The sequence below is a fragment of the Xenopus tropicalis genome, chromosome 1 (assembly GCF_000004195.4).
Source record: "Xenopus tropicalis strain Nigerian chromosome 1, UCB_Xtro_10.0, whole genome shotgun sequence".
NCBI classification, from domain to species: Eukaryota; Metazoa; Chordata; class Amphibia; order Anura; family Pipidae; genus Xenopus; species Xenopus tropicalis.
The window spans coordinates 72,438,088-72,555,169 of NC_030677.2; the positions used below are offsets into that span (position 1 = coordinate 72,438,088).

A 117,082-nucleotide genomic window follows, 5' to 3' on the forward strand; every position below is an offset into this window, starting at 1 on the left:
TATACTGCCTGCCATATGCTTCCTGTGTGTATGGCACACACAGGCAGCATAGGACAGGCTGGGTATGGCACACACAGGCAGCATAGGGCAGGCAGAGTATGGCACACACAGGTAGCATAAGGCAGGCAGAGTATGGCACACACAGGCAGCATAAGGCAGGCAGAGTATGGCACACACAGGCAGCATAGGGCAGGCAGAGTATGGCACACACAGGTAGCATAAGGCAGGCAGAGTATGGCACACACAGGCAGCATAAGGCAGGCAGAGTATGGCACACACAGGCAGCATAAGGCAGGCAGAGTGTGGCCATACTCATGTGCTGCCTATATAAATGAAGGGTGATCCCTACAGTGAGCACCAACCATTTTGAGTTTTTGCTGCTCTACCACTATCAATGTGGGTATGGTCTTAAAAGCTCCGGGCTGGTGCCCCTGTTCAGAGAGAACAGCACCAGCCCGGAGTAGCTTCGAGTGCTTCCTTCTTCCTGTATCGCTCGCGCGCGCATGCGCGGTAGAGTGAAAAGCCGAACTTTAACAGAGAAGTCGACTTTTCACTCTACTGCGCATGCGCCTGTCCCGGACAAACTGCAGCAGCGCGAGTAGGAAGGAGGAAGCGCTACAGGTACCCCGGGCTGGTGCTGTTTTCTCCTAACAGGGGCACCAGGTACAAGGTAAGCGATTAAAGTCACTTGGGGGTGCCTAACATTTTGGCACCCCCAAGTGACTTTGCCTTTCCTTCTCCTTTAAACATATAATCCCCTTTACTGTTCACACCTTTTTGTCCCTGCATTGTTCACACCTCAGACTGTAAGCCCCCATATTGTTCAGACCTCAGACTGTTGGAGCAGTGCCAGCATTGTGTCACTGTTTATACTGCCTGCCATATGCTTCCTGTGTGTATGGCACACACAGGCAGCATAGGACAGGCTGGGTATGGCACACACAGGCAGCATAGGGCAGGCAGAGTATGGCACACACAGGTAGCATAAGGCAGGCAGAGTATGGCACACACAGGCAGCATAAGGCAGGCAGAGTATGGCACACACAGGCAGCATAGGGCAGGCAGAGTATGGCACACACAGGTAGCATAAGGCAGGCAGAGTATGGCACACACAGGCAGCATAAGGCAGGCAGAGTATGGCACACACAGGCAGCATAAGGCAGGCAGAGTGTGGCCATACTCATGTGCTGCCTATGTGAGGTGAATCTGGCAGGGGTTTGTTCCCGGGAGTTTGTTAGCATTTGGAAATAGTCATTATATGGTCCCCAAGGTGTTTAATTATGTACTGAGGGTTGCTGTGCTATCCACAGTGGAAGGGAGGAGGAGGCATATGGATTTAAGGATATGTCTTAATATGACATAAAATAATTCTTTCACAAATAAATGAAGGGTGATCCCTACAGTGAGCACCAACCATTTTGAGTTTTTGCTGCTCTACCACTATCAATGTGGGTATGGTCTTAAAAGCTCTTGTGATAACATGGTTGTGGTTTAAAAAAATTGGAGTGGCCAAAACTGACCATTATCGGCCCTCCACCATGTAGGCCAGAAAAATTCCGGCCCTCGGTACCACAGAAGTTGGACAACGCTAATATAGTTAATAGGAATAGATCTGCAGAGGCTGGAGAATGTTTCCAAGTCGGAGAATGTTTCTGCTTTACACAAGTCTTACTCCATTTAGAGACCTGCTACTACAGATGGGCATATTCAGATAGGAATCCCAAAACAACTTCTTGTACCAGCACTTCCTAGAGACTGTCATAGATGGTACTGGAGGCTGATTTGAAGCATTTTGACTAACTCAGCAAAGTAAGAAAAACACGTGGCAGGCAAAACACCCCAATCGCCTCTTATGGTTTAGCCCTGACAGGAAGAGCAGATCCTCATCTGTACACAAGAGCTGTAAAAATTGACTGCTTCGTTAAAAAATTACCAATAAGTTACAGTAACAGGGTAGGTTTACGGTATATTTGTAACAAGATGGCTTCGCATGTCAGATCTTAAATCTCATTCCAACAACCGACTATGAAATAGCAACAGGCTAAAACCTATTTCAAATTAGGTTAATTCAGGTTAAAACCTAGACAATTATGTGCCTTGACACATTATAGCGTGCCTCCACCCAACCCGCACCCCCCCATGACACACCCTGGAGAGCTGCCTATATTGCTGGATTGGACTACATTTGGCAGCAGTGAGGGGATGTACACTAATATGTCAGTTTTGTGATCGATATAAACAAAAAAGGGGATTGTGATAATTCACATTTATTCTGCATGAAAAGGTTTCAATCCTTCTGCACTCAGCTGTAACCAAGATAATACAGATTGTACCTGTTATGGCAATGTTAATTCATAACAGGTAGTCAGGAAGCCAACATTGCAATGAGATTCTTTATGACAATAGAATGAGACATCAGGTTTACACTGTAAGTAGAGTGCTTCTCAAGGGGTACAACCTATTTATCATACTTTTAAGATAGGGAATGCAAAATGATTTAAATAATGCACCTTAGCATAGAAATGTTTAAATAATGACGCTGCAGTGTACATATGTAACATTAGGCTAATGCATCTATTAGTAAAATACAGCGGGATCATTTTTCAAAACTGTTTTTTAATACTTTTTTTTTTTTGTAACCCATAGCAACCAATCGCCCATTAGTTTGTTTTTTCAGCAAGTAAAACGGTTGCAATAATTCCATAAAAAAAGTAAAAACGTCACTGTAAAAGCTACTTTTTAGACCTGTTAAATCTGTCCTTCTTCTGTCCCTCTGATCAGTTTTCTGAAGGGATGGGAATGGCCTCTTTTGAACCTGACACACTTCCTATATTACTTTTTTGTTCATTGGTTGCTACCACACTCTAACTAGTTGCATAAATTGAAAGGTCATTGATTAATTTCTCCCGCACAATGGCATAGGCAAACAGACTCAGCATATCACAAATCTTACATACTGTTATGTTAGATTTGCAGCAGTGTCACAGACAGTGACAGGGTTTGTGCAGAAGTGAAGGATCAGCAGAGGGATGATTCTGAGGTGAATATCTCTTCAGCTGCACATTTTTTGCTAACTATGTATATGACAAACATTGTTCGATTAATGTGCACTGTTGGATTTGTGAATGTTGTACAAAGGTGAAAAACCACTTTAAGCAGACCCAATAGCTGAGGGCTCAATGTGTTGAAGAGAGAAAATTATGTATTCTCACTTCAGAATCAGCACAGGAACCATTAGAAGAATGTGGCTTTAGGTGTTCTAAAAGAAAGACACCTCATAGAAATTGACAGATCCAAACGCATACGAACAAAATAAATTTAATTATCAAAGGTCATATTTGCCAAGCCTTACATTAGACCTGGTGAACAAGGCTGTATAAATCTTGTGCTTTCCAGAATGTGTATTACTGCATAACAAAACCCTGCCGACATTTCTACACATATATGGACATTAGAAAAAGTTAAAACAAACCAACTTATTGGATAGGACTTGGCAAGCACCTCGCTTCTTATATTATTTCTATATACAAACCATCTTGCTGGCGAGTTGGAATATTTACATCCACATGATGGATTTGTGCAAAGCTCTGGAGCCAGGGGGGATATTTCATGTCCTTTCACTATACATCAAGTTCGGTTTACATGTTTCACAATAGATGTAGATAACAAGGGTTATATGGGAGATCCCACTATCATGTTATTCTTTGGTGAGCAGCTTTCAGGTTCCATAGTGATGACCTGCACTTTGTATTCACTCTGCTCAGCTGCCCAAGCTCGATCCAGATCAACTAAACCCATGCACTGCTTTCCTGTAATACAAGGAATGTGTTTAAGTTAGCCTCACGTATCAGTTATAGTTATGAAACTGATGGCATATCCACTCATACTCTTAATGGTATACAGAAAGTTTATGTGGACAGCAGTCCAACCACACACACGACACCTGTAAGACTGCAGGGTGAATTCCAAAGGCAGTTCTACTTCTCTCACACAACTAAAGCCTATATCATAGGTTCCCAGGGTATAGGGGCCCCCCTACTCCCAAAGTGAGGAACCGCTGTTTTTGATGGATGTACTTGCTATACAAATTTTCTTGCCAATTGCATTTGTTTCATTAATGCAAGTTATGGGAACAGTAATCTGATATAGTCATTTCTTGATTGGCGACAGACAACTAATTTGATTTTTAGGCTAGGGCATTTAAAGTACTTCGTAAAACAATTTATCTTCACTGAGTAATGGCATTTAAGACCCTAAAATAATTCATTTTAATTGAAAATATAAAACTCCCTGTGCTGTAAAATCTACCTATAAGCATAATTAAGCTTGCACTGCACAATCTAGTTTGTAATAACATAATTATGACAATATATGATTAGTTGAATTGCTGACCTATAAATGAACATGATAGATTGGGAGGGAAGAAAGTTTAAATACATTTTTACTGCAAATTAGGTTATGATAAATTAGCCCCTTGCTTTATACCCCACTGTCAAACCAATTTCTGTTTTCCCCACCTCCCAGGTGCACCAAAAGACTAACACAGTATGTAGGCTAAGACTACAAAAATTACAGCAAATACCAGTAATACATAGGCATGCTACCTTTCTGTGTTGTGCTCCGCATCAACTACACAGTTCTGCAAAGAGTGAACTTGATGGAGGGGTTTTTAACATTATGTACATAAAGTAACATTTACTGCTTCTATCTATTGTGCTCTGAATACATTTGTAATTTTAAACAGATGACTTCTTCCATTCAGTTAAAGGAGAACTAAGTCCTTAAAATGAAATGGCTAGGAATGCGATATTTTCTATACTAAACTTATTACACCAGCCTAAATATTCACCAACCCTATGGTAGTAATGATCCAGTACTTCAGTGCAGTACAGTCAGTGACACGCACATGCTCAGTGAGCTCTAGGCAGCAGTTGCGAAGCTATGCTTAGGGGTTGTCACAAAATATCAAGCAGAAAATTAGGCTTGTCTGTAATATAAGCTGATGCTACAGGGCTGAATATTAAATCCTGATGCAAGTTGTACTGGTTTCAGAGCTGCCATGTAATGAGATTCTGAATTAATTTCTAATCAGCTTGATATTGTGACATTTATATTCTAAATATATAGTATATTGTGAGTCAGCCCCTAAGCTCAGTAACTGACAGTAACACAGAGCATGTACAGTGAATCAGTAAAAAATAAGATGGGGAGCTACTGGGGCATCTTTGGAAGCACAGATCTTCCCTGCTAAAGAGCTGTGGTTGTCTTGGGCTGGTACAGAAGCCCAGAACATAATGTGCAGCATTTCTACTACTTCTTTAGTTAAGCTTTAGTTCTCCTTTAACAAGGGCTGTCTACTTTGGAGAAAGGTCTCAGTCTGGGCAGAAAATTAGACAGCACTTTATTCCATTCACTAAACCCCCCATAGGAACCTGTTGGCGTGGCCATAAATGCAGTTTCCCCCCTCGTCCCCTTTCAGCAAGACTATGATGGTGACCATGTCTTAAGGGGTTTGTATATTATGGTAGATTTGGAAGAGGTGGCATATAAAAGTGTAACAGTAGTTGCACTAAGGGGTGTTTTTTATTGACTGACAAGGCAAATGTACAGTAAGCAGTTCTTGAAATGTTCAGAAATGTTCTTGGTTTTTGCATGTATAGAAAAGTGCTTTGTGGCATGGTATATGGGTTTGTGCACTGAGAAGCTGAACTGTATTCATATAATGTACATAACAAATGTATGAAAGATTTACATACCTATTTGTCTCCGCTCTGCTGTCAACTGCACTGCGGTCTGATCAGCAAATCTACAGAGAATCATGTGCTCCTAAACAGCAAAATGAAAACATGAATGCACTGAGAAAGGGCAGGTATGATATAATAACAACAGGCACTTATGGCCCTGGGGTGTCAGTTTAAGTGTTCTAGCTCTACAAAGCACAAAAACCTATTAATAACTTTCCATGATTTCAGTCTGTCTGTTCCAGTTTAAGAAAAACTTAAGCCTGAATAGAAATGTACTGAACTTACTGCCTAGAGCTTCACAAGCCCTATATCAGTAATGATCCATGCCTTCAGTTTGTTCTTAACACCTCACCTATTTAGCATGTTACGTAAAAAAGATGAAGACAAAATATAGCACAAATCACTGTGTAAAAAATGGTGTACTTATCAAGCTGTGTAATTTATTTTACCTCAGTGTAAAAATCCAGCGTAAACAGAAGCAGCTGCTTGAAATTCTATGTAAAATACAGTGTTCATCCATTGCGTTCGCATTTTTTTTTTGCTGACTTTAATGGATTACCCAAGGTCTGAAGTGGTGTAAAATAATGGCGTCAAATCTGGCATTGAGTAAAATAAAGCATACACCATGATAAATTTGCTGTTTTACGTTACACAGCTTTTTACACTGTTTTTCTGGCACAAATTTTTTTAGTATGATAAATAGTCCCCACAATGTTCGTTCTGTATGCTCTTAGTCCAGTGTGATCCATCCATACAAGCTGCATGCAAACACAACATTATACAGAGGAAGGCACAAACATGCAGAAATGCCTGATATTGTTATATTGCTGTGAACAGCTTGAGACAATGTGGTGCCAATGTGATGGTAGTGACTGAAGCATGCCCAATGATCATCTATTTATATGATTAAAATATGTCTGGGGGAGGTCAAAAGAATTGAACATACTAAATACTATTGAACACCGGTCTTTTTCCTATTTTTTCATGTATTTGGTTGATTATTAGCTAGGCTGCAGTGTCAGACTAAAGAAGCACGTTGCTACTAGTCTGCCAGCTCTTCTTTTATACAAGGGTGAGGAATACACTAGTAGTCAGCATATATCTGCTCCTCGTAATATTATTTTCTGAACGCCATTAAATGTACCATTATGGGATGCAGTTCTACAACAGAGATCCAGAAACATATTAAGGAAATTACGTGGCGTCTTTATTTGTAAAGTGTTCAGTCCATTCACTAAATGACAAGAAAAAGAACTAAATCATAAAGCAATAGCCACCCGCCTCAAATAGCACGTCGTTTATTTAAATGCTTAAGATTTATTTAAGGAAACCCAAGTTTTTTTTCTATTATTTCCTAACATTCTTTCCAGTTCAACTTTGATGGGAAAGGGGAATAACGAAACACTTCAAACTGTGTAACTGAATTAAAGAAGGATTTAGCTTACATACTTAATGGCCAAGAAGACTAAATCTACTTGACCAGCAACAAAGACAATGCCTGGCTAAACCACTGAAAGCTGGGCCTACTGCCAATTATCTGGGCTAAGTCCATAAATAGGCCTATTAAAAGTGCCACAGATCTCTCTACCTGCACAACAGTCAGTTACTTTCTGCATTCTTTCCATCCAGCTTATGTAAACCTAAAATGCCCTCCTGACTTTTCTACATGGCTCCTACATACTCAGTATTCTGCTCTTACAGTAAAAGAGGAATGTGCCCAGTCTAAACTATTCCCATAAAAACTAGCCAAGCAAGTAGAGCTGAAGTTTGGCACAAGTTAAAGAACTTGCTTATGCTTCTAACTTTTTCAGTTATACTTTTTTATTTGAAATTTGTCCTCATGCGTGTGCTTTGAGGTTCATGCTGAATTTATAATTTGCTGTATTTATGTCCGAGTTGTAGGCTTGCAATGAAGGATAAAGTTGTTCCAACATAATATGCCTCATTTATTGAGTGAGGGAATGGGTGCCAAGTACAAAAACGGGCACAAACCACACTGCACCCTACAATGCACTTAGTGAGCTAAGGTGCAGGTCTTTGTGCCCCAGAATGCAGTGCAAAAACTTGCACATCTCTAATAAATACAGTACTGCCTGTGTTTGGGAGCACTCTATTCACTGGGGGGGGGGGGGCATTATGTGATCTTACTGTTGGATGACCCCTAGCTTGGTCACAATACGTAGTGGGAACCCTGTAGTTATTGCCTATGGCACAGCTTCAGTGAAAGGTGCAAAGGCAGTCATCGCTCTATAGTTGAGACTAAGGGGTGCAGTCTTAGTCCCTTTGTGATCTAGTTTCAATAGCCAGCACAAAACAGCATGCACTCGTCAGACTCCAGGACAGCGGATAAAATTTCAAAAAAGCTTTATTAAAGATAAAAACCTTTGTGATCTAGCACTTGTGTCCAGAGATTTGCTAAATTTGGTTCAGTATTGGAGGTCTAAAGAAAAGTTATTACAAGCTGTAGACATTAAAAATAGGGTAAACACCCTGATACTTGTGAAAAAGCTACTTAAACAAAAATATTATAAAATATACTGGAGTATATACAATGTACGTTATACAGGTCCTTTTAAAAAAATTAGCATATTGTGATAAAGTTCATTATTTTCTGTAATGTACTGATAAACATTAGACTTTCATATATTTTAGATTCATTACACACAACTGAAGTAGTTCAAGCCTTTTCTTGTTTTAATATTGATGATTGTGGCATACAGCTCATGAAAACCCAAAATTCCTATCTCAAAAAATTAGCATATTTCATCCGCCCAATAAAAGAAAAGTGTTTTTAATACAAAAAAAGTCAACCTTCAAATAATTATGTTCAGTTATGCACTCAATACTTGGTCGGGAATCCTTTTGCAGAAATGACTGCTTCAATGTGGCGTGGCATGGAGGCAATCAGCCTGTGGCACTGCTCAGGTGTTATGGAGGCCCAGGATGCTTCAATAGCGGCCTTAAGCTCATCCAGAGTGTTGGGTCTTGTGTCTCTCAACTTTCTCTTCACAATATCCCACAGATTCTCTATGGGGTTCAGGTCAGGAGAGTTGGCAGGCCAATTGAGCACAGTAATACCATGGTCAGTAAACCATTTACCAGTGGTTTTGGCACTGTGAGCAGGTGCCAGGTCATGCTGAAAAATGAAATCTTCATCTCCATAAAGCTTTTCAGCAGATGGAAGCATGAAGTGCTCCAAAATCTCCTGATAGCTAGCTGCATTGACCCTGCCCTTGATAAAACACAGTGGACCAACACCAGCAGCTGACATGGCACCCCAGACCATCACTGACTGTGGGTACTTGACACTGGACTTCAGGCATTTTGGCATTTCCCTCTCCCCAGTCTTCCTCCAGACTCTGGCACCTTGATTTCCGAATGACATACTTTGGACCACTGAGCAACAGTCCAGTGCTGCTTCTCTGTAGCCCAGGTCAGGCGCTTCTGCCGCTGTTTCTGGTTCAAAAGTGGCTTGACCTGGGGAATGCAGCACCTGTAGCCCATTTCCTGCACGCGCCTGTACACGGTGGCTCTGGATGTTTCTACTCCAGACTCAGTCCACTGCTTCCGCAGGTCCCCCAAGGTCAGGAATCGGTCCTTCTCCACAATCTTCCTCAGGGCCCAGTCACCTCTTCTCGTTGTGCAGCGTTTTCTGCCACACTTTTTCCTTCCCACAGACTTCCCACTGAGGTGCCTTGATACAGCACTCTGGGAACAGCCTATTTGTTCAGAAATTTCTTTTTGTGTCTTACCCTCTTGCTTGAGGGTGTCAATGATGGCCTTCTGGACAGCAGTCAGGTCGGCAGTCTTACCCATGATTGCGGTTTTGAGTAATGAACCAGGCTGGGAGTTTTTAAAAGCCTCAGGAATCTTTTGCAGGTTTTTAGAGTTAATTTGTTGATTCAGATGATTAGGTTAATAGCTCGTTTAGAGAACCTTTTCATGATATGCTAATTTTTTGAGATAGGAATTTTGGGTTTTCATGAGCTGTATGCCACAATCATCAATATTAAAACAAGAAAAGGCTTGAACTACTTCAGTTGTGTGTAATGAATCTAAAATATATGAAAGTCTAATGTTAATCAGTACATTACAGAAAATAATGAACTTTATCACAATATGCTAATTTTTTGAAAAGGACCTGTAGTATTCTGCATAAACAGGCTTATTTATGCCTTATTTGTTGGAGCTATCATACTGTATGCTGTTATAAATACCTGATAACTACATACATAAATCAATAAATGTCAATGCAGTAAAAAGGAAAAAATGTGATGATGCCGCCTGCATTTGCTAATATGTAAAGTTCCCTACATAGAAGGTATCCTACATAGATAACTATTCTGTAATATACAAGGTAATAAAAATCAAACTTGCACATAGACATTATACTTAAAGTGGCTGGGATATAAGAAACCGTAGACAAAGGATGTCAAAAGAGTGTATTAACTGTGAGAATGTGACCTAGTGACTTCCTGGAACAACAAGTGAAATGCTTAAGCTGACCAAAGAGTTCTTTGAATTACTATTAATTAGCCAGAAGTTTACTGACCCCGTGGAGGAATAAAACCTCCCACCCAGCTTAAAGCAATCGACACAAAGTCTATTTTGAAAGAATTATTTTTCTGCTCAGCTAACGATAGCTTTGCTCATCGAAAAGGCCCATTCATATGCATACAATGCAGTACGTTATTACAGGTATCCTTTATAACATTCTAACGTCTTACAAAGCAATTTGCTGAATATATTTAATTGAATACATCAGGTCCCTGCCATATTGAAGTTCTCAATCTAATTTCTCACGATCCACCTAATCTATTAGTATGTTTTGGGTAGAAGGAGACAAAACTAAAACATTTAAAAAAAAAAAATGTGTCTGTCATGCCAATTATATATATTTTCATCTGCAGACAGCAGTTCAGCCCAGTATTGGTGAGAACAATATCCAGGACTCAGACAGCAGTCTGATACTGGGGAAAGCATTATGTTGCAATTTTGGAGCATTTTATCAATAAATCTGCAGGGACCAATTAAAATGCACATTAGTTTTTAATTAAAAAAATGCTAAGAGGGCCAAGGGGAGGAATATACAATGTCAGATTATTAAATACAGCCATTTAGCCTTTGGGCCAGTTGGCAAACAAAATATGTGGTCAGGCTAATCTTTTGGCTAATTAACTTTGGTTCAATATTTAAAGGGGCTACATGGACACGTGATCATACAGTGTGGACAAATTGATCATTTGAAGCAGTCATACAATTGATCAAACCGCATCAAAGTTTGTATATCCATATAGGATCCATTAGGATCATACTGATAAAATACTGGGAAAAATATATTTTCTTTTAAAGGGGAAAATTAAAAAAAAGTCTAGTTTGTTTATAGATTTGGTAGAAATTAGGGATGCACCATTTGGCTAAACCCCCGAATGCAACCCTATGGATTCGGCCGAATACCAAACTAAATCCAAATCCTACTTAGCATATGCTAATAAGGATATAGAAGCGTCAGAAATAGGCGTGTGTCCAGTGAAGAAAATTTTCCCCCAAACATTAAACTCTTCCGAATGCTAATTAGCATATACTAATTTATGCTAATTAGGACTCAATTCGGCCGAAACAGAACCCTACCAAAAGAGGCCAAATCCTGTCTGAATACCGAACCTGGATTTGGTGCATCCCTAGAAGAAATGAGACCTATAAATAACCTTTAAATAATGAAGCTGTTTCTTCCCCACAAGGCAGGAAAGAAAGAAATAAAGAAAGAGTCAAATGTAGTGGGGCCAAAGTTTGTAGATTATGTAAAATTTGAGGGGTTCAAAATAAAATCAGTCTGTGGCAAAATAAAACAACATGCGAACATACCTTATATGTCAAAGCCTCCTGGAACCGACAACTGAAGGAAGAATACAAATACATTTTCAGAACTGAATGCAAATAAAATCTCCTAATTGGCTCAGGTTTATAAAAATATTGCTGTATTGGCATTTTTTGCCTTAGTTCCAAGATGATCTGACAGCAAATAAGTGTTCAGCCCAAATCACACCCCAGTTGAAACTTTCAGGTGTATCTAGGAATGCATGTTTGGGGCAGGAGTCTGCGCATCTCTCTCCCGTCACCCTCCCTTATTTTGCTCCCCCTCCCCTAAGAATGTGTGATCTGAGTTACCATGGCTAGAGCTGCAGCAGGAAGCTACTGAGACCTACCTAAAATGGCAGCTGCTATCTTAAACAAACAGAGGGAGTTCTAGGGCTCTTTATAATAATATATATTATATATATATTATATATATATATATATATATATATATATATATATATATAGTGTTCTAAGTGGCACTAATATGGCTAATAATGCCAAAATGCCTTTCCTCCTCCTTTAAGATGTACAGTAGGTATTGGTTGACTGTAAGCTCCATTGGGGTTTACTGATGTGAATGATGTATAATCAATGTAAAGTGCAGCAGAAACAGTGCTGGACTGGGCCAGTGCAGCCCCCACCAACCCAGTCTGCTCCCTCTGCCAACTGTGGGTCTAGGCACATCTCCCCCTTCATCATGGGCGCAAAGTGCGATACATAGTGGGGGGATGGGGTTTTATGTTGTGACGGACCCCGACGGGCCTCACCTGATCGATATCTGGGCAAAAATCATCCAGGTGTCAATCAGGCAGGTTTGATGGGGTCCCATACACAGGCAGATAATCTGTTGATTCAGTCTAAAGGACTCAAAGCGGCAGCTTAAATCTGCTCATGTATGGCCACCTTAAGTATTGCTGTGCTTTCCTTACAGACCCTAAAAACAAATAAGAAGGTTAATTGGCTCCTGATAAAACTGACCATAGTGTGCTAGTGACAGACTCAAAAGGCTGAAAGAAATGATAATCATTTTTATTTTTACCTTCGGGGAAATCTGGTTTTGACAGTATTTTGTATGAATCCATAACAGCATGGGCTGACGACAAAAGCAGCTCTAGCTTTGATGCAGTGCTCCATCACCATGTCTGTTGCTACCCCGCAGGCATGAAGAGCAACCTACAGCAAAACACAATAAAATGAACATTGGTTTTTATTGACTGTACACTTACAAGCGGATAAACACAGGGTAATAATCATCTGATCCACTGGCCTACGCATTCTAATGTCTGCACCTAAAGGCACTGCGTAGGCCTTGGTGCAGAGACACAGAGCTAATTTTGGCATTAGAATGTGTTTCCCTGCTCAGATCCACTTCATGTGTCTGCACCCTGGCCAACACAGTAACTTTCGTTGCAGATTCAGGAGCCTGCATAGGCCATCGGCTGATTCACTGCCTAGGTTTATCCGCAGGCCCAGAATCAGCCCCTTGTGGCCCTGTCCTAAGGGTTTGATACATTTCTACAGAAATTCTACAGATACTTCTACAGAAATATGACATAGTAAATATAACCATTTCTCATGCAAATGTCCCTAATTAGGCAGATCAGACCTGATTCATGATAAGGGGTTTTGTGCAATTGGAAACATGTTCGAGCATGAAAATTTGTTGCCTAAAAAGTCCCTAATTTTCCACTAAGTAATGTTGGGAGGTATAATAATGGGAAGAAATATTTGCACCAAGCAATAATGCATTATAGTCCTGTTTAGACAATAATTAGATTGAAAATCTAATAACATTATTTTATTTTATTTATTTATTATAAAGGTCTAATATAATGTAATTACTAATGACATTATATTAGACTCTTATGTAAAAACAACAAAGGAAAAAACAAATCTGTGAATCATAAAGAAGTGATGTAGATTGCCTTGATGCTAATGTGCATTCAGGCATATTGGAGTGGGCTGAGATTGATCTTGTAGGCCTATTCTGATCAGCTTTTTAGTAGATATTTTACCTTTACCTCTATGCATTGAGTCAACTACCCATTCAAGTAACTAACCTTAATATACCTGACTCCTCCTTAGAGTATAGCTCTACAAAAACACCGTTTAGTCCCCATTACAAGGTTTGGCAATGTTAAGGACGAGGATCACAGACCTTATCCATAGACAGCGTAAGTACCTTTCTTTTGGGTCCTGACCAATAACAATTTCTACACTATGACTCTGGTACCCTAGCTATATTAGAGAAAAACAGAGATAAAGTACAAGCACACACTCACCTTCACAAGTTAATGAAGCCAGCAAGCCAGCACCCTTCTGAACCATTTCAGTAAAACAATCACAGGCACACAGGGCATGCAGAGTTAAAGTGGGGGTTCACCTTAAATTAACTTTTTGTGTGATGTAGACATTAATATTCTGAGAGAGTTTGCAATTAGTCTTAATTTTTCATGTTCTGTGATACAGCTGTTTGTTCAGCAGCTCTCCAGTTTGGTATTTTACAAGCTATCTGGTTGCAAGGGTCTTATCTAACTAGCAACCAGGCTATGGTTTGAATGAGAGACTGGAATATGAGTAGGAGAGTGACTGTATGTATGTATGTATATCTTTATTTATAAAGCGCTACTTATGTACGCAGCGCTGTACAGTAGAATTCATTAATACAGACAGGGGGTTAAAGATAATGGATAAATACAAAGTACAACAATACATACAATAAATACAAGGTGCAGTTGCAATAAGAGTCAGAAACACAATGAAGGAGGTCCCTGCCCCGTAGAGCTTACAATCTATATGGGAGGGGTAACTAACAGACACAAATGGGCAAATGTAAGTGCTATAGGTCACAGTGGGTGACATTACAGTATAAGTGCCAGTTTCCAGATCAGGTGCTGGGTGAGTGCTCCAAAAGGTAGTCTTTAAGTTTAGTTTTATAAAGACTGAGGGAGGATTCTCTCCGGAGACCATCAGGGAGGGCATTCCAAATGTAAGGGGCAGCAAGGCAGAAGGGTTTAAGGCGGGAAACAGCAGTGGTAGTGGGGGGCGCAACCAAACGATTGCTCTGCGACGAACGAAGGAGTCTGCCAGGAACGTACGGAGGCACCAGGGAAGAGATGTAGTGAGGGGCAGAGGAATGGAGGGCTTTGAAGATTAAGAGAAGGAGTTTGTAAACTATTCTTTGTTTAACAGGAAGCCACGATAAGGCCTTTAGCAGGGGAAGGGCCTGAACTCTCCTGGATGAGAGGAGGAGAATTCTGGCAGCAGTGTTTAATATAGACTGTAGGGGGGAAAGATGGGAGTTAGGGAGGCCGGTTAGCAGCAGGTTACAGTAGTCAAGTCGGGATAGGATGAGCGCGTGCATGAGCAGCCTAGCTGTTACAGTAGAAAGAAAGGGCCGGATTTTGACTGAGTACTATTGTAGCCTATTGTACAAAGAAATATTTTTTTTTTGCTGCCAGGGTCAATAACCCACATTTGAAAGCTGGAAAGAGGCAGTAGAGAAAGGCAAATTGTTAAAAAACATACTTAAAGTTAACTTAAAAGTGAACCAACCCTTTAATATGTCCCTATAATGATAAAGATACCCTGTGTGCTGGTGATTGTTTTGCTGACTTTTTGGCAAGAACCAATTAGCATGTAGCATTAAATATATCTGGGAAGCAGTTGGCAGCATTCTAAAGCATATGTAGGCCTTTTATTTTAAAATCCCCTAAAAAGACTCTATACAGTCCCCAGAATAACATATTTTTACAAGCAACTAAAAATGCAAAAAAATTAAATAAAAAAAAAACTAAAAATGCACCTTTTCCTTTCTGAGCTCTCCTTCTCTCTCTAACTAGGATGACCTCAAGAGGTGCCTACTGGGCATGCTCACTGCTCCAGTTATAATCAATTAGTAGGAGAGAGGAGGGCTCAGATATGAAAAAGGGTCGGAGTGTCACACTAGACAAGGAAGTCAGCAACAAAATACATCTGAATGCAGGGAAAAAGGTGTGTTATTCTGGGGGCTGTATAGAGTCATTTTAGAGATTTTTTTCAAAAAAAGGTTTACATATTCTTTAAAAACCTGCTAGTATGTAGTGAAGACCTTGCACAGCCACAACAGTTGCCCATACTGCATAGCAGCACAAAGTTTGCACAGTGCTGCGTACATAAGTAGCGCTTTATAAATAGTAAGTTATACATACATACATACATACATGCATACAAAGTCTAGTAACCCATAGCAACCAATCAGAAGTTTGATTGGTACCAACAGATCAGTAAATGCTACCTTCTGATTGGTTATTCATGGTAACTAGAACAAACTCTGCATTTGTTAATAAAAGGAGTGCACATGTTTAAGACTGGAAGCTTCTCTTTGCTAACAGGTTTGCAGGTAATCAAGCAATGTCATGAACTCTCTGATGGATGGATTATGTCAGTGTCCTGAATGAGAGCGGTGAGTGATAGGGCAGGGTTCAGTGATTATTTGCTATGTCTTAGCATTTTTCTAAAGAGAAATATACTTACTCAGGATTCATAAACCTCCAGCCAGGACTCTCACACTCTTGCTTATGTGGGAGAGCATAATATGACATGGTGTTTTCATCACTAGTCTAAAAATATTACAGGTCAACATTCCTTCAACATCTTTATTAGACTTGCTCATCTGCTGGCATGTTTACCCAAGTTGTGCCTCGAAAAATGAGAATTCCACAGTGACACATGGTTGCACACCATTTCATCTGAACAAATCTAACCGAACTGTTCATTTGCAAAACCATTTGTTACTTAGTTATTTAATGTGTGACAGTTCCTTAAATGTGAGGACTTCCCAAACAGGTTTGCTTAGCTCTGACATCATTGGTTGGCCTGCGATAGACTGAAAGAAGATATTCACCATATCTTTTAGCATAATATCAACAATGGGATTCTAAGGCAATGCAACATTTTTCTAGGGTTTAAAGTTTTATCTGGTTATTAGGACCCAAGACACCAAGAACAGTTTCAATGCCAGGATGAAGGATTATTAGCTCAAGATCAAAGAAACAAAGAAATAATACCAATAAAATCTAGATAATAGAATTAATCTGCTATTGTTGCATCTCTGACCCCAGCGACCACAATACAGTTTCAATTTCATGGTTTCTTAATCTCAGGTCCTGATTTGTTGCTGGACTAAAACTCCCAGCATCCCTAAACGTATATATATATACTAGGGATATGGATAAATAGAACATGGGGTTGGTTAGCATGGTTGCCTTGAGAAAGGTCCCGATGGGGACCGAAACGTAACGTTGGCTGTTCATGCGTTTTTAATACACAATTGATTGTTTTTGGAACATAACTCGGTGTTGCTGGTCTTTTTTGGATATATATATATATATATATATATATATATATATATATATATATATATAAATGAAGAACAGAGTGCCGCACACACAGGGACTTAAAAAAGAACAAAAATTTTTTTATTAATCCAACATTTTGAACACTAAATGTGTTCTTCTTCAGGGACAAACCAAAAGACTGTGCACCAACACCCTCCTTAAATAGCCCATTACAAAAAGGCGGCAAAATCTAGTGTCTGTACCCATGGAAACCACTTGTATACAAATGAAAAGAAAAAGAAAAGCATAATAAAAAACATAAAAAGAGAGTGTAGCAAATCCTCCAGACACTTATTGCTGAAGTGAAACATAAGTGTAGCACACAAATGCAGCAAAAATACAAGTAGCATTTCAGACACAAATTGTATCAAGTCAGGATATGAGCCAGAGTGGAACAGAATCAGCATAAAAACAAAAACCAAAAGAAAAATAAATAGAAAAATTAAAAGAAAAATCTACCCGATCCGTACTACCAAACAGAGTTGAATAAGCCAGGAGCCCATGGTAACCACCGGTACCAGTAAGTAAAAACGTCATCATTTGGAGCCAAAATGTACCCCCGTTGCCATGGTGTTGACCCACGGCAACCACCAGTAACAATAAGTAAAAACATCATAATTTGGAGCCAGAGAGTACCGTGCGGCAAAGGCGCATCAGAGGAATAACCAGCAGTTATATGTTATATATATATATATATATATATATATATATATATATATATATATATATATATACCAAGAAAAAGATACCGCACTCACAGGACTTACTTGAGAAAAGTCTAGCACCTTATATAATGCTACATTGTGGCCGACCATGTATCGTTGAAAATGTTACAATACTTTTGGTTACTTTTGTTTCTTGTGCCTTCTCCTGTTACTCTCTCACCTACTTATATGTCCAGTCTGTTTTTCTATTCTCAGCAGTCTCAGCTCTCTGTTTTTAGTTCTTTATTCCTTACTTCACCGTATTTATTGTGCACTATATTCGTAGCTGGACCTTGTACTAACTAATCTGCACCCCACACCATTTCCACCAGCCTATACTCCAATTCAGGTCCTGCATCTAGTGGCTGGCGGTCCCCCCCTTTGCTGGGTATGGACACCACCACCTGATTGGCCCTGCTAATAGCCAGCTCCTGCCTACTGTGCCACTTTACTTCCCCTTTATTCTCGTATTCAGGTCCTGCATCTAGTGGTTGGCGGTCCCCACCTTTTCTGGGTACGGACACCACCACCTGAATGGCCCTGCTAATAGCCAGCTCTTGCCCACTGTGCCCCTCTATTCTTGCACTCTATAGCCTCGCCCTCTAAGTGGACAGTACATTTTTGTGGACCGTATTGACACTCTGGGTCCCCCCCGGTGGGGTTGATTCCATGCTCATACGTGACACTAGCTGTCACAGGGGCTACTCAGACAGAGTGGCTTTTACCTCACCCCTACGCGCTGAATAACGCGCTGAATAACATACTATTTTCCTGGTTACGCCGCCACGTCTTTTACTGTATATGCGGCTACTCTTCACAATGCGCTGACTAAGCGCGATCGATACTCGCAAGCCCTGACATATGCGGCAGCTTTCACATGGGCTGATAAGTGCGACTCATATCCTGTAACTTCTCCCTTGTGCGCGGCCACCGTAGCTCTGGTGGGTACTACAGTTTAAGCCCTTGCCCATTTGCAATCCTGCTTCACATTATAACTATAGCGGTGTGGTGCGAGTGAGTTATAGTTCAGTACTTATATGTTCCAGCTCTTTCATACACGTTTTTGATGTAGCACAGGATCTACACACTTGTCTCACCTTAATATCCATTACCCCTTGTTTATCTGTCTTATATTTTGTGTTTTAGTTTTCTTTTTCTCTCCAAATCTCATTTACTTGACTAATTAGCATTATACACTCCCACTCGATGATGTCATACTGGTTTTGGCGCCACTTTTGGGTTTAATTGGGGGATTTGTTTGACACATACTCACTTTGAGAAAGGCTGCTGTGCCAGCCGAAACGTTAGTTACTTGACCAATAAAAAGTTTTTTATTTCTTGTAAGTCCTGTGAGTGCGGGGTATCTTTTTGTACTATATATATATATATATATATATATATATATATATATATATATAAGCATAACAAAGTGACAGCACTCACGGGTTTTTCACAAAGATAATCAAAAGGATAACAAAAATGCTAGATGCAAATAGTGAGGTTTTACTGGACCAACGTTTCAGTTCCCTACTGGAACCTTCGTCAAAAAATCTCTTGTGTATTATAATTGCATGTACAACCGACATTTCGGTCCCTTTTGGGACCTTTTTCAAGGTGCAAATACATACAGCAACTCGGTTTAAATAGCCTCCTCTCATGAATCCAGGGAGGGCCAGTGACACCATATGCACATTAACCCCATAGTGACCATTAATACCATATACCAATTATATATTGTATAAAAGTGCATTCATACTTCATAATAAATCTGTTGCACATATTCAATACCCCAATCTAGTTAAAACTGCAACGATATTAAACAGCATACATGTGTATAAAATTGCCCCCACATCTATAAATACTCGTGTAACATTGTATATTATTATCCTGAAAACCCAAGCATTCTGGATAACAGGTCCCATACCTGTACAATAAATTACTAGCATATATTGTTTTAAGCAACCTTTTATCAATTCTAGTTAAATCATAGGAAACACCAGAATTAATTTTTAAATGTATTCTAGGAAATGTGGGGCTTATTTGCTAGTTATGGAAAAAACTGCTTAATTGCAGCAACAAATATGTTATCATTGCTTTTCAGTAGGGCTGGGCGATATACCGTTTAATACCGAATACCGGTGTTTTTTTTAAAAACTATATTCATTTTTCAGATACCGCAATACCGGGGTGTCAGGGTACTCACCCGTGCGGCCCGGTCTCGCGCGCCTCCTAGCGTGCGGCCAGTTGTCCGCGGGACGTTGCGCACGCGCGTCCATGTGCGCGTGCGTCAAAGCGTACGTACATGTCAAAGCGTGCATGTCCGTGACGCGCTGACGGCGCCGGTTCTGCGCATACATGGGGGGTATTTAAAGCTATCAAACGCCTCCTCCTGTGCTATGTTGTCTGCGTCCTTGCCTGGGAAACTAAGCCTGCCTGATTTACCTTACGACTTTCTGTTGCCGATCCTTCGCTTTCCTGACTCTGATTTTCAATACTGCAGTAATTATTCTCTAATTTATTAGGACATGGGGTTAACACCTAATCATGCACGGAAAAAAAAAATACCGTCAAATACTGTGACACCGATATAATTTTGAAAAATACCGTGATATAAATTTTTGGTCATACCGCCCAGCTCTACTTTTCAGTATTCTATTTGCCGCAAACTGATCAAACCTAACTACTAATTGGATGCTATTGGTTACTGCACGGAGGTATTTACTTTCAACAAATCATCCAGCAAATGGTTTACAATTGGCCTGAGAGGACTGTAAATCCTCTGAACTGCACACCCAGTTGGGACCCTTATGACAATGAATGGTCCGTATATGGGCCCTCTGTCAAGCAATCATTACATTACTCAGATGTAGTACTGAGCCATAAAAAAAAACAAAATTAAACTAGCAAGCATTGCCCTGCACAGAAACAATTTAAAAGGAAGCTCACCATGAATAGCTTTTAGCAAGGTTTTTTGTTGGCACTAATTTAAGATGATTTGTAACCTGTTTTTATTATATTACAGAAATGACTACCTAGATATAAGGCGGCTAGGGTTACCTATTACCATAAATACTGGTAGTTTATGTTTCAATTAAAAAACAGTATTTAAAAGGACTGTTTTAGACTTAATTCTACTAGATACTGTATTTAAAAGGGAAAAACCATAAATAGTTACATTAAGGAAAGATGTTTAAACAGCAGAAATAAATCTGCTATGGTCTCATCATATTGGCTCCTTAATCAGGATATTTGGGGGTGGTGGAAAGATGAGAACAAGAGAGAGGAAAGGGAAAGGGTGGACACAGATAGGTAGTTAGAATGACAAATACAAGCACAAATTGTACTTCAAACACTGAGAAATGCTTATTTTGGCAAAAGTGTCTAAACTACAGCAACACTATTTGTGCTGGGTTGTATAATTGAATGCAGGTCAATTTGAAACAGAAATTACTCACCCCAATAGTAAAACTCCCAGTAAAATAATCAAGGTTAGCTTGAATGAACCATATATTGGTCAGTCCGAGTTCATAGCATCTGTCTTTTGCACGTAAGAGAGATTCTTCTTTATTCTCTATAAGAATCACCTGTGTTTAAAAGAAGAAGTGCATACTGCAGTTTAAATAAGAACAGATTGTGTCCACAAGAAAATAAGAGGGCAAATATGTGTGGCTGAAATCAAAATAAAGGAGTATTTTCTACATGTGTTACTTGCAAGGCAAGGTGAACAAAATTATGCAATTCACCATGTTTTTTCCAAGAATTCTACATGACTGTGCCCTCTGCAACACGTTGCAAAATTTTGGAGGCTCAAACTTTGTCCAGGGGCTCCCACTGCTGCCATCGCTGGAGCAGCAGTGTTCTCAAGTCAGCTATTTACAAAGCACTGTAGTCAGAACCTTACAGGCAAAATTAATCCCTAACTCATCTTTAGTTTAATTAAAAAGAAAATGCTTAATCTTTGTGTTCTGTTGCCACTGGCCATATTTATCATCCCCATGACTTCCCCCTTGTTTCTTGCTTCTCCTTGGTAAAATGTGTAAGTAAATCCCTTTTAAAGGAGACAAATTGTCTGGCCCAAGGTCCCAATTAACTGAGAGGAGAATTAAACTGAGGCCAAAGAAACAAAATCTGTAGAATGAAAAATAATCAGCAATACAACTTGCAAAGACTCCTTGAAAAGCCATTGAAGGGATACACAAATGGTAAATGCCATCCAGTCCTTTGGCACTTCAACTATAACCTAAAACTTGCAGAATGAAAAACTGCCTGAATTTTTTTTTTTTTTTAAATATTTGTATACTAAAACAAGCTTCAGGGGTAGTAGAGCAGACATTTCTTTAGAAAATCCAGTGAGGACAGCATTTTCTGCATTGTAAAACTTGACAAGAGATATGATGCAGAATGCTGGAAGGGGAATATATCCCCTCTGGTAGAACACTATTATTACTTGGTACTGTAGTTATTTCTTTGCAGCCGCAGATAAGAAAAGAATTTAGTGCAGAGACTAGATCAGGCAGCACTCTCAGTGTAAGATGAAATCCCTTGGGCAGCACAAACATTTAGCCAAGTTTTATATCCCATATTCCCTTGTCGTGATGTCTGTGAATATCTATAGAGAGCCGGCTTTATAGGCAACGGAGAGTGAGACAATAACATCACCATCTGAAGAACTAAGTCTGTGAGACAGTAGGGCCCCAATACTGCATGTGTGACAGCTTAGCTAATGTCTCTTGCTGGTGCTTGTGTTTGAAATAGGGGACAGACTGGGAATAACATTCTTTTGTTTCTATGTAACAATGAAAGTGAAAAGGTAGAGGTGAAATCTTTATTGGAAAACTATGATGATAAACCATAGCAAGCATTCAGAATATTCCAATTCTCTTTTCAAGATGATAACACTATTACATTATTTGTACATTACTGGTAGGCAGCTAAACCTTAAAGGACAAGGAAAGTATAACATGATACAGCTCCTTATGAAAAGACGGTGTAAAAAACTTATTGTGCTGCTCTCATCCTCTTGAATCATGACTAATCCTTTCCAGCAACATCTCCTTTTCAGCAGGGTGATGTAAGCACAGTTCCGTTGTGCAAACCTACCCCCCTGCCCTGGCCAGAGCATGGCCAAAAGCTCAAGCCCAAGGGCCTAATATAAACTCCCTTTGATGATGACACAAGGGTCACATGGAATATCTGTGTGTCATGGCTAATCTTCCCGGTCCCCATAATAATTGTTGACACTCCAACAGGAATCGAAGCCCCCACGTTTCCTAGGAGATGCCAAGTTCCTAAAACTTCCTGGACTACAACTCAACTTAACCTGATTTAATGTTTGGTAATATGTTTAGAGCATGCTAGGAGTTTTAGTCCATTAATAGAAAAGTGGAACAACACTTTTTCGGAAGGCAACTTCCCCTTCAACTTGTGCTTGTTTTAAATCAATTTCTAGCAACTGTATAATGATTGGATTCTAGAGCGACTGGCATTGGTAGCACAGCATAAACATTATTAAGTGGATATGCTAACAGCTGCCAGGAAAGATGCTTACATTTCACATTTATGACAAGTGTAAGAGGCATCATCATAATTAATTGCTACATCTATGGTGCACACTGTAATCTGTCACTTGCAGGGTGACTTCATCCGGATTTCCTATACACTTTCCAACTTGTTTCTAACTTCTTTCCGCCACACAAAAATGACTGGAGTGATTAAGGATTTGTTTTTACCTAGAACAGATATCCCTTTCTGCCTCATACAGGAAATGAAAACTAATCTATCTGGCACTTCTTACAGTATCTCCTTAATGCCTTTTCTTTTAAAGAGACACCAAACCTATTAGGTAAAATGGTCTCTAAACTGCTTGTAATACAAATCGCTCTTAGGTGTGCTAAATTGTGAGCCCTTTAATAAAATACTGTGACTAATTTTACAATAAAGATTAGAAATGCTTTTAAAAAAAAAAACAAAAATAAAAGCCTAAAGCAGAAGTCTATCCACACAAGTTATTCATCCCATACATTACACTGCAAGGACACAAACAAAACCATGGCAAAACACAGAATAATAATTCAAGAGGGAAATAATGTGTTTACAAACGCAGATGGACAAAAGGACAAACTTATGTTCTGCACTGTGTTCCCAATGCACCGACAGGCACTCAGCATTGGTTTGTCTGCGCGAAAACATGAAAGTATCCATTTTCGCTTTAAAACCTGCTGCATGTGAGCACAGACTAGTGACCAGTATTGAAAAGGAGCAAAGCAAAATGGCTTTTTTCCTCCGCAGGCAGATAAAATGGCTAGCAGCCAATGGCTCAGACAACTGTTAAAAACTAAAGCAGTGCATATCTATAGAGGTGAGGTATCCAAGTATCCAAATTAGGGACAATATTTGTAACAACCCAAACTGATGAAGGTATTCATATAAGCTTAATGTCACATGTGACTGTAAAACAGACAATAGGAAAAGAAATCTTTTAAAAACTTTTTTCAGCTCTTCTCCATGGAACTGCAATCTTGCAACTAAAATTTGTTTATTGTAATCTTCTTACCTGGCATGATGGCAGCTTATGAGCCAAGACAATTCCTACATGGCCCTGGAAAACATAAATCTCATAATTAGTTTCATCATACAAAGCAAATAAAACCAGGACTGGCAGCATGTTTGACCATGATTATTGTTAAAGTAAATGTGCTGTGAATATGGCAATGTTTCCCTGAAACAATTCTGCATGTAATGGTGTTCTGCATGGATACAAACACTTCCACAGGATACAATATAACAAAAAAACCTTAAATCATCTTAACCAGCAGGAATTCCCAAATACCAGAAGTGGTATAGGGCCCCTAAAATGGTATTGGGCACCATTTATTCTTTAAACCACAGGAGCCTAAAATCTCAGGGCACAACATAGTCTATTTTTAGAAAAACAGGAGCTTCTTTTGTTTCACACCTAAATGTATTGTAACCATTCTATGTTGGTCTAGCACTGTAAAGAACTTACACTTAGACGTCTGAATGTGTGTCTATTAAAATGCATGCTGAATGCATTAATGTGTGGCATAAATGTGTTTGTAATGTTTGTGTTTTTGTGAGTTTAATAGGCATTTCTCTCTATTAATATGTTTGAAAGCACATTAAATGCATCACAAGCCTCCCTGATTCAAAAAGTTTAAGGAAGAAAGATACTTAAAATCACTGGGGGTGCCAATTTGTTAGGCACTGCCCAATTAACTCTAATCGGTAACTTCTTACCCCTTATATTTGTACAGAGCGTGCCACTGCCATCTTGTTTCATGCTCCCAGGTATCCACTGTCCTTGGAGGGGCATGTGCAGTACAGAATCTTTTTCGAGATTACTATACTGAAGGCAGGGCAAGATGGTGGCACTGTGCCTTTTTTTCTTTAGGCACCACAGATGCATATTAAAAATTCTTAACCTGTTTAAATGTATACATATTTAAATCACATTACATTATGAAGTGCAAGAGTATTCCTATGATACTGAAGGGATTAAAAAGTGCATAACCTCTCCAGCATCTGGTTAATTTGGGAAAGGAAGGGCATAGAATATGTGCCAGGATACATTACCCCTCCACTGCAGAAATCCACAATAGTATCTCCAGGTTTGGCTATATTAGTCACCACCGATAACAGATTGTTCAGTTGCTGCTGCTTCCTCACAGCGCGCTCGCTAGACATTTTCCCTAAAATTGTAAGCAAAAAATAGCTAAATGACAGCATTCTGTTGAATACCACAATGTCAGAAACATGTTTAGATTTAGTTAAAGAAACTGGGATCAAAATACTATATGTATACATTTGTATAGGTGAAACAAATATAATTACAAGTATGGGATCCCTTATCCGGAAACCCGTTATCCAGAAAGTTCCGAATTACGGGAAGGTCATCTCCCATAGACTCCATCATAAGCATATAATTCAGATTTTTAAGAATGATTTGCTTTTTCTGTATAATAATAAAACAGTACCTTGTACTTGATCCCAACTAAGATATAATTAATCCTTGTTGGAGGAAAAACAATCCCATTGGGTTTATTTAATGTTTAAATGATTTTTAGTAGTAGGCATGGAGATCCAAATTATGGAAAGACCCCTTATCGGGAAAACCCCAGGTGGTTTCTTCCACAAATTGGTCAGGCCTATCACAGGAGCTATAGTGCCAGTGCAGTGGCTCATGGCAACTGCTCAATTGCTCATTGGTCGGACAGTTGCATTGTGGTTGCCCATAAACGGGCAGATAAGTTGCTGAATTGGTCTGAAGGACCTGAATCAGCAGCTGAAAGTCTTCCCGCGTATGGCCACCTTTAGAGTTCACCTTTGATAAATATGCCTCAAGGCATTCTATACAAATGAATATAGAGCTGCAGAATTTCCCCCTGGTCAGTTGTAACAAGCTCTACAGTGGATATAAAAAGTCTACACACCCCTGATAAAATTTCAGGTTCCTGTGCTGTACAATGAGACAAAGATAAATCATTTCAGAATTTTTTCCACCTTTAATGTGACCTATAAACTGTACCACTCAATTGAAAACAAACTGAAATCTTTTAGGTGGACGGAAGAAAACCAAAAAAACTAAAATAATGTGGTTGCATAAGTGTGCACACCCTTAAACTAATACTTTGTTGAAGCACCTTTTGATTTTATTTCAGCACTCAGTCTTTTGGGGTATGAGTCTATCAGCATGGCACATTTTGACTTTGCAAGATTTGCCCACTCTTCTTTGCAGAAACACTCCAAATCTGTCAGATTGCGAGGGCATCTCCTGGGCATAGCCTTCTTCAGATCACCCCACAGATTTTCAATTGGATTCAGGTATGGGCTCTGGCTGGGCCATTCCAAAACTTTAATCTTCTTCCGGTGAAGCCATTCCTTGGGTCGTTGTCATGCTGAAAGATGAAGTTCCTCCTCATGTTCAGCTTTCTAGCAGAAGCCTTAAGGTTTTGTGCCAATATTGACTGGTATTTGGAACAGTTCATAATTCCCTCTATCTTAACTAAGGCCCCAGTTCCAGCTGAATAAAAACAGCCCCAAAGCATGATGCTGCCACCACCATGCTTCACTGCTGGTATGGTGTTCTTTTGGTGATGTGCAGTATTGTTTTTGCACTAAACATATTTTTTTGGAATTATGGCCAAAAAGTTCAACCTTGGTTTCATCAGACCATAACACCTTTTCCCACATGCTTTTGGGAGACTTCAGATATGTTTTTGCACAATGTAGCCTTGCTTGGATGTTTTTCTTCGTAAGAAAAGGCTTTCGTCTTGCAACTCTACCCCATAGCCCAGACATTTGAAGAATACGGGAGATTGTTGTCACATGTACCACACAGCCAGTACTTGCCAGATATTCCTGTACCCATCTCCTGACTGATATCTTTTAACAATGAGATCCCTCTGATGCTTTGGAAGCTTCTCTGTGGACCATGGCTTTTGCTGTGGGATGCGACTACGAAATGTCAGGAAAGACCAACTAGAGCAGCTGAACTTTATTTGGGGTTACTCAGAGGCACTTTAAATGATGGCAGGTGTATGCTGACTCCTATTTAACATGATTTTGAATGTGATTGCTTAATTCTGAACACCGCTACATCCCCAGTTAGAAGAGGGTGTGCACACTTATGCAACCACATTATATAAGTTTTTTTTGGTTTTCTTCCCTCCACCTAAAAGATGACATTTTACATGGGGTGTGTAGACTTTAAGACAGTTTAAGAGGGACTCTTTATGTATGCACCATAGTATGTATGCTTTTAGGTAATATCCCTCCTTTCCACTGTACCAAGACTTTTTAAACAGGTAAAAATGAAATTCTATTTATTTCTATTTGTTTTATTTATTATTATTTATTTAATCTATTTGTATTTACCGAACCCGTTTCTTTTTTAAATTGCTATTTACCCTGGTTTGTGGAACTATACAAATAGAAACAATGCTATACAATAAAGCAATAAATGCAAATAAAGCAAAACAATTCTACTTATGTACACATGTTGCAGATAATGTCTTTCTCCTGCCACAGCAGTTGCTTTGGCTAAATATTTGCTCTGCTGAACATTAACATTCTTCTGATTTTTACAAGCAGTTTTGAAACAGTTTAAGTACCAGTTTTACTCTCAAGCAAGGGAAGCCCTTGAGAGCAACTTCCTTGCAGGGCTGATAGGAATCAATACAATTCAATGTTAGTGACCTGACTCAATTTCACCTGCCTAGCTAAACCCAAGCTACTGCCCTTTAGGAAATACCAACAAATACCTAAAAATACCTGACTTCAAGGCAAATGTTTAAACCAGAATATACTGGAATTCTGAAAAAGTACTTGCTGATTTCAAAGCTAGGATTGCTAGAAGAGCAGTAAACCCAGTGAAGATGAACTGGTTTTCTTGTTGTATTATAAACCACAACATCTGCCTACAACATTTGTTACAAAGCATCTGTCTTTGGCACAATATATAACAATTAATAAGCAATATGTCTGCTTTGAATCATTCTTGGTGTATTTTTAATTTACTTTACATACAGTTTCTTTGTCCCAAAAACAAATAAGAACACTGCCATATCAGGATTACTAATTTTACATTAATACTATACATCAGATAAAGATGACTTAGGTAAAATGATTTTATCTTTTTGCCTTTATCCTTGGGTGCCCCCTAACAGATGCACACCTGCCCATGATGGCATTCAGGTATAACCTTATAAACTTAGTCTCCCTCCTCTCTCTCCATACATACACCCCACTGAATGCATCCTTCATTGCCCTCAGTCTCTATTGTTCATAACTGAATGTGTGGGTGGATTCCTCCCACTGCCTTCTCATTCTAACCACAGAACACAGAACACGGAACACATGACAGCTATTTTATACTAGAAAACAGGCTGTCAAATTAAATAGCAAGAGAGGGAAAAGGAAAGCATATTTTCTTTTTCTTCTCACATTAGGATACTGCATAGAACATTCTCTTTTAGAATACTGATTTACACTGGCATACGAGAGGTAGTGGCGCTTCTGCGTTTCTGTAGCCATAATTGTGTGACACCCCATTTCGGTGTGAATTTGGCTAGGAATAGAAGGCATAGCGGTTAGTGATTTTGCGTAGTGTGAGTACCAGAGAGAAGAAGTGAAGTGAAGTTGGGCTATACAGCCCTGATGATAACTAATAAGTATAGGGCCATAGAAAGCAGATAAAAATATACCTAATTTGATTAAGTAACCTAAGAATTAAGTTTGGATTTACTTTAGCAGTACCTGACATTGGCAGATCAAAATGTAGTGACAATTTATGGAGTGTGAATACAAACATAGGACTGTGTGGCTCACCTAAGGCTAATGGCACATGGGTCTGCTGCCTTCTACCCTCTCTGTCTATATATGCACTGATAAGCAAGGGATCTGCCTGCCAGTGCACACACACAGAGTGAATTTTGTTTTGATACATATACTTTTACTGTGTTAGTGTATGGGCATTGTGTTGCCCTTTGGTAGGTTTCAGAAATGAGAATGTAGTGAAAATAGGACACACTGTTTCAAGTTTATATTAGCTGTAGACTGTAAAAAGTGTGGGTATGATGTACATATTTTGTCTTGCATGCGTTGTGTCCTATTCATTGATTTGTGTTTCTTTATCAACATAAATCACTGCAGCATCTGCCCAATGATCTTATAAATGAAACATGAATACCAGCAGTGGTTAGTACCTGAAAGAGTGGGAAATAAACAGGTAACCAACAGACAAGCATGTCTGGAGGGCAAATTTGCAACACATAACAAAAATATATAAAGGCAATTGGCACAAAGTCACAAGAACTCAAAAGAACTCAGAAGTAGTACACAGGAACAATAGAGAATCATGGAAATAAAAGTGCATTCATATTTCCTGCAAGCCAATCTGCAGTGGTTTGCAGGTGCATTATTTTTTCACTCAGTATTAAATATCTTATTGTGCAAAGAGGAAACACTACCAATATTATGAAAAAGACATTATACTGCCTTAAAGAGATTAAAACTATTCTGAAGAATAAAAAAATATAATCAGATTTCCAAACACTGAGTTGCACAGCAGGGCTGGTGGCACCCATAATTGTCCCTATCACTTTTAGCTGCAGGCTCTTTGGCACTGATGGCTGAGCAGAATTATGTGCATGGAAAGCTGATCTCACAAACAGTGATGAGCAAAATTTCTCAACAGGAGCAAGAAAAAAATGCTCATTGACTCCCATGCTTTTGCGTGGAAGATGTTTAAAAATGATTTCCTTTTTCTCCGTAATAACAAAACAGTACAGTTTTCTTGTTCCTAACAAACAAATAAACGATCCCTAGTGGAGGCAAAAAATCCTATTGGGTTTGTTTAACATTTAAATGATTTTTAAGTAGACAAGGTATGGAGATTCAAAAAGGTCCTTTATCCGGAAAACCCCATGTTTTCTAGATCTTGGAATATAACAGTAAGGGAAGCCCATGTAGTGAAATTCCTAAATAGCATTTGATTCTGCCAAAAGCAATTACTTGCTTCCCCATATAACAAAAAGGGATTTACTAGAAAAACAAAAAGCAATTTTTGAATCAGCTAATACAAGTCGGCTAGCCTCAAAATCCCTGTTGATTGATAAATATTAGTGCAAAAAATGCATGGAATCACAAAGCAGTGAGAGGATTTACTCTAGCATGCTGTCCCTCCCTACCTAGAACATTCCTGAGGCAATGGAATGACAGATTTACAGTAAGCCTTTTGTTTTTACCCATCAAGTAATGGACCATGGTGATCTGCTCCATCTCATAATAACATCAGTGGCTGCTGCTATACAAGCCATCTTTCTCTACACCTTTGCATACATCAGGTGTACCTTGAGCTAAATAAACACAGACATCAATCCTGATATATATGCACACACAGCCTACGGCTGAAAATATCTTTTTCACAATCACAGAACAATGAAAATTACCAAAGACAATCTACAATACAAATCCAGTGATGACAGATTTAAGCTTCTATTTTCTTTTGGCCACTTAATGGATCTATAATTTGTGGCTCATAAGCTCAAACTAATCCACAAGACATATAGGTGGCTGAATAAAATCATGTTGCTGGACTGCACTAAGGTACTTTAGCCTTGTAAGTGCAGTTTAGCACTAAACACAGTATCCTATGATTGAATAAAGAACAAATTATGGGTGTTAGTAAATCAAAAGAAAGATATATGCCCCTTTTTAAACATAGTAGTAAAAAGTGTATACCCCAACAATGCAAATTAGAGAGCATTATTATTATCATTACCAAACATTTTTACAACCTATCTCATTTAACAACAGAATTTGTGTAAATGCTATAATACTTTGTTATTTCAGCCATGGTTCTAATAAAAGTTATGTCTTATATAGGAGTATCCATTAAAAATATGTTTATTTTTTCTTCAGGGACAAGTGAAGGAGAGACGTTTCTGTCTCTGGAGCATCCTTACTACTGGTCATTGCAGACAAAAGCAACAACAAACATTTTATTCACGTGACTCCCTGGACCTGGAGAAGTTCAAAGCTTATTGTCATATGCACAGAGTACAATGTACACAGTGCAATAAAATCCTTACTTGAATGCCTTCTTTACAGACTAAACATTTAACTTAAAATTTATTTTAAAAGCCTCCAATAGCGTGCATATTGCACATGTATAAAAAAATTGTGGATAATAGGTTTCTGGATAATGGATCCCATACCTGTATCTATTTGAAATATTGCACATAAATATATTAAAACCCATAAACTTGCCATAAGGTGCCAGTGTAAGATATAGTGCCTTGAAAAACTTAGCATTTACAATATAGTGTCTTGACAAACTTAGCATTTACGATATCTAAAGTGCAAGTGTAACATATAGTGCATTTGCAGTATCTATTTGCAATATTGCACAAATAAATATATTAACCAGCATAGTGCAATTAAAAAAAAAACAACACTGCAAGTATATAATGCACATTATTCTTTATTTATAGCCATTTTTTAAAACCTCTAAATCACTTATACTTATGCATTATTACACTTATATGTGTTAAACCATCTAATAGCACTAGGATAAAAACTGCCTCTAAATCTGGCAGTATGTGTACGTATTGACCCAAGTCATCTACCAGGCGGCAAAAATTAAAATAATGGTAATGCAGGGTGATTAAAATCTTTCCGAAGACAGCGCATGATATAAATATCCTGAATTTTTGGGAGTGGTGTACTAATGATCTTCTGATCTGTTTTCACCACTGTAAGGGTGAAAGGATAGACTCCACAGCACATCTATAAAAACTAATAAGGACTGTGGTTGACATCCAGGATTTTCTCAAATGCCAAAGAAAATAAAGACATTGTTGGGCCTTATTAATAACAGCTGTTGTATGATCTGTCCATTTACGATTAGCACTTAAGGCTAATGCCAGAGGAGGCGTAGGGCGGATATTTTCGGCAAGTGGGAAATTCCACCCTACGCTGAGGCCGGCATTAGCCTAAGGTAAACCCAAGAAATCTAAAACTACTGACCCTCTCCACAACATCTTCCCCAATATAGATAGGAGCATGAACCCCACTGTGTTTCCTAAAATCCATAATTAGCTCTTTAGTTTTTAGAGAAAGGTTATTGTCCTGACACCACTCTGCCAGGAGTCTCACCTCTTCTCTGTAGGCCATTTCATCATTATTGGTGACTAGGCTCACAACAGTGGTATCATCAGCAAATTTAATGATCGTATTAGAGCTATGCCTGAACACACAATTATGTGTGAACAAAGAATATAACAGCGGGCTCAAACCACTTCCTTGCGAAGTACTATTGTTAAGAATCAGAGCAAAAGGAGAGACAGAGAGATAACACCACTTAAGGTCATACCAAGAATGTGCACCTTATATTTAGTGCTGAGGTGGTGCTTTGGCCTCTAACCCTCTCCTCAAAAATACTTTAGTTGCTAGAAATCTAAATTATAATTTCATTTAAACATATGGGGGAAAATTTATCAATTTGTAAGTTTAGAGCTTAATACATAAAAACTCACGCACGTTCTATTCAATCCCATGGGATTTTAGAAGCGTATTGACCAACTGGTACATTTTCACCCATTGATAAAAACTCTTCTAAAAATCCCATAGAAATGAATAAAATGTGGGTGATTTCTTATGTATTAAGCTCTAAACTCATAAACAACTCTAAACAATAATTGCGCATGCAAGTGGATTTAATTATTACAGGTACGGGATCCCTTATCTGGAAACCTGTTATCCAGAAAGCTCCAAATTGCATGAAGCCTATCTCCCATAGACTCCATTTTAAATGAATAATTCAGAATTTTAAAACGGATTTCCTTTTTCTCTGTAATAATAAAACAGTACCTTGTAATTGATCCCAACTAAGATATAATTAATTCTTACTGGATGCAAAACAATCCTATTTGGGTTTAATCAATGTTTTATTGATTTTTTTAGTAAACTTAAGGTATGGAGATCCAAATTACAGAAAGACCCCTTATCCGGAATACCCTTGGTCCCAAGCATTCTGGATAATTGGTCCTAGACCTGTAATTGGAACTTGCCAACCACTAGGTCTGAGCTCTTTTTTTGACATAAGCTGCTTCATATGATTTACACATTACATTTTGATTCTGATTACCCGTATATACTCGAGTATAAAAGTCGATCCAAATATAAGCCGAGGTACCTAATTTTACCGGAAAACTGGAAAAAAATGTATTGACTCGAGTATAAGCCTAGGGTGGGAAATTCAGCAGCTACTGCTAAGTTTCAATAATCAAAATAAATACCAATAAAATTACATTAAATGAGGCATCAGTGGGGTATATGTTTTTGAATATTTATTTCAAACAAAAACAGTAAACTAGCTCTGTAAGTGGAGAAGAGGGTCAACAAAAACAATATGGTATCAACAATGATACCTTAAGAGAACTACCCCCTTAGCTCAATCAGCAACCAAGCTAAAACACAAAGAGTTAAAATCCTTCAAAACTATATATAGTTTATATAGAATATAAAGTGCAATGTCTAGTGCAGAATGTGCCTAGGACAGGTGAGGATGGTAGATTAAGATGAATTTGGGAGCGGGCCAAGGCACTGGAGGGTCTGGTTGCAGGTCACCTAATTTGCACACAAAGGACAGAGGGTGCTAATCTGGAGGGACCCATAGCATCCGACTCGAGTATAAGCCGAGGGTGACTTTTTCAGCACATTTTGGGTGCTGAAAAGCTAGGCTTATACTCGAGTATATAGTAAGTGCAGGGCGCACAAAACACATCAGGAGGTATTTTTATTGTATCAAGTAAACATTATGTTTAAAATGAAATAATTTTTTATTGCCCTGGAGCACGAGAGGCAATATTGTGGATCGTTTGGTGACACACCCACAAGCTATGAGCTCAGGGCTTACACAGACAGCCCTCTGACTTCAACCGGTGAGTATCTTTGTTTTATGTATAAAATTGGTTAATTGTCAAACTGGATAGATGGAATGTATCGCTTTGGTAAAGGACCGGTGGGTTTAATTCACATCCAGGTCATCACTGTGCACTGTTAAGTCCGGGGGCAAAAAATCATTAAATCTACAAAATGAACAGCGCTAAAAAGTTTCTTGAAAGAGCACTATATTTGTCTGAATTTAAGACTTATGAGAAATACTCCTTGTTTCTTATAACATTCTGAGCCAAAGCTCGTTCTTTTGATTGCCCTAATATGAAACATATAGTTAAGGAGTTAGTGTGTGGACATTTTCAAAAATAAAATAAAACTAGTATAAGATAAAATTGATATTGTTCACTAAAAATGGAAAAAAAAAATCAGCTGAAACGATTAAAAAAAAGAATCTGAGTAGAAAATCCCATGTGCTGTCAAACAAACAAAAGGCATTAAGTGACATATAATGATAGTATAGGAATGTTCCTATTTAACATTATTCAAACAAGGATGTCATAGGAAAATAAATCAACCCTGTCAGCACATACTTTCTCGAGTGTGATGATTTTCCTATAACTGTAAATGCTAAAAAATATTCTCAGTTTTAGAAGACAAGATTTTAGATTTCCATTATATGATGGATGTCCAACCTGAGGACAGCAGCTCAGTGGAGCCATATATGAGCTTGTAAGTAAGGCAAAGTAATCCATAAATGCAAGACCACTAACTGCAAATATCTCACCTAGATTTTCAGTTTTTGAAATTGTAGTGTGTGAGTACTTTCGGAACTGTATAAAGTAGCGGTATGTATAAAGGCACTTGAGAATCAAATTCTGGCTTGCATATCCAAGCCAAGGACCCTACTCACAGAAGTGGGGTATCACTGGGGTAATAAACACGTTTCGTTTCCTGCTTTATGGCTGATTTCTAGATTTGGTTAAAATAACTGTCAACATTATATACCCCACAGACAGACACACAGCATGACACTCCAGCATATTTTAAAATCTAATTTTACAAGCACGCATTACTTTCAAGCAATACAATTATGCACAGTTAAAAAGGTTTTTACAGATTTCGGGGAGCGAAAATATTAAGTCGCATGGTCTTGGTATGGCAGTGTCCAATCAATCAATACATGTGAGAGATGCAAGAAATGATTTGGTCCCAGATCATGTAACAGTGATCCCCATCTAGTGGCTAGGAAACAACATGATGCTCACCAACCCCTTGGATGTTGCTCCCAGTGGCCTCAAAGCAGGTGCTTATTTTATAATTCCTGGCTTGGAGACACATTTCAGTTTCCATAAAAACCAGGTGTACTGCCAAACAAAGGCTGCCAGTCTACATAAGGGCTACCACATTTACAGCTCATATTTGGCACCCCCGGGAACTTTTTTATGCTTGTGTTGCTCCCCAACTCTTTTTACATTTGAATGGTAAATAATGTTGCGGATCTCTGATGTAACCCATAACATAACTATATCAATTACTCATTGTTACCATGCATTTTAGGACAAAGGCAAGCATGTTACTAAATAAAGTAAATATTTAACAAAAATATTATGTTTACCTTATGAGAAAATGCTTGATGGAGCACAAAACAGCTAAGGGTTAGTTGATTTAGTGTTGTGTACAATAAACCTTCATTTATTTCACAAGCCTGATCTGGAATGAGTATCTGCATGTTCACAAATACTGGTTAATCTGCTCCTCTTGCTGAAGGTTTAGGGTACTGCACTTGAGCCACCGATTTCTTATTTATAACAATACATCCCAAAAAAATCCCTCGATGTTTACTGATATCAACATACTGTGGAGATTAGATGTTTCTGCAACAGGTTAGAATATTTTAGCCATTCCCCTTTTGTTTGCATGATGCTTTGCATGAGCAATCGGAACAGAAAGGCAGCCATATGGCGTGGCGCTCGTTATATGCTTTCTGTCCATTCAAATTGTGGCCCAATTGGTTGTAGAACTTATAAGACCAGCCAAACTGGACATGCATGCCAAAATTTTGTCTGACAGTTTGGCTGTTTTTGACCTTCCTGTTTGACCATATGGGCATGTTTGGCAAGCCAGGGGAACATTTTGAGAAATAATCCTGCAATCCTGGCAGTACGAAAATTATAAAGCTTAAGTCGCTATGTTTTTTACCCCACAATGAAGCATTTTCCCCAAGATTTCAGCATAATTGCAGGTGTGCACATATTTCCACCCACTACAGTTGCATTTAACACCCTAAATGTGTGCAACTGTGCGGTGCATATTTTTCTGAATCAGGTGCAGTTGCGTCTAAAAATGTGGGGATTTGCGTCATTTCTGTGTCTATTAGCGCAATGGCCAAAGTGACAGTAGTCAACAAGGCACTTAACGCAATTATATGGATGTGTGAAGAATGTTAAGCCGCAAATGCCCTTAATGAATATTGTCAATACACCCAACAATTGCGTCCATTTTAGCAGGACTACACTTGTGGCTGCAGTTTTAAATGCTGCTGCAGTTTTAAATGCTGCTGCTGCCTACCGGCCAGCTGGTCAGAGTATGTTAAAGCTGGCATGTGTATGGCTGCTTGTTAAGAACATAACACTATCTGTACATGTATGGCCACTATGTAGTCAGTAAGTTATAAGGAAATTATTGTTCTTAGCAAATGCATCTAAATCACCATGCTATTTATTCAGTGCTAGTCATTTGCAAAAGCAAGGTAAACTGTTTTAGTTTTAACAGAAAAAAAGGTAAATGTGAACTCCAGCTTCTGAACCAAAATTTGTTAAAGAGCCCCACACAACACAGAAACCCTGAACATACCTTTCACTGTAACCTGTTCCTTCAAAAAGTAGAAATAAAACATTTTTATATGCTGAAATGCAGCTGCAATACATTTAACTGATGTATGTTGCAAAGTGGCTTGACAGTATGCTTACTTTGTGTGTTGGGTAGTGATGACTATATGCAATATTAGTATTAGAGGAAAGGAAGATTCGCCTTCAGGAACATGAAAAATTCTTTAAGGACAAGGAAAGGTTCTTATAAATTAAAACCAAATCTAGAGGCATTGGTGGAAAGTTCTCACTATATAGCATAATTCCCAGATCCCTGCTTTCTTGTGTCTGATATGGCGCTGGCAGCCTACAGCAGTCTGAAGACTCCTGTGACGTCACAGAAATCTCTCCCCTCTTCCAGTAGACTGTCAACGGCAGCCTTAAGTTGCAGTGCCTTCTATTGCGCATGTGTGCAATCTGATCCCCTTCCCTGCTGTGTCTATGTGTGCTCCCTCCTCCTTTAACATGCGCATCTTAGTAACACCCTCTACACACACCCCCAGCCAATGAGAAGCGGAACCGCTGTTGCCATAGCAACGTGCGACCGCAACTGATTGATTCATTAATTTCTTCTCTGCTACGGGGGCATTCAGGGGGGAGGGAATGAAGCGCATGCGCAGTATAGAGCTGTAAAGGAACGGAAGTGGGCATCCCTTTTCCAAGATGGCAGTGCCATTCACGAAGAGAAAGTATGCAGTAAGTGTAACTCTGTAAATCTTTCATTAGGCAAGCCAAAAATATATCGTTTTTACTTAACAATAGTAGAACTATTGAAGAGTGTGCTTTATAGAATTTGACATTCTCCTTTAATGTTAAATTTAAAAAAAAATTTAAATTGGAAGTAGCGTGATAGAGAAATGTCATTACTGAAATAAGTCTGTACATGGTACCCGCATATAAACATTTTAAAAGGGCTTGTAAACCCAAGCATAACAATGTCCCACTGCACCCCCTGGTTTTGCTTTAGAAGTTGTCGAAAAACTAAATTGTAGATATTGTTTAGCAGTTGAGAGGATTTTTTCCTCATAAAGAAAAAAACAGAAATAGCTTTGATGGTGTTTTTGTTGGATTTCTATAAAATAATAAAAGGACAGAATTCTTTTTCCTACTTGTGTCTGGATTATCATGCTGCTAAAGATTTGCCAATACTAGTAACACTAATTATCAGCTTTTTGCTAGCCCACTCACTCAACACTCATTTATTCCTTTTGTCAGTATAAGTGTCGCAGTGACAAAGGATAATTCAGCTAGTTCTGCAGAGTGATGAGCAAGATTATCTCAGCATTTACATTTGGTCTGAAACCTCAGAGAACAAAACACTTTATGTGACTAATTCTGCTTTTCTACACATGCACATGCTATTTTCTGTATATTCTCTCCCAGAGAAATGGCTGCGCTTAAGAAGAAACCTCTTGGGCCAACAGAAAGGACATTCACCTGCCAAGAAGAGTTTATTATGGTACAGCCTACCCCGATATTCACTCAGTATCCCATTGACCTATTCAAGAGATTCATACACATAGAACTTTTCTTTTGGCAAAGATCATAAGTAGTCCCCCCCTCTTAAGGAAACTTTTTACATACTCAGTTGTCTTAATTAAATAGCATGTACAGGAGGAAGGTTGAAACTAAAGACCTGTATTTCATATTCTAAGCATGTGATTTAAAAGGTCCAGTTAACATCAAAAAAGAAAATGATCAACTTGACCTGACCATTTTTGGTATTATGTACACGTAAAAAATCTTTTGTTAGAAGTATAAGTCCTGGTTTGTATGCAGCATATTTGTTATGAGCTTTGCCATTTTCAGCCATCTTTCATTTTTCATCAAAACAAAGACCCACCTTGTGTATTGTTATATCTGATATCATGGGCATCCCCAAATAGTGGCATTTTGCATACCTCACAACTGTCCTGTTTTACAGCTCACAGCCCACTGTCCCAGATCGCTGTTTAAATGTTCCATGTTGCCTTGCTTGTTTTCGGTTCTTCTCAGTTCATTGCTCAAGAAAATATTCAAGATGTCCAGGCATTCTACTGTGAATTGCACAGCCATCTTTTACAGGAGCTTTTACAGGAGCCAGGCAGAGAAGAAGGCAGAGAGAAAAAGAGAGGGAGAGAGCAGCATAGGAGCAACAGGAAAGAAGAACTTGGTGTTGGTATTTTAATTATTTTGCTAAATACTGGTACTTTATCTATTTAGGGCTATCTTCCTGGATGTTATTCTACATTTCTGTATATAAAGAGTTGCCATTTTCTTTAAGAACTATTAGTTTCTTCTTTACCATATGGAAAACATGCTCAATTTAAATCAGATGACTGGCTTCCATTTGTTAGCTTTGACAAACTCCCATGTTGCCTTAGCAGTATGTTTGGGATCATTATCTTGTTGTAGGATGAAGCACCAACCAATGAGTTTGGAGGCATTTACTGGAAGTTGAACAGATAAGATGTTTCTATACACCTCAAAACCCATTGTGCAATTGCCATCAGCAGTTACATTATCAATGAAGATAAGTGTGCTAGTACCTGTGGCAGCCATACATGCCCAAGCCATAACACTCCCACCACAGATGGCATGCTTTGGATCTTGGCCAGTTCCTTTTCATCTCCCCACTTTCCTCTTGCCATCACTCTGATACAGGTTAATCTTGGTCTCGTCTGTCCATAACACCTTTTTTCAGAATTCTGGTTCAGGAATTTGGGTTCAGGATTCAGACTCTTTTTAGCAGGATTCGGCTGAATCCATGGTTCTGGTTGAACCGAATCGTTAAAATCCTGACTTTTTGTCACATAAATGATAAACATAAAGTTAAAGATTTTTCACTGCATGTTGTGCGCACGGTTCTTCTTATCTCTTTGATTCCTTTATATGCAAATGCAAATTAGGATTTGGATTTGGTTCGGTATTCAGCCGAATCTTTCATGAAGGATTGGGGATCGGCAGAATCCCAAAATAGTAGATTTGGTTCATCCCTAATTACTACAAACCTAGAGACAGCACAGATGAGTTTACTACATTCCTAAACTGGCTACATGACAGTATTAATCCTGTCTATAGACAGCAAATAGACGTCAAGCTGATTTTCACCTGCTATATAGAACACACATAGCCGATTACTTTGAGGCAATAATCCTGCGATACCTTTAACTATAGAGTTTTCATTACAGCTTATTTTTGTATTCTGCACAAAACAAATTATTTTTTACATGACAAGGAAAAAAATACCCTCTTTTTGACATATGCTCAGTTGGGCTCATATGAAAATGTTCCTCCCCATCCCTTTTTTATATGTATGGGAAGACATAGAAAATAATATGCTTGTAACTGGCTCATTTCCCTGTCCTCCTTAAGCTAGTGGAGTCAAGTACTGAATGTACCAATGTCAATAAGGTATGTAATAGAGCTTCTCCAGCAGAATCCTGCATTGCAATCTGTTTTTCAAAAACAGAAACACATTTTTTATATTTAATTTTGAAATTTCACATGGGGCTAGCCATATTCTTTCTTCTCCAGGGTACAACCATGCGACCTGTGCTCTGATAAACTTCAGTAACACTTTACTGCTACACTGCAAGCCTCCCTCCCCCCCCCCTTAGCAGCCAATCAGCAGAACAATGGGAAGGTAGCAAGAGAGCAGCTCCTAGTAAATACGAAGAATTCCAAGTCCGGCTTGGGACTCCTCCAGTTACATGGGAGTAAGAGAAACAATAGTTTACCTGAAAGCAGTTCTAAATGTGTAGCACTGGCTCTTTCTAAAAGCTCAGACTCAGGCACAATGCACTGAGATGGCTGCCTACACACCAATATGACAACTAAAAAAATATATATTTGTTGGTTCACAAATACAAGTTGAACATTTTTCTCTCTTTGATCCTTCTGTAGCCTAATTTGGATATGCAAAGGATTCGGATTTTCAAAGCATTCAGGGTTTGGCCAAAACTATCCCAAAAATAGTTTTGGTGCATCCCTAATAGCAACCAATTAAATCTTTGCTTTTGTTTTCTAACTTGTAGGTAACCGCTAAAATCGAATTGCTGATTGGTCGCTATGGGCAACATCACTGGTGATGTTGGCTTACTCACTATAATAAATATGCTCCTAATGTCAATGATTTATCAACTAGACATACGTGGATTAACACAGTATTTCCATTAAATATGTAATGCAGTTTTGTTGAGGGCAACAATGCAAATGAAGCAACCCTTACCTTCTGCGGGACTTGCAGCTGCAGGTAGGCTTTTCCAGTCAATAGTCCAAGAAGGGCATGGGTGAGAAGAAAATATTGCTTCAATGCCAAATTCCTGAGGTAAGAAACAGGGCAAAGAGAGTAACAATTTAAGATGGAGGAATGTGATTAATAGAAATCAATAGTATATTAATGATTATTTAATGATTAAACCAAAGCTGTAAAACCACTGGCTAAAGTGTCAGTAAGGCCCAAAGATTTTATTGGATATAATGGGTAAAAATTGTGATCAGCTGGTACAAAAGAAAGCCAGATGCACAGGAATATATTAACAAAGTAGCCAGAAACCAGTTGGGTTATTGTGTAAATAAAAAGCCAGAGATTAAATCACTGCATTCAATGGGGCAAAATTTTAGTAAGTTGTGCTTTCTTTTTTATATATAATTTTTTTGATAGAAAAACTGCCCCAACTGTAAACACCTGACCAGCTATTTGTATGGATGTCTTACTTGTTAACTTGGGTTGTGGGTCCAAAGTCTGACAATCACCCTTAAAGAGTAGACTTAAGGTCCCTTAAATACAAATTAGAACTTAAATAAATTGAGAATTTAAGCCAAATCCCAGGATATTTAGCAAGATATAGCTAAAACCGAATCAGATCCCTTATCCTGTAAACAGTGCAAATAAATCAATCTTTGATTAAGAAAATTTGGTTCGGCTTTGGTTTAGTATTTACGAAAATCTTTGGCTGACTTCTATTATCTGAAGCTTTTAAAAGAATTATATATAGAGTGAGTATAAGCTCACTCATAATTCTTTTTTTTTCAAATAATTCCTCTGGCCAAAAGTAGGAGCAGATACAAAGCAAAGATTAGACAGCGTGGCAATTTTCAACTGGTCAATTGGTCTTTTGTGTGTATAAATGGCGCAGGGACAAAACAAGGGACTGTCATGTGATCTTATCAGATCATTTGCACTATACTGACAGAAAATGCAATCTGTTTTTTCATTACATGTTTTGGTAAGCGGCTATGAACATTTCTGGATGGAGTATCAGAACCAGTGTGCAAAGTGCCATCTTGAATTCTTCACCATGTTTTTACCTAAAATGCAGCATTTTCCCCATAAATCCAGTTTAACTGCTGCCACGAAAGGGAGATGCACCTAAAGCAATTTTATCCAATGTGTCAAAATGCAGACAATTGTACCCCATCAGGTTGCATAATTTCCGGTGCTCAGTATCAAAGTTTGCTCTGTCTATTGACAGGAACCCTTGAGCTACTGCAATTTTCAAGGTGGCTGTAGCGTCAGGGTTCCCATGCATCAATAGGTAGGATTGACTCAGCAGCACTGAACTATGCATAAGTTTAAGGTTCGGCTTTGGACGCAACTGCACTTGCAGCCATAAATAGTCATATTCATTAACAAGCATATTAAAGGAAAATTATAACCCCAGAATGAATACTTAACCAACAGAGTTTATATTATGATAAGTGGCCTATTAAAGAATCTCGCCAAACTGGAATATATATATATCAGTAATTATTGTTCTTTTACATCCTTTCCCTTGATCCACCATAGTGATGGGCAACTCTAACTGTAACAGGAAGTAGTTTGGGAGTAAAAGGCAGAACTTTGTCCATTAATTGGCTGATGTGGCCTAGCATGTATGTGTGCCTTGGCTTGTTTGTGTGCACTGTGAATCCTATGATCCCAAGAGGTGGCCCTTAATTCTTAAAATGGCAATTTTCTATTAAGGATTACCCAATAGCACATACTACTAAAAAAGTATATTTTTATGAAAATGGTTTATTTAGATGAAGCAGGGTTTTACATATGAGCTTGTTTATGCAATATACTTTTATAGAGACCTACAGTGTTTGGGGTTATAGTTTCCCTTTAAAGAGAATTATAAAGGTAGCCTCTGTGACTGCTATGAAGTTTCTGGCAAAGGTAAGTAGGTAGCCAAGGTTGATTATGGCTGAAACAGTGTATACATGCCACAGCCTCATTCTGTTCACAGTATAAGCAGCCATACCAAACTACAGTTGAGTGACATAAGGCGAGCATTCCAGCTATGTAGCTCTTCTGTCATATGGAAGCCATGAAGTAGGAAAGACGGGAAGACTTCAATGACAGCAATGACTTAGATTACATATTATATTTGTATTCCCAAAATGGACATCATATACAATTGTGGTGTAAAATTGAGTAACTTTTGCCAAGTCGCTGCCATGCATGTAATTTCAAAGTTATATTTAAAGTGATTTATTCAATATCATGTAGCCTCCCTATGAAATGTTTATCCTTACAGCAGACACTCCTTTTACAACACATTGTAAAAAAAACAGACAGAAATGAGCCAACACTTTCTAAGAAGATTTCTGTCTAAATTTAAAGTTTGTCTGTGTTTAAAGTTTAAACCAAATGACATCAGTAAAATGCATGGAACCCATACTGTGCTCTTACAAGAAACTGGTTAATTTCAGTCTCTTAAGAGAAAAAATTAGTATTCTTAAATATAATGCAAAAATCATGAAAAATGAGACAAACATCAAAATAACTTCACTTAATGCCTCTCCTCTATTATAGGCACAATATGAAATTTGGATAGACAGAGTGGAATTACCTTGTGAGCCAACACATTGTATGTGCTGAGAAACATTACCTTTTAACCTTGGAAAGGTTGATATAGGCAAAAAAATGCAAATGTGACTTAGTATTCATTAGTCAGCACATGAGAGATTGTGTTTATTAAAACAAATGCATTTCTAAACCTCCCACCACATTTGCCTTGACTTGGGATTCCATTACGTGGGCAGGTAGTTTATCTCACTCAAGATTCCATACTGGGACTGCAGCTCTATGTCAATGGTTGTCACTTCAGTAAGTTATGTTAAGACATTTGGTTAACAAGCCCCTTTGTGGTGTAATGTTTGGTCAGAGCCCCTTACCAGGCTTTAATTTTCCTTAAAGGGGCAGCATGTATATAAAAGCTTGCTATACAAGAGTGGTGTATATAGGTGCAAAGGGGTTGTGTTGAAAAAACACAGTATGTTACCCATTTTTTTTTAAATTTAAAAATCTATATTTTTCAATGTTTTGCTATTATGAATCACCAATTGAAATTTGTTTTGTTTTTTGCATGAAATAACAAAACATATATTAATTAAGTAAAAGAATAAACACCAAGCATGTACAGCACTAAGCTCATGCTGAAAAAAAGCAGCAAGCTCCTAGCTTACCTTCAGTTTTGTCATTGTTGGTCTTGGCCCACCTACAAAGTGACTGTCTTGTATTTCCTTTTCTTCAGTTTCTGAGTGGAGATTTGAAGGCTGTTCTTGCGGCTTTGCATTCTCACAAAGAATATCTAGAAATGTTATGCTACACATGCTTGCAGCCCACCTCACACCAGGTACCTGCTGTACCCTTCTATACCAACCAGCAATAAGGGGAATTTGGGTGTATTTCTCTTCTGCCACCTTACTGAGAGCAACCTGTAAAAACATGACAACCAATGGATCAACAGTACATATTAAAAATGTATAACCTGCAACCTCCACTTTTAGTTTTGTAAATTACAATGGCACTGTTCCCACTATGGACACTGAAGTAAAAAAACATTAGTAAAATACTAGTTGATCCACTACAAAAACACATTTTGCAATATTCAATGTTTCAAATGTTTTCAAAATGATTCAAATATTCAAATGTTTGTTACTTTCATGTTAATGTGTCTTAAATAATGTAATCAAGTAGGGATCAAATGATCCCCATTTGATTAAATGTTTACTAATTAATAATAAATATTAAGTGGAACCCCCCATTTTATATTTTTTAGGAGATCAGAAAAAAAATTATGTAAAATCTGGAAAAATGGTAGATCAGGGAAATGGTTAAAGCAACTTAAGCTTCAAATATTCAAAGGATATAAGCAGAGGGGAGAATATTTCAATTATGTACAATATTTCAATTCCGTCAATTATGTACAGGTAAGGGATCCCTTATCCGGAAACCCGATATCCGGAAAGCTCCGAATTACGGAAAGCCTGTCTCCCATAGACTCCATTTTAATCAAATAATTAAGATTTTTAAAATTGATTTCCTTTTTCTCTGTGAAAATAAAACAATGCTTTGTATTTGATTCCAACTAAAATATAATTCATGCTTAAAGGAACAGTAACTCCAAAAACTGAAATAGCTTTAAAGTAATAAAAATATAATGCAATGTTGCCCTGCACTGGAAAACTGGTGTGTTTGCTACAGTAACACTACTATAATTTATATAATAAGCTGCTGTGTAGCCACGGGGGCAGCCATTCAAGCTGGAAAAAAGGAGAAAAGGCACAGGTTACATAGCAGATAACAGATAAGTTCTGTAGAATACAATAGTGTTTTATCTGTTATCTGCTATGTGCCTGTGCCTTTTCTCCTTTGAATGGCTGCCTCCATGGCTACATAGCAGCTTATTTATATAAATTATAGTAGACTTTCTGAAGTAACCACACAACTTTTACCAGTGCAGGGCAGCAGCACATTATATTTTAGTTACTTTTATACACTTTCATTTTTTGGTGTTACTGTTCCTTTAATGGATGCAAAACAATCCTATTGGGTTTAATTAATGTTTTATTGATTTTTTAGTAGACTTAAGGTATGGAGATCCAAATTACAGAAAGACCCCTTATCCGGAATACCCTTGGTCCCGATCATTCTGGATAACGGGTCCTATACCTGTACAATATTTCAATTCCGTCCAATACTTTAATTAGTTAAAGGAGAACAGTCTCTTGAGAATCTTGTCTTAAAAATACAGCCATAATGTTGTTAATTACTTGCAAAAAAAAAGGGCACTGTTTAGAAAAACATTTAAAAATTAATTAGTGGTACACATAAAAAATAAAAACAATGCGTTTCAGCCCTAACAAAACAGGGGCCTTTGTCAGGGGTACCTGCGCGTGATTAGTCACAGCAATGTTTACACTAAGGCGGGAAAGATGCTGTGATTAAAAGTTGTGGCGACTAATTACCCCATGTGTCATCACCCTAAAATAGAAAACATGTTAGCAATTAAGTAGGCAATCATCTGATTAATCCATAGGTGTTTTCTTCTCCTTTAATGTTAAAGGAACAGTAACACCAAAAATGGGAATTTTTTTTAAAGCAATTAAAATATAATGTACTGTTGACCTGCACTGGTAAAAGTTGCGTGTTTGTCTCTACATTATGCAACTGTAAAATTGTCCACTAACATCTGCTCCTTTCTGTATCTGCACTAACAGGCGTGGTGTGGGCCTATGTGCAGACACACAAAGAAAATCCAGACTTTTGGGTTTTCACTCAAAAATCTGCTTAACCAGCATATGCTTAATTCAAAAGAAGTCCCTATAAGGAAATTGCACACTCCTAGCAAAATAAACACTGATGTAATGCACAATCCGATTTATTTAAAAAAAGATTGTGTCCAATGAAACCTCTGCCGAGGTGAAAAATAACATTTCAAAGTCAAAACTACATAGTACCCGACTACCTGCAGAATAGTAACATAGAGAGAGGCACATAAAGATAGTTCCTCTAATGACTAACCAAGTACTCAAAAATGGGGCAAAGGGCACTCATAGCATATCTGAGAGCAAGTGTAAAAACCCCAAGCATATGGTACCTGTGCTCCATCAAATAGCAGGTTGAGCAAATATTTTGAGAAACAAAGTCTGTTCCATATAAGTTCCTCACTACATTTCTTCACTGGTCTCCCTACATGTTCCTGGTCGTCTCCTCCGCTCCTCTCAGAGCCTCCGTCTCTTTACATCATCCAAACCCACTGCGCTCTCTCGTCTTAAACCTTTCTATCTCGCTGCTCCTTACCTCTGGAACTCTATCCCTGAATCCCTCCGTAGGGAAAATTCACCCACTCTCTTTAAGAAAAAACTCAGCTGTTACATTCTGGAGCACTAAAACATTATTTTGCCCAGTCCTGCGCTTAAGGGCAAATGCCCAATACCTGATGCACTCTTACCTTCCAGTTTGTGCCTGTATGTTACCCAACCACTCAGATTGTAAGCTGTATGGGGCAGGGACCTCCTTCCTACTGTGTCTCATACCACATGGCACTTATATATAAATATATGTATTTATTTATTATATCACTTGTCCTCCCTGTGTGTGTGTAATTTTGTATTCTGTAAGACTGTACAGTGCTGCGTAACCTTGTAACCTTTATAAATAAAGTTATACATACATACATACATACATACATATAATGCAAGATTATCCACTAACTGCCACACACAATACTAGAAACAGTCCAGCCACTTTGCACTGTCTCTGCACTTTCGGTATTTTCAGCATGGAATTATGAATGACTTTGCTTCACTGAACAGAACATTATTCTATAGAAATACACTATGTATTTAAAAAACAAAAAAAAATTATATATATATATATATATATATATTTCTAAAAATATATAATTGTTTAGGGAGTACAGGAGTGCTACAAATCCTGGAGAATCTAATAATAAATTAACAATTTAAAAGTCCTTCTTCAGCAAGGATTTGTCCCATTACGGGTAAAAGTAGCTGGGATATGTTAAAATCACAATTAAATAACCTTACTTTTACAAACACTAAAAGTCTCATTTACATCCACAGATGCAGTGAGCTCAATGTGGATCCTTCCTGCCTTCTATTCCAAATTGAGTGTGGCAGCGGCTATTGACATGCTGCTCTGTGACAACATTTGTATGCACCAGAAATGACACAAGGCAAGGATAAGGCTACTGTCACGCAGGGATGATTCAGCTTCTATGTCAGTATCAGCCCCCCCACCTTATGTGTCTGAACCCAGAGCCACTGTGTGTCCAGGCTGCAGGCACGCAGAGCGGATTTTGGTGATATGTATGCATTTTGGAGCAGAAATTTGTTCTGTGTGCCTGCACCTGGGCTGTTGCAGTGGCTATGGGTGCAGATACATGAGAGGGCTGATGCTAGCATAGGAGCTGATTCCCAGCCTGTGTGGTGGAGCAAAATCTCCCTTTGTGTCACTGCTATATCCATTGGCTAAAAGATAAATTCCAAAATGACAATTCTTCCACCTCTATGGAACTGAACTGTTGTTTCTTACTGCTAATATATGAAATTGTATAATTGCAAGTGACACTTGAGTGAGGCTGAACTTTTGATATCAGAAATCACTATTTATTAGAAAAGAAAAGTAGACAGAATCAGGTGTAAGCTTGGAGTCTCCCTGTCTGCACCGGCAGTGGAATGCAATTATAGACATGTCAGTCCATGTCCCGGTGAGATAACCTGCGACGACTGATAACATATGTCACAAGTATCCTGTAAAATGATACTTCTAGAAACCACATAACCAAATGATATGATCGAGCTGGTATGACACCTCCAACAGGCAGAACCCAGCTTTACATTGCATATATTTACATGAGATTTTATCTGGACAACTGGCCTGAATGTAGCAAAACTAGCTGCCTTATCCAAAACAGAAATTCTCTTTATATCTCAACTCAACTCAACACTCAACCTTCTCAATTGTGCAAGGGCATATCAGAACACAATTCTGAACAAAATCATATATCGCTTGGCTTCAATGAGAAACAAGAACACACAGAACAGGGCTACCATTGGCCTTAGGGACAAATAGTCAAATTACAATGATGGGTATAGGAGCCCTTCAAGTGAGGACCATATCAATGACTCTATGCAGTCCTCAATCAAACATGCCCAATCGACAACTGGTCAATGTTCGACCAGATATCGGCTGGGTAGGCCCGTCAGCTGCTGAATCGTTCTGAAGGACTTGAATTGGCAGCTTATATCTGCCTGTTTATGGCCACCTAAAGGGATCTGGCACACGGGGAGATTAGTCGCCCGCAACAAATCTCCCTTGTCGTGGGCGACAAATCTCCCCGAAATGCCATCCCACCGGTGAAAATGTAAATCGCCGGTGGGATGGCATATGCGGCGCCGCAATTTCCTCGAAACCGTGGAAGTTTCCTCTCAAGGCAACTTCCACAATCTCCACAAAAGTCGCCCGTGACAAGGAAGATTTGTCACGGGCAACTAATCTCCCCGTGTGCCAGAGCCCTTAGGGATCTGTGATGTGTACTTAGCCTGCTTTTCATTGTCTGTCAGTGGAGAGATGGAGGGTACTGCTCCGAGTGAGCCTGTACTAATCCTCAGCATTAGACTAGCTCAACCTGGAATGACACATTGACAGCAGCAGGTGACAGACTGATGTGCAGAGTATACCTTGCATATCTTAATGTGTATTTTCACTGGAACAATGATCTTATAATGGTGCTGACGTGGATTGCTTACCAAGAAAGCATGAATGCATGGCAGCAGGACAACATCTGTGAGAGTAAAGTAGAGGCCCTCGGCAAAGACATGTTCAAGGGGAGGGAGATCAGAGTTCTTGGCTTTTCTGATGTGAGAGGGCTCTCTTGTGGCACAAGACAATGCTCCTTGCACTGTTAATTTAGACAGAGCAGCTCCTAGTTCCAGGCTAGTCTGATTGGGGATGATATTGATGCATGGCATGGCCTCTGCTGCTTTACTCTTAGAGTCTGCTACATCATTTTTATTAGCGGTCATTTGCTGCTGTAATTTTTGCCTTCGGATTTTGTCATCATTATGTACTTTGACTGGCTCTCCTAGCTTCTTTTCAAACTGCAGCACTTCTGTTGGGATGTTGGCTGAAGGTTTCTTCAGAAAACTCTCAATCGCCCGGGGAATGCTGATTTCACAAAGTCTTGTCCACTGACTTACCTAGCAAAAAAAAAAAAAAAAAAGTATTATATTCTCTTATGCTGGGCATTGATTGCAGTCTCAAATGAAAAAGGTTAAAATTAGGGCATGTATGTAGTCCAGGAATGGACAACTTAAAAAAAGGATTATATTTTCCTTTAAAATGGATCACATTACAAAAGTTCTTATATGGAACCCATTTCTAAGAACTGACATAATGTGAATTAATATAGAAGCTCTGAGATAATTAGAGGTTGATTAAGGTAGTGTATTCACAGCAGTGATAAGACGTGCAATAACTTGCCTGATTTCTACCAAATCTAAAATATTAAATGCTTCAGTAACGGCTGGAGCCGAATATACAAACAAAGCCAAACCACAAATCATCTGTCAACGACAGAGACATGTAAAATTACTTTCTTCAGCCCATTCTTCCTGGCATGACAGGATAGGAAGATATGTTATGACCTATTTAATATTCCCATGGATTAACTCCCTATGTTCCAATGTGAACATATTAATGTTGTCCATGTAGTGATCCAAAGAATAACATACTGGCTTACATAAAAGCAATATTCCAGTTCATTCTCATTGAAAAAGCAACCTGCATATACTATTATATCCTGTTTTATATATATATATATGTATATAACCTTTTAATATCATCGAAAGGGTTAACATCTTTTAAAGTGTTAGCCTGTTTTATTTACAGAACTGGTCACGCTACCAAGTGCCACCCCAAAAGTTTAAAGGGGCAATATACCCCTTTTTCAACATTAGTTCAATGAAGAGGGCCACTGAGTTGACTGGTAATTTGTTTTGACATTCAAATTCATAGAAAACGTCATGCCCATTTCGCTTAACTTACTTCTGCACAAGCCTTTAAACAAGTCTTTTTAAAACCCAGCAGCTCAACTATATCATTTCTGAAGGGTTCACTTATGTGTGCTTTGTGAATGATATGTCTAAGTACTACAGCCAACCCAGCTCTACAGAATGTCCCAGAGGCCTCCACAACTGCAGGCAAACGGCAGCTCCTAACCAGCGGCGGGAGATCCCATTTGCAGATGGTCTCGGCCTCTAGGTTTCTTGGTAACAAGATATTTTCGGACAGATTGTCTGTACTACTGTCTGGCAGCACAAGGTAAATTTTCCATGTTTTGCAGTCACAGTAAGACATCAAAAAGAGTGCAATGGAGGTATGAAGAGGTAAAACTGGGCCTTCAGCATCTAGGTAAAGTTGTTCTTCCATAATCAGTTCTTAATGTCTTATGCTGCGATCCTGCAAGATATAAGCCACACGTTAGAACAAGGGATTGGATCACATGATATTTGGGTAGAATGCTTTGTTTCTAACATACTCCTGGGTGACTATCAGTCAGAGCAAGACTCTGTGTGAACACTTATTTCTGTAAATATTTGATATATTTAAAACTATAGCTGATAAAGCAATGTTTTTATATCCAAAAAAATAACCAAACGTCATTGATATTCTTGATAAATGTAAATAGTACTCCACTTCTGTATATTGAAAGATCATGCTCCATGCCCAGCATGAGTAACAAAACCAGCTCTCCAGTCTTAGAAGTTAAACTATGTTGATGCTTATGAGTACCACTCAGGTATGGGTCAGCTCAGATGGGGATTTTAACATTTTTGTGTAGTCTTCCATTACTGGTGATAACACCTAACAATAATAGGAATATGTCACTGTTGCTTTAAGACCACAATAACAAAATGTTAAATAACAACAAGGGCATATGAGTTGAGTCACACAATCTCATGCAGTTGTTAGAACATCAATGCCCTTTTCAAAAGTCATGTTATAAAAGGTTCATTCCTTCCTTCAGCATAGAAAAACAGCTGTAACTTTCCAGTAGCCAAAATTACAGAAGCATATATATGGCCAACACTAGATGGCGCCCTGTATCCATCTAAGCAATGATGAGCTGGCTATATTTTACAGAGGTATTTTCAGCACATCAATTAATGTTATTAGCATGTCAATTATTACTGTTTTTTATCTATTTCACAGTCCCCAACACACACATGAAAATTCATGTCATAATAAGAAGTGTTATCATTTATGTAAAAATGTATAGTTACTAGTTAATCCATACAACGTTGATGGTTAACCAGTTCAAACCACTTGTGATTTCCCAGACCTGTAAGCAGCAGTACCCATCTTTCTCACCCTATTTATTAAGAGAGCTTTAGAGGATAAGATTTGCTGGAGGTGAGCATTTGCAAGGGTGATTTCTTTATAAGTGAGTTAGACAAATTGAACAAGGAGAGCTGCAAGGAGAGCCACTACAGAGGGCCCTGGGATCTGTCTGCCTGCTACTGGAATAAATGGACTGATTAACATCTTAAGAGATAACTTAGCCATCTGCTCCAGAAATACTCCTCGGGATGTATAACACTAATACAATTTACTTGCTCTGTAATGGCACTGTCAAAATTACTCATGTTTGTACTGCTTGCCTGAACAGTGCCCCCCTAAGGTAGTCTCCTCATTTAACCCTCCCATTCACTGTCATTTCATCATTCACCCCTGCTTACTTCTACACACTCCATACTATACAACTCTTTGCAACACATTTCTCATTCAGTTACTTCCAATTCACAGATGCACAGTCACTTTAAATCCTCTTCCCATATCATCTCTTCTCCTGCTTTACTGGTTGCAAGGGATGTCTCCCCATACACTGGGCCCTGCCACATAGCAACTTCTCTTCATTTTTTGAGCCCTTCTCAAGATTTTCTCTTTAACAAACAAAGCCACATTTATTGATAATCTGTTTTACTCAAAATAATGTAATCATCTAGCCACAACCGAAACTTGGATTTCCCAGAATGATACTGCGATTGCGGCTGCACTTTATCATGGTGGTCAATCTTTTTCCCACACCCAATGGTCCATTGGAAGCACGGAAGAGTAGGAATTCTCCTGTTTCCCCATCTTGGGGGGGCCTTCTCATTTAACTCTTTTGAAGTGCATGCTATTTAGGTGTTACACCCTCTCTGTACATGGAGCTATCTTTTACTTGCCAACTCCAGCTGCCTCCTCTGCCACCACCTGTCTGATACCTGGCTTTCTTTCTTCCTCAGTACTGGCAGGCATGAAATCATTCTTGGTGATTTTAAATACTATATTGATGATCCTTCACAACCTTAGACCTCTTGTTTTCTCTATATAATCTTTTTTGAACTCCAGCAGTGGACATATTAACCCATGAACCCTTTCTGTTCAAAATTTAAAAAGCATACTGCCCAATAGTCCTCCTATTGTTTAGTAAAAACGCCACACTTTTGGCTCACCTAATCAAATATTTACTCAATCACACTTACTTCACATTTTCTAGAACAGGCAGCCATCTCTAAAATGGTATTCTCCCTTCCTTTCCCTCCTTGCTTCATACTGCACATGTGTTTCATTCCCTCCCCTCCTCCCCTCTGCCAGATCTGCTTCTGATTGGCTGGTGGGCATGTGTAGCTCAGAACAGGAGACAGGATCAAGTTACACACATGCTCAGAGAATAGGAAGGCTGCCGCTTGCAGCCTACAGAAAGGACAGAGAGATTTCAGTGATGTCACTGTAGGCTTCACACTGCTGTAGGCTGCCAGCACCATATCTCAGAGAAGCAAGCAGTAAGTACTTAAAAAGAATGCCTTTAGACTTACTTTTAATTCATATTAACCTTTCATTGTCCTTTAAGTCTTTATTAAAAATATGTCTGTTAACATCAATCCCCTTCTTCTGATCATCATGTTACACTTTCTGCCCAACACTCTGCCTTGTCTTCTACTCAGTGTTCTATTGAACTTACTTACTTCAGCTCTTACTCACATCTTTAACTCTTCACTGGCTTCTAGAGCTTTCCCCCTCATGGATGCTTTACATCCATAATCTATTAGACCCATGCAATCTGGTTTTGGACCTGTACACTCTACTGAGGCTGCCTTGTGCAGAGTTACAGATGATTCTTATGCTTACAAAATCTCATGACCAGTTACACTTAATGTAGGGGTGCCGCAGGAGTGATCTCATCAAATAATTTCCCTGTACATATCATCTGTATACCCAAAATCCAAATTTATTTATCATTCATCAAGAGCTGAAACTGAGATCTAATCTCCAACTGCCTCCTAGCAATCTCGACCTGGCTAATTCAACGCCACCTCAAACGGAACATAACAAAAACTGGTCATCTTTCCATCTAAACTTGTTTTTTTAACCTATTTACTATTTATATTGATGGCATGCTTATTAACCCTGTTAATTCTGCATATTGTCTGGGGGTGATTCCTCCCTCATATTCTCTGACCATATTAACACCACTATTTAGGGGTGCCACCTTTCCTGCCGAGAACTCCGGGCAGGGATGCGGGGCATGATGCCACAGGGGTGGGGCAGTGATGCCACTGGTGAGGGCTGCACCATCAAGGGGGCGATGCAATGACATGGCAATCGGTGATTTCTGAGAATCCTGACGGTCTTCCAAGTTGGGAAAACCAGGCAGGTAGTTTTGACCCAGACAGCCCTACCAAAACCGGGTAGCAACCCTATCACTGTTAAAACTTGAAACTTCTTCCGACGCAGTAATGCCAAAAACCATCCCTTACTTTCAACTGCAACAGCTAAGACACTTATGCACGCTCACATCCTCTCCCATCTAGGCTACTGCAACTTGCTTCCTAACTGGCCTATCTCACACCTCTCCACACTAAAGTCTATATTTAATTCTGCAGCAACAATCCTTCCCCTATCATCTTTAAAAGAGCAGGCCGGTCAAACTTATAAGCTCAAAGACTTTCCTTTTGTTTCTTAAACACTTAGCACTTAAACTTGAATATAACTATATCTTGTATGTATTTTTTATTTTATCATTATTTTTCCATCTGTAAAGTAAATGTTCTTCAGTACAACACTGGGTTAAATAAACCCAATATGATTGTTTGGCCTCCAATAAGGATTAATTATATCTTATTTAGGATCAGGTACAAGGTACTGTCTTATAATTACAGAGGAAAAGATAATCATTTTTAAAAATTTTAATTTTCTGTTTAAAATGGAGTCTATGGGAGATGGTCTTTCTGGATAACATGTTTCTGGATAACGGTTCCCATACCTATATATACCATTATTTATATTATTAATTTCTTGTCCAACACATTTCCAAAGTGCTTTACAGATGAGAGATTCATTCACATCAGTCCCTGCACCAGTGCATCTTCCAATCTAAGGTCCCTATCACATTAACGTATATATGCTTTTTGCTCTTTTATTCATACTTAGATGAGTGGAGCACACCCGTCACCAAAATAACAGCCCTGGGTGCAGGTCAAAAAATGGACAAACAGAGAAAGAGTACTGCACGCTTTTTTGCACCAAGTCCCTGAGTGTGCGGTTCGTTCTCTCTCACTCTCTCCACACTCACTGGGACTTTGTTTAAGAAACAAAAGTTTAACTGAAAGAGATACAACATCTCGAGCACAAACAGTGCTCTCCCTCAGGGACCTGTTTGTGCTCTAACCGTTGGATCTCTTTCAATAAAACTTTTGTTTCATACATGAAAAAAATAAATAAAATAAAATATATATATATATATATACACACACACACACACACACACATATATATTTATAGGGTCCTGTGTTTAATTCCCATCTAATATTTAGAGACAGACAGATAACTTCAGAATACCTGCACTCACATATAGGATAGTTTCTAGGGTGTTTGAGAGAAAATAATAATTAGCAAACAAATAGGGTACAGCACTCATTGTTCTTGTTTAAAAAGGTTTTATTTAGCGTAAACTTTATATAATTAGAACTCTTTTTCACTATTCACAGAACCAGTGAGTGCTATGCTCTGTTTGTTTGCTAAATAATTATATGTATACATATGTTAAAATCCTATTGAAACATCACAGGTATGAAACAGGACAGGATAGTAAATCTTTTGCTAAGACTTTGTTTTATGGCCACATGTAATCCAGTTCAAAATGCCACCAACATGTTAGGCAACACTTTTCAGAGATTATATATCAATCACATCACACTCCCTGCCCCAGTGGAGCTAACAGTCTAAAGATGGCCATACACGGGAAGGTTTCACTTTGGTCAAAAAAACAATACTATCTGTAAAAATGGACCCTTTATTGGAGCTCCCTATAGATCCTCTTAAGTCCCTGTTGTATTTCAAATGAGGGGTGGGCACATCCTAACAATGCCTGCCAGAAGCACAGTAGGAGGGGGATAGCCAATCACAGCCCTGCTGTCACACAAGCAAAGACAGGCTTCAGTTCCCTATCAGGTCAGCCTAGCTGCCGATTGGTTTCTATCCTACAGTGCAGCCGGTTCCCCTGCATAGCCTAGGAAAGAAGGCAGTAGAAAGTGGGACAGATGGGCTAGATTAGTGGGGTATTTGGAGAAAATTTAAAAAAATCAGCCTGAAACACAACTTTTTAAAGGAAATTCCTTCTACAATTCATTTGCACAATATTTTTTTCACACAATATTTCACGTTTACACTGCTGCTCTGGCCCCTTCAGAAGAAAGTTAGCCGCTTATCTACCTGTGTATGTGACCTCTCCAACTTCCTCCCCAATAGATAACCTGGCTAAAAATCCAAGTCCAGATATCTATTGGGCAGGTTTAAAAATCTCATTGTAGCAAGTACTGCATAGGCTCAGTTATGCTTTCCTGTCAACTGCATGTACTAGGGGCCATTTCAGTCAACACAAAATGGCCAGTGTCAGACTGGGCCGCCGGGGCACTGGGAAAAACCTGGTGGGCCCCAGTGGCCCGAACCCGATCCCCGCACACCACTCCTGTAGGTCCATAGGTCTCCATCCCTTGACGCACTGAAGGTAAGTGTCACTTATGCACGATCGGGGGAGGGGGTTGGACAGGTGGTGGGGGCCCCTGCGGGGATGGTGTGAAGGCAGGTGCATGGGCTCCTGAAGCAGTAGCCCCGGTGGGCCCTGCTCCCTGCTCCCCCCAGTCCGACCATATCAGGAAAATGTGTAAGGCCACTTTAAGTCATTAAGCTTACTAAAACATTTTTTCATACACCAGTTATCCTGTTTGTATGTTTTTGGGGTGCAGGAGGAAACAAACATAAAAACACCTTTGCAGACAGTACTTGAAAGCCCTGTCTAAGTTACTTCATATAAAATGCTTACTGTAAGTGAGTACACCTGTCACTCTCAGCGGTTCTGTTAGTCCTATATTAATTGCCACAGATGTAACACAGAGGCAAAACACCATTGTGGGCTAAACTAGAACTAACACAAAGCCCAACTTATTAAGTACTACACCTCCCCGAATTCCTTTATGGCAGTACACTGTAAAGGCTGTTGGGAATTTAACGCAAGAAGAACCGAACCTGAGGCCGGGCAAAGTAAGAGCAAGTTGCGCAGTAGAACCCAGATGGAGAATGTTTCAAGCTCCCATGTGCAGTGACCTAGGGAAGGACCCATAGCAACTGTGCAACCCCCCACACCGGGTACCTTTATCCTGCTGTTCTCTCGTGCCTGATGGTGACTGATTTTTTTTTTATTATTATTATTATTAAGGTCGGGGTAAAAAAAAGTTAAAAACCCAAAGTGCAACGGAGAGTCGCTCCCGAACACAGCCAGAAGGAAAATCTTTTACTGTTCCGTTACGAACAGGAACGCTTGAGCGCTGGCTGCGGGGAGCAGTATTGCTGAGGGACCTCCCACACCCGGAAGTAGCGGCGCAGTGCGAATAGAATCCTAAACCAAAGCACGGGATTTTGAATATTTCCATTGTAAGCAGTTCTATTAGGGCTTTGTCTGCTGAAGTAAGTAGTGATGGCAGTATCGCTGTACAGTATAAGGCAGGAGAATCTTCTAACCTGTGGCTTCTATAGTTCCCAGACTGAAGCAGCCTGAGCATCATTGGTGTTAAGAATATACTCTACTGGCCTGGCCCCACACTCTAACATGGGGGAATGAATTAAAAGATGCAGTTTGCCGCTGGCGTAGTAACCCTTAGCATCCCAAAGGGGGGGCCAACGTTGCTGGTGATATGTTTAAAAATAATATGGGCTAGTAAACCTGGGCTAAACTTTGCGTGTCACAATGTTGATAGACAAGTAAAGAGGAAGTAGACTGGGTAAAGCAAATTGCATGACAGTTTTTGCCCCACTCAACTCTTTTCATGTTACATAATGTTTATATATAACGTGTTATGTTGTACATACTACTGTGAAACCCAGATACTGTAGATATTGTAACTGTAGAGTAACTGGGCCATTGACTGGTAAGCAGTTTCATGAAAAATTTCTTTTTTTCCTGTCCTTATTTCATCCTGATTCCAAGCATTTGAGGGGAAGTTTGCCTTTTCAATAAATATAATGTGATGTTTTTCTGCTGGTCTTCATTTTTTGTGTTAGCTTTACATTTTCAAAAGACCATAAGGCACAAGTATATAGTGAACCAAGCATTCATATTGTATTTGTGATACCCTCTTTTTTCCAGCATTAGTTCATTTAATAGGGTTTGTGCCTGTTGTTGCAATTAATTGTGTTATTGTCGCTGTTACAAAATAGACAACACTGAAAATTGTCTCTGTGTGTGTTTTAGCAGAGATAGTTTTCGGTATTGTCTATGGCAGGGTATTTTCTGGTGTTTTGTAGCTTGCTACAAGTAGCTCCACGTCAGAGCCCTAAATAAGGTAGAGTAGGTAACTTCCATAACTATTTTATTTTAGCTTGCATTTCACTTTGTCACCCCTGGTTACATCTTTGGAAATAAAGTGAATCACCAGTGGAAAGGCATACCTGTTGCTTAATTTTCGAACTTGCGCAAAGTTTCCTCCTGCAGGCAACTTCGCATGACTTCATCACGTATGCCTTCCCGCCAGTGATTCACTTTATTGGCGGTGGAAAGGCATTTCGGTGGAGATTAGTCGCCCCTGGAGCCGAGGTTGCGGGCGACTAATCTCCCATGAGCAGTCACCATTACCTGAATTAAGATGATCGTTTCTACTATTATTTAGAGCCATGTTCAAGGATTAAATGTCTCTCGTATCTCTGATGAGTTGGATAATATAAACACTATTTACTTTTCAAGGTATGTTTATTGCTGTTCTAACATTTTACCATAAAAGAACAAATAATTGATACATTTATTTTTTTTTGTAAATAGCCTTATTTTCATTGCAGGTTATAACCATGGCAGTCACTATAAATACTGAGTTGGATCCTGTCTTTTTGAAGGCACTTGGATACCTCCACTCAAAGAGCAAGGACTCTGCTGAAAAACTGAAGGCATTGCTAGATGAGTCACTGTGCAAAGGCAACGACTCTGTCTACCGTCCTCAACCGAAGGTTTAATAATTAATAATTATTTAATATTTTAAAAACAAGAATACATTTGCTTGTAATAGCGTATTGTATATAGTTCTCTAAATGTTGTGACAGTTTATGTAGGTAAAATTTGCTTCAAAGGAAAAGAAATGCCAACACCCCACCCCTCAATGTGTTTATTGGGGAATGGAGTAATTTGCAAATGGTTCTATCCCACTCAGCAAAATTGTACTTTGTAGTTTGCATAGCAAATAAGATATGTGTTGAATTGTGCTCCCTGACTAAAAAATAAGCAACATTAAAACATTTGTGCAAGGAAGTATGTATTGCTGTAGAAGAATTACATAACCCTCCCATTTTTAAGGTTCTCGGTAATAACCCGGAAGAACTGTTGTTGAGGTTAAAGTATAGACTCAAACACCTTGCATCTAAATTTGGGTAAACGTACAAACATAGGTGCAGCTTTGCACCATTGCAGTAATCTATACCAAAATTCCAAAGTTTGCCACCTGTGTTTTTGATATAGTTCCAGGAGGCTTGTCATAATCCAACAATAATATTGTTGGCAATAACCAGTCAGCATATGGAGTATGAAAGCTTGACATATGAAAACATATAGCATATCTCTTTCTTGCTTGCCCTCTTTTTGAATTAAGTTATTTTTAAAGTAATGAAAATTAATCTTTAGTTTATAATTTCTGCAGGATGATTAAGTCGTAAAGAATATTGTTCCACACTTAATGTGTATCTGAAAAATATACCTAAGAAAAGTATGTATGTGAATCTTTTGCTGCTTTTCTTAAAGTAATGTGTTTCTGTTTAAGGAAATGGAGCAGCCCAAAGCAATGTTATCTAAAGTTAAGCCTGAAACAAAGGCCTCTAGCAGCACTCCATCAAGCAGTATGCTAAGCAAACCACTGACTTCAGAGAAGTTAAAGAAGGAGGCTGAGAAGAGATCTGCTGATAAGGTAAAAAGACAAACTCAAAAACTTTGTGTTCGTCTGTGCAATGACTTAAGGTGCGGTCCCCGATTCGACTGAATTTTCTAACCTGCCCGATCGATATCTGCCCATTTTCAGGCCAGATATCTGTCGGGCAGGCCCCTCGTTTCTGCCCCTACATGGGCCGATAAGCTGCTGAATCGGTCCAAGGGACCAATATCGGCAGCTACTATCGGCCCGTGTATGGGGACCTTAAAAGTGAGTGTTTTATTGTGAGTGAATGTCTTCATTTCTTTGTTTCTTCCAAACTTGAGTTTTTAGCCATTTCGATTCAGTACTGCCTGATCTGTCAAAACTGCATTAGTGCTGTGTTTTATGCATATACACATATATTCTGCAGGTTCTGCAGCTTTTAGGTGTCAAACTTTTTCTAATTCAAGAAAGACCGCTAGGGGAAAAATGCCTCGGCTAAAGAGTTTTTTTCCCACGAAACCCCCCTTGAGTTCCTTAACTCGTGGGGTTTCCTTTGTGATTACACGAGGTAAAAGGCTCAAGCAGTCATAAATCGGCCCCTAATTGTTGAGGTCTGTGGCAAACAAGGCGTTTCCTCACTATCAAATTGTGAGATCACCATTGTTTACTTTCCATTGATATCAATGCAATGCACATAAAGTAGATCTGGCTCATATGTCATAACAACAGATGTGCAAGGGTTAATTTTGGTGGCTTCTTATTACTCAACAAGAAGCCGTGCCCCCTGTTTGTGTCATTGATGAGAAACTTTTTGTGCCAGGCTGACTGTGCTTTTTTCTTATTTATAGCTCTTTACAATTTTTTCCAGAACGCAGTCTATTGTTCACTTTAGGGCAGTTGTCATGGTCACACAGGACAGAATATTTTCTTTTGAAATGTAGCACTTTTGCAACATGCACTGTGGAATTATCTAGTCTCCTATAGCAATATATCACTATAAAATTTCACTAGTATTCAGGTTCTACCAAGAGTGTGTAGAACTTTATCTCTGAATTTTCACCAGGGGTATGTATAGCCCCTCAGATACGCTAAGGTGAAAATTGTATCAAAATCACCTGTGCGCTAGTATTTGAAGCAAGTCCCATTGCTAGGCAACTGGGCAATTTCAGTCATTTTCAGTTGCTTTTTCAGTGGGGGGGAAACTGCAGCAGGCAAACGGCTACATTTTTTGTCGTTGGTTTTAGTTTTATATATAGATTTTTATACAATATAATTAGCCAACACAATATGTGGCCATATGCAGTTCAGGCTGGTTCTTATTGCTAGGTTGCTAAAATGTTTGTATTATGTAGAGTATCGCACTGTTATGCAGTCAATTCTGTATTTGTTTGGGCTGACAGATGAAAGTGGAAATCAGTGATGTTATGGATATTCCAAAGAAGCCTCGTATAGAGAAGACAGAAGCTCGTTCTTCCCCTGTCACAGTACAGTTAAGCAAGGATTTGCCTGTGCCAGATCTCTCAAGCTTTGACGAGACCAGTGCTGATGATTTTGCCATGGAGATGGGGTTGGCTTGTGTTGTTTGTCGGTAAGTGTTTATTTCCCTCAGACCTTCTATGTCTGTGTGTTTGAAAAGAATTAATGGGCTAAAAGTAGAAGGCTTCTGACACACTCAGCTTTGGTTTAGCATTCAGCCAGAATACCTATACATTTCTGTGTGATGACCAACCGAATTCTGGCTTCCATATTATTTATGGTGCTTAACTCCTTTAAGCACCCCATCTTCCATTTTCTCTCTATTGTCTTTTCATTTCCTTCTAGAAATTATTAATCTCATCTTCATCTTGATTTTTTTCTTTATAAATCTGATATTCTCCTATATCACCACTATCATGAACCATCTACAGCAATCTGTTTATCTTATTAACTTACAACACAGACAGATACCCTCTGTACAATAACTTCCTTTTTTTTCTCGTTTTGAAACAATTTCATAAGAAGATTTAAACCTAAGGGCTCTGGCACACGGGGAGATTAGTCGCCCGCGGCAAAACTCCCTGTTCGCGGGCGACTAATCTCCCCGAGTTGCCTACCCCTGCCATCCCACCGGCGAACATGTAAGTCGCCGGCGGGATGGCAGATGCGGCGGGGCGATTTGCGTGAAATCGTGCCGCCTCGTCTGCCATCCCGCTGGCGACTTACATGTTCATGTACATTTGTTGTTGACCATGATTTTGTTTATTAATAATTAGCTTATCTTAGTGCTGCAAAATATAGTATTTTCTATGATAATGTTATGAAGCTGACATATGAATCAGAAGTTATGCCTAAATATCTGGAACGGCTAATATCTGGTCTTTGCTAGATTTCTAAAATGTGAAATTTAATGTCACCTTTTTTCATTGATTTTAGACAAATGACTGTGTTCTCCGGCAATCAGCTGGTTGAATGCCAGGAGTGCCACAATCTGTACCATCAGGACTGCCACAAACCACAGGTCACAGATAAAGATGTGAATGACCCACGGTTGGTGTGGTATTGTGCTCGCTGCACAAGGCAAATGAAAAGAATGGTAAGTCTTTGAGGTACAGGTGGTAATGGTCCCGAAAAAGTGGAATTGATTAGCAGTAGATAGAAAGTTGTGATATTCAAGGACTGGAGCAAGATGAGCAAGTTGTAATCTTAAGTGCAATTTCAAGCACAAGTCGCCATGTTTTTTCTGACATAATGTTTTCCCAGAATTTCAGTGTAATTGTGGTCATGAGAGGGCGATGCACCCGGTGCAATTGTGGCTGAAGTGTCTAACGTAACATAATTGCTCTTGCACTTTGATGCAAATCTTGATTATATTGCATTGAAATTTTGAGTTCCGATGGGGTCACTTCTGCCCTTCACAGTTAAAATGTTGGTGTGCGATTCTTAAGATGCAATGGGTTTATTTATCAATTTTTAAATTTGTCAATTTGAGACTTTTTCTAATTCAAATAAACTCACATTTCGAATGCTCGCAAATTTATTAATATGGAAAACTAATTAATCTCTCCCCATGTGCTGCGGCAGTTGACACAGGCCACTGTGGGAGCCCTGGAGCTACCTCCTGGTTCAGAGGTGGTGGTAGATGCAGGGTTCACCTGTGTCAGTGTTCGAACCCTGATAAAAGAAGACCACTGTATTTTTCTTTGTTTGAACCCCATACACAATGGGCAAGTTAGCAGCTAAAGTTGGTTTATGTATAGCCACCTTAAATTATACTGTGTGTTTAGAGGTTATAAATATCCAGTTTGTAGTTAAGGTGCTACTCTTATAGATCATGTCTTTCATTCTAACCAAAGGCACAAAAGAATCAGAAACCCTCACAGAAGCCATCCCCATCAGCTGTATCTGCAGTGACACCTGTAGCAAAGGATCCCTCTGTTAATAAACCTGAGCTGAAAGCTAAGCCCGATTCTGCAAATACATTCTTAGCTTTCAAGAGAGCAGAAGTTAAGGTATGTTTTTATAGACTTTTATTGCTCCTTAAAGTGAATCTTTCATAAACATTTATTATTATATCTATTATCAAACTTGTCTCATAAGTAATGAGATGTTTGCATAGTATGTTTGTTGTGTTATGGTAATACATTGCTGCTGAAATAAATTGCAGTTGCTTTGCAATGTTTAAAGTTCCATGTTTCCTTGTTGAGTTCATTAAATAGAGCTTGTGCTTCATACTTTTTGCTTATTGTTTTAATCACAAAAATCCAGGGGCCAAACGATCGAATTATAATGACGGGCATAGGCAAAGTCGGTCCGGGGACCGCATCAGCCAATGCAGTCCTCAATCCGACTAGATTTTCTAACCTGGCGGATTTCAGGCCAGATATTGGTCGCGCAGGCCCGTCAGTAGTGCCCATACACGGGCGGATTAGCTGCCGATTCGGTCCGAGGGGCCGATATCGGCAGCTGCTATCGGCCCGCGTACGGGGACCTAAAGTACAAACCCTATTGATTGCACTCATGTTGAAGGGCTATAAAGGGCTACAGCGAGCAGGCAATATATGATTGACAGCTCAGATTTTTAAATACATTTAGAACTGGTATGGATGATTTCATTAACAAAAGAATTTGTTTTTTTTTTGTTTTTTTTTAAAGGACTTTTTTATTATACAGGTTTTTATGTGTGGGTGACAGGTCCCCTTTAAGCTCTGCCTGTGATTCCACAGGGTGGAACTCCCAAAAGGTGGCCATACACGTTCAGATATTAGTTGTCGTTTGATGAATGTTTGGATATCGATTGTATGTTAAATGCAATGACCTAAAACTAACATTCAGACTGAAACTGTGGGATAAACCCCTAAAAATAACAAATCGGAGGATGTTCTGAACATGAAATAGTTGACAGACACCAATTGTACAAAAGTGACTTCCTGGAAATGCTTTGTAGCTCCCCCAAGGATATTGTCAGATACACAATACATGCGCAGATTTTATCGTTATCCGACAAAAATGTTCTAACCTGTCTGATCAACTAAATGACTGATCGCCATGGTATGAAAATTATCGATCTATGTTTCAGTGCGTGTATGGCCAGCTTAAAGGAACAGTAATACCAAATGATGTATGTATGTATAACTCTATTTAGAAAGCCCCACAAGGGTACACAGCGCTGTACAGTCTTACCAAATTACAGGGAGGACAAGAGTTATAATAAATAAATATATATAAATGCACAGGGAATAAGTGCCATGTGGTATGAGACACAGAAAAACTGGGGGCAGCCATTAAGAGGAGAAAAGGCACAGGTTACATAGCTAGCAGATAACAGATAGCCTCTGTAGACTTATCTGTTATCTGCTATGTAATCTGTGCCTTTCTTACAGCTTAAGGGCCGTGGTAGACAGGGAAGATTAGTCGCCTGCACAAATCTCCCCGATATGCCATCTCACCGGCTTGAATGTAAATCGGCGGTGGGGGCAACTTCCCGAAATCGCGGTGCCACATATGTATTTACATTCAATTTACATTCAAGCGGGTGGGATGGAATATCGGGGAGATTAGTCGCCCGCGACAACTGAGATTTGTTGCAGGCTTATTTATATAAACTATAGTAGGGTATATGTAGCAAACGCACAACTTTTACCAGTGCAGGGCAACAGTGCATTTTATTTTAATTACTTTAAAATGCTTTTATTTTTTGTTACTGTTCCTTTAAGTAAGTGTAATGTAGAGCATCAGACTTCTGTGAGCTCCATTGTGAGATGCAGACAGAGCTGTAGGTGTGATTGGATTGTACCAACCAACCCAGCTTTCTGCATTTCATGACTGTTAATTAATATTTTGTTTTGGAGACTGTGTTTTTTTAACCTTCAGAGTTTATAAAAGGATCAGTGTGCCATCTGGCAAGCAATATTTTGTTTAGAGATAATAATGAAGGAAGTAGGTGGTGTGTGCTGAGTAAATCAGTTTTTTTTTTTTTTTCTTTCAATATGATTCCATATCACAGAGATAGCGTTCTCAATATATTATCCAAAGCTTTGTTCCCACCACATGCTCAATGTTAATATTTAAATATCCCAGATATAGCGCCAGGCCAGCTATAAAAATGTATAAGAAAGATGTTTATTTTGCGGCCCTCTTGTTGCAATTAAACACCAACTCCCAAGTTCTCGTAGTGGAGTCCTTGTTTGCAAACAGCCAGAAGATTAAATGTGGGATATCTGTGCATAATATATTGTTTCTGTCGCAGGCCTCTTCAGCAGTTTCATCAAGTTCTTCAAATTCTGGTGTATCATCCTCCTCTGCCAGTGGCCTGACAGGTTGGGCTGCATTTGGAGCTAAGACAGCCAACGCTGTGCCCGTGTTAGGCAAACTAGGAACAAGCTCCCAGGCAACCAGTGGAAAGCCTCCATCACTTTCCTCAGTGCAGAAAACTGGAGCAGCACCAGGCCTTGCGCCTTCTAAACCAGGATCAATATCTAAAAGTGGTTCTGGGGGAAGCAGCAGCAGCAGCACAATACCTATAAAGCCATTGCCACCACTCATACTGGGGAAAACAGGACTCAGTCGTTCTATGAGCAGTGACAATGTCAGTAAGACAGGACTCCCTAGTCCTAACCCATCATCCGCTGGAAGCGTAAGCAGTCTTAGTAGCCAGCTAGGAAGTAACAACGGAAGCAGTAGTGCTGCAGGAAGCAACGTGACCTCTAGCAACAAGGTGGCTGTGGATCCCAGCATGCAGCTGTCTGGAGCAAAAGGTCCAACCTCACAGGAGTCCCAGCTAAATGCCATGAAACGTCTACAAATGGTTAAAAAGAAAGCAGCACAGAAAAAGCTGAAAAAGTAACTTTTCTTTTTGAGCACACTACTGTGAGTGCAGGAAGGATGGATTTCTAATCCAGTGACTTTCAAATTATCCTTTTGAAAAGTGAGAGAAAAGTAATATTCCCGGGACATTAGCCTAATCTCTGTTTCTATGTAACTAACTTGTAAATAAAACCAGTTATGTTGAGGTTGGACCGGTTGCCCCATGTGTCTGAATTGCTCTTAGTATTCTGTCAATATTTACTCTATAATCAATGTTTCCAGGCTGTTCTGCTTCTCGGGTGTTACAGAGCAAGTACACAGACCCAAATAGTCAGGCCAGTCTTAGAATGATGGGCGCTATAACATCACAGTGAAGAGAAAGATGGCCCCAAAAGGCAAGGCAGACAAGTGCCAGCCAAGATACCAGATAGTGAAAGTTGCATGCCAGGGCCACAGAAATTATGTTTTGAAATGAATAACACATTTATGATTATGTAAATATAAACATTTATTATATATTAACATTTGTGTATATATATATATATAATTTTGCATCTCAACATCTATTTGTACATAACAGCTGCCCATCTCTTTTACACAAGTAATCAAGATCATTTAGACAATCTAGTAGGACATCATATTTCTTGGTCAGATCTATACACAATAGCTATTGGTTACATAAAATTTAAAAGTACTAAAGAAAAGTGTGATGTCAGGTAGTGAACAAGAATGTCAATTTCACCTGGATTTAGGGGAAGCCATATTGGTGTTTTGTTTACCACATGAAAGGTTTATCATGTTGTGCTAAAAGCATACTGAAAATTGGAAAAATTCAGCAGCTACAAAGAGATGTAGCTAAAATGGCATTTGCATGGACTGAAGTTATTAAACACTGACAAAATATGTCTGGTAGATTCCTAAAATGGGCATTTAACTTGTTTTTGTCATCTGAGCAAACAACTAGTGCTTCTATATCAATAGTGGGCAAATTTGTATCTAAGAAGTACCCATAGCAACCAATTAATACCCATAGCAACCAATTAAATGTTTGTTTTTATTGTTCTACCTGCAGCTGTCTGAAAAAAAAAAATCAAATCGCCGACTGGTTGCCATAGTTTGCTGGCAAGGTACACATTTGACTGTAAATGAGCCCCATTGATTTTATACTCTATAACAGTGCTGTCCAACTGGCGGCCCAGTTGTGTTGGCAATTATGTGCAATTCTCTTCTGTGCATATCTGCTTTTTTATAGAATATACAGTTCTTTAGGATAATCTGTGTGTGGCTATATGATGGTACTGTTTCTTTAGTTGCTATGGAGAATGCCTCAAATGAGTCCCACAATATAGCCATTCTGCATACAATTGGCCTGACTGCTAAATGGGCACATTGCCAGCGAGATTGGCTGTTTATGAGTAGCTAAATTGGTCATAATATGTCCTCATCCAGTTACTCAGCACTCTGATCAAAAAAAGGTGAGTTTGTGTATCCATTTGGCCCATGGGCATATACATACACTAACAGATCTTTGGTCAAATGGAACATGTCCCTGCCCCACAGCTTGGCACCAGAAATCAGGTCACTTGGACCTACCACCAAGGAACATGTTGGGCAGTTTGCGTAAAAATCCTCTAGTATCAAATAGCCAATTTGCAGAGAAACATGTAAAATATACACTTAATAGATTGCTGTCTTTCAAAGGTAAATATTTTATTTACTAATGGAACATATCTCTAAGATATTGCTCAAGCTGTTTCATTTACCTTTGTTTTAATTAACTTTTAAAGCCTAAAATTTTATTCCAGTGATGCTGTGAAATGTTTCTATAAATATTATATTCAAATAGACAGCCCTGCGCTCTAGTAAAAAAATATATTCCAACTCCTGCCTGGTTATAGTTTCCTTTAAAATATCTATGGAACAAAAAAATAGGCAATGTTACAAATAAACCCTAAAAGATTGTTCACCCTTAAATTAACTTTTAGCATGATGTAGAGAGTGACATCCTGAGTCAATTTGTATTTGGTCTTAGAATGTTGTCAGCTATCTGGTTGCTAGGGTCCAAATTACCCTAGAAAACAAGCAGGGGTTTAAATAAGAGACTGAAATATAAATAGGAGAGGCCTGAATAGAAAGATAAGTTATAAAAAGTAACAATAAATTGTAGCCTTGCAGAGCAATAGTTTTTGACTGTTGTGGTTGGTAACACCCCCCCCCCCCCCTATTTGAAAACTGAAAAGGTTCAAATAATTCAAAAACTAGAAAAGTAAAAATGAAGAACAATTGAAAAGAAGATGCTTAGAAATGGGCATTTTATATCATGCTAAAAGTTAACTTGAACGTGAACTACCTCTTTAAGCCCAGAAAACACTGATTGGTGCCAGAAGCATGTTTAATGCACTAAATATATATATATATATATATATATATAATATGTAGCATTTGTAATAACCAGCATGAAAATACATGGAAATAAAATATATGTAAAAAATGCAAGTGCATGTTACCAATTATTAATATATAAATTCATTTTAAAATTCATAACGTTATATATCAGATATCATTTGCTGACGGAATTCAACTACCTTCATATACACCATAAAATCTTATATTAATAGTAAAATAGTAGTTATTTAAAAAGAAAAAAAAGCTCAGTGATCCCATAACCTGCAATAATGAAAGTGTTCTGATTAAGTTAACCCCTGAATAACAGTTTAGAAATGGAGGGGGACTGAGCCTGCGGTTGAGTAAGGTAAGAGCTAAAGTTTGGATAGCTCCCCCAACTCATTACCGGACCTCATGCCGCTTGTAATACGCAGAATATGGGAAATATCCCTCATTGTACGGATGCAGTAACTGCACTGGTACAGGTTGTTAATGTTTGCTTACTCTGTAGTTTGTCAACCTTTCTCTCCAGCAAGCTGGCAGTGTCACCGGTTAATATTTTATTATCCATGTACCATCTGCTAAACCTGTTATTCGTTCCCTAATAGAAAGAATGAGAAATGCTCAAAATATGACACCACCTGACAGCAGCTCTAATTGGCTAAAGCTGCTTGGCATAATGATAGTATTTTGCACAAATCTGCCTTTATCTCTGTATATATGCTTTGCAGTGGTGATTTATACTGTCTGTCTGGAGCACATGTGCTCCTGAGTTCACTTTGCTCTTTGTTTTATATTTCTAAAGTGTCGTAGGTACATACTTGCCTGTCCTTTCTTCTACCACCTGAGCTGGTGTTTTTTCAGGAAACCAGCTGTACAGTTAACCTGTCTGTGTCCTGCTACAATAGTAAGGGCTCCAAATGTGTCACTTTAGTATTGGCTACACAGTGTGCCCCAGTATTAGACTGATTAGATTGCCGGCTTAGGGAACAATAACATCACTGTTTAATCATTTAAACACCAGAAACTATGGAAATCTCTCAGTAGGAAAACCATGTAATTTCTGTGATAGAAAATATTTTGTGTCCCTTTAACTTCCTAGTAATTATAAATAGTGACATTGGGTGCTTGCAGAGGCAGCCTTACTGTACCAGTAGAAGCTGTAGTTCACATTCTCTATCAAAATCCTCTTTTGCCAAAACTCTCTAAGTCTTTCTTACACAACAGAATTATTTGGGAGTGTTAACCTTAACCTACTGCATGAGGTGATGGTCAGACATCATTGTTCCAAACCAAACTAACTGCTAATGGCAAGGAACAGCCATAAGAAAATCACAATGCCCTCATTTTGCCTTGTTGATAGAAAACATATATATTGCACAGCTAATAGTTCTGAGTTTCTTGGTTCAAAAATCCCAGTAAGAAGGACCCCTTCCCTGTTTTATTTGTGTGCTTTGCTGAGAAGCCCTGAACCTGTTCCCATTACTAGAGGCCTAGACAGAAATGCAAGGCATGTCAGCTAAAGTAGAAAAGTGCATTTTATAAAAATGAGCTAAAATGAGTGTTGGACAGTAGGTTCAAATATGTCAGCTGCTTCTGAATATGATATGTGTAGCAGCTTTATGGAATACTAACGGAGAGTAAAACATGGGCCCTGTGTGCAGGTTTGCATGATGCACCTATAAGCGGCATATGCATTCATTCACATTCATTCTAATAACGTAAAAAAACAATTAAGTGCATTAAATAAAAATAACTTATACAAAAGAGAATCCTTCCTGAAAGATCTAACAAGTTATGGTAAACATGATGGTCTGTGATCGGGGATAACCCTCTTGTTGTTGAACAACTCCCAGCATTCCTCAGCAGAAGGGTTTTTGGAGCTATAGCTTGACAACAGCAGGAGGGTCACATGTTGGACATCCCAGAGAGAGGTAGGCCATGTTGCAGTAGAAAAATACTTAGCAAGACCTTCATGTTTCCCACAAAACCCTTCATTATCCATCCCCTTGTAGTCCTCGCTAAATGAAATGTTCTTAAGCGTATGTCATCTTGCCTAAGTAGTTAGCTGGCACATAACCTTTCTGGCCATGCGCTTCTCCAAGCCACCATTCCTTGTTGCCACTCTGATCTGAGAATTGAAGGATCCTGACTCGTTGATTCTCTTGAAGGCTGAGCTCCTGTTGGCTCCGAGCCTCAAAAGCATACACAGCATAGAAAATCTAAAATGTAAAAAAGTACAATAAGGTCACACAATTATCAAACTGCTAAATGCACAATACAGATCAAACTTTTGGCAATCTGCTTTTCTCTGTCAGTTGAATTGGTTGGGGCAATTGGGAACATGACAGTATGAGAATTCCTATTGTTTACTTCTGCCTAGAAACCGTGTCCATAATTCTTGTAGAGAAGCTACATGTGTTTGGATTCAAAAACCAGGGTCATAATTCACTCATTCAGACACTTTCTGTATATTTGGGAAGATTCCTATTGCCCTTGCCTTTCCACCTTGCTAATAATACTCACTTCATAATCATCTCCATTGAGTGAACTGTCCCCATCACATTCATGAAGCATGTCAGCATCCCCATTAATGGAGGGATTACTTTCACTTGTACTCCCCACAGAAGCTCTGCTATTTCTGTCCCGGGGTGGCCGTGGCGAGACAAAAAGGCTGAAGTTATCAAAATCATCATCACAGAATGCGCTGTCGGGTGAGTCCTTTTGCATTTTTCCTGGATGATGTGGTTTCAGGAAGGAGGAATAGACATATCCTTGTACAACTGCAAAATGGAGAAAAAGAGAACTGGTGAGATTTTGCCAAGTCTGAAATTTTCTAAAATCACCCTAAGCCAGTACATTTGTGAAATCCATGTGCATACAATGTTTAGTTAGAAACACTATCTTTACTCAATAATACTGTAACCCTTTCTTGGCTGTAACAAGCCAACAGCACGACTAGATAGGTCTAGAGCGTGGGGTACACGAGACTCAGTCCTTCAGGATGGGCCTTCGCTATGTGGAAGTAACCAAACGGAGCTATGGTGTAGTGCAACTACAACCCACTGTAGCTGTGTGCAGTGCAGAATAACAAATGGGCGCCAGAAGGTTCTTGCAGTTTAACAGTAGAACTGGTTTATTTTAAGCAACAAGCATATTGCAGGTTTATGCAATATACTCACACACATCAGTTATCATAGCAGTTCTCTGAGGACAGCACAGAGAGGGTGCACACCCGCTCCTCCCAACTCCCCTTGAGCCTGGGCAGGATCAGTGCCACCGGTTCAGTTGCTCACTCTGTGGAACAGTCAGCTGGATTCCACTCTCCTCAGGCCCCACGGCAACTTTGGATCAGGGTTCAAACTACCTGCCTCCTAGGTCTAAACCGTGGCCCTACAGGGTTTAAAGCCATAGGGACTAGTTAACCCTATGGATCCCTACAATACTATTACTAAATAATACATAAATAAAATTACATTGGGACTGTCATTGGCCAGTTTTAGTCTTAACAAGTGCTATAACAGGGTTGACTTATACTGTATATGAGCAGCAGTTCTGAATGTTTTCAGTAGCCATTGAGGGTGCATTTGGCTTTTTTTTATTATGGACATGTAACTTATTCTACAATAAAGATATAGTGATTTTATTATATCCTGTCAATGTTGGATTGATCATGTGCCTGCCTATCTTTGCATTCATGGTTTAATCTGCTCCTCTGGCTTTAGGTGTGGGACTGTGGCACCCAAACCCAACATTTTAACTGCTGAGTTAATGTTTTCACTGACAGGGATCTATTTTGTGTTTTGTTAGTGAGGGTTCATTAGCCTGAAAAAGATTGTAGCAGGCAGGGTAGGACTCATTGGCATGTTTGTTATCTCCTACTGGGTTATAGCAGTTGCAAATGCATGCATATGCTTAAACTTCTTCTAGTTGTGCACCCAAAGGCACTGATTCTGCCCTGGTGCAGATACCCACAAGACTTGCCATTTGTTGGTGCAATGTGCCTGCACATGAGCTGATTCAATGATTGTGGGTGTAGGCACTACTAGAAGAATTGAATTAATTAAAGGAATACTATCATGGGAAAATTTGTTTCTTATAAAAAAGGAAGAGTTAATAGAGCTTCTCCAGCAGAATCCTGCATTGAAATTCATTTTTGAAAAGCGCATTTTTAATTTTGAAATTTCACATGGGGCTAGCCATATTCTTCATTTCCCAGGGTGCCACAGCCATGTGACCAAGTCCAAGTCCGGCTTGGGACTCAATAACAATAACAAAAGGTTATCTGAAAGCAGTTCTAATGTGCAGCGCTGGCTCCTTCTGAAAGCTCAGACTCAGGCACAATGCACTGAGATGGTGCCTACACACCAATATTACAACTAAAAACTAAAAAAACAATACATTTGTTGGTTTAAGAATAACATTTTAAATGGTTGTGAATGAATTATTTGCTATGTAAACAGTGTAATTAAGAAATAAAAAGTACACCATTAAAATCATGACAGTATCCCTTTAAGCATATAGGCGTACTGTCAGTCTGCACTTATCCGCCCCTTGTGGGGCCTTACCCTAACACACACTACATAGCAACAGCTTCAAGTTCACCTCTGCTAAGAGGCCTTTACTTTTACAGATCTGATGCTGTGCAATTTGTAACCTGTTCTCAGGTTTCTTACTTAGAAGCAATCCACTGTGCTCAGAGAGTGGAACAGGCAGATAGTCACACAAAGGAAAGTCAATATTTGTTAGAGTGTTTGGTTACTTACTTCCTGTGTCCACAAGCCACCTGCTGGTACTGCCAAAGGGATCCTTGTCCTCAACAAGGGCCACCATCTCTCCCTCATAGAGATCTATATCAAGCTCCTGGGAAGCATTACACTTGCGCTTTGCCTGATAAAGTTTTTCCGCACCATAAGTAGACAATAGCTTGCTCCTGTGGCTTTCAGATTGCCGAGGGAGTTCAGGCTTAATGGAGAACAAAAGGGGTATGATTAATTCTGATTTTTTTTTTTCTTTTTCAAATTTTTATCTTCATCTGAATACTAAAGAATAAAAAGCATTTCCCCATAGCGCAAGGAGACAAGAATTTTTTCTAACCTTTAAGGCTCTAGAACAAATTTCTCTTTGTTTCCATCACTGCCAGACTACACAGCAGCAGCATAACATGTTGGTCTCACTATATTGCTGTTATGCTTCTAATTTGTTACTATTAGAAACACTTGCTCAGAAGATAGCTTGGCCTGACACGAGGTTTGTGTGCCAATAACAAGTTATAATCCTTGTCTGTATGCCCACTGGGGGGTAAATGGTGAAATGCAACAGCACAGAAGGAGGAATATATATGAAATAAAGTGTCAAGCTGGCTGAACATGTCAAGTGTGTAGACAACCATTTAAATTTTTGATAAATACATATTAAATTGCATTAAAGAGACCCAAAGTGCATTTGACACATGCTAATGAACTTCTTGTAGTAAACTCATGTGCGATTAAACTCCATTTAAGAATGGCTTTCTTCCTATAACTTTACAATCCCTTTAGTGACTGCTAAAACACAGGTATGAATGCATGCGGTTAAGCTACCGTTTAAGCTACAAGCCACTTCAGCTATTTAACATGTTCAAAAGACACTAGCTGGTATCAGAGAATTGAAATAAAGAATGGGAGATGTGCTTAAAATGTTCAATTTAGTGGAATTATGATACACTTATGTATTTGTGGATGCCATAAAGCCTGCTGTCACAGTAGACAAAAGCGTGTTTATGTGAAGGAGGGGTGAAGACAAAATAGAAGAGGATCCAGCTGACTACATACAGTACATCATGTACAGCAGGTAGGTAGGCTATCAGTGAAGGTGGGAGTCAATATTAACTCCTGCTATGGTTGACGATATTACTCATTGACCCCACTCCAATACTTTACTATAAGGGTAAGAAAATATGTCTCCACTATTTTATAAATAAAAAAAAATAAATTGTGTTCCTAGCCCTTCCTTAGGAAATCCACTACTTCAACTTTTAAGGGTGGGTGCCTCTGTATAAACAAATAAATAGTAAATATGCCCCATCACCTCGACATTCCAGTGGGTCCAGGGTCCATTATTGTGCTTGCTTAACAAAGGGCCCTACTTGTGTAGAAATGGAAATCTTGACACTCAGTGGGAAATGACTCCAGTCCAGATGTAGTAAAACCAACATCTTTTATGTAAGGTTGAGAGACCCTGTGCCATGTATATTACACCCTTTCAACATTAAGGGGCCTATTTATTACTCTGTGTAAAAAAACTGCGACAAAATTTACCACACATCACCAAGCTTTGCCACGTAAAAAAACGGGGTAATTTTTTTTACTGATTTTTTCTTCAGACAGAATAACGCCGTCAAATTTGGCAATCGGATAGTGAAATTCGTCCTTTATTTTATACAGCTTTTTATACCTTTATACAAAGCATAATAAATAGGCCACTAGGTCTTATTTTATATATCTGTAATGGCTTATCTTCAACTTGATTGGCTATTATATAGCGAGTGCTAATTGGCTAAGCTTACATGTCATATTATTGGTTGTTGTGTTGGTTTAAAAGTGTTGTGTTATTCAGAGCCTGTAAGGCAACAAGCATGTCTGTGCTTCAATAAAAAGATGTTGATTTTACTACATCTGTACTGGAGTCATTTCCTACTGAGTGCATGCCAACATTTCCATTTTGGATCAACCACCCTTCCAAGCTGTAGGCTTAGTATCCCACTAATAAAATACAATGAAAAGGAAGCAATGTTATTTAAATGCCACTTTTCTATTTTGGGCTAGACGCTTATTGGGCCAAAACCTGAATGCTGATGTTTTAGTAGAGAAGACTTCTTTAGCAGAACTTGATGTGCCAAATAGTATAAATGTCTGACTGTACCATCAGATGTTTTGAGAAAGTATCACACTTACCAAAGGGGAAAGAGTTTTCTTCCTCTCAAAGCTCAGCTTTCTCTCAATAAACGTGGCAGTGCTGTTTTCCTTACAAAAATTGAGATTCTGCAGTTCTTCAATGATGTGCTGCTGGACATTATTTACATTTCCACAGATCTGCAGTAAGCAACAAAAGACAAACCATGTCATCATACTAAGGTAATGTCTTATATATCTATTATATATCTATTGAAATTATAATGATGATGCCATACAACAAGGTCTGATAAGCCACTATGGAGCAGGTTGGAGGCAATAAAAATACACACAATCCCTAAGCCTTATTCTGATAGCTATGAGTGGAAGCTGCTAGTTTGTCTATACTGAGTCCTCTTCTACTGCCCCTGTAGCAACAGTGATGTTTTGGTGCATCTAAGGTACTAGGCTATATGTCCAAAAGTATCCAGACACCTGCCTGTCCAACATCTTATTCCTATTATTATTATTATTATTTGGTCTGTTGATTTTGGAACATTGTTGGTGGGATTTGCTCCCATTCAGCCATAAACATAAGTGAGATTGGGCACTGATGCCCAATCTCTAATTCATCCCACAGATGTTCAGCTGGGCTGAGGTTAGGGTCCTGAACTAGCCATCTTGGCAAACCCATTTCCCACCTCCGAACCCATTCTGTACAGACATAAACAATATGCTGGAGGGCATTATTTTGATAAAACATAAAAGAGCCTTCCCTAAACCGTTGCCATAAAGTAGAATGCAGCGCAATATCAAGAATGCTTTTGTATGCCATAGCCTTAAGGAATCAGGGACTAGTTTCCATTTTCCATCAAACTTTACTGTCTGCATTATGCATTCAATCAGGCAATCTGTGAGTTCTGAAAAATGCCAGAGGGGCTTCTGTAAGATGCCATAGATACTGCTATTTAGTTGGTTGTGGGGGCTGTTTGGGCCTCTGTGTGCTTGAAATGCCAGGACCTATTTTAAATCCCAGGCCAGGGCTTCAGTCTGGTAGCATACTCCCAAGGACATGTTTCCACTGCTCCAGAGCACAATGGCAAAGACAGTTACACCGTGTCTAGCAGACACTTGGCATTGCACATCATATTGTAAGATTTGTTTGCCTTTCACCCATAAAACCCCAGTCTTCCTATGAACAGTTCTTATGCTGATTGTTTGGAATTCAGCAGTGAGCAATCCAACTGAGGACATGTTGTCTTTGACAGTATCTGCATACTCTGGACAAAAAATGTGTCCAGATACTTTTGGCCTTCTATGTCTATCTCTCCATGCCAGCTGGCCTGAGAAAAAAAAAACCAGTGTGGATATTTTAAGTATAAGACTCTTCCTGATAAAAACTCTAAATGTTCCTTTTACTATACAACTGAGGTGATTTCAATTGGATAATGGCCCTGCCCTTTATTTTCATATATATATATATATATTTAAAATAACCTAAATAACATGTGTTTGGTAGAATCAGCAATTTATAACCTAATATTCCTCATGATTTTTCCAAGGAGAAACCAAATTGCAGATTCTCCTGAAAGTGCAGCATTGCTCGCCAGCATAGCACTATGAATAGATGTCAAGAAAAATGAGGGGAATCCAGTGATACAGAAAGGAAACATATGAGCAAGGTGATTGGTTGTGGCACGTTGGATACCGAGACGTTTGGAATTCAGCTCAGCTCTGTGGGGGATTGAGCAGGATATAAACTGGAGCTGATAAGCCTTAGGCAACACAGATAAGCTCCTTCCTTTTTGTTGCTTATCGCTATACTAAAGCCCATGTGACTGCTGATACCCCTTGCATCCTATTGTTTATCTCCCCTGCTAATACAAAGCCGCAGAAGGCACTGTTGTGCTAATTATCATGCACTGCCAGGGTCCTTCAGGAGGTAAGGAGTTAATCTAAGCCTGTCAGCCAGCCAATGAGAATACATTGAAATATATTTAAGACACAGCCCTACATCGGAGATTAAAAGCACATACTGCTTTTCAGTAAAAAGCTTTCTACCCACGTTCGCTTCTCCCAGTGGCACACTGCCATATAGTATAGCGTGTATATTCCCCATCTGTGTGCTTTAGATTATGGGAGCTATTAAATTTAAATCTAGGGAGAGAAACTGGCTACAAAATAAAAGTGAACTGCAGGAGCAGAGGTTATAAATCACCCAAGACAAACCATACACAAAAATAAGGAATACAAATGATTTCAGGTGTACTATATATACATATACAAAAAGATATACTATAACTGACAATCTGATATCAGTTGTTTAGAGCATTATGGAGATCTGTGACTATATAATGATCATTTAAGTTTCCAAGGATAATGCAAATTGTAACGATTTTTGTCTGCCCTGCAGGTTATGGTGCTGCTCATCGTTAAGGTGGCCATACATGCAATATACATTTGGGCAATTTGTCAAATGAATTCCCTCATAGGATTGCCACCTCACCCCTTTAAAATCAACCTCATATAAAATTCACATGCTGCATGGCTGGTTAGCAATTCATTTACATGTATGCTCCATGGCTGCACATAAATCAGACCAGTCTGCTCCAATCATCTAAATTAATTGCTAATTAGCCATGCAGGATGTAGATTCAATATAAGGCTGATGTCAGATGTGGCATATTCTCGGCAAGCGTTTTTCGGCTTATACGCCCCGCTACGGTAAATGCAAAGAATGAGAATGCAAAGTCTCTCGTTTTTATGCATATTTCGGCTACATGTGCCTGCACCTGAGCGTATCTCATTCATTCGGGTGCAGGTAGGATGCATTTTTAGTAGCGGGGTGTATTCTCGGCAAGTGTTTTTCGGCTTTCCGAGAATACGCCACGTCTGACATCAGCCCAAGGCAGATATTTATGGGATGAGGTAGCAAACTTAACCCCTGGGCACCCCTGAGTGGGGCAAATAAAACAGGCTATTTTGGAATGGCCATACACGTACCAATAAAATGGTATGGAATTAAGTTTGGCAGTCATTATCCATATCAGTTGGTATGCTGATCGGGCAGGTTTAAAAATATAGTGGCTGCTATTGAAGAAGTGGCTATTGTTCTTGTTGCCATGTTGCCATCCTGTAAAAATGAGCAATAGAAAGCTGGCCATTCCGTGTATGGCCCCTTCTATGGTTTCCATCCCTTTGACCTAAAGCCCTAACAATTAAATTATGTATGAGATACCTTTGCATACAAATTTGGGAATATTACCAGCAGTGTTTAAAGATTCATAAATATTGTTTTTAAGGTCAACTTGGACAGTGCAGAGAAAAAATAACCTTGAAACAATGTGGCTGGGAATGACTAAACAAGAAAATTTAAAAACATGTATGAAACCTTACGATAAAATCGTCGGCAATGTTTGAAGCTGACTCCAATGCAGCAGACAAAAGCTCCCTCATAAGAGTGATGAAGAAGTACAAACAATTGGAGAGGATTTTACGGGCGGCCTTGTTAAAGGTTTGCAGCTCTTCCACCAGCTGAGCGTTTAGAGCCTCATAGTCTTTTCGTGCCTGATCCAGCACACCATCAGGTGGCTTTTGTAGACAACTGTGGTAGTCCAAAAGTTTGTCATAGCGCTTCTGAATTAGCTTCTGGGGCATGGGAAACATAGCATGAAGTGTGCTCAGAGGCATATAGACAAGTTGTTCTAGTCTGTTAACCTGCAGCCCAAAGAAAGAAAGGCAAGAGACAAAACATCAAGTTAAAATACTATTTAATATTAAGTTCTCTTCACATCTACCCCTACCTATAAATATGTTTTTCCCATACAAAATCAGAAATCTCTTGGACAGCAAAATGCTGGGACTATCCCCACGGGCCATTGCTGTAATAATCCAGCTATCCAGTTTAAAAATACACCCATACTCATATAGGCAATTATTTGGCAAGCTCAGTTATGGACCATTATACTTGATATACAGGTATGGGATGCCTTATCCGGAAACCCGTTATCCAGAAAGTTCTGAATTATGGAAAGGCCATCTCCCATAGACTCCTTTATAAGCAAATCATTTTAATTTTATAAAATTATTTCCTTTTCCAGACTTAAGTTATGGAGAACCAAATTACAGAAAGATTCCTTATCCGGAAAACCCTAGGTACCGAGCTTTCTGGATAACAGGTCCCATACCTGTACCCTAGGTGTAGCAGTATTTGAAGAAACAACCTTTAAAAGAGACATAGAATAGGTGTGGGGAAGGGGATGCTGTTTTTCAGTCATCGTATTGGAAAACCACCAAATAGTGCATTCTAATTTTGCTTTGGTATAGCTAAATGCTTTAAAGCTATGCATTATCTAAAAGGTCTGCTTGATCTTTGTCTGATTTAGCCATCCAAGCTGTGGCCCAAATTGGGGTGATTTTACCCATTGGGTAACTACTGAATCATAACAGGCTGATGTGGTCCTCACCCAATTAGTCTTTTGAAAGACATATACAGTATCTGGTGGTTTTGTGTTTCTGTTGGGTTTTAGCCATGCCCTATTGTGGCCAGGCCACATCACGTTATGATGCCAATTGCGTTCTAGGCTCTGCCCAATACTTCCTGTATCCGAGTCCTTTTCAATGTGAAAGTTAACATAAGTTTGGGTGCAAATTACAGAAAGTGGCTGATTGAGGTGTGTCAAATTCTTTGTCTGAAAAGCACAATGTGCAACACTGGCCTAGCAGCAGACCTTGTCTTTCCTCATAGCAGGTAGTGTTTTATTCACATAAAATTCTTCTTTGTTTTATTCTGTTTACTGCAGGATTTTTCCCCTGTTATTCCTCATTAAAATGTAAATACTCTTGTAAATCTCACGGTCTGTATAGGTCAGTTTTAATCCCATTAATCTGGAATTTCATTCTGTCTGTGTTCTTTCTGCTTTCCCTGTATAATTATCCTAATTAATTCAAACGGACACCTACCTGGAAATCCATTCTACCTTTTAATTAAGCCACCATTATTATTTCTTTAAAGGCTAGCACTTTAAGGGGGGAATAAAACTATTTAGAATTTTTTTTAGAAATTAGTACTGAAAGGTTGTTAGAAATGAGTGCCACTGTGCTGTATAATATTTCTAAAATGACAGACCTGACATTTCATTTTGGTGCCATTGGTGAACAAATTGAATAGGTCACCACAAAAGGGTCAGTGCACATTCAGCAGCAGAGGCCTCTTGATTAAAGGGGTTACAGGGGGTACTCCACTTAGAGGAGGGGCCCCAGTAGACATGACGTTGCAGTATGTGGGTTGTGAAGTTAGCAGGGTTTGACTGGACTGTGTGTGAGTCTGGGCCGTGGGGAAAACTTTGCTAACTTAGTAGTATGGGCCCTCCGTGATTAGTGGTGGAGGACATTTATACATCTGTCTGTACACAGACCTCAGAATGACAGTATACACTGCATCAATTCAGTTCCCCAGACACAACTAGTGACAAAACAGTATACAAGCTTCAAATGGACAACCAACATCCCAAATACAAATACATCTGACATCTTAAAACAACATACAAGTGCCATGAAATTGATCTCTGTCAGTAAATACCAAGACATGACAATACAAATTCTCCACAACGCCTATCTCACCCCAGACAGGAGACACAAAATGGGTAGTCTACCATCAAATGAATGTCTCAGATTTGCCCCTTAGAGTGGGCAGCGTGCTTGCCAATAAAACATACAGTTAAAGAAAATGATTGGCTAAATAGATGTTCAAATACACTGAATGGGACGTACAAAGTTCCCGTACTGTTCTCCAATTTTGTTGTGGTTATTCAGGTTTTTGTTGCTATTGTGGTTATCATCATGTAGAATGCGATGCATCTCCATAACACCTTGCGCAGCCAGGGGCATCACGTCCTAATGAGAAAAAAAAGTTATTTATGAAAGCAGTGTTAAGTATAGTTTAGACTTTTAGAGGTATTATAATATAACATAATATAATATTGAGATTACATTTTCGAATATTGTGTAGACAGTGGCATTCTAAAACAGCTTGCAACTGGTCTTCAGTTCTTCATTTTTGTGGATTTTGAATGATAAAAAAAAATGAATGGGGTAGCTTAAACCTTGTAAGAAAACTGGAATATAATTTCCTGTGGTGATTGTGCATTTCCCTTTGGGTTTACCCCCCATGAGAGTTTGGCTGTGCACCTGTGGCCTGCCACGTTATCTGACCTCTTAGAGCCCTGTCACTGCAGCACTGTCAACATTGTTCAGGACCACCACGCACCCTTTTCCAAACCATACCCTCTTCCCCTCTCCCATACCATCAACACCCACGGCGCTTCAACACCTGCTTACCCAGCTAGGTTAAAATAAGTGCCTGATGCACGTTTTGCTCAGCAAGCACAAGCTTTTTCAAAGGCATAGAGGGGAAGAGGGTATGGTTTGGTAAAGGGTGCGTGGCGGTCCTGAACGATGTTGGTGGGTCTTATGGTGTGTCATGCAAATCAGCACAGGTACAGTTAACTCCGCACTTACCTTTCTCCCCACCTGCTCTCCTTAAGCCAGGCACAGAGTGCTATGGTGGGCACATCAGTGTGTCACCGAGCAATACCCCTTACTTTTAGATACATTTTAATGGTTAATTAAAGGTTAAGTTTTAATTTGGTCCTAGTCTACGAATCGATACAGCTGTGGGGGTGCAGTGTTTTGATCTTCTTTCTTTCTTTCTTATTGCAATTATCTAAATAAACCATTTTTTAGTAATGTGTGCCATTGGGTAATCCTAAATAGAAAATTGCCAGTTTAAGAATTACAGGCCACCTCCTGGGATCATAGGATTCACAGTGCACACAAACAAGCTAAGCCACACATACATGCTAGGCCACATCAGCCAATTAACGGTCAGAGTTCTGCCTTTTGCTTCCACGCTACTTCCTGTTACAATTAGAGCTGCATTATTTCTGGTCATGTGATCTCTGAGGGAGCACAAAGTCCATCACTAAATGGTGGATCAAGGGAAAGGATGTAAAAGGGCAATATTTATTGATATATTCCCATTTGGCAAGATTCTTTAATAGGCCACTTGACATAATATAAACTATCTGTTGGTTAAGTATTTATTCTGCGGGTATAGTTTTCCTTGAATAGGCTCACCTGCATATGTTGAAGGGTAAAGGAAATGTTCTTCACACACAATCTCACAGTCTTTTCCAAACTTCTAAATATTTTTTCTTCCTTGTTAAATATTTGGTCTTTCACCTAGAATATGTTTCAATATAAAAACATTAATGTGTGCTATATTCATAATGCATTTTCTTATAACTGGCCTAAACAGAAAGCAGAAACATTTCCATCTAATTTACATGCTAAATGAAACTATTATAACGGGGTGGACATTTTCATCAAAATAAATAGCATGCAGTTAACCTACAAAAAACAGCATATCTGATTTTCAAGATTTAGCCAAATCCTAGCACTTTTTGCAGAATTCAGATTCAGCCAAGATTAAGCCATAAGGGTTTAGATTTGTTAAGGACTTTGGTCGAATCTTTTGTGGAGGATTCTATAAGCCGCACATTATTTTTTTTTTTTAAATATAAATACCTTGTAGTTGCATTATGTGCTAAAGAAATATTTTGGACAATGAATAACAGCTGGGAACTCAATGTACCTGCTCTCCGCCAGTCAGAATCTTCAGATGGCTGGTTACTCGTTTGGATTTTTTAGTTATGGAGTGAATACTGAGCTTGGAAAGCTTGTCTTTCAGAGATTCTTCTTCATCTGCCCTCCTGTACTTCAGCACTGAAAAACAAGGGAAACAATGGCACAGTTGAGATTTGGTGAATTCTAAGAAATTTTAAGTGTTGAAGTTTAAAATAAAATGACTAATAAAAAACAGTGCTATACCACAAAATTCTATTCATACAAAGCATGGCTTCAGAGGTGCTTTATAGTCAAGAGGTTGAGGATAGATGTTATTCACATATAGATATATATATATAAATTGTCAGGCAAATTGTGAATTATATTACAGGTATCGGACCCCTAATCCAGAAACCCATTATCTAGAAAGTTTCGAATTATGGAATGGGCATGTCCCATAGACTCCATTTTAATCAAATAATTCACATTTTTAAAAATGGTTTCCTTTTTCTCTGTAATAATAAAACAATACCTTTTACTTAAACCCAACTAATATATAATTAATCCTTATTAGAGCTAAAACAATCCTATTGGGTTTAAATACTGTTGACATATTTTTTTTGGTAGATTTAGGGGCACATCGGTATTTGATCGGTATTTTGCGATGTTTTCGTAAATTGTCGCGACTTTTTCGTAGCCGTTACGACTTGCGCGAATTGTCGTGACTTTTTCGTAGCCGTCGCGTCGAGTACAAAAGTTTCGGATTCATTCAAGCTTCAGTATTGTGACTTTCTTTGGGCCAGGTTGGAGCTGCAGAGTGCCATTGAGTCCTATGGGAAGCTTCCAAAATCATTGAAATCATCTGAAAGGTTTGCCCGCCGTTTACGAGCGCTCAATACGAAAACGTTGTAAAAAGTAGCGACAATTGGCGCAAGTCGTAACGGCTACGAAAAAGTCGCAACAATTTACGAAAAAGTCGTAACGGTGACGAAAAAAATCACAAAAAATACGAAAAAGTCGCAAAATGTTCGTTTCCAATCCAAATTTTTCCCATTCGAATTCGTGGATTAGTAAATGTGCCCCTTAGGGTAGGAGATCTGAATTACAGACAGACCCCTTATCCGGAAAACCCCAGGTCCCGAGCATTCTGGATAATGGGTCCCATACCTGTACTGTTAAATTGTCATTTTGCCTTTTTGATGAATTTATTCATATATATTCATATATATGAATTCATATATGAATTATTCATATATATCTGTCAGAATACCTTACAACAGATCAATGTTGCTGGAGTTTATTTACTAACATTAGTAATTTCAGCTTTAGAAAGATGGAGATAAATTGGCAGATACACTGTTACTCCAATATCTTTGTGTAAAGGAAATAATTAAGGCCATGGGTGGTTTAAAACATCTTAAGCTAGAGTATCAGGGGTAATTTGCCTTTAAATTAACTTCTAGTATTATAGGGCTTCATTTTTATGGATTTTTAATGATTTAGGTGATTTGTCAAGCAGCTCTCCAGTTTAGAATTTCTGCAGCTATCTGGTTGCTAGGGTCGAATTTACCCTAGCAACCAGGTAGTGCTGAATAAAAGCCTGGAATATGAATTATGGAGGGCCTAGATTTAAGAATACATTAAGTAATAAAAAGTAACAATAACAATAACATTGTTACATGCATGTGGAGCTGAATGCAGGCAATGCTGTGTTTATGGGGAAGATGAAACACAGAGAGCTCCAGTCATTCAGAAACTTTCAGTGCAGGGTGCAAATATGCAAAAACATGGTGGGTTGCATTGCTCCTCATTTGGTAAGTGCATTTGGTAAGCACAAACATGGCATATCGCTTTGTAGATGTTTGTGTTACCTAGATCCTTCCTTCTTTTCAGTTCATTGATGTTCATATTGGTGGTTCTGACTGACGTAAATGCATCTTGAAGTGGTTTATAGTCCGGGTGACACTGAGGAGTGGCATTCAGCAGTTCACATAGCAACAGTGGGTATTTCATCACACGCTGAATTGGCTTAATCATGAGAGATCCCATGTCCAACAGGTTTGGTTTGCCCCTGAAATATTAAGTGATACGCATACTCATTATGGACATTGCAGATTTTCCAGTATAGGCTGCAGTTTGTCTTGCAACCCCCACCCCCCAAGCTGATCATATCACTCATGACCCCAAATCCTGCCACACATGCCCATGGGAATAACATTAGGACCAAATTTAACAGGTAGACAGGTGGTCCTACTTTTATACAGGTATGGGATCCCTTATCTGGAAACCCGTTATCCAGAAAGCTCCAAATTATGGAAAGCCTGTCTCCCATAGACCCCATTTTAATCAAATAATTCAGATTTTGAAAATTGATTTCCTTTTTCTCTGTAAAAGTAAAACCGTGCTTTGTATTTGATCCCAACTAAGATATAATGAATCCTTACTGGATGTAAAATAATCCTATTGGGTTTAATTAATGTTTTATTGATTTCTTAGTAGACTTAAGGTATGAAGATCCAAATTATGGAAAGACCCCTTATCCGGAATAACCTTGGTCCTGAGCATTCTGGATAACAGGTCCCATACCTGTACCTGCTTTGGGATTCACATCTTCCAAATATCACTATAGGGAGAAACTCCCCTATTAGTCGGCACTTTTCAAAATTCAATTTTCATTTCCTGGGTAATTTTTTTTATTACCTAGATTTTTTGGGGCTTTTGGGTGCAGTTCATAAATGTGTAATATCTAAGGGCAATGACGCATAGGGCATTAGCAGCAAAATCAGGAGTTCTGCTTTAAAAAAAATAAAATAAAAACAATAACTGTTTTTTTGTTTGCTATACAACACCCCCGCTTCAAGTGAACACATTATTAGTGTATTTACTACGCATGCATTTTTTGATGTTTTGTAAGCCCCAAGTTAAGCTTAAAAGAAAGATTACAAGGAAACTCTCTTTTTGTAACATTAGTACATAAACCGACTTCTAGGTTGCTTCTAAGCAAGTTGAGTTGAGTGAGTGATTAGTGTGGAGTTGCCTTTGCAGCCTCATTCTGTTCCTGCTATGTGATAAAGGTAAAAGTAGGGTATATCTCTCTATAACAGAGCATCCATCACTCATTGTCCAGCCTAGTCTTCTCCTTTCAGTAACTGAGTGAATGACAGTCTGACTGGTAGTTAAATGTAAAGGCTGTGCAGCGACATCAGTTAACTCATGGAATAATAATGATTTTCTAATTTGTTTTATCCATAATGTACTAGATTTAACTCCTGTTGTGCAGAGAAATATTCTTTATCTGCATACATGTATTAACTGTAAATCTAGCCACAACATTATCTACAAGGAATATATATATATAGTATATAAAAGTATATGTACAACAGGAGCAGTCAGGAAAGGGCAACAATACGGCAACACCAATATATAGATAAATATATAAACAAATGCAAATACAGATATAAAGAATTATTTGTGCAGACAATAAACAACATGAATACATTTTAAATAAAAGGAAAATATGCCCCCTTTTATACATGAGTTCATTCAGCTGGGTTTATGTAAAAAAGCTGCTCTTCTGAACTTTCAAAAAAACATATAAAAAAAGTTTATTTTTTTTACACAGACATAAATGATTCCACAGATTAAAGAAACCATGATAGTCTGTCTTTGGTTCAGGAACCCCCACCCCCCAAGTCTCACAGAGTCATTCTAACCCCTTCCTCACGTTGTTGTTCCATTATGAACTGAAAGTCCCTCTGGTTCCCATAGTGGGTGGTGCACTGATAGTTTAGAAGCAGAGGGACTTCAAGCCACAAAATCAAATTTATTACTTTACAATTATGATGGTTTCCTTTTAATTTGTGGAATCATGTATGTCTGTGTTCAAATGAAATACATTTATATTTATTTTTGGAAGTTCACACAGTGTTTATGAACATTTTCTAAGTAATACCCCAACTGAATGAGCTTGTGTCAAAAGGATGGGTATATTTTTCCTTTAATATAAACGTAATAGCGTTTTAATAAATGATATGACTGTCAGAGACTAGTCACTGTACATAGGATTTCTGTTTTTCACATTCATTACCACCACTTGGTGTCTCCAGACACTACTGATTAGTGCCTAATGCTCTGTTAAGGTGGATCAGTGATTACTGATACTGAGCAAACAAGGATATTTCCTGAACAGTTTGCTTTTGTGCAAAGCAAATAAACAGAACAAATATACATTTTAATTGATCTGAAAAGAAGATCCAAATAATGTTCCAAATGAAAAAAGCACAGCAGTAAGATAGAGGTTGGAGCAAATTAAATGCAATATAAAGCTTTTGTATCATTTTCTGTTTCATATACCACATTCAGTCCTTTTGTATTATTTAAAGATGCCTGGTAGCTAGTGTTCGCTTCTTTCATCCATTTCTTTCCATTATTTTTTGCACATTTTATTAAATGTGCAAGAATCACACATGTATTATAATATTCCCTTTTGTCTTTTTTTTCTTTTTCCTTTATGTCGACAGAAAAGAATGCATAACTATGCAAAAACATTATTCTTTGCTGCTGTTTTGCCTCACTTTGCACACCACTTTCATTAGGTACTATAATGTGCTCCTTGCACTTCCCTATAGTTGTGCTTGGCACCACTCATTTCTCCCTGCCTCCCATTCTGAATTGTGTGCTTCTGCGCCTATTGGCACAGGGAAACTCTGGCCAGGTTCCTAAACGCTGTTCAGTCGCACCGAAAGTATAGGGCGCACACGTTACTTACACGTCTTAGTATCATGACACAATTAGGGGGTGGCAAGCCAAATGGGTCTAAATGGGACCAAATGGGACTAACAACTACTAGCAAATACTTTATAAAGGAAACATGTTAAATATGCCTATTTAAGTCACAACAGGGCGATTGTTGCCAAACGATTGTTGCTACTGTTCGTAGCAGGACTGCCCCCTCGGGTTTCTTAAATAGTTGGTATATATATTAGTATAATTATACCATTTATAAAGATTTTATAAAGAAGTAATATGTTTAGCTGGTATTATGGCAATAAGGCAACAAACACAACAGAAAAAGAAAAAATATATATTGTACTTACTGATCTTCATAAATCTTTCTGTGGAATAAACAAATAAAATAATATTAATTAAGATAATTTATTAATTTGATAAAATACAATAAAGACTGTAGGCCTACCTACAGCATGTGGATTATTTGTGGTTAGTATAGAAAATAAGTCATCTGTTAGTATGGCTAAAAAATACTGTTCAGCCAATCAAAACAGTTTATGGTCTGAGAAGAAAAACATTAAACAAGCAGTGCCCACAGCTGACCCATTTGTTCCTAACACAGGAGCTTGCATAGAGAGCTGTGACTTCATAAACAAAGCCTCATTTTTAGCTTACTCAATAGCTGCCTGAAGGCCACATTGGCTGTATGAATTTCAATATTAAATCTGAACAATCACTTGGGTTAAAGAAATATGTGTTTGTTGATCCTTGTATATAGTGTATTGTAATGAATAGGAATGCTCTGTACATTTCTGTAAGCTTTACATTCTGAAAAAAAGGCTGTAAAATTCTTCTTTTGAATAACCCTTTATGCACCACACAGTGCAGAATGCAGGCTGAAAAATCTGTGTGTAAAAGCACTTAGGGCCCAAGCAATTATCACTTGTGTCTAAGCTGATGTTTAAGCAGCCATATGCAGGCAGCACCACATTCTGGGCCAGGTACAGCCCCTTTTCTCTCCATGATTCTAGGGGCACACAGTGAAAGAACCATGTCACTTTGTGCCTGTTTTTTGTACATTGTCCCAAACATGGAAAATAAGTCCGACTGAGCTTTTCAGTGTGCTTAGTATTCTGTTCCACTTTCAATGCTGCCCAGTCTTTTCAGCCTATTTAGATGTCTGTATGCCACAGTTCTAGTCCATATAGCCAGTCTTGACTTTGTGCCTGTAACAATAAGTTTGCACTTGCCTCTCATTTTATACTAGTATGGTTGCCATTGTTGGTATATTGCAAGGCTGTTTCAGTAAACCTGTCTGCTATACTAGCTTCTTCCTCTCTTAACACTGGCACATTAACCCCCTTTGGATGGATCTCTAAGAAACTTTTAATATTAAGACCTAGGGGGAACTTGCGTGCCCTGCTGCATTCCTGTTGATACACTATGGTAAAAGAAGATCCACAACAATAACTCACTTTGTTCTTCTCAGATATCCAGGTTATCTGCCCTTTAGACCAGGATATAGCAGTCCTACCATCAGTTTTATCAGTCTAATAGTAGCTATGGTAATCATATTGTTTTTTAGCAGCTATTCTGTGAGCTAGCCATCTACTTTCACATGGAACAACTGTATAATCATTTTCACGTTTGTTGTGGGCACTTATTACACAATAAAAGGTAACAAAGTTATTGAACTGAAATAAAGGCTAGAAAGGAATGCTCTTTTTTGCCTGTTGTTAAACAAGCAGGTTGTTTGTATAAGGAAATTCACACATCAAGACAAACCAAGGTGTCTGTGTGTATTTTGGATTAAGGCTAAATATAGTAAAAGCTAAGAGCAGTCTCTGGGGAGCAGTGGGGATGATGCTTTGAATCGTGTCTGCACACCATGCGACAGAAGCTGGCACAAGTGGCACATGAGAGAAAGGCTGTTTTAATAAATGGGCAAAAGAGTCATTTGACCAGGGCCCACCAGGGTAAGATGCCCACTAGCAAACTTTTGGCAGATTTAAGATTAATCAACTGGATTTGGCAATTTAATCAACTGGAGGAGCAGTATGGGTCTTTTATTTTCTTTGCCTCTTTTCTTATTGCATCACCATTTTATTGTTTTTCTGCTCCAAGCGCTGTTGGTCCATGGTGGCTGTTGGTCATGCCTACTTCAGTAAGCCCAGACCATTTCTTCCCAGCCTGCCTTACTATAATGAATTTTATATGCTTGAGGGTTGTTCTATCACAAATTTCTTGGGGCAGTGGGGGCCTACCAATAAAATTTGCCCAGGCCCGCTGGTATCTTGAAGCAGCCCTGCATAAGGGTTTTATTATAGCATTACTCCCATCATCAGACAACTTCATGGTGAGTAGCCCAATACCAGTGGATAACAGCACTACAGGATGGTTGCGGTAGTACCCTTGATCTTCTGCACATGTATTTACAAAAGCAAGCTATGTGCTGTTTCAGCAGCCACTTCAATTTGGAGCTTTTTGCATTAAAGCATTCAAAAGTATGCCTAGCTAATTTAATGACAATCATACAGTGAAGGTCAGTGATTGGTTACATTTAGCATTTTAGATTACTACTTCTTAGGACTACTTCTTTCTGAGCATGTAGCTAGTATAACAGCTATACTTCAGTAAAGGCAATGGGTGTCAACATTTATATGTTATAAATATTACAAATAATATGTCCTGGATGATCAAGTTATTTAGCCTGTCTGCTGAGAAACTGAGTCTATGAGATGTGAACCAGTTTAGCTAAACTGGGCAAAAATTAAATTGTCACATGGTCGTAAACTGCTAAAAAATAAAATAAATTTTACATTTCAGAATTCTACTTTACTTGTTTATGAACCAGTTCATGGTTTGCATTAACACTGCTTGATTTGTGTCTATCCCTACAATGGCAAAAGCCTGTGTGATTCAACTGCATCTGAACTGTATTCATACCCATTTCATCTTTTTGAACTGTATCTGATTTGACTTCTCAATGCCAGGAGGAGCTGCGGTGTGCAACATGACCCCTTTGATGGTCATAGACTTAATATGACTAGCTGGCATTGATTTTACTTGGTGCAAATGGTTTTTTGAGTGTCACTCAATATTTCTTTCCTACTGAATGCTTCATATTCTACTCACGTTACTGCACAGCAGCTGGTGAGCCGGCCTCTTTCTTTTCCTGCTTGAAATGGCTTGTTTTTGCACTGGATTTTTAGTTATGCAGTCTATTTATAGTGTTGCTAATGGAAGGCAGAGTCTTCAATGAACTATTTTCAGGACTATCACAAAGGAACCCAATTGCGACCACAAGCGTGCCAGCTTTCCGAAGGTTTTGTAAGAAGCAGCTGGAGATATATAGACTAGTCTCTACGAGTCTCACTTTAAAATAGACTTTTCATGTACATCTGTCTCTATTGGACCCCGGGCTAAATGATAACTAATTGAATTACTAAAAAAAATCTTACTTCAAGGCCTGTGTACAATGTTTCAAATGCTCCTTTATTTCAGGATCCTTTTCATATGACTCCAGCACAGTGTGAGCTTCATCATTTTGGTAGCAGTAGATTTTATATACATCTTCCATTGGGCACTTAATCTCCAAGAATACTTCCCCTGGCAAATAGATATAAAAACATTTGTGAAGACAACAGGTTCTGCTAATGCTATTATAGGCTGGCATGGCTGCTGTTTAGCCCTTACAGCTAGTTACTACCAGAGCTGGATTATGCACAATGCTCCCTAGGCTCCTGCCTATAGTGCAATCAGGGACTAGAGGCCCAGTCATAGCAACATAACAAGCATTGCGGAGTATATTATTTGCTTGTTACTGCAGTGCTGTTGGTGTAACCACAAGGCCACAATGTTTGTGTTTCTAGAGGAGATTATGAGTTGAGGATGGAAGTCAGTCGAGCCCAAATGAACATGCCTAGTCCACTATTAATCCTTGCTCCATATTTAGCTACTGTTGCTAATAAACAGATTGTGCTGTGTTAATAATATGCTTTATTTATTTGTGCCAATCTGTTTACGAGCACAATAACAACATTCACAGATTATACATCATTCCCTGCCCCACTGGAATTTACTATCTATGTTCACTGTCACGTGCACACATACACACACATTAGGGTCAGTTTAATCAGAAGCCATTTAGCCTGCATGTACATTTTACCACAAATTTTTACCACTAGACATACTTCCAACAGAGAGAAGAATGTCAATATGTCATGGAAACTGTCTCTCACTCAAATGTTTGGTGTGTTTTGGAGTCAGACCTCCTTGCTTGATAATTTCTGAGCAGATCTGTCATCAGTACATGTGCTTCAGAAATAGCTTTTCCAATAGAGGTGACGGGAAGAGAGGGACATTTTTACTGCAACTTTAATGTAGTCAACAACCCTGTGTGTTGGTCTTATATCAGAGCATAATATTCAAAGGTAAATATCATTTATAGTCCATACACACATCTTTTTAGAGGATTAAAAATATATCTGAACCAGTCCAGAACATCCTTACAATAATAAGCACTCTCCCTAACACAATTTATTTTTTTTGAGGCTGAATCATCAAGCTCCAAGAAATCCCATCCACATATACATACATTAAAGCTCAATAACCCACTTCATGTACCTATCACTTGAAGTTCAGGTTCCACATTTGTAGTGGCATCTTCAAGCAGTGACACCAGCTTAGCTGAAATCTGACAAACAGATTCAATGTTGCTGAACAAGGCATCCACATCAATCTGCTCACTCTAAAACGCAAAACAGATAAGTAGATACAGGAATCATGCACATTTTTACTTCAGAAGACATTAATTTAGATAGTTGAGAACAAAAATAACAACTAGATATAACAAATGGACACCAGATAAAGCACTAACACACATTCACGTTCTGTGATACTGATATTTGCTGTGGTATGGCTCATCCAGTCAGTGCATCTCCCATGGACAGTAATGAGAAACTTCTGCAAGAGATTTTAGATGTTCTGCTGCACTTTTCAAGTCTCATTTGGTATAGCAGCCATCTAGTAGTAAAGTTAAGGCTTACCAAACTTGTCTACACCTATATGCTAACCTGTATTTGTAATCCCCATGGGGCACAGCGAAGACTCTTTTCCTGCTGGCAGCCACAAAATGTAAACTGCTACAGAGTATGAGGCAGTCAAAAGAACATAGAGGTACAGATAGCAGGCTTCACTATCATAGAGCTATTATTTGATGCACTAGTATGGTGAAACATGGGCCTCTTTTGGGAGTCTGAGTGATGTGGTTGGGTACTGAGGGCCTTTGCAGGGCATTATTGTATTAAATTAGGTATAGTTCTACTTGACAAAATCTACAGATGTCCTATTTTGTTAAATTACGGATAATTCACCTTTATATTCACTTTTAGTATGATGTAGACAAAGATATTCTCAGACAATGTGTAATTGGTTTTTCATTTTTTATTATTTCTGTTTTTTAAGTTATTTAGCTTTTTGTTCAGCAGTTCTCCAGCTGGAAATTAGAGCACCTATCTTGTTGCTAGGATCTTGTTTACCTTAGCAACCAGGCAGTGGTTTGAATGAGAGACTGAAGGAATAAAAGTAGCAAATATAGCAATAATAATAAAACTGTAGCCTCAAGGAGCAGTAATTATTTAGGTGCCGGGTCAGTGACCCCAATTTGAAAGCTGGAAAGATGTAACAGATGAAGGCAAATTATTCAAAAACTATAATAAAGAAATAATCAAGACCAAAACCAAAGTTATTAGGAATAGAACATTCTATAACATAATATGTTAAATGTTAACTTGAAAGCAACCCTCAGGGAAAATTAATTTCTTCTCCTCTTCCTACAGTTGCTCTGATGACTTCTGCCACTTTTGAGATGTTCCTAAAACTTTCATTTTGGGTAGGTTTATGATATTTTGGTAAAGAAGATTTCACTACTTACATGATTGCTTCTAAGAGGTGTTACTACTTCTCTGATGCAGAGCTCCAAGTCATTCAGATAGTCCTTCTCTGTCTGGATCAGCTCACCTATAATCTTAGTCCTTTTGATAATCTTCCTCTGTTGCAGCTCCTCTGAAGATTGCGTTGGGGATACTGGAGCTGATGATGAAACATTTGGGGCCATTTTTTCTGTTAAATAAAAAATAACAAATATATGGCAAGGTGTTTCAAATTTCCATAGATGTCCAGCAGTAGTTTGTTTGGTGAATTAGAATTACATGTAACAAGGAATGAGAAATATAAATAATACATCATTAGGAAAACAATGTAGCAGATGAAGGCAAATTATTCAAAAACTATAATAAAGAAATAATCAAGACCAACTGCAAAGTTATTAGGAATAGGACCTTCTATAACATCATAATAATAAAAAAACACTCAAGGGCATTTTTATATAAACATTGCTCTCTGTATCTACTGTCTGTTTTACTTACTGTATATATATATATATAAAATTGTACTTGAAATCCCATTCCAGACCTGCTCATGTTATCTTATAATAGAGTGGTCTTTCAACTAAGGCCTACAAAATGTATTAATAAGAAATAATCCTGACTATATCATCAATTATGGTGTCTCATATAGAAGTGTTTTTTTGAGGTTCTGGTTGCCTGTTTACCAGGTGGTCATTCAAATCTGTAGATGGCTTTACCTACTACAATTCCTAAAATTCCATGTACAGCACTTTCCTGCTGTCCGTCCACTGCATGGCATTGACTCTAAAAGGAAGTTCTGGTTATGTTGCTTATTCTGCTTAAGCACCCACCACATGAAGGCCAAGTTGAGGCAATATATTCTTAAAGTTCAGCATATTGGCCTTGCAGTGCTTTAAGCCTAGCGGGTAAGCTCAAGGTTAGTTCATGTAAATGGAAATTTTAGCAGCAATAATGGGCTTTCATCCCTGAATTCCTTCTACTTTGCATACAAATATGGATGTCTCTCCTTAATCAAAATGAGTATCTAGTGGATCCAGTTTTCTGGCTCTACATATGCTGATTGGAAAATCTTGCACTGCACTGATGAGCCCAAATAAGGGTGATACAGCTCTGCATTTGGGAATACTATCAGCACACTGTCTTACATGTGCCTTTAAACCCAGTAGGAGAAACTCAGTCTCAAGGGTATTCCACATAAATAGAAAATTTAGAAGCAATCCTTGGTTTCTTTCCAGAATTCCTTCTGCTGTATAGTCATAAACTATGCGTAATAGGTTTCTTTTAACTTTACTAATTTATTAAGGCTGTGTTCTCTCTATCACACACATATAAGAGCAGCAACAAGAGGTCCTCTGTACTCACCCATTATCAATATATATAGGACATTAAGACATTCTGTGCATTAAGCAACCAAGACATGCCCTCCAATATACATTTAACAAAGGGTCTGCATTTTACCTGCAACTTACTAGGAAGACCAGGGGTAACTTTGACATAGTTGGCCATCTTGAAGTATATTGCAATATCTGGACAAACAATCACTGTTTTGCTTAAAGGGGAGGGCATATCTTTGTAGCTTAATGCACAGAATATCCTCATGTCCTATATATTGATAATGGGTGAGTGCAGAGGACCTCTTGTCTTTGTATGAATTTTGTGGTCACAGCCTCATTGCCTTTCCCTTGTTTGTTATAAACATATAAGAGCATAGTAGCACTGACTGTGAATGGTACTTTCAGTTTTTAGTGGCCAGGTCTAATATATGCAACCATATTTAACATTTTGCTGTGTATAAGACTATATCAAGCATAAGCAATGTGTAAGCATTAGGCAGAGTGAAGACACCATTGTGACAAATTTGTTGCATGGTTGTGGTGGCCCACCAATGCATTGTTTGCACAGCATGGCAGTTACAGAGTAAATAGAGAATAGAAGATAAATACCTGTGGGCTGGAAGACCACTAGTGATCCCTTTCCAGGCTTCACATTACAAATTGTTTATTTCATAAAAGAAAGAACATTGGTTGCTGATAGGAAAAATAAATGCTGACTGTTTTTTTTTACACAAGACTGGGAAGAAACATAGTTCAATTATTTTCCTGTATCGGTTTTAGCAAGCAAAAAATGAAGAAAAAAAAAAAAAGAAACAAGATCCACCTTGCATTTGATTTAGACGACAAATTAAATTTAAGGCAGCCCCAGGGTATTGCATGCCACCAAGCACTGTTTATATTTTCACAATTTCTGCCAATTACTATAAATCAGGTCTGTAAGTCAATGGGTGAGCAATATATTCTGTAGCCCCCATAAGTTAAGGCAAACCCAATAATCCATTCTCCAAATAGATTCATACAGCCAAAGTCTACTACAGAACCTGCTTTTATTTTATATAGTTTTTATATATTTTATATTTTTTAGTTATATATGATTGTAGCCATGCACTAGTCATCATCCTCATACAGCTGCTAGAAATCATAAAAACCCCAAACAATTGTAATTGTCATACTGATTCTGTTTTTGTAAATATAGAATATTAAACCTGCATCATCCTTGATATGTTTGCTTTTAGGGCTGAATCGGCAGGTGGAGGTAGAATCCCTATTGTTTCTATCTCCATATCTGACGATTCAGCTCTCAACGTCAGTGGAGGGAACGAACTATCTTTCCTACAACCAATGGTCGTTATTGTTAAGGTGTATGGTCACCTTTACTGTTCTATGCTTGCCATTCCCTAGAAAAAACGGGGGCATTTTTAGCACACTCCAGTACTTTACTAGATTTCCATTCAGATAAATCGGTAGTTCATGTTTCAGTGACATTTTCTTTAGAAACCTTTAGAAAGGTTGTGTCCCCTTGACCTAGGCCAAGAGGCTTAAAGCACTGAAGTTATTTCAGTGGTAGAACAGAGGAGTCTATTGTGCGGTGTAGGTATTCCAGTCAATGCTGCTGCCAAGCAGAAGTACTTCCAGTTTTAAATGGTTAAAGTCTCCCTTTATATATCTGCCAAATATTTTAACATGGGAAATAAATGTCAGCCCCAGGTCTCCTTTACTGAGGTTTATTAAACAAATACCAAACAGCTTCTTACATACATATTAATCAGACCCATTGTTTCTTGTAGCAGTTGTAATACAAGTTGCAGTATCTTTCTGTATATTTCCCTTCAAATTCACTGAGACATTAAATTAGCAGTGCGGTATGAAATTAGCAGTACGGTATATATATATGAAATTAGCAGTACGGTATACATGTATCCAATAAATACTAATTCAAAATTCTCCTTTCAGTTCTTTCTGTTGACACTGATGCAATATGTTCAAATAATGATCTAAATGTACACAGGATGTTTTATGGTTCTGGAGCAGTTACAATTCCATACCTCTCTTAGTAACACCATAAAATGCACCTGGGCTGTATGCACTGTGCAGGAACAATGCACCACCATAAAATGAAGTCATGCTAACCCTGAGCATTGTTTTACCAATGCTATATATGATATAAAAAGGTCAAAAGCATACTGCAAAATATTTTTTTTCTTTAAAAATTACTTTTTATCTGGCATTTTTAAAATTATTTTCTAGGCCCCAATGTTGTATTTTTAAGCTTCGAGAATATGAGGCCCTGGGTAATGAAGAAGTTTTCTGTGGGAGGTAGAATACTATGAATACCTACAACTCTCCAGTTCTGGATACACTACAACTTACAGCACCTCTCACCAACCTTCAGATACACCTAGGATTCTGGTACAGGTATGGGACCTGTTATCCAGAATGCTTGGGGCCTGGGGTTTTATGGATAAGGGATCTTTTTGTAATTTGGAGCTCCATAACTTAAGTCTGCTAAAAATCATTCAAATATTGAATAAACCCAATAGGCTTGTTTTGCCTCCAATAAGGATTAATTATATCTTAGTTAGGCTCAAGTACAAGGTACTGTTTTATTATTACAGAGAAAAAGGAAATCATTTTTAAAAATTAGAATTATTTGCTTATAATGGAGTCTATGGGAGATGGCCATTCCGTAATTTGGAACGGTTTCCGGGTAAGGGATCCCATACCTGTAGTTGTATTTCAGTATGCAAAGTGCCACTTTGATGCAAATACCTTTTTTTTTACCATAATGCATTAAAATGAATGCAATTGGGCATGGTAGCTAAATTGATGCAGGCTGCAAGTTACACTTTAAAAAATAGGACTGCACCATTTCTGGCGCTTAAAGTTAACATGTCTGTTGCAAGTGATCTGGATTTGGACCGCAGGGTTGCCAAAGATCATTTGGTGACTGCCAAACAAATGTATCTTTTTGTGTATATCTAGATTACTTATAGAGAACAGTTTTATTATGAATATCAGACACGAAGCATCAGATTGCTTTGTTTTATGCTAGCTATCCTGCATATGTTTATATGACATTGTTGTATGTGGTTTTCTTTGTTCAGCAGGAAAGAGGAACATTTACAGCAAACAGACATAAACTAACCAACTGTTGAGAGCCCTGTTTGTGAGCTGTGGTTGGAAAACTGGTATAGCATGAAGTACAGGTATAAAGAGAGTATTCGAGCAAAAGCTCAGTTTGTATGGCACACTGCAACACAATAAGAAATGTATTGTTGTAATGTGCTCTTAGCTGTTTCAAAAATGTTGTCATCTTAAATGATTTTGAGAGACAGAAATGAGAGACAGGAATTTAGAACTGAAAATACAATAAAACTAAACTGTATTGTAAAAGCATTTGTATAAAAACAGTGGGCCTTGTTTTGTATGGATTGTAGACTGAAGGCTGGAAAAAAATTCTACTCAAAGTAAATAAGGGCTAGAAAATGTCTACATTGCTGCTGTTATTAGATATTCTTGTTTATCTTTATGGATCAGCTCGTGCTGAAGGAAGGAATATATGTAAATCAATAATATATTCTCTTTTTTAAAAGCATACTGACATTAAAATAAAAAGAGGCAATTTTTGTCTGAAACCTAGGTTTTGCAAAAACAAAAAAAACCCCAAAAACATTTACTTGGCTTTTGAATGTGTTATTCTTCAGTGCATTTATTTTCTATATTTATGTGGCAGTCTCTAGGTCCTTTATGAAAAAAGAAGTCTTTTTTGCTTTATAACTTTAGCTCTGCATAGATTTGAAGTAAGGGGAAATGGTTTTAAGTCTCCTGTGTGATTGATGCTTTTATATCGGCATGACTTGTTTCCATTTAGAATGCTGGTTAGTAGATTGAAAAGAGAATTAAAACCCTATAATATCCCTTTAGCATTCACATACAGAAAGATCCCTTATCTGGAAAACCCTAGGCCCTGAGACTTTGGGCTCAAGCCAGTGTGCAATTTTGTATGTAGTCCAGTCTGATTTTTAGGGTACTCACAGCAAGTCATTCACATCATGTGACCCTAGGAATAGTTTCAGCACACTGGGGTAAAGTTGTTGCTAGCCTAGCAACCCATAGCAACCAAGTATTTACTGTTTGAAAGCGAATATGGCATCCATTATTATGGGTTACTAGACCTAGACCACTCTACAGTGTTTCTGAGTTGCAATTTCATGCCACTCCTACAAGAATGGTCATTTATGTTACATTAATCATTACTGGTTCAAAAGTCTGAGGGATAAAATATTTAATTATCTGAAAATCACAGTGTAAATGGCATCTAAGGAGCCATTCAGAAAGAGAGGGAACCTTGGGGGTACACAAGGGGCTAGAGAGCCCTGTAATTACTACCGCCACATAACAGCACTGCTCTCTGTTGTGGGTGGGGTACACTGGAAGGGCTAGGCACAAATGGTGTGGTGGTCAAACACAAGGCGATTTTTTACTTTAAAACGACCGATTCCAGAACGATCCGATAATATCGTTAACTTATCGTACAGTTGATGGTGTACAAACGATCGTCGGGCCACTGATCGGCCTAGCATTATCAGACAAAACATTGATCAGCTAACATCTGCCAGTTGGTGTGCGTGCCAGGCATTTGTTGTTGAACAATTGTTCCCTGCGCATGTCTTGATTGCCAGCGGTCAACAAACATATACTGAAGTACACAAATGTTCTTTGTGGAACCTTAATTTGCTTACTGCAGGGTTCGCTAAAATGTGAATGCTACATATTACATAACCTTTAATAAAATGTGTTTTTTTGGATAGCGCAGCAATTTGCAACCATTTCCAAAATGCTGGCAAAACTGCCCAGAACTACTGGTAGAGTAGGGTATAGCACACACAGAGCCATGGGGCAGGCAGGAGTATGGCACACAGAGCTTAGGGCAGACAGGGGTAAATACTGCTTCCGAATACAATGACATCTTTTCAAATAATCTCTATAGATGGCATACGTATGGCAAACAGATCATCAAACGATTGCGTACCGATTAGATTGTTCATCGCAGAACAAGTGAAATTGGCTCATGTATGGCCACCTTTAGGGTCATCATTTTGCAGCCCGTAGCCTTATCTATCATCATGTTAAATTCTTTTTCTATTTGTGATGTATATGCTTGTAAACGATATGCTTTTGTGACCATATTTACTTACAGAAGGTGAAGTTGTTGTGTGTGCAAAGCTGATAAATTTCTCCCCATATTTAAAAAGGAACTACCACAAATTGACACAAAGCAATATGGTGGTAGAAAAAAATCCAAAGCCAAAGAATTACATGTCACTATGGTGGGATCCTTACAAAGTAATGTGCAAGGCATATCATAAATAACACTGTTTTACTCTTTTACTTTGTTTTAAAACAAAATACCAATAAGGACCCAGATTCTTATTTGCATCTCATCTATCTTGCCTATATTTTTTTGCTCCTATTATTATCCTGTAGGCTGATGTCCCATGGAGAGATTTAGTTGCCTGCGTAAGATCTCTGCTACTGCGGGTGACTAATCTCTCCAAAATGCCTTTTCACTGGCAACAATATGAATCGCTGGTGGAAAGGCCTACACATCACTGAAGTCGCGCAAAGTTTCCCCTGCAGGCAACTTTACACACCTTTAGAAAACTGATTTGTATTGTTGCCAGTAGAAAGGTATTAGGGAGAGATTAATCGCCCGCAGTAGCAAAAATCTATCGGGGAGACTAAATCTCTCCATGGGACATCAGCCTTAGAAGCTACAAAGGACTACACTACAGGTAAAGATGTGTAGCTGTGACTGGAATTGTCTACTTGCAAAGTCCTAGGAAAGTCAATAAGAATCATACTGCCATGGAGACCATCCTTGAGGCACTGTCACACAGGTCAACATTCCACAGATACCAAAAATGCCCCATAAGATGCATGAAATCACTATGCAAACAGAAAACACACAGAGTGGGACACACAGACAGACAGTCACCAGTCAGTGTAGGGTACCAGGATCTTACTAGTGGCTTCCTAGGGCACGCCATCCTAGGTTCACCCACTGTATAATTCCTACAGACAATCCTGCCACACATACCCAACTAAAATCTATATACTCCACATACAGCTCTGAAAAATTCTGTTACTTTTGTAAAAAATCTGTCAATCTATCTTTTCCTTTCTCTATTGGTAGATAGTCTTTAAAGCCTGTCCATCAATTACCTATGAGTGTGACATGCCCAGTAATATCAAGCAGACTATTAATTAGCAGGAAGTACTGGCATAGTTAGCTCTCCATTGAGTTATGTGTCCCCAAACTCTACACCACGCACCTTTATACAGCACATCCCTATTCCATAATTAAACGTATTATAAGAGCTAATGGCCCAGATTGGTTTATTGTGTGATAATCCTATTAAAATATATGGCTCCTTGTCTTATCACACCATGTTTTTTAGGGCAAAGTCACACGTTGAGTAGGCTTCTTTCCCCCTGCGGTGTGACTAGCCTAGTTCACCAGCAAAAAAACCACCACTGGAGAACATGCCAATACAACTCCAAAGCACTTTTGCAGCCAGTGGCTTTAATGGCAAATGGCTATGTAGTTACATGACTATGTGTGTCACTGCACACATAGAATGGATTTCAGTCTGAAAATGTACGCTTTGTTTTTGGACCAAAGTCAGTTCCCATACTGACAGGTGGTTGGAAAGTCAATAACTGCCTGCCTGGGCGGCATGGAGCGATTTGCCTCCACTGTAAAAACACACTGTGTGACACAGGCCATTGAAAAAATCAGGAAGTGAATTAGGCGATTATGAGTTTTTCCACGCTGAACTGACTCTGGGCCAGTATATCTCCCTACTTCAAAGTACAAATATTTAATGGTTGTATTCCATAACATACAAAAAAAGCACTTGTCCTGCTGCCTTGTGCCTTTATTTTGCCACTGAACTCCTCAGGGACTTTTAATGTTATATTTAACAGTAGGAGTACATTATCCCATTTACAGATACATATAAAGGGCTTCATTTTTGAAATCACGAGTTCGAATCCTGAATGGGAAAAATTCGGATTGGATACGATAGTTTCTGAAGATCGCAAATATCACGAAAATGCTTATGAAAAAATTGTATTAGTCACGATAATATTGTATTGGCGATCTGAAATTTTCGTACCGAACGCTTGTAAACAGTGGGAAAACCTTTCTGACCTTGATCCTTCTGTTTGCGATTTTGGAAGCCTCCCAAAGGAATCAATGGCACTCTGCAGCTCCAACCTGGCCCAAGGAAAGTCACGATAACGAAGCTTGAATGAATCCGAAACTTTTGTACTCGGCGCAACAATGCGATTTTGTCTCACAAACTTTGACACAAAGTACGGAAAAGTCGCGCAAGGTACGGAAAAGTCGCCGAAAATACATACAGAGCGTTTGAATGCTCAGAGCGTCCATGGATTAGTAAATGTGGCCCTAAGTCTACGACAGCACCAAACAATTCTAAATCAAATCGAATCACTTCTCCCCACCAATGCTCTACAGTTTGGCCCTGCCTTTATAAAGAAGACATCAAAAGAAAGGTGATGTGGGCATTTTGCATTTCTGAATAACAAATAAATTAGTACAGATGTAGAAAGTATTATGGCAGCATAAATTACCATGTGTTTGGACTCCCCAGCACTACTTAGATCTGTTCCTCATGTCAGGCAGTGAAAAGGACTATCAATGACATCATCTTGCTTGGTCGGCTGCCTGGCAAGTGATAGTAGCAAGAGTGGGGAGGTAATGTTTCTACTTTACATATCACTGCCTGAGACCTCACTTGTTCTGCTGATTATAGTGAATATAGTTAGGCTAAGGTGCAACTATTCTTAAGCAAGAGGTTAGGTAGGTAGGTTAAACATACAGTTATATAATGACACAAAAAGGCAGAATATTGCCTCTAAAAAAACTTATGCTAATGTTTCCCATTAATTTCTGGATGACATGATGTCTTTCAGCCATGTGTTGTGCAGTAATTCCCTGCATCCACCAACCTCTCTATAAAGTATTACTTACATAGTTCCCCTAAAACCTGAAAAAAAAACTGTAACCCGCAAAGTGCTACAGTTATTGTCCGAGTGTGATACAGAGAACATAGGTACATGGTAAATGAAGGTTGAAGGAGTTGCCAGGAACAGTACTTAAAGAAAAGTCTAATGGCAAAGGATTTAAAGCAGGAGATTAAAACTGGCACACCCGTCTGCTGCTACTAAATCCCCCAAGCATTCTCAGTGAGCTAGCTTGCTGGGGATGCTGGTAGGTGAAGTTAAATGGCTGCAGAGTTTCACATACAAATAAAAAATGGCAGTGCAGTGGTTGCCTTGGTTCCATCCTCACCAGGGCACTGTCTGCATAGAGTTTGCACATTCTCTCCATGTCTGTATCGATTTGCTTTTGGTACTTTGGATTTCCCACCACACTTTGTTTAAATACACACAGGTTAAATGGCTCTTGGTTAAACTGACCTTATTTTATGTGTGCATGTCAATGTAATATAAACTGGGGCATTGGTTAATGTGAACAAGCTCTATGCACTATATACATCAAATTTAATAACAGTAAAAAAAGGAACTTTCTCCATACTGAAAAGCAGCACTGTCAGAAGCTCCAAAACAGAAAACGTAATTGGTTAACCATAGTGTGAGTGACAGGGACCTTAGCTTGGAAGCTCCACTGGGGCAGTAACTGATATAAAATATATATATATAATCTGTATAGTACCAACGTACTATATACATAAAGAATAATATTAAAAAAAACATTGCATTATTCCTTTTATGTTGAATGTGCATGTGGGCACACATTTTCCTAAATGTTTTTATTTAATATAAAATTAATAGAGCATAACCCATGTATAAAATACTGAGAACAAATGAGTAAAAATTGCAGTTAACAATCAAGTATATTTGCTCATAGTGCAAATGAGACTATATTTTCTATAAAAAATATTACATGCTAAAGGTGGAAATGTGCAAGGTATCCTGTGGAATTCTAGAATACACATTTGTAGGCTGGTTTGGCCCAGCATAGCCATCAAAACATTGTATGAGTTCTTAGATGCTTCAAATATGCTGCAAATATGGTGGCAATGAAATAGAGCGAATGTCTCATTTTTCCACACTTGCAAATGACCAACAGATGGTTCCCCAGGGCTATTTCCACTTACCTTTTAGCTTCTGATTATACTCTGTCCTGTCAGACTGACTCCTGCGCAAGGTGCCTGAGATCCCACAATCCACATTATTACTGGGCTCCACAATGGTGTCAGTTTTTCTCCTTTCTAACATGTACAATCTACTTTTCAGGAAGGTCAGATTCCTTCTCTTTGGTAATACTGTAGATGTATCCTTTCCATTGCCTTCCTTGGCTTCCATGGTGTGTCATTTGATTTCTTTTGCTTGTTTGCCCCAGTTTTATTGTGACAGACCCCAGATCCAGCAATGGAATGAGTCAGCTCTCCCTGGAACCGATCAGCTGTGTCTATACTAGTAACCTAGCTCAGGCAGACACCTGTACAGCACATTGCTCCACCCCTATGAAATCATAGTACAGTGTACCTGAGGGCTTGTCACCTGAGAGTCTCCCAGCACGAGCAGGCAAACCAGCATTGGCTGCCACAAACCAAGAGCTAAAGTTTACCTCCCAAGGCAGAGGTGTGGGCTGCATCCCTTAACTCCTTCAATGAAAGAGAAGCCAGCAATGCGTACACATTCCTTGCCCCTTCATCCCTAAGGGGGGATGCAACTTCTAAAAGCTGTCTCTTTGTTACCATATCCCTATTGTTCAGTACAAATACCCAAGCTCACTTGGAGCGCTTATCATATGCCCTACAAAAAAAGTGTTAGAGAGACTTGTGCTCTAATATGTGAAATTACAATTGTTCTAAAAGTGTTTTGTATGTAGATGAAGGTGACGCAATTTTCTGCCACGTTGATATTGTAATGTAAGTCCAATTTCCTTGCTTACTAAGAAGTAAAGCTAACAAGCCAAGCCCTCTCACAGCCCCCACAGTATTATTGTCCTGCTAGTAAATGAATGAAAGAGCGGGATTTGGCGGTGAAAAGAAAACTGGTTTTAGTGCACTTTTTTTCCTAGCCTGCCATGCACTACTTGCTTAATTCACTCAGATAGCAACCGTATTTATTTTACTCTTAGCATCTGTGTGTGTTGGACTGTTTCATTGATTTATGCATAGCATAACATACTGTTATTTAAGGCAGAGTAGCATAGAACAGCAGGAACCAAAAGCTGTAATTACATAAATACAAAAGCAAGTTAGAAAAAAACACAAATTCTTTCAATCTAAGTAGCCCGGAGGGCATGTGTGTGCCCCTTCCTCCACTATCCAGCCCACCACTGTTGTTCTTAAATATTGTCTCATTAAAATGCAGCACAACATGCCTGTGCTGCTTTCAGATATATTTTTTAAACTAGGGGAATTTTGGTTTAATAAAAACAAATTCTGCATCTCTCTGATAAAAGGAAAATATCCAAAATGAGAGTCCAGAGAGTCCAAACAACGTTTTCCTTATAAAAAACTAAGAAGCTTCTATTCAAATAGGGGAACTTTCCCACTATTTTCATAGATAATAAAAAAATATCTGCAGAAAGCAGTCTTACTGGCCCATGCTTGAGGCCCGTCTGACCAATATCTGGGGGAAAATTGTTAATTGATCTATTAAAAGTCTAGATAAAGACTTAAGCAGGCCATGAACATAAAGATTTGTTCATTTGACAAGGTCGAAGGAGTGGATGGATGCCTGAAATGCCAACATTGACCTGGACAATATCAGGTAGATCTGATTATATGGCCCTTGTACAAACTTACCTGTTATAGACAACTGTAGTCAATCTGACTGCTTGCAGATAAAATAGGATGCAAGTGCTCACATCCATAGACTTGACTGAAACTAAGCCATATTATTTGCAGTAATTGGCCTGTGTATGGCCACCTTTATACCCAATGCAAGCCCTAATATGGTGTGAGTGTTAATACTCTGTTCAGTTTTAAGCAAGAATATGGTTGTGAGCACGTGGTACCCCTGTAAGCACTTCCATTCTATTTTATATGCAAGCAGTCATATCGACTATAATTGTCTATGAGGCCACGAGGCCTAAGCTAAACTGAGTATATCTTCACTTATAATGATTGTAAACATGCACAATTTAACCCAGTGTTTTTTGAGTATACTACTTAAACCAGAAGCATACTAATTCTGAGCTTCGCTGCACTGAGGATGTTTTCCCCTTCTTTGATGTTTTTTTTAAGATCACAAGCCCTGGTATTAGTATGGGACTTATTATCAAGAAAAACCCAAGGTCACTGTCATTTTACTACAAAGAGAACCCAAATTAATCAGGGTACTATGATACATTGAATTGCCACATAATAGCAGCATAACATATCACACACCGGTATGAATGGAGAGGCAAAATGACAAGCAAGTTGGTTTTATGATCTGTGTGTTGGTTTTTTTATTGCTTGTCTCTAAGTAATATAACTTCCATCCTTGTGTTTCTTGCATAGTCAAATGACAAGCATCCTGATCTGGAAAAGAGTTGTATAAAGAATATATATATATATATATATATATATATATATATATATATATATATATATATGTTTCAAGAATACATGTTTTGTTAGAAAGTTAATATTAATATGAAAAAAGGTCTAATATTAATATCTGTATAGCAACAGAGTTGGCTACAGTAATGCAGCACTATGGCAGCTCCTTACAATGTGTATACTGCTTTAATCATTTAATTAGAATTGAGCAAAAGGTTGTACTTGCTGGACAGAACCTCTGTCATTCTTAGTATTTCAGCAAGTGCAACCTTTTCCTTAGTTATAATATAATAATTAAAATAGAATCTGTAGAACCTGACATTGTGATTTATATAAAGGATTTAGTTCCCATGGTCCATGGTGTATGTTTGGTGTATTGTGGACATATTTAATTGAATTTAAATACAATTAGCATGTAATTAGTGCAGCCCTTACTGTAGGGAAATACGCAATGTGGCTATAGCAAAGCAGTTAGGGCTCTTTAATGTGGGTGTTTGGATACCCATACCATGATTTTATTGTGTGTTCTACGGTATAGGAACAAAACAAGATGACTAGAGCATGCATTACTCCCAATATATTATATATATATTTTACCTCATGTTACATCATCTTTTACTTTTCCTTAAGATAATGTCAGGCACAGCTGTTGTGCAGTTTCACACTGAAAAGGACGAAAGCTAATTCAACTGTCACATCACACATAGCTAGCACAATAGGGTCTCCATGGTCCTCTGTCTGACGACTAATGCCATTTGTAGGCAGGATCTGTAAAGGAGAAGAATGCACTGTGTTGATTGGTGTAAAATTCCACAAACCTCCTTTAACCAGACACAGTGAAATCTCACTGCTATTTATTTTAATTAAGCTAAATTAGAACCATGCTAAACCAAAAATGTATGCCTGGATGTGACACTTTAAAATAAAAGTTGGATTCATCTTTATTTTTACATCTTTGTAGAATAAGTCTTTAGATCTGGGTTTGTACATACATGCCAATAAGACAAATTATGAAAGTTGTTAAAGATTAACTGCAGATATCAGAAATTGTGTTTGATATTTTTATTGTTATAAAAATATCACTGATACAGAGGTAACTAATGCAGTCAGTGGTGTATTAGCAAAGGAAGCCACAGGTCTCTGTGCTTTATTGTAGAGCAAAGAGGCCTGTGGTAATTTGCACAATGCCTTATGCAGTCGGTGAAGTGAAAAAAATGGCAGATTGTGCCCCTTTTTTGTACTTTGCAGACTGTGTGGGGCATTGTAAATGAGCCCCTTTTCAGGTGACACTGATCAATTGACCAGAGGCAGCAATGAAACTGTGGCTGGTTCACATTGCAGTGTTCCCTCTTCATGAGGCATCAGCGAAATGGCCTGTAGCAGCAGTAGGAATAACCTACCAAGTATTTTTATCCATGTTTCCCTAATAGCCACATTACTTGTTCGGCTCAAAGCATGTAGTATGGTTGAGTATGGTTAAATGATCGGAAAAGTCCTTGCGCTAGCATCCTATTAGCAGTAGTACAAGATGTCTGTGATGTCTGAGAAACAGGTTGGTGTTTTTGGTATGTATCTGCGTACAAGTCATATAAACATATATCAATAAAGCATAAGACCAATGATAACACAGTAACGCTCTCTTCAGTAGGAGACTACCACACCTTAGTGAGATATTTTTCTTAAAAATGTAATTTTGCACTTACCTCAAGAGCAGGGATCCTCAAACTACGGGCCACGGCCCCCAAGGTAATTTACCAGGCCCTGCTGCGTCCTCACCCCTGCCTACTACCTGTCTGCCCCATCGCGGTGACATGACGCAAGGACACAGCAAGGAGCGGGAGGACGCAGCGGGGAGTAGAGTGGATGCAGGAGCGGGCCATAGTTTGAGGACACAACAGGGAGCAGGCAACGGGAGTGGCCCGTAGTTTGAGGATGCAGCGGGGGGGGGGCTCTGTAGTTTGAGGACTATAGTCCAGCCCCCCCACCAGTCTGAACTGGCCCCCTGTTTAAAAAGTTTGAGGACCCCTGCTCTAGAGAAACTACTTCTGTCATGATTTTTATGGAGTACTTTTTTATTTCTAAATTATACTGTTTACAAAGCAAATAATTCACTCTACCATTTAAAAATTGAATCAACTAATGTATTTTTTTTTTTTGCTGTAATATTGGTGTGTAGGCAGCCATCTCAGTGCATTGCGCCTGAGTCTGACCTTTCAGAAGGAGCCAGCGCTACACATTAGAGCTGCTTTCAGATAACCTATTGTTTTTCCTACTCCCATGTAACTGGAGGAGTCCCAAACCAGACTTGGATTTCTTACTATTAAGTGCTATTCTGATATCTACTGGGAGCTGCTATCTTGCTACCTTCCCATTGTTCTGCTGATCGGCTGCTGGTGCGGGAAAGGGAGGAGGGTGATATCACTTGAATTTGCAGAGCAGCAATAAAGCGTGACTGAAATTTATCAGAGCACAGGTCATATGGCTGTAGCACCCTGGGAAAGGAAGAATATGGCTAACCCCATGTGAAATTTTAAAATTAGATATAAAAAAAAATCTGTTTGTGTCTTTGAAAAACAGATTTCAATGTAGGATTCTGCTTGAGAAGCTCTAATACAATTGGATTTTGAAAAAACATGTTTTCCCATAACTGTATTCCTTTAAGATGGCAGTGTTGTGCTGGTGTACCAGTTTGGAACCAATCCCACATACCTGGCAATATCACAGAAAACAAAAGGTAAGTACCAAGAGTGGCCATCACTACATTTACTTGGAGATATACAATACATAGCATATCCACAGACATAACCTAAGGTAAAGTAATGAAACTGTATTCCAGCAATATGATACTTTTTAATGGCTAACAACAGAGAAAATCCAAGCTTTCATGACAGTGAGGTCCCTGCATAAGGTAAAAATGTTAGTAATGCAAATTTACACTTTATAATTAAAATGTTTGCAAGATGTTTAATTGATGAAGGGACATGAGTGCCTAGAAAGTCGGCATTGTAAAGTAGTTTCTTCTGATCTACTAAACTCTGCTGTCAAAACCTCATGTAGTCATAAAGTCAAAATGTTGACCCCTTTTGGATGAGTGGATGAGCTCAGCTCATTCAGTTTTTCTTATTTTCAAAATTGTGGAGCCCAGTAACTAGTTATGCCATTGGGCACATTATCTTTGATAAAAATATGATTATGAAGATTTTCATTCACCCAGGTCATGGTATATCTAGTATAAATAAATCTAAAGCAATTGGACTTGTTAAGTAATCACTTCAATCAAGATATCTTTGATAAAAGAAAAGCTTCAAAACTTAAAACTCCCAAAGGTATTTTGATCCTTAAGGGCTCTGGCACACGGGGAGATTAGTCGCCCGAGACAAATCTCCCTGTTCGCGGGCGACTAATCTCCCCGAATTGCCATCCCACCGGCGAAAATGTAAGTTGCCGGTGGGATGGCACACGCTGCACATGCAATTTCAGCAAATCGGCGAAGTTGCCTTGCGAGGCATTTTTGGCGATTTGCCGAAATTGCGCCGCCGCGTGTGCCATCCCACCGGTGACTTACATTTTCGCCGGTGGGATGGCAACTGATGACAACTCGGGGAGATTAGTCGCCTGCGCACAGGGAGATTTGTCGCCGGCGACTAATCTCCCCGTGTGCAGAGCCCTAAAGGGGACACAGGGTAATTCCAAGCATTTTGTTTTTAGCAGACCAAACATGCAATGGTAAAATGCTCTTCATTGCCTTTGCCTCCTATTGCTTTGTCACCTGATAGTCATAGAGGGCAATGGAGGACATTTTTTTACTTGTCAGGTGACTTTGCATGAAAACGCAGCAGGTCTAAATGACACTTCAAGTAGCCAAAGGTTTGAGGAAACAAAGAAGATTCTTTCCTAGCAAGTGCTTGAACTTGTACTTTCAGGTGACTGGCATAGAGGGCACTTTTAGCTAAAAATTGTGCCAGAAATGTGCAATTGTCGTGGTATTTGTAAAGTAAGTGATTACTTTGTTTTCCCACAACCTTTGGCTACTTGCAGTCACAGCTAGACCTGGCTCCTGAATTTTATGCTTGCTGTATTTAACCTTTGTCCTATCTCATGTAGTTATCACTTGCCTCTCTTTTTAAATATCCACTTTGCTGATAAAAACAGTTTAATATTGTAACCCCTTCCATAAAACATTAGCAGTAAAGTGAAAAAAAATCAAAGACAATTAAGATAAGTCAAGCTGTAGAGATGACATACTGTGTGTAAAAACCATACATACTACCTGTTTTTTTTACAATAAATTCTAATTCTGGATGATTTTATTTCCAGTGGCACAGGATTCACGTTCATTGTTTCCCTGTCCTGAAATCTTATAACCATGAGAGCAGAACAAACATTGCAAGGTAATATAGCTGTGGCAGAGCCCCAGTCCTTATTAGCACAACAATAGAGTTCTGTAGTAAAGCTAAACAACCCCAGCCCCATGAAGCACCTTGCCTAACAAACCATGCTGTTTCCAAAGCAGAACAAGATTAAAGCATTAAATTATCAATATTAATAAGGAACAAAAAAAGAGCATATTTATTAAAGAACTAGCAAAACCAGTAAAATGAATGAGTGCTAAAAGTTTTTGTCATGTGATAAATGCCTGGAAAGGTGTACAATATATTGACAAATGATTGTAGGCAATTTCCATACAATCCATCCAACTTTTGTTTGGAGTGTTTTTGTGCTACCAGTACCTGGTGTGCCTATTTCATCACTGTCGAACAGGATTTGAGATGGAGAAGCGTGATTTGTGGCTAACATAGGTGGAGGGCCTTGTGAAGGGAAGTGCATAGGGTTTGGCATAATCAGGGAGTGTGCAGGGTAAATTAGCGGCATAGCCTATATTGCTATGCGTGGCAAGTGAATTAGGGGAATAGTACAGGTAGCAGATTTGTATCTTTTTCACTGCTGTGTTTCTCCTCTGGTTAAAACATAGTCCCAAAATGCCACAACCTTCCTACCACCACCACCTAAAATCCAGAAAGTTAGTTTTGAACTGGACAGTCTGTATATAAACCACAATCTTTCCAAATCCAGAATTCCAGTTCAGCTAATTCCTTCAGGCAGGCTATCACTCCTGTACTCTTGTTGTAGCACTAATTACACATAGACATCATATAGAATAATGGAGGACACATGACAATGCAGGACTTTGCTGCAAATTAGTTTTTATTGGCGTGTTCCACTACATGTACTTCACCAGTCAGGCCTTAAGTGCACAGGACCACAGTCATGGTAGGCCAACCTACTAGATTGCTGAATTTTGCCTTCTGTATAACGGCACATTACACTGGAATGACTCCCTCCCCAATTTAAAGAAAAACTAAAACTTATCTAAAGAAGGCAACCATGTAGGGTTGCCACCTGTCCGGTTTTGACCAGGACAGCCCGGTTTCTCAAATTAGGAAAACCGGGCAGGGCTCAGTAACACTGACACTGCGATCAGCCAATCGCCGAATCATAGCCCCTGGCCCGTGATGTCATTGCCCCAACTCCTTCACACCCTGCTACATCACAGGCCCGCCCCCGCGACTGCACCACCACCCCCTCCCGGCTAAGAATTCCGGCATCTTTGCTAATTCACTGCAGATGCTCTGTGCTGCTGTCTGTTGTGCTGAGTTTAGGGAACGATGCACAATATGCTGTATATACAGAATATAAATGTCACAATATAAGGCTGATAAGTAAATAATACATATTGTTAATGCATGGCAGCTCTCAAACCAGTGCAAATAGCATCAGAACATATATACAGTATGTACTTTCAGTATATAAAATATGGCATTTCTAGCCATTTTCATTTTTCATGTTTAATTCTCCTCTAATTCCACCCCTTGCATCTGAAGGATGTTTAGCATGTGAGTACATGTTTATTTCCTTGGTTACCATAAATGTCCTAATTAAGGTGAAGGATAATACAAACCAATGGATGGCTAGGCATCACCTGGCCACAACTAAATAACACATTTTCATTACCGGCTGGATCAGGGATAAAAAAAATGATTTACATTGGGAACTACCTATCGTTATCAAATACAAAAGTAAGGTGCTTTCCAGCAGTGCCTGCACAATTATTTATAACTTCCATGTTCAAATATAACCATAGAACAAACATTTTCTGAGAATTTAGCACCAGGTAACACTACCACTGATTACTGTTTCCTGTTACCTTAAAAGTAACTTGGAGCTTGGAACTTGGTTTTCTGCTACGATTATAGGACTGATCTGAAATGTCGCCAGAATACAAAGAAATTATCTTTTCTTCATTTGCTCATTTTGAATGAGCTCTTGTAAAGATCATAACATCTAACCCAAAATTATCTCAGTCACAGTGAGATGGGCAGTATGCACAAATATGGTGTTGACGGTAATTTTGCAAATATAAATTTGCAGTTTATTCAAACTTTATCACATTTTTTTCTCCGCTATCAAAGTAGTAATGTAATTTCAGTGCAGAGTGGTTGCATAAATATCTGCAATTTGTGAATATGCCCTATTTAAAAACTTAAGGGCAATCGCAATTAAATTTTCACATTAAATACACCAATCTTGCCCGGGTCTTTAAATATAAACACATGCAGGACAATCGCAGCATGAAAAAAAAATGCAATTATATGTGCACATAAAATACACACGCAGGGCTAATTTGTTTTTTGTGCAAATAATTTAGTTCTGCGCCATATTTACAAATTACCCCCATTGTCTTTTCAAGGCATTTATGTGTTTTGTCCAGATTCCTTATTTATGATTGTACAATTAAGGTGGCCATATACATAGCAATTACGATCTGGAAAGATTGTTCATTTCCACCATTGACGTTCAGGACTGAATCGTCAGATATGGAGGTAGATAAGGGATTCTATATCCACCTGCTGATTCAGCCCTAAACGCAGATTTTGCTCATCAAATTCTTTTAACCCGTCCGATGAGACGACCGATATCCGATATCCTTTGCGATATCGGTTGTCTTGCTGATCCGCCATAGACGCACCGCATAATACTTTTGGATTGCGTATACTTGAACTTTATTCTAAGGACTTTTTAAATTCCCCACCCAAAAATTAATTGTTGGTGGAGTGTTACACACTCATTTCGTACGATATTCGGTGCGTGTATGGCAAGTTGACCGATATCGCAGGAAGCTGCTGATATCGGTCGACTCTCCGATCGGGCCAGTTAAAACATTTTGATCAGGCGCCATAGAAGGCGCCTGACCAAAATCTGCCTTCAGCGCTGAATTGGCAGAAGGAGGTAGAAATCCTATTGTTTCTGCCTCCTTATCTGCTGTTTCAGCCCTGAACGGTTTGTGGCTGATTGTACGATCTTTCGTGCGACCATCGGAGATCGCAAATCGCCACGTGTGGCCACCTTTATTCTAAAGCAGGAGTGCCCAAAAGATAGATCGCGGTCTACCAGTAAATCACTTTCAAGTTTCTGGTAGACCTTGAGGTGGAATGCAGTGGGATGACATCCCGCCACTTCTTTTTCCCCCCCAGCATACTGGAGCTTTTGAGTGTGGCTGATCAAGCCATCCGTCTTTGTAGTTTTATCCCAGTATAGAAGGTTGTCCCCACCAGGCAGCTGTATATATTTGTTCCCACTTTATATATGTTTCTGTGTGCAGACTACAAAGTGGACGCTGAAGAAGGGAAGTAAAAACTACTACATTCCTTTCACATTAAACTTCAAGTGGGCATTAAATGTGAATTTGGCACTGCATTTATATATTGCTATGTGTATTTGTTAAACATCGATTGATACTTTTTGTTGCTTATTGTGCCAAATTATAGATGTTGCACAATTTTAACTGTGGCAGATCTCATGACAGAGGCCAGGTGGCAAGAATAGATCACAGGGTGACAAAGTTTGGGCACCCCTGTTCTAAAGTATCTGACAAAGGGGAGCTTATTTGCCCGAAACGTTATGCTGTTTTATGCATACTCTGTGAACTAAATAAATTGAATAATACCCCACATCATACTGAGTGAGTGTGGCTCCTATATTATACTTCATTGTCCATTTTCCTCCCACACTCCAAAAACATACAAACAAGAGGCTACTGGTAAAATTAATTGTGTAAAGGCAATACGTACCTTAGATTGTAAGCTCCACTGGGGTAGAGACTGATGTGAATCATATCATGTCTGTAAAGCACTGCAAAGTATGTCAGCACTCTATAAACAAAGAATAGCAATACATAATAGGGTATATATAACACATATCAAGGATATTATGAGAGAGTTGGTTATGCTTTAGGCTATTAAAATTATAAAGCCTTTCCAGAATTCACCAACACGTTACTATTTACAAGCACTGTTTACATACATAATATGCTGCTGTGTACAATAGTTAATGATGCATAAGGAGGCACTGGGAGTGGCAATGGAAACAAAAACCTAGATAACCTGGTGAGAATCCAAACAACTCTGTATATGTACCTACGTGTTATCATGTTTCCATAAACACAGTCTGACCATTACAGATTATTATGCTGGGGAACATTTAACTGCAGTCAGTGTACACTTAAGATCACTTAAGATGGACATACATGCAAAATCGACTTTTAGGGCTGAATTGGAAGATGGAGGTAGAATTTCTATTGTTTCTACCTCCATATCTGACGATTGAGCCCAGAACATCAATGGAGGGTGGGAACGATCTTTTCTGCAACCAATAATCCCAGGAAAGATTGTTATTGCTACGTGTATGGCCACCTTTAGGGGGGATTTAACCTTTTTAGTGCCATAGGACGTAGATTCTACGTCCTAGGTACCAAGGGACCAAAGTGCCATAGAACGTAGAATCTACGTCCTACAGCACTAACGGGTTTACAAGCGCTGCGCTCGCTTTTAAAGCAGCGCAGCGCTTGTAAAGCCTGCACAACCCCCTAGGCAACGAGCATAAGAGGTCATACTCACCGATCCGGGTCCCCCAGCGCCGCCGATCCGGGTCCTCAGCCAATGACAGCAGTGGACACGCATTGATGACGTGTCCACTGCTGTCCCTTTAATTGTCGCCGCCCCCGCCGTCGCCTCTTCACTCTGCTGCCACGTGAGACTGCTGGAGCCCCCCTGCTGCCTTCCTGCTGCCTTCCTGCCAGATTGGTCGCCCTGATCGCCTGCCTGCATTGTGTAAGCTGAACTACAACTCTCTAACCACTGTTTATTTTGCTTATTTCTATCTCAACTGTCTAAAATTTTTTTTTTTTTTTTTTTTCTATTTCTTCTTCTATCTTTGTCATTATTACACTTTTGTACACATACACACTTATTTACAACTTTCCCAAGCACACACAGACACTTACACACACACTTACACTTACACTTTTTTTTTTTTTTTTTTTTCTTTCTTTCTTTTCTTTTCTTTCTTTCTTTGCTTTCTCTGGCAGTCTTTTTTTTTTACTAAAACTTTATTTCTGATCTTGCTCTATAATTATCTGATTTATTTGGTTGCATTTTAGTGTTTTTTTTGCATTTTCATAATTGATTTCTGTTTTTGAATTATTCTATTGCACTATAACTTTTGTATTGCTATTGGGTGCTGAATTTGCAGTGACGTTGGTGGATCCAGGGCTCTGACCACCGATTTCATTGCAATAATTGTTCTTCTGTTGGTTTGAGCGGTTTTTATTTGAATTTACTGATTTTATGGTGTTTTATCTTTGCATTGTTCTTTATTGTGTATTTAGTGCCCTAAAAAGGTTGCTTTTGCAGTGACATTGGTGGATCCAGGGCTCTGATCACCGATTTCATTGCAATTATTGTTCTTTGATTGCTTTTAGTGGTTTTATTCCATTTTAACTTCATTTGATTTCAGTTGTTCTAGAAAGGTCCAGAGGTGCTAAGATTGTTCTGGTAGTTTCTATTGCCAAGGGTTAGGCTGATGCCACACATGGCGTAGGGCTGATTTTTTCAGCAAGTGGAAAAACGCTTGCCGAAAATTCAGCCCTACGCCTGCTACTTGTGCCTGCACCCGAATCAATGGAATACGCTCGGGTGCAGGCACATGTAGCCGATATACGCATGAAAACGCGAGACTTTGCATTCTCACGCGTTTTCATGCGTATATCGGCTACATGTGCCTGCACCCGAGCGT

The 117,082-nt window shown here is 38.8% G+C and overlaps 3 protein-coding genes across 12 annotated transcripts; 1 reads left to right on the forward strand and 2 right to left on the reverse strand.

Annotated features, from left to right (window-relative positions):
• Window positions 1-3,302: 3,302 nt before the first annotated feature.
• gstcd (glutathione S-transferase, C-terminal domain containing) lies at window positions 3,303-57,834 on the reverse strand. Of its 4 annotated transcripts, XR_001925008.2 has the most exons (13): window positions 57,446-57,557; window positions 50,797-51,210; window positions 49,500-49,949; window positions 44,406-44,657; window positions 41,182-41,275; window positions 25,279-25,394; window positions 24,239-24,283; window positions 21,141-21,269; window positions 12,643-12,776; window positions 11,610-11,640; window positions 6,194-6,340; window positions 5,757-5,826; window positions 3,790-3,809 (listed from the first exon to the last, which is right to left on the reverse strand). XR_001925008.2 is itself a non-coding variant. In XM_031903124.1 (12 exons), the coding sequence occupies exons 2-12, from the start codon at window positions 51,178-51,180 to the stop codon at window positions 3,673-3,675; spliced, it is 1,842 nt and encodes a 613-aa protein (XP_031758984.1). In that variant the 5' UTR covers window positions 51,181-51,210; window positions 57,814-57,834; the 3' UTR covers window positions 3,303-3,672. The 4 variants fall into 4 exon arrangements, 3 of the variants coding, with proteins under 3 accessions (XP_031758984.1, XP_004911146.1, XP_002934811.1); XM_031903124.1 differs by lacking the exons at window positions 6,194-6,340; window positions 57,446-57,557 and adding an exon at window positions 57,814-57,834 and having other exon boundaries at window positions 3,303-3,809; XM_004911089.2 differs by lacking the exon at window positions 6,194-6,340 and having other exon boundaries at window positions 3,303-3,809.
• ints12 (integrator complex subunit 12) lies at window positions 57,211-66,677 on the forward strand. 7 transcript variants are annotated; one of them, XM_031901594.1, is made up of 8 exons: window positions 57,670-57,759; window positions 58,959-59,032; window positions 59,108-59,289; window positions 60,093-60,236; window positions 61,583-61,770; window positions 62,595-62,754; window positions 63,515-63,670; window positions 65,908-66,677. In XM_031901594.1, exons 3-8 carry the CDS (start codon window positions 59,134-59,136, stop codon window positions 66,502-66,504), a joined length of 1,401 nt encoding a protein of 466 aa, XP_031757454.1. In that variant the 5' UTR covers window positions 57,670-57,759; window positions 58,959-59,032; window positions 59,108-59,133; the 3' UTR covers window positions 66,505-66,677.
• A 2,741-nt stretch (window positions 66,678-69,418) lies between these two features.
• On the reverse strand, window positions 69,419-105,131 carry arhgef38 (Rho guanine nucleotide exchange factor 38). The gene is made up of 14 exons (XM_002934776.5): window positions 104,549-105,131; window positions 94,011-94,198; window positions 92,702-92,825; window positions 91,537-91,684; window positions 88,444-88,461; window positions 85,219-85,418; window positions 83,376-83,506; window positions 82,859-82,963; window positions 81,494-81,616; window positions 79,118-79,438; window positions 75,785-75,922; window positions 73,616-73,814; window positions 71,376-71,632; window positions 69,419-71,071 (listed from the first exon to the last, which is right to left on the reverse strand). Exons 1-14 carry the CDS (start codon window positions 104,754-104,756, stop codon window positions 70,886-70,888), a joined length of 2,346 nt encoding a protein of 781 aa, XP_002934822.2. The 5' UTR covers window positions 104,757-105,131; the 3' UTR covers window positions 69,419-70,885.
• Window positions 105,132-117,082: the final 11,951 nt, after the last annotated feature.

Excerpts from the sequence above, each read along its gene's own strand:
- gstcd (XM_031903124.1), bottom strand. The coding sequence starts at position 51,180 with ATGGAAGAACAACTTTACCTAGATGCTGAAGGCCCAGTTTTACCTCTT. Across the intron at positions 41,276-44,405 it reads CAACAATGACAAAACTGAAG|GAATTTGGCATTGAAGCAAT; the intron begins GTAAGCTAGGAG and ends TTCTTACCTCAG. Across the intron at positions 5,827-11,609 it reads AGGAGGCTTTGACATATAAG|GAGCACATGATTCTCTGTAG; the intron begins GTATGTTCGCAT and ends TTTGCTGTTTAG.
- ints12 (XM_012965144.2), top strand. Across the intron at positions 59,290-60,092 it reads TCTACCGTCCTCAACCGAAG|GAAATGGAGCAGCCCAAAGC; the intron begins GTTTAATAATTA and ends TTTCTGTTTAAG. Across the intron at positions 63,671-65,907 it reads TCAAGAGAGCAGAAGTTAAG|GCCTCTTCAGCAGTTTCATC; the intron begins GTATGTTTTTAT and ends TTTCTGTCGCAG.
- arhgef38 (XM_002934776.5), bottom strand. The coding sequence starts at position 104,756 with ATGGAAGCCAAGGAAGGCAATGGAAAGGATACATCTACAGTATTACCA. Across the intron at positions 92,826-94,010 it reads CACCTCTTAGAAGCAATCAT|AGTGAGCAGATTGATGTGGA; the intron begins GTAAGTAGTGAA and ends TTTGCGTTTTAG. Across the intron at positions 83,507-85,218 it reads GAAAAGAAGGAAGGATCTAG|TGCTGAAGTACAGGAGGGCA; the intron begins GTAACACAAACA and ends CTTGTTTTTCAG.